The 120,464-nt window shown below is 40.0% G+C and overlaps 8 protein-coding genes and 1 long non-coding RNA gene across 15 annotated transcripts; 4 read left to right on the forward strand and 5 right to left on the reverse strand.

The window, feature by feature from the left end:
• Positions 1 to 8,497: 8,497 nt before the first annotated feature.
• LOC142902227 (protein crumbs homolog 2-like) lies at positions 8,498 to 27,011 on the reverse strand. The gene is made up of 13 exons (XM_076047117.1): positions 26,789 to 27,011; positions 21,963 to 22,658; positions 20,735 to 20,930; positions 20,240 to 20,379; positions 19,540 to 19,725; positions 19,329 to 19,442; positions 15,657 to 16,604; positions 14,671 to 15,212; positions 14,230 to 14,395; positions 12,571 to 13,432; positions 10,860 to 10,964; positions 10,569 to 10,695; positions 8,498 to 9,898 (listed from the first exon to the last, which is right to left on the reverse strand). Exons 1-13 carry the CDS (start codon positions 26,856 to 26,858, stop codon positions 9,677 to 9,679), a joined length of 4,374 nt encoding a protein of 1,457 aa, XP_075903232.1. The 5' UTR covers positions 26,859 to 27,011; the 3' UTR covers positions 8,498 to 9,676.
• Positions 27,012 to 36,551: 9,540 nt separating this feature from the next.
• LOC142902242 (uncharacterized) lies at positions 36,552 to 38,429 on the reverse strand. Its single transcript, XM_076047137.1, has 3 exons — positions 38,190 to 38,429; positions 37,840 to 37,917; positions 36,552 to 37,534 (listed from the first exon to the last, which is right to left on the reverse strand). Exons 1-3 carry the CDS (start codon positions 38,329 to 38,331, stop codon positions 37,386 to 37,388), a joined length of 369 nt encoding a protein of 122 aa, XP_075903252.1. The 5' UTR covers positions 38,332 to 38,429; the 3' UTR covers positions 36,552 to 37,385.
• Positions 38,430 to 44,097: 5,668 nt separating this feature from the next.
• Positions 44,098 to 54,778, forward strand: dph7 (diphthamide biosynthesis 7). 3 transcript variants are annotated; one of them, XM_076047073.1, is made up of 11 exons: positions 44,098 to 44,364; positions 46,333 to 46,460; positions 46,689 to 46,849; positions 47,705 to 47,838; positions 48,106 to 48,193; positions 48,688 to 48,782; positions 49,425 to 49,585; positions 52,000 to 52,072; positions 52,206 to 52,271; positions 52,535 to 52,707; positions 53,743 to 54,778. In XM_076047073.1, the coding sequence occupies exons 3-11, from the start codon at positions 46,718 to 46,720 to the stop codon at positions 54,147 to 54,149; spliced, it is 1,329 nt and encodes a 442-aa protein (XP_075903188.1). In that variant the 5' UTR covers positions 44,098 to 44,364; positions 46,333 to 46,460; positions 46,689 to 46,717; the 3' UTR covers positions 54,150 to 54,778. The 3 variants fall into 3 exon arrangements, with proteins under 3 accessions (XP_075903188.1, XP_075903190.1, XP_075903189.1); XM_076047075.1 differs by having other exon boundaries at positions 49,428 to 49,585; XM_076047074.1 differs by having other exon boundaries at positions 46,694 to 46,849.
• A 1,217-nt stretch (positions 54,779 to 55,995) lies between these two features.
• mrpl41 (mitochondrial ribosomal protein L41) lies at positions 55,996 to 57,950 on the reverse strand. Of its 2 annotated transcripts, none has more exons than XM_076047134.1 (2): positions 57,822 to 57,950; positions 55,996 to 56,730 (listed from the first exon to the last, which is right to left on the reverse strand). In XM_076047134.1, the coding sequence occupies exon 2, from the start codon at positions 56,697 to 56,699 to the stop codon at positions 56,292 to 56,294; it is 408 nt and encodes a 135-aa protein (XP_075903249.1). In that variant the 5' UTR covers positions 56,700 to 56,730; positions 57,822 to 57,950; the 3' UTR covers positions 55,996 to 56,291. The 2 variants fall into 2 exon arrangements, with proteins under 2 accessions (XP_075903249.1, XP_075903250.1); XM_076047135.1 differs by having other exon boundaries at positions 55,996 to 56,755; positions 57,822 to 57,913.
• A 1,030-nt stretch (positions 57,951 to 58,980) lies between these two features.
• pnpla7b (patatin-like phospholipase domain containing 7b) lies at positions 58,981 to 83,800 on the forward strand. The gene is made up of 35 exons (XM_076047008.1): positions 58,981 to 59,117; positions 61,406 to 61,480; positions 61,752 to 61,839; positions 62,368 to 62,447; positions 63,081 to 63,175; positions 64,634 to 64,774; positions 65,053 to 65,212; positions 65,515 to 65,595; positions 65,710 to 65,838; positions 66,620 to 66,700; positions 67,231 to 67,342; positions 67,445 to 67,537; positions 68,407 to 68,489; positions 69,534 to 69,683; positions 69,793 to 69,870; positions 70,136 to 70,341; positions 70,905 to 71,036; positions 71,214 to 71,337; positions 71,578 to 71,767; positions 71,965 to 72,114; positions 72,586 to 72,649; positions 73,022 to 73,190; positions 74,378 to 74,560; positions 74,662 to 74,780; positions 75,370 to 75,526; positions 76,604 to 76,720; positions 77,627 to 77,696; positions 78,269 to 78,385; positions 79,197 to 79,345; positions 79,580 to 79,732; positions 79,839 to 79,955; positions 80,966 to 81,047; positions 81,294 to 81,424; positions 81,518 to 83,370; positions 83,571 to 83,800. Exons 1-34 carry the CDS (start codon positions 59,076 to 59,078, stop codon positions 81,566 to 81,568), a joined length of 3,969 nt encoding a protein of 1,322 aa, XP_075903123.1. The 5' UTR covers positions 58,981 to 59,075; the 3' UTR covers positions 81,569 to 83,370; positions 83,571 to 83,800.
• A 2,039-nt stretch (positions 83,801 to 85,839) lies between these two features.
• LOC142902092 (leukocyte surface antigen CD53) lies at positions 85,840 to 91,924 on the forward strand. The gene is made up of 8 exons (XM_076046910.1): positions 85,840 to 85,989; positions 86,586 to 86,662; positions 88,144 to 88,323; positions 88,660 to 88,734; positions 88,815 to 88,910; positions 89,480 to 89,554; positions 89,722 to 89,805; positions 91,138 to 91,924. The coding sequence occupies exons 2-8, from the start codon at positions 86,600 to 86,602 to the stop codon at positions 91,207 to 91,209; spliced, it is 645 nt and encodes a 214-aa protein (XP_075903025.1). The 5' UTR covers positions 85,840 to 85,989; positions 86,586 to 86,599; the 3' UTR covers positions 91,210 to 91,924.
• Positions 91,925 to 92,819: 895 nt separating this feature from the next.
• LOC142902093 (uncharacterized) lies at positions 92,820 to 93,879 on the forward strand. Its single transcript, XR_012929047.1, has 2 exons — positions 92,820 to 92,972; positions 93,012 to 93,879. It is a non-coding gene; the product is annotated as an uncharacterized LOC142902093 (long non-coding RNA).
• Positions 93,880 to 94,436: 557 nt separating this feature from the next.
• On the reverse strand, positions 94,437 to 112,638 carry araf (A-Raf proto-oncogene, serine/threonine kinase). The gene is made up of 16 exons (XM_076046909.1): positions 112,521 to 112,638; positions 111,474 to 111,693; positions 109,757 to 109,860; positions 106,505 to 106,607; positions 104,494 to 104,648; positions 101,071 to 101,169; positions 100,794 to 100,938; positions 99,906 to 99,933; positions 99,646 to 99,776; positions 99,343 to 99,545; positions 99,001 to 99,177; positions 97,796 to 97,842; positions 96,928 to 97,046; positions 96,625 to 96,756; positions 95,542 to 95,676; positions 94,437 to 95,319 (listed from the first exon to the last, which is right to left on the reverse strand). Exons 2-16 carry the CDS (start codon positions 111,582 to 111,584, stop codon positions 95,179 to 95,181), a joined length of 1,830 nt encoding a protein of 609 aa, XP_075903024.1. The 5' UTR covers positions 111,585 to 111,693; positions 112,521 to 112,638; the 3' UTR covers positions 94,437 to 95,178.
• A 766-nt stretch (positions 112,639 to 113,404) lies between these two features.
• imp4 (IMP U3 small nucleolar ribonucleoprotein 4) lies at positions 113,405 to 117,241 on the reverse strand. Of its 4 annotated transcripts, none has more exons than XM_076047155.1 (9): positions 117,094 to 117,240; positions 116,400 to 116,508; positions 116,219 to 116,302; positions 116,002 to 116,111; positions 115,426 to 115,558; positions 114,266 to 114,420; positions 114,066 to 114,160; positions 113,897 to 113,970; positions 113,405 to 113,594 (listed from the first exon to the last, which is right to left on the reverse strand). In XM_076047155.1, exons 1-9 carry the CDS (start codon positions 117,094 to 117,096, stop codon positions 113,482 to 113,484), a joined length of 876 nt encoding a protein of 291 aa, XP_075903270.1. In that variant the 5' UTR covers positions 117,097 to 117,240; the 3' UTR covers positions 113,405 to 113,481. The 4 variants fall into 4 exon arrangements, with proteins under 4 accessions (XP_075903270.1, XP_075903269.1, XP_075903272.1 ...); XM_076047157.1 differs by lacking the exon at positions 113,405 to 113,594 and adding an exon at positions 113,641 to 113,657 and having other exon boundaries at positions 113,867 to 113,970; XM_076047156.1 differs by lacking the exon at positions 113,405 to 113,594 and adding an exon at positions 113,641 to 113,657 and having other exon boundaries at positions 113,861 to 113,970.
• Positions 117,242 to 120,464: the final 3,223 nt, after the last annotated feature.

Here is a 120,464-nt window from a genome sequence, read left to right on the forward strand (position 1 = left end):
CACATTAAACAATATTGAATTGAGGTTGTTGTTTTTTTCCCTTGCTGAATTTCTGTCACTCTAGCCTACAATTTGAAATTCTGCTATGTAATAACGTTTCCTACTTTCCTTTCCTCCTTTTGCGAATTAATGTGCATATCTCTTTTACAGTGCATTAAGCTTGCTCTCTGAAGCTTAATGCGCTGTGTAGCTTTGTAAAGACATTGGCGGTCCTCCAATGGATAGTTTTCAGTACTTGCTTCTCTACAGTGTGTTTCCACCCTCTGGTGGCGATTAATAAAAATGCAAAACTGGGACAGAGGGATAGCTCTTTTTGTCGTTGGACCAACATTGATAATAAATGAATAAATGAACCTTAAATTGAGTGATATTAGTACATTACTACGTTATTTTAAGCAGGCCAATAATGTAATAACCAGCCAATTACGTAATGACTTATTAGTTCAGGATTTTATAACATTATTGGCCTATTACATTTTAAAAAGTGCAAATGTATTACTCTATTGGAAATTATTATCTTATTGGCTTATACACCCCTAGATCTGTCCATGTTTTCCCATCTGTCTTTTGAAAAAAAAAAAAAAGACCACTGAGATAGATAGATAGATAGATAGATAGATAGATAGATATATAGATAGATAGACCTCAGAGGGAGTAAAGCACACCATATGCATAACAAATACGATTCATTTTCCATCAAAACTATTCAGACTGGCCACGATGCCATTTTTCATTATTACAGCAAAGGTTTCACTATGGAAAATGAAAAATGCACCGAAGTGTAATGGCCTTAAACCTCATCATTACCACTATGTTTGCTCCCTCTGGGCTCTGCTCTGTGGGAGGCACTGACACACATGAGTTGGTCAATACGACTGTTAAGAACATTATGTTTGGGAGGAAAATAGTGTACGATTTATCTAATCTTGTAAATAATGATACTATTCAAAATAGCTGTATTCTGAAGTTGCTACTCTTCACTTCTGTTTTGTTTGATATTCTGGGTTATGTTTTGAGCCAGAACTTTTAATGAAGTTGTATAAGCAGCAATAGACCAAGGGAGCAACAACAAAGATTACTGGCCTGCCTTGAACAGAAGTATAAGTTGGGAAGGAAATAACTTCAGTAAAACCAGGATTCAGGTAAAGGGGCCCTTATTGTCCTTATTGTCCTTATAAGGGCAGGATGCTCCCTGCCCCCGCCGACCAGAGGCAAGATGCTAAGCCCCACAGGACACACAGATTGTCAGTTTATACAACCAATCCTAAATGCAATTTAACATTTTATTTCTCTCCAATTGCTTCACATATAATCAACCCATCAATCCTTGCAGGGGACCTACCATCATTGAGCTCAACACCAGGCCACACCGTCTTGGCCCGAGTGCACCAGGTCTGGGTGTGTTGTGTCTCCTAGCCAGAAGGTAGCAGGTTGATTGCATCAGGTGGAGGCAGTCAGGTAACCAGGGGGTGTGGTTTTCACTCAGGGTGAGGAACGAAGAGTGTGAGAGGATGGGTTGGCGAATCTAGCGTGAGAAAAGAAGACTGCAGGACTAAAGCTCAGTTCAAGGACGGAAGAGAAAAAGGAGCCAGTGAGCTTGTATCTTTGAGCAGTGGAAAAGTATTGTGAGTAAAATACAAGTTAAAATGGCACACAGTTAATATGATGCGGGTAAAATCTAAAACATAAAATGTATCTATCTCAGAGTTAAAGCTGCTAAATTATACAGCTAAAAGCATCATTGAACAGTGTTTTAAAATGTGTTTCATTTGATTTGGGTGCTTAAATATGAGTGTTTTCCACTTACCTTCAATGTTAATTTCTGCTACTTTAAAAAATAAAATATTAGATATTGGGTTATGTTGACTGTTTATGGTTTCTTGGGAAACCATTTTTTTGTTTGTATTATGATGTTTTTTCAATCATTTGCTTGGCTCATAGACTTTCAAAATAAAAGGAGAAAGAAAAAAAGCTGAATCTTGGCCATTGAGTGAATTCCTGTCCATTCTCCTGAAGCAACCTGTCTCTTCAAGTGGGTGAAACTGCAGCTAAAACCTCAAAAGAACGAGGAGTGCTTGACAACCATAGTGCTTAACAGTAGCAGTGATCAAGCCTTTCTGTAAAAAAAAAAAACACTGTTTTGAAAATCACAGGCAATTTATAAATCTTACTAGGATGTTTTCTTGATCATGCTTTCACATTTTAATATTCTGACAGAGATGGAAGGTAGCAGGGAGATTTTAGTTTATGTTAGTCCCATTTTATGAAACACGCTTTGAAACGGGACAGTTCGACGGAACTGTTTAATTTTCCTCAATGAACCATTACATCCCTATATATTGAATTTTGTTTTGTTTTTTTAGTATTAGTCAGGTATAAATGTCATCCTATTAATAACACAAACCTCAGTTTCTTGTATTCGGGCTCTCTGGACATACTGCTCTCGCCCCTTCTGGATGATGCCGCTGCTCCTGTTGCTTTCCTTCACTTGGTTGTTGCTCTTCCATGTGGTCCCAACACACCTGTCCTACCCTGTCCCCTCCCCTAAATGCATCACTTGTTTGTTTGTTTTTCAAACTTACTTAATTTGACCAGAGCTTATACATTAATTAAGATAACCTAACATTAGTACAAAACTTCTTCCAGTGTTAAAGAAAACAATTTAATTTAAACAAACAAAGAGTTGAAATGGGTGTATTTGGGCACCTTGTAATTAGATGGAGAACATGACTTGCTTACTATGATGCCAACCCCTTTTTCATGTGCGAAGGCCAACGAAGTTCACTGGCAAGCTTGAGACAAGGAGAGTGAGCGAATGAGCCCTGCAATCTCAAGTCTGACCACTAGATGGCACAGGGTTTTTTTCACGCAGTGCAGAGGGATGCAGAAGGATGAGTGTGATGGGGAGACCATTGGTGATTTTTTACAAAAGCTGTGGTATAGAATTAGCATGGACATGGGAAGCAATTTTTTTCCCAAGGATGCTTGGGAGAAATGGTTATTGTCATCAGGGGAGATAGCCCAGACCCCTCAGTCACCCACGTCAGTCAACATGAAGGACCAGAGGGTGGAGCAGGTCCCACATTTCAAATACCTTAGAACTAAAGTAGACAATCCGCTCACTTTCCAGGACAACGTGAATTACATCTACACAAAAAGACACAGCGCCTATAACAATATGATGCCAGCAAGTCCATGGTCTACAAAGTGTCCTAACCTGTAACTCATGGTATGGGAACCTCACAGTGAAGCAAATGCCCTTAGCACCAACTTTAAATCAGGCCAGCAAGATCATTGGTCAAAAACAAATCCCACTCTAGGAGGACAATCCAGATTTTTCAGAATCCCACTCATCCACCCCACTCAGTATTTCAGCTGCTGCCCTCAGGCTGCAGACTGGCCATACCAGCAGCCAAGGAGAATGGCTACAAACAGTCATTCATACCATCTGCTGTGGCCCCCCTCAGCAGAGGAACTGTTTAAATAGATCTACACACACAATTACTGTATTTAAACCATACAAATTACTTTTTTTTTATTTATAAAATCTGTTAATACATAAGTTTCTGTCTGTCATTGAGTGTGTGGTTTTTAATTGTTTCTTGTCTCTTATCCGAGTGGAAGAAAAATGTCCATCTCATGTAAGCTTGTGTAAGTTTTTTGTCTAAGTTAAACAAGAGCGGTGGGGATGGGACCAAGCCAGATGGAACCTGGAGCTGTATGGCTACTAGTGTTGACGATATCGATATGTCGATATTTTTGACGATATATCGATATTTTTTGAGACCCAAAATTAAAAACGATACAAGGACAGGAGGGAGATCGAGTGGCAAAGAGACTTCAGCACGATCTCCCCACCTTCGACCCACCGTCGACAAAACTCAAAACTTCCGCGGGACTTCAAACTTTCCCAAATGTCGTATCGAAGTATGAAATCCAGTATCATCACAACACTAAGGGCTACAAGCTCAAATGAATTGAGTGTTTCACAGTACAACTTGTCCCAGCACGTCAAGCCCTCCTGCTGCCATGCGTGTGGCAAATGTGCACCACCTTGGTGCAAAATTGCAAAATTTGTCTCAAAACTTGGCGGGGAAAAAAGGAAACCATGAACCAAGAAAGAAGGAGGAATAGAATAATTTTCTCTTTCAATTTCTTACTGAAGCAAAAATATTAAGATGAAACTGAAATGTTGTACAGTGTGGAAGTGTTTTTAAAGTGACTCTAGTGATTAATACGACACAACATTCGGTACAAAACAGGGCACAATGAGTGTAACCTTATTTCACTCATCAGTCATTATATTGTAATGAATCGTTGTTGAACAGATTTGGGTTGTTAAAATTCAGTTTTTGGCAATCGAGATTGGGGCAAGCATCTTGCTTATAATATAGGCAGTTTTAATTATTAATTATATTATATTATATTATTATAATTATTATATAATATATTATATGACATAATATAAAATAATTATTATATTAAGTTTTAATTGTGTAGAAGAGTCAATCTGGGGTGAGACTGCTTTTCTCTTACAGCAGCTGTCAGTAATGACAAAAACACACCTCTAATATCAAGTCCCATATTATCCTTATTAACCGTAACACCCCTCCCCCTCACAAAAAATGACACAGTGAAAATATTAAACATCTTCCAAGCCTATTCTATAACTTTTTTCACCCCCAGGAACACACACTAACCCCTCCTGTCCACTCCCCACTTATTCTTCCCACATCCTGCCTCAGAAGTTGCGGCAGGCAGATCATTTCTGTCTCTTAGTGTCAATTAAAAGTGAAATATCTCCATTAGTCAACACATAATGTGTAAATGCACTGCTGATTTGTCGGCCCGTCTTGACACCAGAGTGGGAATGTGGAGGCAGCGGTCTACCTCATTAGACCTGGAGCTGGCACCGTGATGGCTGACACTGCCAGGCCCTACTCCCTGTCGACATAATAGTAACCTAGGAACAAGCCTCGTCTGTCAGTCCTGTCACTTGCCAGACAGTCCTTCCAGCCGGCAAGAGCGAGGGGCAGATGGGTGAAGGGAAGGGCTTTAAGGGCCTCAGAGGTAGAGAATGAAATGAAGAAGAAGAAGCAGAAGAAGAAGCAGAAGCAACGAGATGACGTCCATGCCCGACATTTTAGAATGCTAAATGTAAACGGTCTAAAATTAAGATTATTTTGAAATACTATATCATAAATGTGATTTTTTTTTTTCCCCCTTTGCTCTGACAGTGCTTTGACACAATAGGTTTAAAGGGAGTTACTTAAAGCTCACAATAGCTATACTGCCTGTGTGTTTTGTGTTTTATTTTAAACTTAGACTTTTATACTGTTACTGTGTCCATTCTCACAAGTCAGATAGCTGCCCGAACCTTTAGATTGGATTTCAGCACAGGTAGTGTTATTTTCTGTTTGCATTTGTTAACAAAAGTGTTACCAGTAGTACCAGTTTGTATCCTTAATTGTATACAACATCAGTGTCTGGTTTTAGCCCTTTACGTCTCATCCAAAGATTCTTAACACTTTTTGAAACAGAATTGGCATGAGTGAGTTCAGTTTTACTGTAAAATCATATTGGGGTAGAATACCAGACAGAGAAGTCAGAAGTAAAAATTAAGTAAAAGACTCATTAAAAAAAAAAAAAAAAAAAACATTTTGAGAGGCAAGCGTGTATATGTCCTCATTTGTATGCAATTTAATAATGTCCTGTTAGTCATGTTTGGTTCATGTGTGCAGTTATATAATTGAACCACATGTGGCCGCTAAAGCGCAGGCTATAGAACACATGGCTGAATCGTTACGTTCAGTCACACATACTTGTATTGTTGTTGATGGCATAAACAATTTGGATTCTAGTATCATGTAGATAGACATACACCGAGTTTCTAACAAAAAGAACAAGATGCTAGTTTGGTGCTTGCACTTGTGCCAGTTCTTCTTTGGTTCAGAGCTTGCACCGCTTAAGAACCAGTTTGTGTTCCACTGGTCATGGAACCGAGGTAGAGCCACGCCAGTATACCAGCATCAGTGCCTCAACAAAGCACGCACCATACAGAGGCCCACAACAACAATAAAGTAGGCAGAGTAGAGTGCTTGCTTATTTATATTTTCATCTTTTCTTTGTTTGCCATAGGGATCAGGCCAACAATCATACTTACTTATACCTTACCTATGCTTAATAGCATGTCACCGCAATTACAGAAACTGTTCTTAAGCACAACCGCATTCATTTTTGATTGCAAATAATGCACACCTACCTTGCATGCCAAATTCCTAAATCCTTCTGATTCACCTCCTGTCACTACGAGCCCATAGTGAACTGGAAAGGCAATGCAGTACTTGGAAAGTGATTTGGATGAGCTTCCCATCCATTGCATTTTAAGCATACCAGTCACATTTTTTTTTAAACACCATCTTCCAGCTGAAAGGAGAAACCACATGCAGTGCTGTTGTGTAATTGAACCCTTGCAAAAGCCTGCCAGGAGTGAGAAAAAACGATGTTGGCGTAGAAGGGTTAAGTTGAGGCGACTGGACTTGCTCTTGAGATCTTGATGACTTTTCATTTCACCCCTCATGCTCAGCTTCTTCAGTGCCACTAAAAAAAAAAAAGAAAAAGGTTGGAGAGTCTCATGTGTTTTTGCCTCCTTATCCTGCACTGCCACCATGTGGAGTTGTTAGGCTGCCTTGAGACAAGGTGTGAAGAATAATTAAGTCATCTAGGGAGAGTCCTCAAGGCTACATTGTATGTAGCTGAGAGAGATGGTGTTGAAGCCCCCCCCCCCCCCCCCCCCCCGCCCCCTCTCTGTTTAGGGAGGGTTGCTTTATGTGGACACATAGGTATAGACATGGCCTCGTTCACACCTCTTTCTCTGTCCAACATGTGTACATCTGAAAGGCCTCCAACCCAAGGGACAACAATGTTCTGCCTTTTGTTGTCTGGGTCTTCCCTGGATGTCGGCTCCTTATCCTCCAGTCCCTCGGTCGATTCGACAAAGACCCAGTCAGGATAGCTGCGAGTTCTCAGGGAGGTCCTTCAGTGCCGGTGTTCTTTCTCCTTTCCTTCTGTTCAGAAGGGGTTATTTTTTGGTGAGGCTGTGCAGGGTTGGAGTCCTGAGTGAAAGAACAAAACAAATCCACTTCACCACAGACCCACTTCAGGACAAGATCCACCCGGTGCAACAAGTAAAAGAGGCCTGCTCTCTCGATGCCTGGCTACTTCCCCGCTACCGTGGAGGAAGTCTTGTCCTTCACCAACAAAGCTCAGCTTGCCCAGCACACCAAAAGCAAGGAACGACAAATGCACAAGTTCAGAGTGCAATGTGCCAACATTCCATCGGTTTGCTTCACTCTCTTTGACATTTACATTTAGGATTCAACTTTAAATGTGAAAATGCCATTGAGTTTTGATGAAAGGGGCTGCCATGGAAATATCCACACCGATCACAGCATTCTTTACAACAACAGCTTCATTTTACTGGTCCTTTTAGGTGGTATTGAAGAGGAGAAGCTCTCTTCTGCTTCTTTATCCACAAAAGCGAACTGAATGCTTCATAAACAAACTGAGAGGGATGAGCTAAACGGATGTATTGAACAATGCAAGGTAAAGTGTGCACAAAATATTTTTACAGGCTACAATTGCAATAACTACCATAGTTTTGACCAAACTCATTTTGAACAATCCCAGAGTCTCATCTCAGCAAACCAGTCCATCTCTCAGCTTGACATCGGGAGAGGAGGGTGATGAGGAGGAGGATGCATGTGCTGCGTTACTTGCGATCATTAGGGAGGAGAGGCACAGGCAAAGTCAACCACCACCGCGGGTGGGAGTCTTTTCACAGCCAGGAATGCAGCATTATGGCTTCAAAGAGATGGGGGAGGGGCGTTGAAGTGAACAGTGTGCAGAAATGAAAAAATGTGAAAAATGCTCTAGCAGTGGTGGTTTTACTTGTGTTGCTGCTTTACAGAGAACATTTGTTAATATTATATATGTTAAAATAATTAAAAAAAAAAACAATATTTTAACAATTACTTTCTTGTTAAAAGAAAGTAATCTTATTCCTTCTCTGTGTACATTTTATCTTGTAAATTTACATTCTTCTGTTAAATTGTAGCTGGAATCAAAAATGTTTTAAGTTTATCCACTTTCCAAAACAGATAGAAAAATACAAAAGTATAAACTAAATCATGCGTTATATTAAAACTGAATACCTACGAAAAAAGACAATTCTTGAAATTCTTTGTTTTTCTTTCATTGTTTGTTTGTTTGTTCTGAAGGTTGTATTTTTGTTGCTGATCGAAATAAATCAAAATCAAATCAAATTTCACTGGTGTTTATTTTCCCGCAATAAACACGGCTCAGATTTTAGACAAAAAAAAACAAATTTCCCACCGATGCATCATTAGTATCTTTACAGTATAGGGACATCTCTCACATAATGATGTATTTATTGCAAGAGGGAAAAAATGACCACAAATCAAAAGCCCCCCGAAAAACAACAGTAATATAATTACCATGTTTCAAAAGTGAATATATTACATTTGTAAAAAAATAAAATGAAAATTGAAGTTAGAAAATCCCTACTTACTAATCTACAGTGTAATACAGCACCTTGAAAAAAAAGGAAAATATTCAGTGTATCGCACTATATTTTTGAAACATGTCTGTGGGACTTAACAGTCTAAAAATAGAAACTATGGGTAATAAACTAATCCTAGCACAGAACTGGTAAATTTATATAAACATGAAGGCACATACTTTCCCTTACACCTTGCATGTACATGTTATTTTCCTTCACTCAGTCACTGACAGTGTTTCTTTATTGCTACAAATACAAAAAACGGACATAGACAACACCATTTACATTCAGAATCCTTTTTTCCTAATGGTGTAGTCACACTGTTGTCACAATGATAATAGTGTTGTCAATCGTGCTGCCATTCAACTAACCTCTTGTTGTTTTGCACTTACTGTTGCAAGTACAGATCCATATGAAGATATTGTTTGCTATGAAGACACTGGTTCAATGAAGTGACTAACTTTTGACGTACACAACTAAAACACACATTCAGCGACGCGCGCGTGCGTGCACACACAAACACACAGACTATATACAGCAAAAATTAACACAATACTTTGTGTCTGCAGGGATATCCATCATTCAATGAAATTAACTTGAAAAAAAAAAAAAGGTCAAACAGAACAATGTTGATGCTACCCTTGCAGTCAGTGACAATCTACTTAAATAGACATCAAATGAAATTATACAAATGCAAAATATCATTACCAGCAAGATCAATGTTTTTTTTCCCAGTAACATTGGCTATTTGAGCTTGAAATACAAAATTAAAGCATACAGTTGGAATCAAAAATTCCACCTCGTCAACTTTATTCACTCAGTGTTGAAAAGTCTTGTTTTGCCAGATCGTTATCAATGAATACGTTGTCATAAGGCAAATGCATGGCATAGGTCAAATCCACCAGTCTGTGTGAATAAACTCCTTAGGAAGTCCTTTGGAAGTTGCAGTCAGCTCACCAGCCGTTTATCCGGGCTGGGTTCAGATTTGTGCTTAAGACCGTCAGAGGAATTAGCAGCTGTCTTTGTCAGGGCTTCACATGGTCTCTTCGACACCAGTCATTTTCCCATCCATGCCTTGTAGAGCGGCAACAGGCCTCAGATCAGTCTCTCCTCTGGGGGAACCTTCAGAACGCTGCCCATCTCCAGTCGAGCTCCGGCGACCTCCTGCGAGCTGGGGCTGTACGTGCCCTCCGACTGTCGCTTCTTCCGCGCTGTCATGATCAGAACAAATACGACCAGGATGGCTAGTAATGCGCACAGGGTGGAGATGGGAATAGTCACTGCCAGCCACGGAACACCCTCCCTCTGCCCATCTCTCTGCAGGCCAGGAAATGACACGGAGGAAATGAAGAAACAAGATTAGGCTTGATTGTTACTACAGGAATATATAGAATAGCATAGACATTGTGGTGCATCCTGAACAGAAATGATTTAGCCAATAGATAAAGAAAAGGGGAGAATAACAAGTCGGGCAATTAATAAGGCAACATTAATTATAAAAACACAATTTAAACTACTGCTAACAAGAAAAGCGAAAAATTAAAAAAAAATAGTCATCGCACTTTGGGTTTTATTTTGGAAAGTCTAAAGCTTTCGACACTCTACACATTTTAGCCCAATTTTACCCACAATTCACAGCCACATCTAATCTGCCCCAGTCAGCAAAGAATTGAGTGTATTAATATGTATAGAATGTCAGTGTTAAATTTATGCCAGCAAAAACTTATGCATGACTGTGACAAGTACGGCATAGATCTGTCAAAAGTCACTTTTTTCTTTTATTTCATTCCAGCTGCTGCTGCCACTGCTGTCGATTTGCTTCAGCTGGTTGCTTATTGGTTGAAGAAGGAACTAGATGCCAGCTTTACATTTAGAATTTAAGATCTCTTCACAAGACATTTAATTAAGGCTTAATAAAAATCTACTAATAAGGTTTCAAATTAAAAGATCATTTCACTGTCATTGCAATGCTCAGTCAATCACTTACATTCCTTTCACACAGTGTGCCGCTGTAGCCGGGCATACATTCACACTGAAAGTGGTTGAGCCGATCCAGACAGGTGGCGCCGTTGAGACAGGGGTTAGAAGAGCACTCGTCTATATCTGTCTCACACCTGAAACATATCAGCAGAGTTTTAACACAACGATGCCTGACAGAACAAGAGCACGCTTACACACGTGCACACACACACATACACTTGGCTGTACTCTTGAACCCTCCAACTGGTTTGCTGTGAGGTTTCTCCTGAGCTTCACCAGGTCTGTGTTCAGGTCTTACCTGGCACCAGTGTAGCCTGCCTTGCAAGTGCAGTTCCCTCCAATGCACACTCCCCCATTCAGACACTGCGTGTTTCTGTCACATGCCACTGCAGGGTCGCGCCACCTTATGGGAATACAAATGTTTTGTTTTTTTTTTTCATTTAGAAGTTTGATTTATTTTAATTTATGACAAGACAATGTTTTTATGGACAAAAAGTATTCATTCATTTAAATCCTAATTCAATGCAAGTCTATGGGGTGAAATTTCAACTTTGTCCTAGAGACATGGGGCCACTTGCGTCTTCATCAGGAGCCCCCAAGAAGTGCCCACGCCAAATATGGGACTTGTGGTACTTGAGGAACCCCGAAACCCTAACCCTAATTTCAGCTAACCCTAACCCTAACCCTAGTTTCAGGCTTATCGTTAACCCTAATTCAATGCAAGTCTATGGGGTGAAACTTTGTCCTAGACACATGGGGCCACTTGCGTCTTCATCAGGAGACGCCAAGAAGTGCCCACGCCAAATTTGGGACTGGTAGTACTTGAGGAACCCCAAAACCCTAAACCTAATTTCAGCTAACCCTAACCCTAACTGTCATTGAATCGTTGAACTTGTTAGGCTGCTTTTCATTTTGAACTGTTCCAATACTAGTCGTACTACATATATACTTTTTTATTATAAAAAAAGTTGGACAAGAGCACAAAAAACAAACAAAAAACAACCCTAACCCAAGTTCTCAATGTGAAGATTTTTTTTGTTTAAAATGTGCGAATAACATCCAATATATTTCATTCTATGCATAGCGTGACAATTTTGTCACATAGTTCTCATTAATTCAAAAAGACAACCGCTTGGTTAAACAAGATGGGTGCACCTGTGGCTTAGTCTGTGTGTAGAAGTGAGGAGGAAAGAAACAGAAAAGTCAAAAAATGTATCTAAAAAGCTATTGAAACAATGTCTCATGCATCCCATATCGTTGCATAAAGTGGCACAGGATTTTACCTAGTCACTGTGGTCGGATTGCAGGCTGAGAGTCATGTCCTTGCTGAATTGATGCGTGAAAGAAGCACATGGGAGTAAAAGTGTGCCTTTGAAATTAAAAAGTACTGTACTGTACATTATTGTTGCTGGCAAATGACAGAAAGGGACCACCTTTCGCTCGCCAACCCTACAGCCTCCAGTGCCAGTATCATCCAAGGCACACTTTTACCCCCCTTTACTTCTTCAACTGCCATGTGTGTGAAGTGTTCTTCAGCCACAATGAAACACTTGTAGGATTTGTGTGAAATCCAACTTTCGCTGGAACATTATGAAAGCATAAATCAAGATGATGTTTCAGCAAGGACTTGATCCAACATTTCAAGCAATCATTTTTTTTTTTTTTTAACATATTCCATCGTGTTGTGAAACTATGTGGCCTATTTTTGGTTTGGTTTGGGTTTTTTCTCTCTCTCATTGAGTACCGTTGCCTTTTTTATTTTGGAAGTTTTTACCTCTTCATTCTTAAAGATAGACTATAGTCAACTGTTCATTTAAAGTTCTAAATGCAGCAATGTTTATTTATTTTTAAAAGAGAGCAGGGGCCTCATGCACAAAGACCTGCGTGGATTTCATACTGAAATTCATATTTCTAAATCCACAAAATGTTGCACACAAATTATTTGATGTAGTAGCAAAAGTGATGCCCAATAGCCCATAATGTAGAAAAACAGGATTTCTTTTACTCACTGACAACGCTTGCCGATATAGCCAGGAGGACACAAGCAGGTGTTCACCTCTTCTGATGGTTCGCAGGTTCCTCCATTTTGACATGTGAACTCCAGACAGTTATCAATCTCTTCCTGGCAGTCTTTCCCTGTGTACCCAGGTTCACAGTCGCATTGATAGTCCGCCAGCAAGTCTGTGCACGTGCCATAAACGCACGGACCCGAGGAGCACTCGTTTACCTCGGACTCGCACAGTTCTCCCTCCCACCCTGCTCTGCAGCTGCAGTTAAATTCGTTAAACTGGTCTTGACAAACACCGAGGTTGAGGCATGGCTGGGAATCGCAAACTGGTGCACCCCGGCAGCCGATGACCGGGTCTTGTCCTCCCACTAGGTAGAACTGGCTCAGCTGAGGGGCATCTGGTACTCTTTTCAGTGGTAGGTAGACGCCACCGACCCTTACCTCCCCTATACACCCGCTGTACTTCTCAGCCAGTAAGATCTTGGTCTCATTGAGGAAGTTCAGGTTCCCTCCAAGACCAAAACTGCCACCAACTCTCTGTCCATCGATGATAAGAATCCAGCGGGACTCTGTGTGCGCAGGATCTAGCATGCTCAACTGGATATGATGCCATCCTCCATCTGCAATGGCACTGTCGCTTGTGAAGGCCAACAGCTCAGCGTTCAGCCCACTGTCCATTTTCACCAGCAGAGACGAGTTGAGCAAACCCAGGCAAAACACCTCCGTCTTGCTGATTGCCCGCAACAGGATTCCATTGGCGTCCCTCGTTCGTATATCCAGTGTGATGTTGGTAACAGGTGCCTGCAGAGTGCTGTTAGCAACATACTCAAGGGCATTGTCCTGGAAGTTGGCCTCAGTTAAACCTGTGGAAGAAAATAATATTTTTATGATATTGAATGAATGAATGAATGAATGAACGAAACCTTAACCCTAGCTGACAGCAGTAACATGCTGATGGTTTAGCCAATAGTACCCCTGTTATTATAAATAATAATCACCAGTTGGTACTCTGAATACTGGAAAGTACCTCAGAGCAAAAGAGGCTGCGAAGGACCTGCAGGTCTTACCACGCATTTGAGCTAATAAAAATTTGTAGTATGGGTATTAACTACCTGTAAACTGACGAAAATAAGGCCAACAAGCTAACAGAAAAGAAAAGCAAAATAGGGAACAAGTACCGTCAGCACCAATATTCCCCTCAGTCAGATTTGCCTCAACATCAAACAGTACAGCCACAACTCTCATATAGGAGCCACCTTATTCTAAAAGAAAGAAATACTGTGTCTGCCCTCATGATAAAAAACCAACAAACACATTATGCTTGTCCTTTTTGAGTTCACATTTTGTAAGTAAAAAAAAATTAAAAGGTAATTATGAGTAAAGGTTTTATATTTTTTATATTTTATATAGCTTAATTCTTGGATGTCTTCCACTGACCCCAGTAATAGAAGGTTAACATAATAATAATAACAACAACAACAATAATAATAATAATAATAATAATAACAATAATAATAATAATAATAATGATAGTTGAAACAAGACAAAGGTTAAAGTTAACATTTCAGTAGTTGACAGTCATGTTATAGTTCATACAACCTCAATTTGATTGACTGTGACAGAATAAGGGAGTAGTAATCCCTGCTTAAGGATTACTTACACTCATAACCATCCTGCAGCTCCAAACACTGAGCTCCATCGAAACAATGATGGTCGCCACACCACAAACGTGTCTGGCAGAGATTCCCTGCGTAGTTAACGGGACAGTCACACTTGAAGTCATTCCAGGTAACCTGACACTTCCCATCGTTGAAACATGGCTCATCCTGTTTGCAAAGACAGATGGGAGACACAGGATATTCACTCGTGAAATCTCTCACCTGGTGTGACCACGGAGGTAATAACAGCAGAGAAGATTACGAACTAACTGGCCGCTTAAAGGGATTCACAACCAGATCAGTGTCAAAAGCAGTGAAAATACTCTACGAGCAGAAACAAGCAACACAACCAGGCAAGGGCCTAGGAATGGCTACACTAGCCCTCTTTTCTGTACACATAAAACAAAAACTATAGAGTGAAAACTGTTGGGTTTTTTTTTTACCTTGCATGTATCATCACTTTGGCATCCTGGCAGCACGTTCTCCTCGGTACTCGCTTGGTAAATCTCCACTCTGTCTTGATGATCCTCAGAAGTCAGGCGCTTGTTGTCCAGCCGAATGTCCTGAAGGCAACCCTTGAAGTTTCCACCCCAGGCTTTCATGCTGTTACCTACAGGGAGCCCGCCAACATATGCCACATCCCCTGCCTCCACGCTGACGTTGCCCAGGGCACGGTGATGCCCTGCTTTCGGGAAAACAACATGACCGTACTGTAGCTTTACAGTCACCATACTGTTCTTTCCATCTGTGACATGTTTGGCCTCGGAAATCAGCGTGGTGTGAGGGTTGTAAATGGCAACGGTGCCCTCCTTCAGGTAGACTGTCAGGTATGGATTTTCTTCCCGCTGGAGTTGCAGCAGCAGGCCGTTGTGCTTGAGAGAGCGCAGCAAAAATGATATGGTAAAGTTCTCTCCGTGGCTTTCCAAGATCCTAAACGCAGAGTAGCTGGTGTTTTTCTCATGACCAAAGGTCCAAGATGGATACTCTAAAGAAAGAAAGAAAAGGTTAGAAGCACAGAGTTATTAGTGTCTCATCACATCACCTTGTCCGAGATGTAGATGATATCAATCAGTATTTGCCATGTTTCTTTCAGGCTTTCACTTGTTTTATAATATATAGCCCACTTTATTGAGCCTGGCAAAAAAGCTTAGACTCATTTACAACTTTGTCAAACCTTTGTCAAAAAAGCCAAAGGAAATTGAGTTGTTGATTTGGTGTTCAGGGTTATATCTCATTCGTACTGCTGAATAATCGATGATCAAAAAGAAAAAGAAATGTACTGTAGCCATTACGTAAGTCTTATCTACACTTGGCAAAAAGTCACTCTACTCTAACTCTTTGGCTTTGGAAACCCACATTCTGTAAATGTAATCTATAGCTACGAAATAATGACCTTTCCCTAGTTAATGTGAAGCACAAGGTGTCTTACCTTTCTCACAGTTTTCTCCAAGGTAAGGCCGGTGACAAACACAACTGGCCTGAACCCACATGTCCACGCACTGCCCACGTTGCATACATGGGTCGTCGTGGCACCACTCCTTTTTGCTGCATCCGATTTCCAAGCCCTGGCCGTCTTCTTTGATAAGATCCCAAGGTAGAAGCAACTTGTGGTTGACTTTGAGGTCTTCCATGCAGCCAATGAAGCCCTTCCTGGTAGATGTTTGGAGCAGATATTCCTGCGGTGCTCCTCCAACAAAGATTTGATAGAAGGCGCTGGGCTGCAGGAAGCTTAGGTGGTTGTGGTCTTCATTCTTTACTTGACACTCTTTTTCACAGCTGGATCCTTTCACAACAAGGACCAGTCTTTCATCCATGGTCACCGTGACCTGGTACCACTCTCCATCATTAACTTTGCTCGGGTAACTAACTTCCATTAACTTTCCTGACTTTACTCTGGCCAGAAGAAAGCCTCCATAGAGCTCGAGGGAGGCAAAATACTCCTGGGTGCCCCAGTAGTACAGCACCATATCTGGCACGGTGCTTTTAAACCTGAGCCTCACGTGCAACCCATAGTCTTTCATTTCCTGTTTTGTCCTGTTCTTGTTAACGGGCAGCTGGATGTGGACGTAACCTTCCGAGTTGAAGGAAAAGGTGGTGGAGCTGTTGCAGTAATCGCCGCTCCAGCCGGGGGTACACTTGCATTTGTAGCTGTGCTCCCCGACGTTGGTCAGCAAAGGGACACACTCGGCTCCATGCTGACACAGGTGCTGTTGGCAGCCAAGTAGAAGGACATCACAGTTGTCCCCACCCCACGGCTGCTGGCCAGGCTCTGGCTGAGGGCAGTGACATCGATAGGAGTTGGCAGCATCCTCGCACGTGGCACCATTCTTGCAAGGATTACTGTAACACTCATTAATGTCAACCTCACAGTGTACGCCTGTAAGGGAAAACACATGTTTCTGTTACTACAAAAAAAAACCTCTTCATTCAATCTTCGCATCAGCTGTACCTCACTCTACTTTCAGTGAACAATTTCTTTAATTCAAATTGGAAAGTTTGACAGACTTTCTACTACATTAGGCCTTAGGTCAGGTAACTAACTAACTTAACTACTGTCTAGCCTTGACCAATGCATTACCTTTAAAATGTGCTTCGAGCATTTGGGTGAGCAGAGAAGTTGTTGAGTTGTTTCAAAGTGTTGTTTGCAGATAATGAGATGGCTAGTTTGTCATAAAATTACAAAACTACAGCACAAGCCCAATCCAACAGAAAAGCAGACTATTCTATGAGTGGTTACACTAGTCAGTAATACCTTATCCAACTGCATTTCCAACTTTCTTTTTTTTTTTTTTTCAAATGCCATGAAAACAGTCTAAAAGACTTTGCGTTCTTACTACAAACCAACTACAGCCACATCATAAAACCAAGCCATGTTCACTTTGTTAAGATATCATTAAAAATGTACCTGTCAGCCACCAGGGCCCAAAGCAGCAGAGCAGCAGCATTAACCTGTTTCCCAACATGATCCACTAAAGCAGAAGCCAACAAACTCCCTGCACTGCTGAAACATAGAAGTGAAGCATCTTTCCTTTGCTCCTTTCCTTTCTCTCTCTTCGGCTCTTTCTCTTCATCGTCCAGTTTAGCAAAGGAAAATTGTTTGTCCTCCTCTGCTCTGTGCCGGGCCGACAGGGTGATAAGTTGGCAGCCCTGGCTACCTCTGAGGTTGTCTTCCTGCCCTTCTCCCTCCTTCACTTCTCCTTGAATGCCTCCCTATCCTCCTCCGCACCCTGTGCTCCTGTCCTGCCTGTAGTTCAGCTTTTGCATAACTGAACTACAGGCAGCTCACTTCCTGTTAGGTTCCTGAGAAGTGGAATGCTGCGTGTGCTGGCGTGAGGGCGCCCACTAGTGGCCGAAGACGCAGGAACAAACTAGGTGGGAGTGCTGCAGGTTTGATCAAAAGCTAATCTTTTAGTAAGATCAGTTCCCCTGAGAAGGGCAAAAGTTCGGCACGGAGGCCATGACAGAAAAAAAAAAGTCCAATGTCTACTTCCTTAGGTATGTTGTATTTGACTTCCCCTACACTGTGGCAGACATTGTTAGTTGTATGTATATTTGAGATTAACTACAAACAAGACACATCTAATCGATGAACAAAGTTACTTTATATTGTCAAAGCAAAATAATCTGCATCAGTTTGTAATGAAACTTCTAATCTTGACACTGTGTACCAGGGAAGGAACAACGGGCTTTTACCTCTGCTGTCAATTAAAGTCATCAACAATGTCCATCCCATTAATCTGAAAATTGAGCTCTTCTATTTATAGGATTTTAATTTTTTGAACCGTGTGCAGTTTATTTTCTCGTATATACAAATTATTTTTTCCTCACTATCAGATAGAAGAGCTTTGTTTTGTTTCACATGTTTATTGTGTGTTTCCTTCAGGATTTATCTGGTGTGCCTCTAAGCGGCTTTGCTATAATCTGCCCCGCCTCCTCACAAGAGGTTTCAATTTATTATGGAGTCTGGACACCTGACATATGGCAGGTATTTGCCCTGTTGTTTTCTACTATTATCTTCCATACCATATGTTTGCCCTCTCATCCCCTGCTTCGCTTTACCGTAAGGAAACAGAGCCTGGGCCAGAGTCTGGCAGAATACCTGGTGGTTGGAAGACCAGATGGGACCAAAAAGAAATAAATGTATGTAAAAGTCAATAGCGGCAGAAAATGAGACGAGGTGCAGGTAGTGACAGAGCTGCAGCAGACATACTCCTTTTGCACAGAATGACACCATCTTCTATGCAAAAATGCCTTACTACATGATTTCCACAGGTAGTTTGACAGATGTTCTTCATATATATAAATACAAACAACGGGATGCATTTAGCCACTCACGCCTGAAACCTGCACTTACTTGACCAGATCTGCAACAAAACAGATTGTGATTGTGATAACTGTCTAATACTGTATATGACTGACGCGCCTTGACAGTCTTACAATCATGTCAGTAGTCACACTAAGACTTAGGCCAAGTGATGACAAGCCCCACAAGAGCAGGAAAGTCGAAGCAGTTTCCCTTTTTGATGTCATAGAGATTATACGAAGGTCGAGGTTGAGGGGATCGTTCTAGCCACACAACTACGACCAAGTTACCAGACCACTATTTGCGCCCCCGACTCAGGTTCCGTATTTCTGGGCCTTTAAGTGCCTGCATATCATTAGGGCGAAAACCTTTGGGGGTACAACAAGATTACAGGCTCATCATCCTCACAAAGAACGCTGCTATTTATCGCTGCTCTCCGTTCTTTCAGGCATTGGGCCTTTCATTTCATCTCTCATCTCTCATTTTTTTTATTGAGAGCTTTAAGCTGTCCAACATACGAAAAAAGTACAGACCTAATTATTGGTCAGGTTGTGATGTGGTTCCTCCTTTATTGACAGATGTATGAACAGATTTCTTTCAAAAATCGAATAATCCCTGGGCTGAACCCAAGCAATGACCAGCAGAAGGAACATCAACCTAACGTCGTTTGGCCAAGAAGATTTAAATGTCTAACGCTGATATGGTCCACACCGGACACTTATTTTACAGTTTCATTTTGTTTGTTTGTTTGTAAGTATTTTATGAAAAACTGTTTTTAGAATTCAATAACTTTCCCACCTGTGAATCCATCAAGACACTCGCATTGGTACGAGTTGATCAAGTCCTGGCAATTTCCTTCATTCTGGCAAGGAGAAGACTCACACTCGTTTACATCGACTGAGCAGTTGTGTCCTGTAAGCAAAGGAAGGACACGCAAACTGAACGACTCGGTCCTCTTGTTTTTTATGACGCACACAAGTAAAAAAATAAATAAAAAAATGAGACTCACCAGTGAATCCTGGCAGACACCTGCAAATGAAGCCAGCTGCATCCTCAAATCTGAACTCAGACTGAGTGAACTCAGGCACCGTCCCATAGTTCTGAATGTCTGAACGCTGAAAACATTGGCCATTGTTTTCACAAGGGTGCTCCTCACACTCGTCTATATCCAACTGGCAGTTTTCTCCCTCATAGCCTGCACAGACGAAAAGACGCATTCATTTTCAATGGGAAACATAAGGCACATAAAATAAGTTTACAAACTTGTCTGAGTCCTTCCACCTCCCACACAGAACTGAACTTTCACCAACTAGCTACTCACATCATTCTTTATGAGTTTTGTTTTTTGTTTTTTTGTTTTCAAAAAAGACAAATTAGTTCAAATTGATTAAAATTGAGACATTGAGACATTATCTTGCTGAAGTAAAGAGTGGGTATACATATATATACATATATGAGCGTTGACAAGATACTTGATTTCAGACTTTGATACGACATTTGGAAAAGTATTGAATTTTGATACGATTTCGATACTAGCAACCGCGGGAGTTTTGTTGTTTTGTTTCTCTCTCTGTCTCTTGCAGTCTTGGTCTTCTGCTTATACCCTCTGGTTGAAGATCTGCTGCTGTAGTTTAAATCTGTCCGGCACTACAAGGGTATCCGCACCCTTTTTTTGCGACGCCAATTTCATTCCCAAAGTCGTGACTCACCTGTCCAACATAGGCACGAGTAAAGGTTTTTTCCCTCCAAGCAAGTGGCTCCGTGCTGACAGGGATCAGATTCACATTCCAGAATATCCTCCTCACAGTGAACTCCCGCAAAGCCTGTCGTCCGACAGTCACATTCATAGCTAAAAGAGACAGCGCAGAAAGAAATGCAAGCCATCAATTGTGTGTATGAGCACTACGTATGTAAACGTAAATTTGAACTATTTGGAGTGAGTTTTTTATAGCGTGAATTTTGAATTGCTTTCCTTTGTTTATTAAAGTTTTGACTTTATATTATTAGGTCGATCTAAATCCAAAAAGAGAATCCTCATTTGTTTTAATACAAATCCCAACTCATTATGGTCACAGTTTAAAACTAGGAATAAAAGGAAAATAAAAAATAAACAGCATAAACAGCAATGTGTGCATGTGTGTGTGTGTGTGTGTGTGTGTGTGTGTGTGTGTGTGTGTGTGTGTGTGTTCCGTGTACGGTCCTACCTGTTAACCCCGTCCACACAATTGCCCTCATTTAAACAAGGCGCGCTGGCACATTCATCAATGTTGACCTCGCAGTCTTGGCCCAGGAAACCAGACACACACTCACACGTGTATTTGGCAACATGGTCATGGCAGGTGGCGCCATTCTGGCAAGGGTGCACCTCACACTCATCGATCTCCACCTCGCAGTTAATCCCTGACACAGGACAGACATTATGGCAGCCAGCCAAGACATGAGATCAGCAACACACTTCATCCTCTGGCTAATGAATACAATAACAACAATAACAACACTAATAGGGGAAGCCTCAAATACAAAGTGATTATACCAACAAATACTAATTAAAGATGCCTTTTGAATAATTTGTTGTTGAAATTGAAATATTGAAATTTTATTTAGTTAATATTATATGAATATATTTAGTTATTTAGGTACTATATTTAGGTAGTTAGACAGAGGGAGGGGGGGGAAGCCCAGCATTATTTTTTTCGCCTTTGACTAAGACAGAAACTGCTGCTCGTGTGACACTGGCTGTGGACTGACAGATGGCCTACAATAGATTGTCCGTCTTAAAACGGGGTGCCCGTGAAAAAGGATTTACACTATTTTTGCAGTTGTTTTTGTTGTTTAATTTGTAGGCACATTTATTTTGTGTTTATGTGCATTCACAGAAAGCAGTTTATGGTCAACATTAGCCTACCTAACCTTAAGACATCATTTATAAAGAATGAATCTCATTCAATAAACAAATGATAGAATAGAATATTTTAAAATCAAGCAGACAAAATTGTGACAAACTATTTTTACAGCTTTCTCACTATAGTGTATTAATGTAGGAATAATGCTTTACAAATGACAGTTTGTGTTCCAGCACTAGATTTCTTGGGTTAGTTCAGGTAATGTCCAATCCTGGATCTGGTTCATTTACAGTCAATATGTGTTAAATTGATGCATAGTAGACATGGGAGAGCAACCTCTGCTCCGTTGTGCAAGAGCAAATCTAAATGATCTTTTATTTTGAGACATCAATTTATTGCTTATGGGAAGAACAGTCTCGCTGTTCAGGTCATCAGGAAGCCTCAATGTTTTAGAAGGACTTAATTATCCTCTGAGCTGAAAGTCACGTTATGGGATCATTGCTCCTCACATCCTGATGAACGCATGAACACTCACATACTGGCCAATGGCCAGTGGGGAAACTCCCAGTCAAAATAATGCAAATCTCACCTTCAAAACCTGGTGCACATTCGCACTCGTAGTGATCCACCTCGTCAACACACGTCCCGTTGTTCTGGCAGGGTCGGGAGGCACACTCGTTGATGTCCAGGTCGCAGTGGTAGCCTTGGAACCCGGGCACGCAAAAACACTGGTACCCGTTGACGCCGTCTTTGCAGATGGCCCCATTTTGACAAGGGTCGGAGAGACATTCGTTAATGTTGTCCTTGCAGTTCCTCCCCTGGTACCCAGGTGCACAATGACACTGGTGTCCAGTGTCTAGGATGTCGGTACAAGTGCCGCCGTTCTGACACGTCTCCTCTGAACAAGTGCTCACGTTATCCAGGCAGCTTTTCCCTGCGAATCCAACGGGGCAGTGGCAGGAATAGCCGTTGACTCCGTTCAGACAGTGGGACCGAGGACCTTTGCAAGGGTTGCTCTCGCACTCGTCCACATCCTGGGTGCAGTTGGAGCCCGTGAGGCCGTCCGGGCAGTGGCAGGTGAATTTGTCGGTGCCTAGGGTGCCGGTGCAGTTGGCGCACGACGCCCTTGTGCAGGCGTCGTAGAGCTCGTCACAGTGGTTACCCACGTACCACACGGGCGACTTGGGGCACAGACACACGTATTCGCTCAGGTTGTCAAGGCACGTGCCGCCATTGTTACATGGAGATGAGAGACACGTGTCCGCTGTTGCTGTGCACAACAGGCCTGAAATGAAGAACAGGATGCAGGTTAAAGCAAGAACACAGCCGCCAGTAGAGAAGAGACGAGGCTATACAGTAAGGTGATTGTACCGTGTCCCCTAGTTGAGTTTGCCCTTTTTTAGTTTTGCTGCAGTGTATTGTACATTCTGTGAGGGAGGCGAGCAGTGTGACAATATTCACAGAGGCAAAATAAAACACAATTATGAATGAACGAGTGAATGAGAAAATAACAAATCAATATATTCACAGAAATCTAAGTTCCATAGGGATTTATTACATGTGTTGGAAGTTATTAGAGTTTTGAAACCTGATTTTTACCTTAACTAAAAAGAAAAACAAAATACTATTTTTGTTAGGAAAGGTGTTATGATTGTAAGATTAATAATACTAATAAAAGCTGCAAATTCTCATTATACATTATGTTTATGGTGTATGGTTTATTGTTTGTATTGAGTTAATATGCTCGTGGGTTAACAGCTGGGTCCCTCAGTCCTTCTGGAAAGAAACCCACTCCTCAAACTGTTTCTTTATGCAAGCACATTCTTTTAAAACTTAACTTAACTAAAATTAGGTTAAGGCATCAACAACACCCATTTGAGGTCTTTCATATAAATTCAAAAAGGTCTGCCTTTGGGTCGCCTAAAAAATAGTACTTTAAATGGTATTTGGTACTTAAAACTTAATTATTTGTCAACTTCCTACTTTGCATCAGTTGGGCAGTTTGGAGGACTACATGGGCCACTACACAGAGATTTTCACAGTTAAAAAAATGACTTTGGGAGGGCTCCACTTTCACAAAAACACATCTGCAGTGAAAGTTGTGATCACAGCAATAAGTCAATTGTTTTATTTTATTTTTTTATCCACAATGTCACAATTATGCCGTTCTCTACAACTTTGAAGAACAAGTGTTTTTCATTCTCCCACAAGAGCTTGAATAGTATAGGCTCATAATATATTCCAAAAGAAAAGAGCAATTAATTCAAATTCAATAAAAAAAATATCTTTAAAAATTATTTTAAAAGGTGTCCCACAACAGAAAACCATTTTAAATACATGTTTAAAACACATACAATGACTAATAAAGATGACACAGTCACATTCAAAATGAATGTCAAATCCTAAACATACACTAAACGTGATGAAATGGTGTTAAAAGCGTAAGGGGGAAAAAAACCGTGAAAGCTAAGTTTCCCTGTAAACTTTTGCCGCATTACAACCTGGCTAGCTGTGTAAGCCACTGTAAGAGGTCTGACCCTCTGTGCTTAAAAAGCAATCTGGTGATGAGAGGAAACAAGCCCCTTTTCCCCAGATTTATTCCAACAGATGGTGTTAAAAGTAAACTCCTTACTTGACTTTCTAGAAGCCACTAATTCAATAGGTACACCTATTGTGTCTACCGCGGAAAAACCGACATTGTGTCTTTTATTTTATACTAGCTAGCCATGCGAAAGTGAAGCCCTCTTCACCTGTGGAACAGTGCCTCCAAAGTGGAAGAGTACCTTCAATTTTCCTCCAGTCTGCTCAGATTTTTCTCCCCTTCCAACGAGCACCTGTTTTCCTTCAACATATTGGGTGATCCACGCAGCACTCCTTCCCAGTCACTACATATTTACATCTCTATGTTTTTATGTTAGGTGATTAGTTATCAACCGATCAGTCAGTCAATCAATCATTCATCCGTTTGTCTTCTACACCCACTATCTCTTTCACTCAGACCTACGGGGGTCTGCTGGAGCCAATCTCAGCTGTCGTGGGGTGAAGCCAAGTTTACACTGTTTTTTTGGACTGAGGACTCAGAAAGGCATCACGCAAGGATCGAACCCACAGTCTTCTTGCTGTGAGGTGACAGTGGTAACCACTGCACCATCAGGCAATTAATCCACTTTTTATATAATAAAGTGCCTTACACAAGCAAAGAGAAACCAACTGAAACCCCCCGAGGAAGCAGGAAGAGACCGTGTGAAAAAAAAATTCCAAATTTGAAGTTATAAAGATTGTAGATATTCACAATCAGTGCGAGTGAGTTTTCTAATGGAGAAAGTAAAAAATAACTCGACATTCTGAAACTGTTGGAATTCATGATATAACCATGTCCTCACTGCTATTTCATTTAAAAAAAAAGTTATATTAATTCAACATTCGTAATTGAAACTACTCATCTGTAGTCACTTCAAGGGAACAAAACAGTGTTTTTCAGTTATTGCGATTGTGTTGCATTTTTTTTTACCTCACGACTGTCAAACCTGATTAGCGCTGAGACTCCATGGTCACATTTTAAACCATGTATGAATCACTATGGCGGTGGAGGTGGATTGAGATCTGACCTCCTGGAGATCCAGTTTAGATTCCATGGGCTTCCATTTATTTTGACCAGACCATTCAATGAACATTTGTACAAGTATACAGATGGCTTCTCATGGCTCAAGTGTGGGACTTTAAATTGGATCAAACATTACACTGTTCCCAGGGGAGACATTTTTATTTTACTATCATCATTTCTTATCATTAAGTTTTTTGCCGGTGTTTCCATGAATTGCTTTTGCACGCAACAAGGAGGTGAGCTGCGTGATCTCTGGAGTATGAACAATATCTGCAGATATATTAAACGTCTAGTATGAAAAAGCCAGGGGTCAGGTATTCGTCACAATTTGTCCGGTGAGCCAACATAGATGTCAGATAATCTATTTGAAATGCCTGCTAGAGTGGGATATGAGCCGCATGTCACTCTGATTCAATAAGACAAGAGCCCCCAATATGTCTGTTCAGCCAGTCTTTCCTGCTGCGTTCCAGCAGCTACTGCAAATATTCCTGCTGAAACTTTTACTTTTCCTTTATCCTTCAGCGGCTTCACGATCAAGGTTTTTTTTTTTCACGGTGTGGATTTGTTCTCTCCAAAAAGACTTTGTGGAACCTTCCCAACCCCCATCCCCCCTTTTTTGCACTCTCCCAATCAACCCCTCACACATTCCAGGGAGCTGATAACAGGTCCTTTAATATATGTGGGTGTCACCTCCCCTCCATTAAACCCATTACTGAGTACCTAATAGATCATGGCTACGGCCAGACAGGGTTTATCCTGACACTGACTGGTACCAGTGTGTTAGCCTAGAGCAACGCTGAGCAGAGCAGCTCCCTCCCAAAGGAGGGACGTCAGGATGAAACCAAAAGAATCCACTCCTCCCTCTCAGGGGCTCTCTGGGTTTGTTCAGCAGTTTGTAACTTGTGGACACGTTTGAAATAAAACAATTTGGAATTCATTTAATAAAAAATTCCTGCCCTTACAAGAAGTTAGGAACAAATGGGAAAATTTCCATTTGTGTCTTTATGACCTATTATAATATTTAAAAAGTATTCTCAAGCTATTTTTTATTTCATATATAATAGAATAGATAGAATAAACGTACTTTATTGATTCCAAACTGGGAAACTACGCTGTTGCAATACAAGAAAATAAACGACAAAGTAATTACAAGAAAGAGCCAAGTCAAACTAAATACAACAAACAAACAACAGCAAGATGTGCACAACTTCCTCATATCAGTTATTTCAGCTCTTTCTATCCTTTCGGGTTCAACACTGCAGTTCCTCTTGCAAGTGCGTCTTCACGCCCATCACTCCCACCATTCAAAGAAAAGACCCAACAAAAAAAAGAAAGTGCTGCCTCGTAGTGCAGCCGGACACTCAGTGTGTGTCACTATGGTGATCTTTAACAATGCCACTAGCAGCCAATCACAGCCTCAACTCAGCCGTGCTTTAAGCCAGCTTCAGAAGCCCCACACAAACGAAGGTTACGGGAAAAATAGGTCAGGAGAGGCTGAGGTCGGTCAAGACGACTCTCCCACCACCGACCACATGCAAAACACACACAGAGGCGCTCTCACAAACACAAACACTATCCTTTCATTTGACAAAGGGGAGTCATAAGAGAATCAGTTCAGTGGTCGTATTAATAAAACAGTAATAAAGAGTGAAAATAACTGTTTTTGGGGGGCTTTTTTGGGGGGGGGGGGTTCTTTGGTTAGAAATACATGGAAATTAAAGTATTCTGTCCTGGTAAATACTTCTTACAAGCCGAAAAGTGCAGCCAGTTATCAACTCATTGTGGTGGGAAGAGTAAAGTTCACGTCTTACCAAGTTTGAACATCATCATGGTAATGAGAAGCATCCTCTGAAATCTGGACCAAACCCTTCCCAACCCCATGCTGCCAGCTGACCGCCGGTCGGTTCCGTCACAGAGCGATGTGTAAAATACCCCGGCTCTCCATTAAAGCACCGCGCAGTTCTCCGTACACGCTGCTTCAACTTAACTGGAAAACAGTGAACTGAGGCATCTTCATGCCCGACCAGTCAGACTCTTGAGTCAGAGTGTGTGAGTCTGTGAATGCTGTGCTGGAGTAGGGTAATCACTCCAGTCGAGTGTGAGAAGGAAAACATGAGGTGGAGCTGCTGGAATGGCTCCCCATGAAAAGTTAAGGGTTCAAAACAATAATAAAAATAATAATAATAATAAAGAACCTTTGGGGAACTTCTCATAATACAAGGACCATCCATCAGAGGGACACTAGCTAGTCAACATTAAAACACATTAAAAGCTGCACTTCCCCAACTTTGTTTGTGTGTGTTTTGTTTATGTGTTCAGCAGGTGTTTCCTCATAAACGGACACGTTGCATGACCTCAAATGTTCGTACTCTGGGTTTATTAGCATAGGACCATATTATTGCTACTAGTGTGCCAAGGGTTTGAATAGCAAAAGTGCCAAGGTCTGGAATAACTGTATGAGTTCCCGATTTATTATTATTAATATTCAGAACTATTCATGTCTGTACGATCCGGCCATTCTATTGAAGGAAATTTGAAATTGAAATTTTGTTGTTTTTTTTTATTTTGTTTCTTTTTTTAAGCCTTTTTCTATGGTTATAATTATGTATAAATGTTAATATTTAAATACGTTTTTTCTAAATTATTGTTGGGTTGCATTTTCTCATTTTAAACATTGTGTTTGATCAGATTTTTTCCCTTTCTTTTTATTGTTAAAAATACCATCTTGCAGCAGATTTCTGTAATGATTAAAGAATGTATACAATATTGCTGAGCTTGCATATTGTTCATTGTTCATGTCATGATGGTCACGTGACATGACGTGTCACCTTTTAACACTCTAAAGTGAAGTCTCGGGAGATTAAATACTGATACTTTACTTGTTTAAAAGAATACACAGGTACTTCTGTCCGGCAATTTTGTATTGTTATTCATTTTGTAAAAAATAAAAAACAAAAAAAAATACAGTCCGAGTGGGTTTTGTCCTTTAAGATTGGTGGTCCCTTAGTTCCCATAACCCCCCTCCTTTTTGGGAGCAGAGGTGAAGAGTGCTAATCCAGTATGTAACTGGTTGGCAGAGCAATGTGGCAGTTGAATGCTTTACTGACCCCCACTCGCGCGCACCCTCCCCCATCTGTACCTCCAACCTGCTGTGTTCACAACAACAATAAGAAAAAATGTTTAATTAAACACTCTGCCGGGGGAGGGGGAGGCGGCCCGCCGCACTTCATGCCCACAACAATTAATATGCAAATGAACGACGGCGGTTTCTCACAGCGCCACATTCCTAAGTGACTAGCTGTAGCGCTTCTGATCTTTCCTTAATTAAGTGGCTCGGATCAGAACTGTAACAAGGCTCAGAAACAGAACACATACTGTTGGATTGGCAGCACAAATCCTTTACAGTGGAAATAAACCAAACAGGATATCATTGGATATCTATTAATGTATCTAAAGTCAACGGGGATGACAAATGATGCATTCTTCTGCACTGTTAGTTGTTCTTTCCAATGAAATAAATATTTGGATTTTGATAATAGTATGTGTGCTAATCCAAAAACACATCTAGGCTGTGTGGCTTCTTTTTTCTTGATATTAGGGTCAAGGTCACTGTTCTGAGCTTGTTGTTCAGCAGCAGTTTTTTTTGTTTGTTTGTTTGTTTTTTTGCATCTAAGCAAGCAGACAGATCCAAATATAAACAAAGTTTAAGCAGTTGTTAATGCAAATGTCAGACAGGGGTCACTTTTAAAAGTATATATGAGAAGAAAGTCTGAATGCAAAATATTCAGAGAATGTTTACTTTATTTTCTACAAAATATTGAATATGGGCAACAAATCAGACATGGGTATCAAAGCCTACAGTTCAAATCCAGACTCAAATTTATACTCATTTAATACCTCACATAAGGCTGGCCTGAATGAATCTGACAATGTCCAAGTACATACGGTTTTCCTAAACATTCATTAAACAGACCACTTTGAGTGCAGAATTGGGTTAATTGAACAATGCAGCCTGCACTGAATGTAGCTCAGATCTCTGTCTCTAAGTAGCCTAAGCAGAGAGACAAAGCATTCCCCAGCGTAACGATTCATACATGGTTGAACACGTGACCAATATCACAATTTGAGACAGTTGCTTAGTTTGATCGTTTCATCTGTGGTCCTAAATTCCATTTCCTTTAAAATGAAATTATTCTGTGCAATTCCTATTTTTCCATTTCCGAATGCTACGGTCAATAACAATTTTCTTCTTGTCTGCATCCATCCGCTTTCGAGTACTGCTTCTCCTGCAGTCAGAGTCTGTGTGGACCAGTCGCAAGTGAAAGAGACAAGTCGAATGTCAGATTTCTGCAAACGCACTCGCACTACTGCTGTTGCGGGACGAAGACAGAGCAGTGGGAGAAAACACAGATCCGGGAAAGAAAACATGGAAACGCTGTACAGGAATATCAGGAATTGGTAATTGAACCCGCAACCCTCTTTCTTTCCTTTTTTGGTGACCTCCTTTTTGTTCTTTACGTATATATATTCAATACATTTTCATATGCAACTTCTACTTTTTTAATGTGGTGTAAATATGTATGCATTTGTGGGTACCAGAGAAGACTCGTCATGGCTTATTCCATTTATTATGAAGATGCTAAATTGTTTAAAATATTGCACTTTACTTTTTTTCACGTTTGTCCTGTCTGGCCGTAATGACAGCTGGCAGATTTATTCTCAAAGGCAAAACTTGTGAGTTGAGTGTTGGAGTCAGACAGGTCGGTTCAGGAACGAGCTGTTGAGCGCTTTCGTTATATTAATCTTATCCTGACCAAAACTGGACCGAGGGGGGGGACAGGGAGGGAAAATAGAAGGGGAACCAAGGTGAGGGGCTTGAGGGGAGAGAGAGGGACAGAGAGGCCAATAGCAACAGGATGCATTGCTGTGGCATTGACAAAAGAAGTCAGTGGAGCAGCATCAGAGAATTAACAAAGAGTGATGATAAAGAAAAGGAATGTGTACTTGTGTGCCGCTGGAGGTGAGCCACCAGAGGGTGCATGGAGCACCCCCAGCACCGCAGGCCGGGCAGAGGCCCAGAGCAGCGGAGGACACCCACCCCTTGCAAAAGCTGGGTCAAGAGGTCACGAGACGAACACCCCAGGGAAGAGGGACAACCCCTGGGGCGCACAGCCCGGCAGAACCCAGCACCCGGAGCATGGAAGCCGAGGGCAAGTAGGCACCGGAACCAAGCACAGGACCAGAATCCTGCGCCTTCACCCACCTAGGGGACCGGTACCCGAGGCAGGTGTCTCGGGTTGATGCCATCCAGCCCCATCCCGTGCCCAGTCGGTTCGGCACTCCAGCAGAAATACGGCAATTTTTTTCCAGTTTCATTTTGAGTGAAAACGTGAACAGACTATTTAAAAAAAAAAAAGAAGAAGCTAAACCATCCCTGGACAGCAGCTCTGGCAATCAACACTTGGCTCCATATGGGGCTGTGTACTGGGTGCCAGAGGGTAACTGGAGGAGCGAATGCGTTCTTAAAATATATGTATATATTAATAAAAAGAATCACAGCTACTAGTGTCAAAACCTTGTCTTGACACAAAGGTGACAATTCAACGTTCATGATCCTAGTTGTCCTTTTTTTTAATTACTAATACTAATAACTTCCATTTCGTCTTCCATCAACAAACAAATGTGTAGCTTAGCACTCCAACAATATTGCAGTATATCCCATTGTCCGTCCAAGTTCCAGCTGAGACAAAGCGAGGAAGACAAAACACTGCTGGTGGCATTTTACAAGCAGGGGGAGGAGCTGCAGCTCCCAGCTAATGGCCATGCACTTCCATTCTACTTCCAAACGGCAGTAAAGGTTTAGGGCGCCACTTGTCTTCCTTTGCTGCCATTAACACATATGTCACACTAGCCTTACGTTATGAATTCAATCGTTTTCAATTGGATTAATGCTCCGTTCAGATGTGAACAAGCGCTGCTTGTGGGGCCTCGAGTTTAGAGTTTCGTTAAAAGACAAAATATTTGCCACCAGCAGAGATAAAAAAAAAAAAAAAGTCAGACACAGGGTCACATGTCATCGATCGAGGTGCCTTATAAAGCGCCAGACAAGATTTTCTCTGTGTAATCAGTCACACCGTCTTTGTGCTCCCCCCCCCCCCCCCCCCAGATAACCACACCCCTCAACAGCAAATCCTAATCCAATCCTGTCTGGTCCTCAGAAACAAAGAAATTGGAAAAAAAAAAAAAAAAAAAAAGTCACATGCTTCACTGAACCTTCAATCCCCTGTTTCTTATGTCAGCATCTACTGGATCATGACAGTGTGGTCAGTGCTGTTAGCACAATAAAACTAATATATCAATGCTGGAAGTTAATCTGTAGTTATAGATTCATTAAATGAACTCAGAATTGGTTAATGAATGAAAACAGTAAAAGACTAAATAGGCTTATTAAAGTGTCAAGAAGAGGCTTTACATCTCTAGACGGTTCAGATTGTTTTTTTCCGCATTGTTCGGCGTATTATTTTTTCATGCAGTTAGTTGTTTTTTCCCAACTCGCATTCATTTTTAAGTATCTTTTACATTATTGGCTTTCTTATGCACCTGCATGTGGCATGGCAGGTAGTGTAATTTGTCCCTCACGGCAACCTGATCAGGGCCTCAACAGGTGATTGTCTCTTTATTAGAAATTGATTAAACATGTAGCAATGCCATTTTTACTCACTTTGTTAAATATTAGCAAATTCTTGGGTGTTAGCATCATTTGTTTTGTGGTTATAATATTTGTACGATGGCAAAAAAAATAAATAAAGCATCAGAGAGTCCAAGTGTGGACAGCTGCAGTGATAAAAACCTGGTCATTGTTGGCCAGGAATGTTTTTCTTCCAGCTGGTGTCGAATGTAGAGAGGGGGAATCCCAGTAAGAAGATTCATGCCCACTCAAGCATCTTAAGGAGAAGTAGCAAAAGGTATGTGACCGAGTCCCCGAAGGTTACTCACTGAGGAGGCCTTCGCTAATTACTCCGGCCGCTTCTAAAAACACGATTAGAACAATAATGTGATTTTCTTGCCACCTGCAAGCTTTTACACTTCCTGTCAGTCGGAGCGTCTTTGTTCCCTTCTGACTCCAGAGGGTCCAAGTGAGAGATCAGGTTATCAATAATTGGCTGTTGTCTGCAGTGTAGTAGTGGATTAAAAAAAAAGAGGACAAACAATAAAATGAAGTCACAGATAAATTAGATTTGAGGCTAGAAAATCTGAATTATGTATTCCAATAGATGTTACCTGGATGATAATTGTACAGTATGTTATGTGTACACACACACACACACATACTGTTGTGTATATACAGTGCATATAAAAGATAATTATATTTTGTGCATGTGTGTGTTGGTTCGTAACCTCATGTAATATATTTATGAAATATGTGTTTCTATATCATATCATTCACATCTCATCAGCTCTTCAGAGAGGACAGTCTGCTCTGACACCAGAAATAGCGCCTGGTTTTGGCAGTTGGTGTTTACGTCTGTCAAAGTACGTGCAGAACCAACACACATTGGTCAATTGAAAATACTTCCTTCCAAAACTGGACACCAACCAGTACGAAAGAGGGAGAGCTTGAGGCAGAGGGAGAGGAAGACATGGTCAAAGTCAAGGTCAAGGTCATGCGAGAACCATTATTTCAAATGTCATTTCGAATGGTCACCTATGTCCCAAACCATGGGCTGACTATGAGGGAAAGTGCGCAGAGTCCAACCTAATGGAAGCCATTTCACAATTTTATCCATTATAGGGACATTTCCACTTCAAAACCGAGATGACTTGAACTCTCCAATCTACTCGGGCTGTATCCGGAGTATTTATAGTAGCGTGCTATATCATGTTGCTGTATCGCATGTACTGTATTGCAGGGTGGCTAATGCTCCATTTTGATCAAAAGTGCTAGTTTTGTGAAACATACCGGGACAACATATTGGGATGTTTCAATGTTGTGTACGGTAAATACAGTAAAGTACACTATATGCAGTACTGTAAAAAAATAAAATAAAATCAGCAAACAATAACGATTTGCAGTTGCGTTTTTCTACAGAATGGCCAGAAGACCTTCTGGAGGTGGACGCCAACACCCGTTCACCCAACAGCAGGAACTCGCCATGGTGAACCCGGTTAGAGCAAACAATGCAATCAGTCTCCATCAGCTACAGCAACAAATACCTGCAGATGGGCAAGTATTCAATTCAGTAAATAGATTAATAAGTGAATAAATTGTGTGAGCATTGCCATTATCAGACGCATCTTGGAAAAAGCACAGCAGAAGCAAGAAGTCACATATGAGAGGAACAGTGTCAGGGCGAAAGAACTTAGGCATGAATATGTACAGGCACTGTAAGTATTACAGTCCTTTACATTTACAATACAGAGTGGGTGCAGTTTAATTAAGACTGAATATGTGCCACAACACAGGAACCCATGTGGTGGGGATGGGCGGTTCTGTTTGTGTAGTATAATTGCGTGCTATGGTGAAAGCCATACACTATTTGTACTTTTTGTTCAAGAGAATCTTGGACATGGATGGATCTGCCCAGCTTCATGAAAGCATTTACATTGAAGGGGTCTATGGGAAATTTCACGTCCCGGAGGCATCGTGGGGGAAATACCACACTGTGGGCCGCCATAAGTCTTTAAAGGGGTTCCTGTACCATCATGTCAAACTGGGTCCCTAGAACGCTCAACACAGAAGCACATTTCTAGGTGGACTTCATGATGCAGTTGGACAGGATTGACCAGAGCAGCCCAGGTTTGTTGTTGTCTGGGATAATGTTAGTCTCCATTGTGCCTGCTCTGGTCCACAACTGGTTCACCAACTATGATCAAGTTGTGTACTTGCACCCTTAAACACCATCTGTTAATGCTAGAGAGGATTTTTTTTTTTTTTTTTTCCAACTTGGAGATGTAGCTTATGTGACCGCCAACCACCTCTTCTGCAGGCAATGGAACGGGCCTGCATTCAGAGACGTTGAGGTAAAGTCAATCCAGGGATGGATTCGGCACACAAGGGGATATTTTCCCGAGATGAGATTGTGTGGCCAGACTCCAAGAGACAGCAGGATCGTGTTTTTCTATGTCTGCAGTTGTGTATTGTTTGTTTTATTTTTGCTTTAACTCGTAGGGTAAAATACACTACTCTAATGTCATGACTTTTAAATTGTGTATTTAATTTTTTGGTTATTGTGGACTTGTGCCTTCCATAGAACTGAATGATGAACAGTCAAAATGAAAGAATGCACTATTGTATATAAAGTAGACTAGTATGTTGCTGCTGATCAGAAAGTTCATTATTCATATGATGCAAGTGGGTATCATTTTGTCATCAGAGTGACATTTTGACAATGGATTGTTTGGTTTTGATAGAGTTTGAATGTGTTTCTTATTTTATTTTATTTATTTTATTATTTTATTACCAGTTCTGTCTTATTTGCTTGTGTGTAGAGTTTTCAAACTCTAAAACATGTTCAAACGATGGGCAAAAATTGTAATATTTTCTGTTTTTGCTCTGAAGACATCATGTCAGACATTAATTTGTTGTCCTGTCTTGTGCCGCTGGTGAGTAATAATCTTTATAAAGGACTAATATACCACAGAGGCCGTGTCTCCCAGCGATTGCCCCCCCACAGTGGACCCCACGACCTTTGAAAACATCCTCCCTTAACCCCTTGTCACCCAAACCTGGCTGAAAGTATGCATACCAAATTCTCAAGTAATGAAAAGGGTTTCGTGAAAGCTGAGGGGATCAAAGCAAACATCCTCCTAATATTTGAAATATAAATAAGACAGAAGATCCATCCATCCATGTTCTAATACCACTGTCCCTACACTTAGGGCCGTGGGGGGTGCTGGAGCTTATCCCGACTGTCTCCTAGCAGGGGCGGGGTACACCCTGGGTGTGTGTGTGAGAGAGAGAGAGACAGAGACAGAGAGATAGAGGACTGTAATGTACTTCTAGTGAGTGTTGTTTGTTTCTAGCAGACATAGTTACCATAGCAAGACAAAGACTAAAACCAGCCATTAATATATTGGAATATAGTGATGTACCAATGGTAATTGGCAGATGTTCTATCTTGAGAAAGCTATGCAGCAACAAAAATGCTAAATTGCTATTACAGGATACAGCAATAATATGATATTAGTATTATTATTCCAAGACCTCAGGCGCATGCTTCCTTGTTTGAGCCACGAGAGGGCACTGTCGTGCAGTGGCGCACATTTATTTACTGTCACTCCTTGAAATGGTCTGTTGAATAATGACGGGTTTGTTGTACAGGTTGTTGCACTTGATGTATAAATGCCAAAGAACGCATAATGGGTTTTTGTATTGCACAAAAATCAAGTCAATTCCAATTAGATTTTATTGGAATTTATTGGAATTTCTACTTTGCACCATTCTTAATGTTTACAGCAACGTAGACACAAACATATTTATTACTTGTTTTTATATATTGTTTTTATCTATACTTTCGTTCATTCTTGCTGACACGTTGGGCTGCCAAAAACTGATTTTCACAATTATTCTTGGTGACAATGCTGACAGTGACAATAAAGTATTGGATTGAATTGGATTGAATTGAACTGAATTGAATTGGTGATAAGTACAGGACATCTTAGTTTAACCACCATGACCAACACGATGTCATCCCACAATCCCATGAACAAACGAATCACACACACACATCAAGTCAAATAAATGAATGCACATCGTCAGTAAAATCATTGGCACAAGCCAATGCAATATGTATATATATACATGGCAGAAACTAGTTTTTTTTCTTTACTGTGTGGATCAGTTTGCAGTAAAAAAAAAAAAAAAAAAAAAAAGAAGAGAGCCTGTTCATGTTCATGCCATTTGAAGTTTGAAGTTTGATTATAGTCACTCCTGAAGCTGAAATTGATGACGCAGTATCAAAGCATAAGATATGACAATGCCTTTGGTCTGCCTGGATAATATAGTAATATAGTAGCTCAACATATTAAACTTGCCAATCATGAAGTAATGAGTAAAGGAATAAACTGTGGTCTCTCTCGTGACCGTGTGTGACACAGGTTTCTTTTGTTCATGGAGTGCTGTCTGAAACCAGGCTCTCTGTTGTGTGAGTGCCAGTGATGAAATATCAAATGGGGAATATGAAGATAATTACAGGCGGCGTCCTGCGGGCAGCACCATGCCTCAGCATGTCACAAGCAGTCCCACTGACTAGACTTGAAAAATACAAAGACCCGTTTGTTTTTGCTCTGTTTATCATTATTTTATGTTTTTTCTCTGCACTTTTTCCTGCGCTTTGAACCTGAATTGCACCCCCTTAACATACCTGAATCGTTGCACAATCTTGCACACAGGTCAGAACCCTTGAAAAATGTATTTTTTTTTAAAGAATTTTACACACTTGCTCAATAGCGCCCCCTACACAGACCACAAAACTAGAATGGCTATAGCCTGCTTATTCTGCTTATCCTTCTATTCACAGCTGGGATAGGTGCAGCTTGCTCCCTTTCACTATGCAAATAAATAAAAACCAAATATTTCTGAAATTAATAAAGAACGGTTTTATTCATATTGATTCATATTTGTGATTTGGAACGCAGAGTAAATGTGAGCCATCATTGACTTGGGTTGTCGAGCTGAAGGAAGGGTCCTGGTCATCTGCTGCGATGAGCGGGTCTCTTTGCCGGTGCTTCACTTCCCTCATTTCACATCAGATGTTTTCTGCTCCACCAAAGTCTTTTCCATGGATAAAATGCGAAAATGACAGCAAGCAATGTTTGAATTAAGTTATGTTCGTGACAGAGATCACTGAGGATGAAAAACACTGCATCCTGACAATAAATCCCAGTTTTTAAACGTTTTAAAGGAATAAACAGATTATTGTCAGATATACCTACTGCCATTTATGTGCACAGGTTGGTCACCACATTTAGACTGATGCCAGATTAATGGAACATTTCCTGGATACGTTTGTAGTACAGGTCCAAGATGACTTCTAACCTTTTGTTTGTTTTTTAGTATGGTGTAGAAGTTTCCCGTGAGGTCTCACTCTCACTGCATGCAAACTCAAATGAGCAACTTAGCCACTAGTAACAAAATACTCAATGCCTCTGCTAGGCATCAACATAACATTGTTTTTCAGTTATACAGTGCATCTGGAACATATTCACAGTTCTTTTTCCATATGTTGTTATGCAACAGCCTGATTCCAAAATGGATTAAAAAAAAAATCTGAATTCTGAATTCTACACAGAACACCCCATAATGACCACACTTAAAGGGGGGGAATAACTTTGTAACATAGCAAAATGTGGCAAAGACCTTTGAATACTTCCTGGATGTGCAGTGGGTGGGGTTCACTGAATAGTTACCTATTGAAGGACGTTTTCCTGAAAGTGTTCCCTGGTGTTTATGTTGCCAGCAGGACGGTACTGTCCAACCACATAGACCTTTTTGCCATTGGTGGCCATGCCCACACCCAACTCAGTACTGCTTTTCCACACCACCTGAGTAAAATGACCTTTCAAAACACACAGGAGAGGACAAAGATCAAATTGTCTCGTTAAGCTTGCAAAAAAAATAGAAATAAATAAAATATCAACCATCCATCAAACAGGAAATACTTTATATTGTAAATGTAAATCTGAAATTAAAGACACTGTGTCTTGAATTAGCGTAAAGCATCGTAAATCATTTCTATCTTAGAGCAACGTGAGCAACATTAGCTATGAACAATTACTTTGAAGTCATTGGGAGAATCTATCCATGAACCTGCGTCTGTCTATGGACTTGTTTTGACATCTCGGCCTTTTCTGTTTTACTTACCAGTGTTGCTTGCAAATCCAGGGTTGCTCCATTGGTAATCCTTGATTTCATTGTACCAGCTTTCTACAGCTTCTTTTCCTATTTAATGATAAAGAAAACAGACGCACGTGTCAAAAAGGATGATGACAGTATTTCACTTCACTTCTGAGAGGTATTTTAAAAAGGAGAATCAAAAAGTACAAACTGGCATTTATGGCAGCACACTAAACAGAGCGCTAAATATGCTGTTTGGTTTTTTTTTTCACAGATTTAAGCTTTTTATTTAACTTAAAATTCAAGGCGACTCCAAAATGCAGAATACAGATCTGGAAAAACAAGCAGAGAAGAAACATGCTTGGTGTAGAACAGACCTGTGAGAACAATGCCAGCTGAACCGTACATGGTGAATACATTCTCTCCATCCTCGGTGGTACTGTGCGAGAGCTTGTCAGTGGCCATCAGGTGATCAGCCCAACTTTGAGCAGAGCTATTAAGGTCATTGCTGAAGGTCATTGGCGGCGTGCTGTGTTTCTTCCTGTAGGCGTTGTGGGCCTTAAGGAACTCCTGCTTAAAGGATTCATCTTCATGGAACAGAAATTAGAATCATTTTAAGGCCAAGAAACAACAAATATTGTCAGTGATAGTTTTTTTTTTCCATTCTTACTTTAGGAAATATTTCTAGAACATTTAATGTACTCACCAGCCATTTCTTTGATAATAGACGCTGAAATCAAACAAGAAAACTATCTAAACAAAACGCACTCATAACATGCTTTGGAATAATTCACAAAATATTCTGTAAATTATTCACAAAAAATGTTCTAGGGAAAATCCTGAGCAGCTGTTAATTCTGTGGAGACACAGTGCTCATGATTCTTTGTAGAATGTAGAGTAAGCCTTTGTTCTTACCTGGAGTGCTAGACGCTTTCCAAAGGCCTCACAATGTTGTTCTCCTTGCTGTTTGTCTGGGCGGTATTTATACAGACGAGCCACTCGTCTCCCTCCTCGTTTCTGAGTGTAGGTGGAGACAGACGGCAGGTCTTTCACCCGCAATACTCCCACATGTCACTTATTCTTTCATGATAGCGAAACGCTCTTGGCAGACTATTCAACTGTTGTTTTGAAGGCAATGATGATTTATTGATTTTTCGTGCTTGGTCTGAACTATTATTAAGGTTGTTTGACATTTGCGAGGTTGCAAACAATCAACACATTTTTTGGAAAATATGATAATTTACAGTTTTGTCTGCAGTTTTTCAAGTGAATCCACAATTAGTGAGGTGTATGGTCTACCCCTTCATCATAGTGTCTTTTTTGTCTGTTGTTAAGACCATCAAAAAAAGACATCATTTTTGGTCGGGAAAAATATGTTAATGGGGAAATTCAAAGGCGGATGAGCAATTATCAGTTGACTCTGTTTGCCAACCAACAGATTCTTTCCGCTTGCTGAGTTTTTAATGTTGAGTTCCCATGCTAATTAAAGTCTAGAGACTTTGAAGGCAATTTTTGCAAGCATGTGGCACTCATTAACTGCACTGAAACACTCTTCACATAAGGATCCCAGGGTGTGCCATGAATCGTACACATGCCATGGTAATTTGCTTGTCCCTCATAATAAAAGTTATCTATTTATTTAAAATTATGTTTTCTGTGATTTGATCCAGTTAATCTTAAAAAGGGGGGGGGGGGATTAAGTGCAAGCGAACAATATCTTATGGGCAAAAAAACACATCTGAAGAACAACAACAGTCCCAAAAAAGGCATTGAGCTGCAACCGTTCAAGAAAACAGGTGAGTCCTCAGCAGAAATGTAATGGAGAGGCTTGTCAGTAAAGTAAGTGAGCAAAATATATGCACGCATATACATACATGTGAAAATACAGTCATGTTAATCAACAACATATACAAATCAAGACAAGAAGCCCATAAATTAAGCCAGACCAGAACAAACAGTGTCTGAGCCAATTTCATTTCCCTATAAGCAACTTCTTCTTTTTTCTTTTTCTTTCCTCTTAAGAAATCAGAGGTTTGCTCATTCTTAAGCAGTCCAGATGTTTTTTCTCTTCTTTTTTTTTTTGTTATTGTTTTTTCTTAGACTTTTATCAGGACTTCAAAGTGAAGGCACGTTCGTAAGCTCTCATCTCTAGTTGATCAAACTGAGGTAATTCACAGCTGCAGTGTAACGTTGATAATTAATACCACTGCAAGCTCACAATAAAGCCACATGTGTTATATTTGTCAGACTTAAAACATTTCGCAGGCGACCTGTGCAAGTGCGATACATTCATTCATTCATTTTCTATACTCGCTTCTTCCTGAGATCAGGGTCACGGGGAAGTGCAATACAGTATTAAAAAAACAAAAACATCCACAGTACAAAACAAAACAACAGTGACATCTGTGGATGGAATGCATGTAAATGTAAATGGATTTAAAAAATGTTAAGTGACTGTTTTAACAATGACAATCTCAGACAGGAGATAAAAAGACAGAAGGCAGAAGTATTTGTCATAGGTATTTGCATAGGTAGTTGGGATTCCTATCTTATTTCCAGAGACCTTTCATTATGAACTGACATGACGGCACAGGAGACTCATGTTGCCAACAGATTCCTTGAGAGAGAGCTGTGAGCACAAATCTTTAGTGTATTTGGTGTGTTTAAATCTTTTAATGTATTGTGATTAAAGCTAAGTCTTTATTTAACATCTCTGACATGTCAGTAATCAGACATAAACATGTTTATTAACAAACCAATATGAGTTGGGTTTTTTTGTTTTTTGTTTTTTGTTTTTTACTAAGTCTCTCAAAAGAGTGTACTGCTAATTGTGTCTTTAGGCGTAGCCTGCTAACGTAATTAAACGTCTGTGGGGTTTTCAACGTCATTGAACTACACAGTAGTTCAATTAGTGGTTGCGTTAGGTAAGGGTGTAGGAGTCAGGTCCCAGGGGCCCCTTGCACAAAATAGAATAAGGGATGAAGCTGGGATATCTCAGTTATCCTGGCTCAACTTATCCTTCACCTGTTTGCACAAAGGTGGGACAGAGGGAAGTGGGATGGATATGTTACTACATAAGTTACCCATGGCCTGCTCCAGACCAAGCTAGGTTACTCCAGGATCTGTTTAATACTATCCCATACACACACATACACACTTAGACACACCCACACACACACACACACACACATATATAGACACATGCTTCTGTTTATGCCACAATATTGTATTTTGTTGTCAGTTGCTCTGTCTATCCCTTCACCTAGATCCTCCCTCTGTTCTCCCTTTCATTCTCCGTCCCTCCCTCTGTCCGGTCTTGGCCTGGATAATATTCGTATAATAAAGTCACTCAACAGGTGGTTCCTGAACCGACCTGCGTGATTCACACTCTCGGGTCACGAGCGCTACCTGTGAGAACGAATCTGCCCGACGACATAAAGACATTCGGAGCCAATTCTGCTTGTCATATATGGACAAAGACAGGGCAAACATCTGGACCACAGCAAACACACCAGTGAGACATCAGGACCAATTAGTCAGTGGCACTCTGGGTGGAAGCAGCAGTAATGAAATGTAAGGGACAGCAGCAACCACTGAAATAACTGCTGGCAACAGTGCAGCAGATGAAGGCTGGCGAGAAAGCAGGAGGCCACACGCCAAAACGGTTGGGATCAAAAACAGAAGAACTGCCAGAGTTGGAGGAAGCAGATTTGAATTAAAACACAGGAACAACAGGACCATATGTACATAAGCTCAGGCGGGACTCTGGATGTCTCATGATGGACAATTGCTGCAGTGTTTTTCAACCACTGTTGTCGCAACACACCAGTGTGTATCGTGAGGTAATGTCAGGTGTGCCGTGAGAAATTTCCATTGTTGATGGACTGTGCTTTAAATTGAATGTAAGTCTGTTTTCGTTTCTCAATCACACCCAGGACATCAGCTTTGTTTGCATCGCAACAGGTTCCCCAGGTTTTACACTGCGTGAGTATAAATAAATGAAGAGATTATGTTGTCATTAGTAGGCTAAAAAGTGTCACGTCATAACGCTGCAAGGTGCTTTGAGAGGCCTTTGGATGTGATTTAGTACAAATAAAAATTGATTGATTGATTGATTGATTGATTGATTGGGTCAGACGATCGCACACATTTCAGTAACAGACAGCTGGCAGACGTAGAAGAAACTCTGGTGATCACACACAGATTTGGAGCAGTTTACCATCCAGCCAATTAGGGATTAGTGGAGAGGGCTGACCAAACAATCAAAAGAAACTCACATGGTCAAATGCATTGCCTGCATGAACCTCTCCAAATGCTAAAACACACTTGAGCCCTCATGAGTTGCTGACCTCCATGAGAGGAAGGTCACATGTCTCATTGGATGTTTGGTAGACTGACTGGGACAACTATATGAAAGCATTGACCAGCTTGACTTCTGAGTTCTGTAATTCTGTGAACACGCCTCAGTGTGTTTTGCAATCTTCCTAGCTCAATGAATTCATTTGGTTGACATCTTGGCAACCAAATGAATTCGTCTTGGGATTAGGCTTTTCACATAGCACTTAAAAAAATGACCATGTTTTTTGACTGGTGGGCCACGATGATGAGGGGCCGGACCAGGAGCAGATGGATTGTTTTGTGACCCACCTCATAGATCAAAAGAGGAAAAATAATAATGGGACATGTAGAAAACATGCGCTGTAATGTCTATTGAAAAAGAACAAAAGCGTTCAAACAAAATCTGTCTTTGAAGCCCCACGGTTTAGCTCTTCATTAAATGACTCTTCAATTAAACTGGACAAATAGGATAAAATACAGCAATTTTATGACTTAGTTACTAATTTCTTCAAGTTTGGCGGGCCGGATAGAAAACCATAACAGGCCACATGTGGTCCCCAGGCCATAGTTTGCCCATTTCATTTTTGCTATTTTGTTGTTTGTTCAATGCAAGTCTGATGTAATGGTGTTTTATTGCCTATTGTCACAAAGAACAGTAGAATAGAAATAAGTGTAGATGAAACATTAACTTTGCCACTTCCAGTAACTGCACAACAGTAGCATCAAACCTGCAATGGCAGTACACAACTCAATTCACTTCTTCAAGCAAAAGAATGGAGGCCAGGGAAGATTCAAAAAAATCTTCCCTGGTTATGTGCATATATGCAAATCAGGTTGGTTTGATTTGCATATAACAAATTCTGGGTAAGGTACTGGAGGCCAGTGAAGATTCAAAAAAATCTTCCTGAGGGAACATTTTGATTTGATTTGCATATAACAAATTCTGGGTAAGGTACTGGAGGCCTGGGAAGATTCCAAAAAAATCTTCCCTGGTTATATGCAAATCATCATTTTGGTTTGATTTGCATATAACAAATTCTGGGTAAGGTACTGGTTAGACTTGTTGTCACTGCGTGAGAGGAATAGGCCCCAAGCACAAACACCTTTGGAAATTTTGGAACTCTCTGCAATTAAAGGGGCCTCACTAGTCAGAAACAGCCACCTGTAATTACCAAGGCATTCCAAGTGGAGCAGTAAAGAAGCCACACTCTTTAAAACACCTATTCAAAAAAGTACATGTGTTCAGGCTATACATTACGGGTGGCGTGCGTGACATCCAAGTGAAGACCATAAAAACGCAACACACAGCACAAGGTGGAGCGAAAGTGAATTCTGATATGTCAATAGTGCCAACAATAGTTACAACCAAACAAAACAGAACAACGAGAACAAGGTTTTTAGATTTCATCTTGTTTGTGTCTGTGTATGTGTGCGTTTGGGTGTGTTTATACAGTATACAGTATGTGTAAACTGGTGTGGTCATATTAGATTTCTAGGGTAAGGCAAATATGTAGGTTTGAGAAGACAAAAAGGGTAATCGGTGATGAAAAAGGAAAAGTCAGGGGTAGTCGAGTGTTAGTGGTAGTCCTAGTGAGAACAGCTGGGGAAAATAAACAAAAAAAAACTATTTTTCCTCTTCTAGTTTTCCCCTTGCAAGCATCTGGCGCTGCTCTCCACGGGCTGAGATCCTCGAGGGGAGAGCCAGCGCTGGAGCAGTCACGACTGTAAAACCAGGGCATAGTTTTATTCTATTCATTTCCTGTTTGTGAGTGTTTTCTGGTATTTCTCATTTAAGTTGTCTTGCCTATGTCTTTGTCCTGTCTGTTTCTGTCACCACCAGATCTGGCGGTGACTCAGTGGCCAGCCTGTTGCAAGTCGGTACATTCTTGGAACAGAAGTTGACATTTTCTGACCCTGTCAACGCACCTTGACTGGGAAGCGAAACTTCTGCGTCATGAGTATCTCTGAGGCATCTGCATTCAAGGTGTTTGTGCAACACCGTCGTGCTGTCATGAAAGGATAGTGCGCTTCACAACTTTGCTCCGAGTGTGTTTTTCTGCTTTATTTTTCTGAATATTCCCAAACTTTAGAAACTTTGGATTGAAGTTTTTGTCTTCTGTCTGTTCCGCCATGATGCGTGTGTTCTTCTCCTGTTTCTTAGCGTGTTGTTAACAGCGAGCGACACTACCCTCCGCACTCAGTACTGCAATGCAGGTATGGATGACATGTATCGGCCGGAGTGTGATTTTATCAATCAGCAATTTACAATAACTGGAACATGACCCATCACCGCTTCCATTTCACGTCAACGTAATCATTCTCGACTAACCATTGCAGCCCTAGCTTCAACCCATTAGGTGCTTCAACTTGCTCGATGATCTCGCTCGCCTACTATCCCCATGCCGGGCCCAGTCACACCATCATATGCTTAAAAGTACCCTCGCAACCCAGAGGTTCCTGTATCCGAGAGAACCCTCTGGTCCACTCCAAGGACTCCTGGGCATCATACTGAACAGCAATCCCATGACCATACAGACAAAATGATTGTAGTTTTTGTTTTGGAATATGTTAGTGAGCATTGGGGTGTGGTTGCCCACATTACAGTGGTTTCTTCACAGCATTTATCCACACATGGCACAGACCCAATTATTGTGTAAGCTAATTTTTTTTGCCGTGTTTGTTTTTGTATTGAGGTCCATGGGAAAATGTTTTTTGGCCTGTGGGGATTTTTGGCTGCAGTACCTCGCGTGGCCACTGGAAAAAGGGGGAGATAAATTACTCTACCGCCATATTGCCAGTCTGTTATCCAGTTCGTTTTATACAGCTGTGGTAGAGACATAACACCGGTGTTGTATCACGCTCCAGTTGTTATGTGACCTAAGAGGTCAACCGTAAAGGGGAGCTTATTATCCCACTCAAACGGCGCATATCGCCCCCCTAGTGTTAAGGAGGAGGACACGTTCCCATCAGTAGTTCGACTTTCTCAGTTGCATGTGAACTGGGACCAGGACAGAAGTCCGATCAAACGGCAAAATCAAACTTTAATCATAGCTCAATTAAATTGTGCATGTACACATTGTCACTACTCGGCTCTCAAAAAGCCATGACAAGAGGCAACACGCGAATAGGATTAACGAATAATAGTGATTTATTTAAATAAACAACAAAAATAGCATAATGGGGTTTGTAACATGCCATTGTTAGTATGTCTGCTGTTTGCTGCAAATGTTAATGAGTGTATGTAAGTGTTGGAGAGTGTGAACTTAAAATATGTATGACATATTATAAATATGTTAACTAAAGCATGTGGAGGAGCCGTAGGTCCATGAGAGGCTGGATGATGAGTCAGCATTGATGACTATAGGCTTTATGGTCTTAGGGAGTCTGGCCAGGTGCTCCCCAATCACGTTAAAACCCACCCACTGCCATACCTGCAGGTACACAAATAGACACATGCACCCACACACACACACACACAGGGGGAAGCACAAAGCAGGCTCTCCACAATAGGTGGCCGTTAAAAATATGGATAGAAGTCGTGTTTTCTTTTAAATCATTCATATTTTAGATGTATGGTTTTATATTCATAAATTAAATCATGGACTGAAAGGAAACCTAACATCTATCGGTTCAAAAATGAAATGAAGGTATATTTTGAAACACTAAAATGACGGATGACTAAGAAAGCAATCCAGTTTCTAATATCTACGCCTTAAAATCCTGAAATTGAAATGGAATATATCCAACTCCGCTTTCTTGAACAATTTTATTTGTTTGTCAATGTTGTTGGATCGAAATAAATGAAAAACATTAAAAACGAGTGAGAACTGTTTCATTAAAAGGAAAATAGACAAAGAAAAAAGTTTCAGTAGTATGTGGTTCTCATTTATTTTTTTGAGTATCTATGTTCCTGTAATACCAATTGCAATCACAGAAATACCACAATTTATTGGAATATGTTTATGTTGATGTAACTGCGTGAGCTCATCGCAAGTTGTTTTTTTAATCAATTATGAGAATTCTGTTTCACAGACAACAATAGATAGGGTAAAAAAAATATATCGTTTTGATATGATTATACGTTGTAACTTAACGAAATATGTTATAATCTATCATTTAAAATCCAGTAAACGTAACGTAAACCATTGCGTCGACATTATGGTACCACGTCGGCATCCGTAGGTCGAAGGAAGTTACGTAGCCAGGAAGTAGGCGGGGTTTGCCTCGGAAAACACATCATGGATGTGCACTGACCATGGGGTACTGACGCCGCCGACAGCTGTCTTATTTCGGGCTCGGCTAGCTCACACGTGAGTCGGTTTGTGTATTTTCCTTGTTTGTCACATGGCTCATCTTTATTCATTATATAATGTATCGCACCGTGACCGCGTACAGTTTACGCTGCATGTGACCGAATATGGTTATTTGAGCTTGTCAGCTAATTGTTTTCAGTGGGTGATGATTTTTAGTTGAGGACAGAAAACATACTTTTTCTTTTTTAATGCGAAACGACTTTGCATTTCACCCCTTTGAATTAGCGCAGATATGTTTAGCGGAGCAGGCAGCTATGGCTTGGAAATCGAAGACTCGCAATCTACAGGTGTTCGACACAGAGTTGAGTGCCGACACGGTGGAGTGGTGTCCTGTCCCAACGAGCAACAACGTCCTAGTCTGTGGAACATATCAACTGCAGAAAGGGGTGAGTGAGCTCACAATATCGACTGGCCTGTGGCTTTAAAAGACTGAAGAAAGTGATGTTTAGATTGTGGGAAAGTATGACTGATAGAAAATATTACTGTACCCCTTTTAGACGTTTCTGCTCCCCTGCTTAGTAATATAATATAGAGCTAAATGGGCATTTACACACTCTGAAAGGATTGTTTTGAAACACACCTCTCCATCCCCAGCAAAAGCAGTAGGTTTGCATGTTAAAGCAAATCCCAAACTGATCTACCTCAGTGATGATTAGCAATAATAATAATGAAAGCTCCAAACAGGGTTGATTGAGACTGAAACCCTCACTGGTGACCGCCTCCAGGATCAAAAGTGTCAGTGTCAGCTGCGTCTTCATCAACATGTCTTCTATACTGATGATCTCCGCACACCGAAGGAATTCAGTGTTGCTAACAAAGCCGCTCCAGTCTATGTTGAGGATATTGCGGGGGCAGTGTTGATATGGAAGCACTCGAGCAGCTGCACGCAGTACTCATGACTCCAGACCACAGGTTGATCAACACTGATCTTGGTGCCTTTGTTTGGGTTTTTTGCCATCCCAGACTTATTCATACAACATGTCGACAGCACTTTTTGCTTTTGCCAGTCTGTTGTCGATCTCCTCGTCCAACCGGCTTGGTTTGTGCTGAAGATACTGGAAACCTCAATGTGGTAGACGGAGGTACCTTGACTGCTGCTAGGTACCAGGATGAGATCCTCATTGACAGCCCATGTGTTGGCCCAGTGGGTTTCCCTGCTTTCCTGCTGCACTGGCATGAGTTTTTATTGTCCTTGATGCCGTCTAATTGTGCCACTTTGGAAACCATTTGTTTTTGTTCAGGCAGGTGAGGAAGATGCCACTCCGAGCCGAGTGGGTCGTTTGTACCTGTTCAAGTTATATGAAGAGGCATCAATGAGCCCTCCTTTAACTGAACTGCAGCGCATCGACACAGCAGCCGTTTTAGACTTAAAATGGTAAGTACAGTGTGTGTGTGTGTGTGTGTGTGTGTGTGTGTGTGTGTGTGTGTGTGTGTCATCAGAAGTTTAATACAAGTTACCTCTGGCCTCTACAAGTATCTACATGTATAGAACTACTTGTACAAATTAAACATTTATGCTTCAAGTTTTCCTTTTCCTGATGTGTGCATACATTATTTTGGCTGACTGTATATTTTAAAGATTTTTTTCCACTGGCATTACTTTCCACAAAACAAATAATGGCTTGATTTCAATGGCATTTAGGTGCCACTTACCAGTGTCAGAGAAGATATTGCTGGGAATGGCAGCTGCCACTGGAGAGCTTCAGCTGTACATGTTGTCAGACAAGCAGGTAAGAAATTTGTCACAAGACAAAATGCCATTTCCTGCTACTTGCACAATGTTATTCTCAGATGTACCATTGCATTGTGTCACATTTCTCCATCTACTGATCACCCAATAAGAATAAACAACTAGAACATTTGACACATACTAAATTCCTATGAAATGTCAAGCAATTTTTTTCGTGAACTTTTGTAGAGAGAATTTCAGGAATTGCTGTCAGTTAGATTAGATTAGATTGAACTTTATTGATCCCAATTTGGGAAACTACACTGTTGCAGCAGTCAAAAAACAATACAAATTCTGATTTTGATTGTCATGCCCTAGATGAAATGACCTATTAGAGCTTTACATTCCCCTTTCTTAATAACTTTGTATCTGACAGTGATGAAACAAACTTCAAAACATACAGAATACAAAAACTTGGTATGACACAGGCTGTTGGTGAGTTGGAATTTTGAAGTGTGTGGAGGTTGTTTTTCTACTTCTTCTTCTTCCAAGCAGGACGGTGGCCCCAGTCTGCAGTCAATCAGCAGTTTAGAAGTTGGAACGGAGAGGCTGGCTTTGTCATTGGACTGGTCCACCGGGAGAATGGACAGGTACGTTGATGGTGTCAACTTAAGCGATCCCGCTTTGACACAAAGACTTAAAGCCAGTTGTTTTTATGGTGGAGTCAAGCTACATCTTTGGAGACCACTGTCTAATTTGTGTGTGAATGCATTTTAATGGCGCCGTTGAAAGATTGACCTCTTCTCCTAAATAATATACAGTATACCCCAGAGATACTGACATTCTCTAATTTGTTTTGTTTTTTTCTTACAAAATCAATTTCTCTTAGAAAATTCAGGTTCACTCCTGTGTGCATAGTTTGGATGGAGTTCAGTTTTATGAACCAATTGCTCGTCGTCAGCAGTGATTTCTTGCTTTAAGTATCAAATTGAAACCATCAGAGACACTGAACTTCTTATGATTATCGTTTCTGTCACTGTTAATAGTCAATTAAAGTCCTATTTATAACATTTTTGTGCGATTTACTTCATCGTACTTCTGTGCCTTGATTTTACTTTATGGTGCGACAGATGTAAGACCACCACCATGTCTTTTGTATAGTAGCTCACTTGGCTGAGGCATGGTGATGGAAAACAGGATATGATGTTTACGTACACAAACAAGACACCTGATGCTTGAAAATGCCAGAGTCAATGGAATGTAGCCAGTTACTCAGGTGAACTGTTTTCCAGCAGCAGTGCGGTGCGGGTGGTCTGCAGCGATTCATCAGGCTGTGTCAGCGTGTTGTCCTTGGATGACGGCGCTCTGACGTCATTGTCTCAGTGGAAGGCCCATGATTTCGAGGCTTGGATATCTGCCTTCTCCTACTGGGACACGCAGGTGGTTTATTCAGGTAACATTCATGGCATTGCCAGGCCTGTTATACTATGACCATTGCTCAGATGTCCCTCTCTTCACTGCTTATTTCCAACTAGGGCAGGGCCATTTTGGACAAAAATAAAATCCCCATTTTTTTTTCTCTCTCTCTCTGTGAACTCGATTCTCAATTTCGATTAAAATTTTTTGGTAACACTACAAAAGACAATGTAATAAATAATTTCAAATATTTTATCTTTATTTTTAAAGAAAAGTAGCAAACAATACTCACATTTTTCCGATAAAAAGATCCGATAAATTAATGAAAGATGATAGGCAAGAGCAACTAAAATATCGGTTTTCCATCGCTGCATCCTGCACAAACTGCAGATTATACGGAGATTGTATTAAATGTAAAAATATGAACTTATCGGCTATCACATCGGTATCGGCCATGAGAAGCAGGGAATTATCGGTTATCGGTATCGGTTGAAATTTTTCATATTGTGCATCACTGCAAAAAATATATATATATATATTTTAAAATAAATAATATTAATAATAATATTTTTTGTTGGTGATATCAGAAAGTGAAACCCATATATGATATAGATTCATTACACGTAGAGTGAAATATTTCAAGCCTTTATTTTGATGACAGTGGCTTATAATGATAATGAAATCATAATGAAATGAATGAAAGTCAGAAAATTGTAATGTTTCATAAGATTAATTTAAAAAAAAGAAGTATATTTTAAACATGTCAGATTTCTGAGCAGCATGATTATTAAAACACACTCCATACTTGGTTGGGCCTCCACTGCATCAATGTGGCACTGCTCAGGTGCAATGGAAGCCCAGGTTGGTCAGCTGCTTTGCTGGGTCTGGTGTCTCCAGATGTGGATCCAGTGAGTTTGCACGCAGTGACACCATGGTCATTGAACCAGTTCTGGCAGTGTGGTCAGGTGCTAAATGTCATATGCCACAAGGAATATGTCAGGAACAGCTTTATTCAGCGCACTCGTCATCATCATAAATGACACAACAAAAACACAAAAATAATTCAGCCATTGCGGAGGTTGGGGCATGGGAGGCTCTTGTGCATCATCGTCACTGTTGAAAAGCCTCCTCTCCGGTGTCATACAGTTTTTAGTCACAGTCTTTTTCGTGAAAGAAAAGCGAGTCTTGGTAATGATGCTTAGTTTAGCGACATTAGCCTGTCAGACACTCAAACGTTATGCGGTCTCGAGAGTACATGTCTCTTGGTGGCTCTCTCTAATTATGTTGTGCAGGACATTGGCTCTGTTAAACGCTGGTCAATTTCCATGAATTTTCAAAGTGAAAACCCAACGGCAAGGAGGAGAAATCTACGAGAATATAGGAGAGACAGACACACATAGCATCAGATGACAAATAGCCACCTTCCCCCAATCAAGGACCCCCAAAATCCCTGTGAGAGTGATGGCTGGACAACAACACTGTCCCCTCAGCAGATAAACAGCAAAGCTAGCACAAAATTTCCTGGTTATGGTTTTTGGAAGGGAGGTGGGGCCTTATCTGTCTTTTATCACAGCTAGATCAGGGACTTTTAGTCGGATTTGTAGAGTAGAATCTTTAGGGCGGTGCTTCCGTGATCCCGCTGCCTCTCTGGATGCATTTTTTTTTTTTTCTTTAAATGTTGTTTTGATCCATGCCGTTTTGATCGCTTAGTGTCTGCGTCTGATTGGGATGGCTGTCTGTGGGTATGCAACTTGTGTATGTTCATTACGCGAGGCAGATGTGGTTTATAGACGGAAAACCCTGCTGCCTCAGGGGCCATCAGGGAGGAAGAGGTTCAAGACCGACATGCCAGCGTTTCCATCAAATAACAGCAGAAATCCATTGTTGCCCTTCAAACCACAGCGGAAAGAAGAAAATGATAAAGCAAAGCAAAGGTTCTGTCTGGGCTTGAGAGAGACGCGTGGAGACCAGCATTGAGTGCTGCACTTTTCTGAACACTTTTCAATGGAACGTTGGTTTTTGCCTGACTGTTGGCTGGCTTTGGCAAGAGTTTGTTGCACTGCATCCCACCGCAGGGTCTTCACCCGTCAGCCTACATGCGATCCGATGGTTTGTTTTGAATGTGATGAAAAGGTGATGGTTTTTGTTGGATCTGCGGCCAGCAAACATCGTCCTCTACCGTCCACGTTGTCGTACTCTCTGTGTCCAGCCACTCTTGAACCGGAGACCCAGTCAAAACCAATCTCACCTGACCTTTGTCACTCTTTACATGCTTGGTTAATGCGGGGTTTAGTCTTCCACTTCAATGAGTGCGTGTGTCAAATAAATGTGATGGATCTGAGAAACATTTCATCTGTTGAGTCACGTCTTGTTCTCTCTCTCTCTCTCTCTCTCTCTATCTCTCTATCTCTCTATCTCTCTCCCTCTCTCTCTCTCTCTTATTCTCTGTAGGTAGTGATGACTGTAAACTTAAGGGATGGGATCTGAGGATCAGCCCCTCATGTCCCACTTTCGTCAGTAAAGGGTGTGTGTGTGTGTGTGTGTGTGTGTGTGTGTGTGTGTGTGTGTGTGTGTGTGTCAGCTCTTATCTGAATTACTCATTTTCTTGCACTGCATAATAATAACTGTTTTCTTTGCTGTGTTTCGTTTTTCTGAAGCCATTCAATGGGCGTGTGCAGTATTCACAGCAACCCTCACCGGGAGCACATCCTGGCAACAGGCAGGTAAATGTCCCAGTGAATTCCGTCATGACATTTGACATTTCAAGCCCCTCAGTATTTTGGTCTTGACTGAAATGACTCTTAAAACACTGAAAGAAATGATGAATTACAGCTATTTTATTATTTAGTTACCATTACTATGATTTCTTCAAGTTCGGTGGGCCGGATTAGAAGCTTAACGGGCCGCTGTTTTAGGTTGCAATACAGTGATCGAGGCCACTAACCTGACACACCTGTTGTCCAATGTCCTGCCTTGCGTCCGGCAGCTACGACGAGCACGTGTTGCTGTGGGATGGCCGCAATATGCGGCAGCCTCTCAGCGACACTCCCATGGGCGGCGGAGTGTGGAGGTTGAAGTGGCACCCAACCCATCAGCACCTCCTGCTGGCAGCCTGCATGCACAACGACTTCCACATCCTGCATTGCCAGCCAGCTCTCGGTAAGCGCGCGAGACACAAGGGAGAAGGATGTGCCAGCCCTTTGGAAACAGTGAGGCGCATCAGATGATTCGCCAGTAGCCCGGCTTCAGTCACTCACGCAGAACCCGCACGCACGCTGTTATCTTCACAAAGCGCAAGTTGTGATTAGAACAGTGCCAGCGTCTTGTATGGACGTAGGAAATGACTACGTCATCAAGGAGTCACAGATGCGACCACAAGTGGTAGCACAATCAATTTTGTCATTTATCAACACAAAAAGCTTTTTGCTTTAAATTAACTTTCAGCCTTCTCAGTTAGTTCTTATTTCCTTCCGCATGTGTGTACGTCATCCTTAATTCATTATTCTATGAGTAGTTTTAGACTTACTGAACAAAAGAAGATGCCGTATGCAGTAGGGCTGCTCGATCCATCCATCCATCCATCAGCCTTTATTTATGGAGCATCAATTCACATCCAGAGGCGTTCTTTGCACAATAGAGAGAAACCCAACTGATCCCTCCAGAGTGAGCATCGAGCAACAGTGGCCAGGAAAAACTACCCAGTGGGAATAAACCTCGAGCGGACCCCGACTCTCAGGGGCGGCCACATGCAGTGCGCTTTTGACCGGTTAGAGTGAAAAGGAAACGCATAAAATAAGACAAGATGGAGAGGCAGTGATAAGGTCCGAGAAGGCAGACAGGCCAGAGGGAGTTGCAATGCCAATACATCCACAGATTTACAGATTGTGTCGAAGTTAAAGAGCCACTGATTGTCGCAGCATTGTCACATGTGAAATGTGTCCTTTAAATGGCAAAGTCCTGTTTGTGTCTTGTGTTTTTTGATTTGGTTCCACTGCGTTGGAATGTAAAACATGAGCCTCAATAAACACTCTGGTATAAACTTGGGACAATGTTGTCCCTAGAATCCATAGAATTTTACTCTAATGTGGTAAGAAATTGCAGAATGGATAACAAATTTGCAAATTCTACATTTTACTTTTGGAACATTTTAAGTCCCTGCCATTAACTCCTTTTCAATCCCTCATTTTTGCCCAGACGGTGGCGGCCGCTGCACCGTGGAGGCATCCTACAAGCTGCACAACTCCCTGGCGTATGGAGCCGACTGGTGCCACCTGCCCTTGGAGTCAAACGTTCCCTGCGCTCCCCCTGCCGCCGACCTCGTGGAAAGCCTTACAGAGACAACGGGACACTTGAGGATTCAGTACGAGTCTCCCACCGCCAGTTTTGACACGTCCCTGGAAGACGATGTGGGCCGATACATCCCAGAGAGCAGCGCGGCGCCCTCCGGCGCCAGTGACACGACAAGCGCCACCTCTTCCAGTGGGGCTGCACCTTCAGAATCCCATTTACTGGCCAGCTGCTCATTCTATGACCACACGCTCCATTTGTGGCGATGGGACAGGTTTCAGAGTGACGCTCGGCATGAATCACGGCAAACATAATCGCTGGGAAGAAAGAGTAGCACATCATTGGACACTCGGTTGAATTATTTTGAAGCAGGAAGCACAACTCAAACATTGCGTCGGCGTGCTGTATCCATTTCAAGTGTTCGCGATTGCAGAATACACTGTTGATGCGTATGGCGTGAGGAAAAGGGGAGGGCCACGACACACCTCTTGTATTTCAAGCAAAGCTTTATTATATGTAGTAATGTAGTAATAACCAATGCGGCCATTGACAAAGGCACTGGTCATTGTGTGTTTTCACTACTTTCTCCAGAGTCAATCCACCATTTAACATGCTTGCTGTCTGAGGCCTTAGGTTGTGTGACATTGTGTTAGTGTCAGGTGTTGTAAGAAAGGTGAGGGGATTTCTCAAATCAGTTTCAGTGTTTAACTCTGGCTTTTAGGCTGTGATATGTTTAGCCGCGTTGATCAGAAAACTGGGCTGTTGCCAACCTGAGTCGTAGTAGCCGGACTGCAGAGGGCATCATTGAAACTCTTGCTTTTCACCAGCACGCACATACTGAAATTCTGAACACTTTTTGTGTCCCTAAAAAATGCAAGTTTTATGTTTTATCAATTGCTCGTTAATGTAAACTGGCAATTAAATCATGGGTTAATATTTTAAACACATCGTTGTTGGGCATTTTTGATTACATTTCACACTCTGAAAAAGTGAAACAGCACCATATTTGACACCAGAGGAAATTACTCTTATTAACACTTGATGACCTTTCACTAGAAATATCAGCCGGATCTACGCTGTCCATGTACAATGATTTAAATGTGCAGTGTGTGTAAAATTGACACAAAGTGGTCAGATTTTAGATTGCATCACTGGAGCTCAGCCTCCCTCTCCTGAGCCTGTCATTGAACTGTTGCGCCCCCTGGGGGAACAAAGGTAGAACATCGATGATATAATAAATGATGTCAGCACAGATTGGAAGGAGAAAATAGTTTATTGTCAATCAGAATTTTTAAATACGTGATGAACAAGGTGACCCAACCAACTACCTCCTCATATTTATGCTTCACCCCGGTAGGAAAACAAAGAACAGAAGAACAAAATAAAACGCAACCCGACTTCCCAGGGTAGTGGTTTTCAAAGTGTGGCCACCAGGTGGCACTAGAGTTGCTGCAGAAAATTATAGAGGACAAGAAAAAAAAACGAATTATTACGGAAGCGCATTGCGCTATTATTTTTAATCATTATCATTAAATTGAATCTCTAATGTATGATTGCCTGCAAGTCAAAAACGTTGTTCATTGCGTTGTGCGTGTGTGACGTGCTGGTTTGCTCCATTTATCAAGGCGATTTGCTCCGCAAGCTAGTTAATCACAATATAGAATCTTAATCTATTCATACTAGTATAACTAACTATACTATTAGATGCACAGAAAGCTGCTATCCTGGGATTAACTGAGGGAGGAAACTAGGCTCACATTCCTGTTAAAGCACCGTCACACCACAATTGAACGTTAGTAATAGATTATTTTTAGACCAATTGAAATTGGATAATTTTTCACATCTATCTCTCGGTACTGTGGTTGAAAAACGCTGACTTAGGTGAACAGACTGTATTTCGGTAGCAGCTCTCATAATGTACAGGTGAACAGCAGCACTTCAAGCTCTGTTTTATTCTATTCGTCTCACTCCTCCTGTGTGCTCCCTGCTGCTGGAGCTCTCCCCATCACACCAGCGCACTCTGCCCCCGTTCCCAGGTCGGATGACTGATTTCCACGTCAGCACCACTGTGGGAGTTTCCGGTGGGGAGAAAGCCAGCCCATCTAGTAGTGTTTTGTACTTTGTGTGTTAGTGTGGCGTGCAAGTAACGCAACAGACACGTTTAAGAGATGAAAAACTCAGTTTTTAATAATAAAGACTCTTTTTAACACAGACTGCAGCAGTGGCAAAATCATTGATGCACAGATTACAACAATTGGATGCCTTCTGATGGTGATGTGGATTTGTTTTATTTCCATTGAACCATAAGCAACATTACACTGCAGTTTTTTTTTCTTAGTCCTGGAAGTTTGCTGTAGAGAAAACAGAGGAAGGACATGGAGCTGGGTGGAAAATGCACTGATCGACACAAGTTTGGTTGCTTTACGTGGTCTATAATGTCGCTACAATGTTCCATTTTAGCGCACATAGTTCTTTGGATACAACTTGAACAGCTTCTCCTCCTGCGTGACCTCATATCCATATTTCTGCAGTCGGTCTTTGCTGAAAGTGCCTTCGTCAAAGTCCCTTTTGATCTGAGGAGCCACGACGTCAGCAAAAAGACTCTGTGCCGTGACCGGTGGCAGCGTTCCTCTCGGGGAGCGGTAGGACACGTACGGTTTGAGTTTGAAGCCCTCCAGGTTTGGCACCACAAACTCAGGGATCATCGCCTGTATGGGGAGAAACTTTCCGCTGGAGAGTTTGAGTCCGGTGGGCCTGGCACCTCTGCCCTTATTGTGGGTCCTTGAGCCACGCTTGCTGGTGAACTCTGCCATTCGGTCAGCTCCCCTCACCAGACCCCTCATCAGCGTGGACAACACACCCATCTTGCCTCCTGCTGGTGTCGTCTACCAAAACCTTCAAGAAAATCAAACGTGGAATTCTTAGAAAGGTCAACAGCATAAACAAAACAGGTGAACTTGATTTGACCTTGTCTACACTTTTAAATGCACGCGTCAAACTCTTCATTGAGTCAGCATTCCCTGCAGAACATGCAGTTTTGTAATTAGGTGATGAACATCAATGATCCACAGTGTCTGATCAATGAATGGTGGACACTAAATGTTCTGGTTCAATGACAAATTTGTATCTAAACAATTCTCATCATTGTACTGTTCACGTTTAGACATTATGAGACCAAAACGACACCAAAAATGACAAGTTATTGAGACATTGACATTTTTGTTGTGGTCTCTGTTGTCATTCACTTGTGTTTCTTCTCTTCTGCTACTTCTGTGAGTGGTGCACTGTAAATCGCATTCTGTTACACCAACTGCATAAACTGTATTTATTGAAATGAGAAAATGTATTTCTTAACACATACATATATTTAATCTCCTCAATAAATTATTAGAACAATTAACAGTTACACCCCGAGCAAAAGTGTTTTACCAAAATTCTACGTGATGTGATTTGACAGGATTCACTCTTGTCTCCTTAGTGGGTTAACACGAACATGAGTCATGCTAACGTTTACCTGAAACATTATTATTATTATTATTATTATTATTATTATTATTAATATTAATAATAATAATAATAATAATAATAATAATAATAATAATAATAATAATAACTTTTGCCACACAAATAGCCAAGAATAAAGACAACGAACTTGCTAACTACCAACAGCTTCCATCACGTTCTCTAAAGCTCAGGTAGCCTGTGTAAACTGTCAGCGGTCTCTCAAATTATAACTTCTTTAGCTGATCTCATCCCTCATTTGTGGCAGGTTAAGCTGCATTTGACTGTCGAAACAATAATTACCCACATCTTGATTACCGCTTGTAAACATTAGCATAGAGGCTTGCTAGCCGCGGAATGGTTTTAAGCTAACGGGCACTGACCCCGGATATATGTCGCTTTGTGAGCTAATAAACTATCGGGTTTGGTTTAAAGCTCGGGATAATTCACCTTACCAACTATTTTCACAAATGTGTTCCACTCACCTTGGGTACCCCGCTGCTGCGACCCCACGCCAACGGAGAGAGCGGACGTCTCAATAAACCGCTCTGTGATTGGTTGCAACCTAAAACGCCTTCGACCATTTAAAATTCACAATACAGGAAACCAGCTCACGACGAGGGGGGCGCGACAGCGGACACTTCAAAATAAACGAATCCACAACTCTTTATTGTAAAATGCATAAACCGATCTGTTTTAATTTCTACAGAAATACCCGATGTCCGTTTGCAATATTCACACGGAACTAACTGACCGTATTTCCTTTTATTCCGCTGCCTGCTTTGTCGTTAAGGTGCATTTTATTTTGAAACTACAGGGCATTCAACGATCGTTTGAAAGATGTTGTAAACAGTCGGGAGCCTATATCAGCGCAGATACTTTGTTTCAGTCAGTAAAGGTTAAGAGCAGTCGTTTGTGTAACACTAGTTGTTGGAATATCTGTGTTTGTTTGTCAGTACGGGAGTCCTACTGCGGAAACTTTCCTCTTGGCACCGTGTTGGTTGAGTACTGCAGTCTTCCGCAACCACGGAAGAAGACTGACAGTCTGTGAGATTTCAATGTTCTGATAGTAGTAGTTTCTAATTTGATAAGTAAGTGAATCAATCGTATTATCATCGCCGGCGCACATGTTTTTTCCTGCTGGGTTTGTTGTTTGCGGTTCATAAATGTTGGTCCTGTGCGCGTTCTCTCAACTGGTCGCGCGCAACTGTTGACAAAACCGATTTATTAGCATAAAATGAAGTCTAAATTCAACCCGTTTAGTTTACAGCGGGGCGCAAAGTGAAGCACGATTGCGTTCCCCCTCAACTTTTTCATCGTTTCCCTCAAGTCAACGGGTCATTAAGGCGAGCAACTAACTCAGTAGACTGTGGGACAGACAGGGGTGGTAGTAGTAACCCCGTTAGATATATTTAGGTGCTTGCCTCTGCAGAATTACAAGCGCACATGATCTTTAACCTAAAAGCTATTTGCTCTTTCAAACTGTCAACACGGTTACTGGGGCAAATCTTTGACCTTGTCTTAGCTCTTGAATTCTAACTGTAGAAATGTGCTTTTGTTAAATAATAGGTCTGGATTAACTTCTTTTAATTATTAATAGTCTGGGTTACTAGAAATGTGTTTGACCTGCAACACATTGTGATTTCTTCTAAGAACGGTTGACTGTAAATGCAGGGTTATCCTGAGTCATGATATGACATTTTATTTTGTTTTTCGTTGCATTTCTATTTTCAGCTGACATGGATGAAAGAGATGAAGTTGAAAGCTGTAGCATTTACCCGGTATGTTGCTATTCAACCCTTTGCATGTACTTCACTGTCTGAAAATCATATCCCGTGTCCAGATATTCCTGTTTATCATGATTTGACAGTCTTTTTTTGGACATGGTTTGGGAAATAACACAAGCTCCGCAAACATTGTGCAATACTTGGAATACACTGAATTACTGGGTCATCAGAATATCTGGGCCATTTTTTTTTATTTTTTTTATTTTAATTTTAATTTTATTTATTTTTTTGTTGTTGAAATTTTAGACATTAGAGGCACACCGTGTCAAATCTGGCAAGATTATTGACTAAAGCTTAATATAGTACCCATAAATTGTCAGTGTGCAATCGCTGTTAAGTAAGCGTTATTTGTTTTTCCTACTCATTCAACAATTCTTTTATATATACTGTACATATAACAAGGGTCTTGCTGACAGAGGATCACCGTCTTGCACCTCCATGTTTGTTTGTAAAGGCCGCCTGGTGCCTGCATATTGGCTATAAATACTGTAGTGACTGCAGTGAGTGGGCTGTGCAGGCCTGCAAGGCCTTCTCTGCTGGCCTCTCTCGTAATGATGTAAATCCAATTATTCTCCATAGTCTGTTCTCTTCATGTCATTATACATCCACTCGGTTGTGCTGCCTCCAGGGATGTATATTATGGTATGCATGGTTGCTGTATACTATCTGAGTTTTTATCCAACCATATTTCAGCTAGCCTGTGTTGTCAGGGGAGAGGTCAGAGTCTTTCTGAATCAACACAGCCGACTCCTGTACAGTAGCCAATCGGATCGCGACTCTGCGTCATGAAGGCCAGCGAGAAGGTCTTATGCTGAACTTGACATGTTCATGTCCTGTGATTGGATTGGTGAGAGCCTGAGAAATACCTGAGCTGAACCTTAAGCGCCTGTTACCTGCCAACGGCTGTAAATCGTCTGATCATCTGCAATTTATAATGGAAATATCGTGGCACATTGGTGCAACATGATCATTGTTTTGCTGTTGCATATTCTCAGTGTGCTGATTTATTTTCATTGAGTAGTTTGTTTCATTATTGCGTTGTTGCCTTGTTAGTAAAGGCGCCAATGTGCAGTTTATTGGAACGACTTGTGTAAACTTCCATAGGGTACTTTTGGTGGACGTATTAAAACTTTTTTTTTTTTTTATCTTTTTCTGTTAAATTTTCTTTTTATTTTTGAGATTTGTGCATCTGCAATCTTAGTTTTCTGCTCTTTATTATCAATGCAAGCTTATTTTTATTTATGGTTTGTAAACCTAATAATGTTAAGGAAATTATGTTTCCATTGTTTATTTTTGCAAAAGTGTAAATTATCTAGGACACATTATCACTCATGGCTTATCTGATGATAATAACATGTGCAGGCAACGGCGTGCGTTATATACACAAGCTGACACATGCAGTTTTTTTGTTTTTTTTTCTGGTCTTCAGACAATGTTAAAACAGCTCAGAGCTTACTGCACCCTTCTTCAAATGACTCCTTTGTGGGTTCAGTTTAAAAAGTATTATTAGGAGTATTAGGAGTGGCGTTGGACGATACCTCAAGATTTTATCATCTCGCGATGTCTCAAGACACAATATCGCTTCTATCAATGCAGTTAATTTTGTGTTGAAATGACAATGCACGGGCCGCAAGACAGCACCCATCTCTCATCTCTCTCTTTCCCGTGTCCGTCTTACACACACACACACACACACCACACGCACGCGAGCACACATATGACCTGCTTTCCCACTGAAACTGAAACCTTGTTTCTCTCTTCCTCCAGTTACAACAACACTTTAAAGTACACACCTCTGATTGTGTCAGGCACAGAATATTTGTTGAGCAAGCCAAACTTGGTGATTTTTTTTGGTGATTTTGTGGTTTAAAACCATCAATGAGTTTGGATTTGTGTTAACCTTCTGACAATACAGGGGGTTAAGAAGGCAAAGAATGTTACCAATGAAACAAGTTCAGTCGCATTACTTTCCATTGTGGCCTTTCTGGCTGTTGGTTTCATTAACGTCTGAGGAAATCATTACTTTAAAAATGTCATCGCTTGTAATTTGAGTAAGTACATTTCGTTCTTGTCCATTTCAGGCGAACATTCATCACAGAGTTACTTTCTCATGATTATTTATTTATTATACATTACTGAACTTGTGTTGTCCTTCATTGACCCTAGTTTTCTCTGTTTTGCTGGCCTGTAGCATGCAACACTGTGAGATTTGCTGTTCATGTTATAAATGTTTGCAAATCTTTTTGTGGTCTCAATGAATTTGTCTCTGGTTAACATTTTAGACGCCGGTTCCATTCAGTAGTGACATCAAGGCCAAGATGGAGCAGTTTGTGGTGGAAAGGACCGAGGCCAACATGGTATCCACTGATATTCACTGACCATTGCAATTGATTGTCAGAATGTTACGAGGTCCTTAGACAAAACCAAAATGTGCAATTGAATGTTCGTATCGACTGGAGTGACAGAACTGACCCAACCCCTTATATTTTCACTCTGATTATCTTCTCTCGCTTTCAGAAATCTTTCACCACGCAATGTCGACCCTCTTGAAAGCAAATGTATTCAAATAAATTAATATATAACAATGACTAAGAAAGTGTGCAATGTTTGTCCTTTGTTTCTTTCCAGTGGACAGCACTGCTGATTGGAGCAACAACAGTCATTTCTGTAGTTGGAGTCATTGTGTTTTTCCTGTACAGAAGATACAAACTATCAAGTCAGTGTCAGTCATGTCTTGTCTTCGCTTTTGTTTTGTGTCTACAACGAATGCCTGCAGCGAAATGTTGCATGTATTGTGCGTGCACCATATATCCTCAATTAGAGCTATAAGAATTATTAATTGTCCAACTTTAGCACCATGCAAAAAATAAATGCACAGTCGTACCCGCTCATGTTTCCAGTAGTGGCAGAAACAACCCAACTGTAATTCATTTTAAAGGTCAATGTCCCCTTTTGACATCACAAAGGGCCTCGTTTTAGCACATACTGTCTAAACATTTAGGCAAGTAAAAGAAGCCACTTCATTCACTGGCTAACAATGGAAAATGTAACTATCTGGGGCATTTAATGGTTTTTAATGTAAAATAATGCTTGCTCAATCTATAACGGCGTTAATTTGAGGTGCTATGCTATGGTTAATTTTGTGATTTTCTGCATTTTATGCCTTAGGTCAGCAAAGCTTTTGCATTGTAATTTGTATGTATAAAGTCTTAAATGACCTTCCACTGCACGTGTCCTGTTTCAGAGAACGAGGTTGGCACTCCCAAGTATCGCTTCAGAAAGAGAGACAAAGTTATGTTCTATGGCCGAAAGATCATGAGAAAGGTTGGTGCCACTTTGTATATTTTATCAATACTCCTTTACACCGACCACAATGGATTGTCTCTTCCGTTCAGTACATGATCACGAAATCTAACTGTTTATATTTAGCCGGCTTTGGCCGCCTGTCAGTATGTGGTTGTTTTACAAATCAGCACCATTGGCAAACGTCCATTTAAAAGATTTGTTTTTGAAACCCGAGAGTGCTGGCTAGATGGTCTACCCTGAGACTGGGAGGGCAGGGCTTCGAGCTTTGTCAGGATGCTCTGTCTGGATCTCTAATCTAAAATTATTCAGCTCTAATGTCTAATAGGCAAATAAATGTTATTGTAGTCCACTTCCACAGTGAAAAGATGCCTTATGCAACACTTATACATTGTTTTCCTCTTTTTACTGCCCCTCTCTGACCAGCATGTAACTTGTGGAGCTGCCTGTTTAATGTTGTAACAACATAGATTTGTTTGGTGAAAAAAAGAACAACGGTGATCCAATAGTTTACAGTCCAAACAACTAGCATCCACTGAAATCTACCAACTTTAGCAGTGATTGGTCACTTCAATGAAAAGCTAGACAGATCAAACACTCCAATGTGGCCTCGTTTTGCAGTCATGTTGTGACACCCAAACGTTTCTTCTGCAGGTGCAAACGTTGTCTGCAGCCCCCACTTCTAATTCAAACTCAGCTCCTCGCCAGAGAGTGAGAAAGAGAACCAAAGTATTATCTATAGCTCGCAAGTAAGTGCTTTTTTTTTTTGTTTTTTTGTTTTTTGTTTTTTGTTTTGTTTTTTTGTTTTTTTTGCAAATTGAAAAAATAACAAAAAAAAAAGAAAAGAAATGGCATGTACTTAAGTATTCACAGCCTTTGCCATGAAGCTCAAAACTGAGCTAGGCTGCATCCTGTTTATCCTTGAGTTTCTGCAGCCTAATTTTAGTCCACCTGTGGTAAATTCAATTGATTGGACATGATTTGGAAAGGTCAAGCACCAACCATGCGCCAAGTCAAAGGAATTGTCTGTAGACCTCCAAGACAGAATTATCCCCTGGTACAAACCTGGGCAAGGTTAGAGGAGAATTCCCGCTGCTCAGTGGCCTCCATCAGAAGTTCAGGACTCTTCCTAGAGCTGGTTGGCCATCTAAACTTGAGTGATCAGCAGAGAAGGGCCTTAGTAAGGGAGGTGACCAGGAACCCGATGGTTCCTTTCTCAGAGCTCCAGAGTTCCTCTGTGGAGAGATGAGAACCATCCAGAAGGAATCAGGCCTGTATGGTAGAATGGACAGAAGAAAGACACTCCTTAGTAACAGGCACTGTTTCAGCCCACCTGGGCTCTCAGACCATGAGGAACAAAGGTCAGGATGCTCAGAGTAGTCAGGATAGAGGGAAAGATGAACGCAGCGATGTACAGACTCATCCTGGATGAAAACCTGCTCCGCAAGTCCGCAGCGTTCTTGACCTCAGACTGCGGTGACGGCTCATCTTTCAGCAGGACAACGACCCTCGGGCACAGAGCCAAGTTATCAATGGAGCTGCCTCAGAACAACTCAGTGACTGTCAGTGAGTGGCCCAGACTGGGATCTGATTGATCATCTCTGGAGACATCTGAAAACGATACTTCCAGTCCAACCCGATTGAGCTTGAGAGGTGCTGCAAAGAGAAAAAGTGAAGGGGCGAAGCGGCCTGAAGAGAGGGGCGCCAAGCTTGTGGCATTATATAGAAACAGACTTGAGGGTGTAACTGCTGCTGAAGGTGATTCAACACAGCAAAGGCCAGTGAATACTGCTGTATGTGCGATTTGTTACTATTTGTTAATTTCAATTTTGTTTTTTTTAATACATTTGCAATATATATATATATATATATATATGTATATATATGTATATATATGAATATATATATATATATATATATATATATATATATATATATATATATATATGTATATGTATATGTATATATATATGAATATGTATATCTATGTATATACACATACATTTTTATTTGTTGTTTTCAATTTTGTTTTTTTAATAGAAAAGAGAAAATTGATATTATAATGGGAAAATACAATTTGTAAAGGTTAATGAGCTGAGTGTCTTCACTCCACTTAAAGTGTGTGTGTGTGTGTGTGTGTGTGTGTGTGTGTGTGTGTGTGTGTGTGTGTGTGTGTGTGTGTGTGTGTGTGTGTGTGTGTGTTTCAGGATCCTGCGTATCCGGAGGGAGCCCCCCACCCTCCAGCCCAAAGAGCCTCCACCGTGCCTACTGGAAGCTGACTTGACTGAGTTTGATGTGCAGAACTCACATCTGCCCTCTGAGGTGTTGTACATGCTGAAAAATGTCAGGTCAGTAAAGCCTGGTGCTTCATGTATTCTTTCATTTTAAGGGAGTGTAGGAGTGCAGGTTATATGCACAATGCTCCTGTGTAATTTTTCTTTAATATTATAAAATAAATATATACATTTTTATCCAGCTACTGTGTCATATAATAGTATTAAAGGACCCTAACTAAGACTCTTTGGATGCTGTCTCACCTCCAGAAGTGGAATGTTGTTGGGTGTTTTTTTTTTTTTTTTTAATTCTTCGGAATAACTCTGCATCTAACTGTGTGTTGTGAAAAAAGGGTCCTCGGTCACTTTGAGAAGCCCCTCTTCCTGGAGCTTTGTCGTCACATGCTGCTCATCCAGATGCACCAGGGAGAGGCGCTCTTCCGGCCAGGCGACACGGACGACAGTATTTACGTGGTGCAAGACGGACGCCTCGAGCTGTGCATCCATGAGAGTGTAAGAGCACAACGCACATTCTGTGTAATGCTTTAGAATCTGTGTGGACCCCAGGAAGATCAGGGACCACTGCTGTGGAAGCTAAGGGGGATCGGGAAAAAGAAATGAAGAAATCGAAATACACAGAACCACAAGTGTTGGTTCTGTACCAACATGGTTGATCAATAGCCACGTTAGTAAAATCCTGATTGGAGCGTTCCTGCTTTGAACAGATCTTCACAAAAATAAAAGACTGGATTCATTCTCTACATTACAAATTGCTGTTCTTTGTTCATATTGACATTTGGCTATGTTTTCTGCAGGATGGCACAGACGCTGTGGTGAAGGATGTTCTACCAGGAGACAGTGTTCACAGTTTGCTGAGTGTCCTTGACATCATCACGGCACGTTTTCACCTTCGTCTGTGGCACACCTGTATTTTCAAACGTATTATTCTTACGATGGACTTTCTCTTGATGTGCCTCTGTCTAAGCACTGTCTTGTGTGTTATTATATAGGGATATCCAGCTCCCTACAAAACCGTGTCTGCGAGAGCTGCAGTTCCCTCCACGGTCCTGCGTCTTCCTGCGACCGCTTTCGAGTCGGTCTTTGACAAATACCCAGAGACTCTAGTTCGTGTCATCCAGGTGTGTTCTCACTGGTTCACTGGTCACATATTAGGCACTTGGAGAGCAATTCAACATTGATCACCAGTTTATTTTCAGTGTGTCATCAATAGAACAACGCTACATGACAACGCTGATATACATATCAGAGTGACCTGTATCTGCATGAAGCCAAACCCGATAAATGGCATTTGGACTCTATTTGCATGTTTGACAGATGCAATTTCTGTATTATTGTTGTTCAGTTATGTTACTAAATGGGACTTGAGATGGAAATTAGAGTTATGGCTATAATCTCTCTTGTGTTTACATGTGAATAATTAATGCGATTTTTTTCCCATTTTGAAAATCGATCCATTAATCAATCGAGTCTCATTGCATCCCCCTAGTAGTTCAACTTCCTCTTTAGATTGCATGTACAATGAATGTTGCACACATTTTTGCGTTAGCAAACCTTTAGTAAATCAGCCCTCCTGTGCTTTATCTTGTTGCTTCGAGTGTGTCCTCGTTTTCCAGTTCCATCTAAGTTCCAGTTCAAGCTGAAGTTTTCATTTATAGCTGAATGTTATTGTTACCTCCAGTATTCCTTCAATTTAATGCATTTGCGGTTATAAAAAAAAAAATGTTATTCCCAATTTGAAATTATTTTTGTCTATTTCCGTGAGCAGAAGAACGCTACAGTGGAGTTTCTTTTTTTTTCAGTTTGTTCTTGGAAGCTGAACATTTTAACTTAACTTAAGGCCATTAACTGTCCTGTCTTTATTTTTCTGTATTATTTTTTCTTTCTGCGGTGCCTCAACAGATCATCATGGTGCGTCTCCAGAGAGTTACCTTTCTTGCCCTGCACAACTACCTCGGCCTGACCACTGAACTCTTCAACCCGGTAACTCTTTTTTTCTTGTACTAACTCTGTAAATATGTCTCATTTGATCACATTTGATTTGATTTGATTTGATTAGTCCATGTATCATGCTTAGGTTTTTTGTATGTATATGTGTATTCTGTGTATTGTATTTTTTTTTTTGTTGTGTTTATTTATTTGGTTGGCAGGTTGGTTTTCAGTTTGGTTTTTGCACATCAGTCAATCAAATTTAATCATATTTATATGCAGAGCTCATTTTTCTAGAATTTTTTTTTTTCTCATGGGGCTTTAAAATCTTGGTGCCACCAAGTGGTGGTGATTCCGCCTCAGAGTGGTAGCACAACACACAACTACTCACTGAATTACAAGAAGATATGATGTGGAATTTCAACATAAAACTCATCTTTCAATGCGTGATTTTTCGATGCAAGTTTTGGAAAAATGAATCCTTGTTGCCATTTCAGGGTGAACAAGTCCATGTTTTTCACTTTGATTACTCAGATACATGATGATGAAAATTCAGTACAAATGTGGTTGCTGTGTGTATGCAGGAGAGTCAGGCCATTTCCCTGGTGTCCGTTGCAAATGTTCTTGGCGATGCCCAGCCATACAGAGGCATCCGCAGGCAGGCTTCCCACTCCGAGGATCAGGGCCCTGAAAAAGGTGACGCCGGTTTGAAAAGGGTTCTTCCTTGAACCCTCTCCGTCTGCATTGCTCTGAACTGCAAAAAGACATCCTGTTTCTCCTAAACTCGTTTGCTTTCAGATTTCAAATCAGCGGAAAAGTTTGGCTCGACTGAAGCAGGAACGTTCAAGTACAAGAAAACCCGTTCTCTCTCCACCCCAATGGCAGTTACAGGTACAACACATTCACCCACAATGGGTTTTTTTTTTTTTTTTTTTTTTTTTTTTTTAGATGTTAAGAGTATATTACAAATACCTGGAATTTAAAAAAAAAACAACAACATGAATTTAAATTACATAGGCAACTTCAAGTAAACTTAATACATGAATACAAATTACCTGCATATATTTGTACTTGGGTTAGTGATTTTAGTCTTATGACAAGTGTCGAACCATTATTCATTTCAAAACATCAATTCAAACATTTAGTTTGCTTCCTAGTAATATGATGATTTGGTCATTATTAATGCTGCTGCAGGCAATACCTGCATAGATGGAGCAGGATTACTGGCACACCTTTTCAAATTTAAAGGTAAAAAGGTAGGTTAAAGCTACATAGAGATTAAATAAAAGGCTCCATCAACATTTGTATTTCAAAGTAAAAAATTCACTGAGACTTTATTCCTGTGACGTATAGTCACATATAGAATATAGAAATATAGAAGAAGTCGCTGTGTGTGTGCGTGTGTGTGTGTGTGCGTGTGTGTGTGTGTGTGTGTGTGTGTGTGTGTGTGTGTGTGTGTGTGTGTGTGTGTGTGTGTGTGTGTGTGTGTGTGTGTGTGTGTGTGTGGTGTGTATAGAAGTATAGTCATGTTCATGTAATCTCTGGGATCATTTTCTTGATCTCTTTCTTGGCTTAGACTACAGATACAGTGACAGATGTTCACATTATACTTTCCACATATGCAGAAATCCTGATAGTGATCTGTCAGAACGTGATTTCATGTTTATGCTTTTTTTTCTTGCTCATATTTTGTTGTTAGATGGAATGACTTCATGTAGTGCACTTCAAGCCTAACTGGCTGTCAACTCTTTGTCTTTCAGGTGACATGTCTCTTGACCTGAACAGAGTGTATGAGGAAGAGGGAGCATCAAAAGAGGAGACATTGTCCTACAGCCCTAAGAAGGTCTCTGGGTGAAGATTGTTATTTTTCACTTGAACTTTTGACATCATTTTTCAAACACTTACAGCCAGAACCACAAGCTGACTCATTTGACTCATTTGTTTATATCTTAGTTAATCATGTGCCTACATTTTGCATAACATTACACTAACCTCTATAGTGTCAAATAGAAAGAACTCTGATAGAGTCCATATCCCAAGAAAGGGTTGCATTAAAAATGTTTTACCACATATACCCAAAACCTGTGTGTAACAAACTGCACCCAGGTGGCTGCTGTGCTTCCTTTCGATCATGGAAGCCATCATTGCAGTAAGACAAAGCCATCTTAAGAAGAGAAATGGAAATTAGATAAATGTACAGGTTGCTGCACAGAGCCAACCAAGTGCAGATTTATACCTAATTATAATCTAAGGCGCACATTGCAGCCAGGTAGCCAGGCTGCAATGTGCGCACCTGACTCAGATGCCAAATTTACGGCCGTGTTCACACTAGCATATCGTGGGGGCCAAAACCCTTGTGTGGTGCAAATTTCGCCTGCACTGTTATCACATAAAATGGAAGTATTTACTCCAGTGGTCAATTCTTCGTGGAACTGGCCCTTTGAATGGAAAAAAAAAAGTCACGCTAGGGTGGAGTGACCACCAACTAACTGCATTGGGTGATCTATGAATTATTTCCTATCTCATCATCTTCCGCTTATTCAGGTCTGGGTTGTGGGGCTAGTGTCCTCATCAAGGAAGCTGGTCTACCGTTCCACATCCAGAACCCTCTCCACTACCCTGGCGTAGACTGCAACTGGGAGATTGAGGAGTGTAATTCCGCGGTAGTTTGAAAGCAGCGGTGGGCTGTGCATTTCACGTCTAAGCTTTCAGTGGCGTCATACATAGTCCTACTTTATTTAATACACCTCATAATACCATCAATTCTGTCAAAATTCAAAAATAAATGTAAATTTTCCGATGGCTTTTAAGCTGGTTTTAATTTAATTCTCTGTAAAGTGGACCAGATCTGATTGACTGACTGGCTGTCTTTTTTTTTGTCTCTCAGTCTATTCTTAAGAAAAGTGTGACCATGATGCACACTCCCTCTGCCGTGTACCACTTCAATGACGGTGCTGGGGAGAAAGTCTCTTCCAACAAGGTCAATGCTATTTTCCAAGCCGCGAAGAAGGATCTGCTGCGGGCCATACCATTGCAGGTAAAACTACCAAGCTTGCTCTTTCTTTTTCTTTCATTTTAAAATGCAGCAGCTGTATTAGTCAAATCTGTCTCTATCACTGAGCTCCTCAAGCGTTCTATGTTTTCAGGATCCCAGTCGACTTGAGGGAAGGGTGACTCTTCGTCAGGTGACTGCTGGTTCAGTAGTGGCCAACCAGGGCGATCAGGTCAGTGTGCTGGGGAAGCCATGCAAAAGAGGAAAATACATTTCTTTAGACCTCATGTCGCTATTAAAGATGCCTCTGCACTTCTTGGTTGAGACCAAAAACTTCCACATTCAATTAGAAATTGGACCTGAAAAATAGAAATACTTCTTTCAGACTTTTGTGCCCAAAAATGTTTTACTGATTACTTAAGTGAAAATAATTCAGATGTTTAGTAGTTTACAGTCTAATATAACATAAACTTCGCTTCACATGACTTTGCCTACAGGACGCGAGTGTGGCATTCGTCATCTCAGGGTTGCTTCACGTGTACCAGCGTATGATAGATCGAGAAGAGGAGACCCTGCTGTTTGTCACTCATCCAGGAGAGATGGTTGGTCACCTGGCCGTCCTCACAGGGGAGCCTCTCATCTTCACTGTCCGAGCGCTCAGAGACTGCACCTTTCTCAACATTACCAAGGCCCACTTCTATGAGTAGGATCACACACGCATTTCATTGAAAGGTCCAGTGTGTAATGTTTGGCTTGATTTATGATTTTTATATTGGTAAAAGCTTAATATACTGCCCATAAATACATTGATAAAAGTGTATAATCGCAGTACAATACAAGTCATTTGGTTTTCCAACCCTTAGAACAGTTCTCATATCTATATTTACAAGAACATACATAAATTAAGGGTCTTGCTCCCATATTGCATCGCCATATTTCTAAGGAAGCCTGGTGTGGACAATCTAGCTATGCCTGACAGTGCGTATCGTAATCAGGGTGAACGCTCGCGTCTTCAAATGAACCAACGAAGAAGGACGTGGACGTGGTATCCAGGTTTGGGTGCACAGGCCACCGTAGCTCACTGGCAAGCTCAGGAGGGGGAGTTTGAGTGAAAGGTGCCGCAATCTAAAATGTAACCACTTGATGTTGCTATTACTTCTTCAAATTCTCCAAATATTACACACTTAACCCTTCAAGAAGTTTAAAAAAAAATGTGGGTCCCTGCATGTTACCATAAAATCAATGTTTTTCTTGTCAATGATGTAGGATCATGCGGGAGGAGCCCCGAATGGTGTTGAACGTAGCTCACACTGTGGTCAAGAGGGTGTCTCCATTTGTCAGACAGATTGACTTTGCCCTGGACTGGATGGCTATAGAGGCTGGCCGTGCAGTCTACAGGTACGTCTCTTCTCCAACTTGGCGAGCTAAAAGTTATTAAATTAAAGACGTTTTCTTTTATCTACTCTATTCTATTATTGCAGAAATCATTTACGTTGTATGTTATTTCAAAAAAATGCATAACATTTTCATCAAACTAGTGTGTGTAATTTTGCATTTTTTATTTTTCTGTTTTAGGCAGGGGGACAAATCAGACAGCACCTTTATTGTTCTCAGTGGGCGACTGCGCTCTGTCATTGCAAAGGATGATGGGAAAAAGGAGCTTGCTGGAGAGTATGGACGGGGGGATTTTATTGGTGTGGTAAGATATTTCAAACTTAAACTTAAAATAAATAATCATCAGAAGTCTTGATTGAGGTTTTTCAGGCTTATTGGAGATGATCCAGTGACTCCTATTGAACTCAAACATTTAAATTGAACGCTCATGACATTGTAAAATGTTCACATGTTGGCCCCATTCATCTTGGTTGAAGCATAAGCTGTCAGATGAACACATTTGTGTCACATTTTTCCATTTCCGGCTGGTTTGGTGATTGATCAGGTCGAGGCGCTGACCCACATGAACCGGGCCACCACTGTTCACGCTGTACGTGACTCCGAGCTCGCCAAACTACCCAAAGGAGCTCTGAACTCCATTAAGAGGAGGTATCCCCAAGTTGTCACGAGGCTGATTCACCTGCTGGGGCAGAAGATTCTGGGAAACATGCAGCAGGTCAACGGACCTCTGGGTGGTAATTGGACACCAGTTTTTTTTTAATTTATATTCAGAGCTGTCATCGATTCAGCGGAAACATTTTTTTTTTTTTTTTTTTTTTTTTGTGCCAGAAAGAAGTTAACTTTTAAAATACAACATTGGATTACACACATATTTAATACACATTAACGGCACATAAAATGTCAATTCAAAAATGCCTCTTCTGTTGTGCAGCTCATAGTCTGGCTCTCCAAACACCAAACAGTAAATGGGATGCTGGCAATCCAGCCTCCAACCTGTCCACTGTCACCATTCTGCCTGTTTCTGAAGACGTTCCCCTCATGGCCTTTTCCTTGGAGCTGCAACACGCACTCAGTGGCATCGGTAATGTGAACCCAATTAAATGATTTAGTCATAGTTTTTATGGTATTCTTCAAATGTCACAGATGTTGAATTTATTCCAATGTATTACAATGTAAAGCTGTTATAAAGCTGTAGCATCTTCAAATGTGTATATTTTATGTTTGAATTAATAATTTATGTCTTATGAATACATAGTGACATTTTTGGATCAGTGCTTTGATTTGAAAACTGTGCAATTTCATTCTTCTGCTGCCAGGACAATCTTATTCTCACTCATAGGTACGGCTGTTTTTGTTTTTGTTCAATAGCTCAGGGTTTAGTAGAGCAGCTATAGACATATATCAACATTCAACTGGAGCCACAATTTAATTTAACAGTTGGCAGAACTAGTTGGCAACAAAAGCATATTTTGAACTGAGAGTCCCAGTTGTTTTGATGGGAAACTGCCTTCCAAAATAATTAAACTGCTGTGACTGTTTTCACCTTTTCAAGGCCCAACACTTCTGCTGACCAGTGACATCATCAAACAAAGGCTGGGTTCCACTGCCTTGGACAGGTGGGTGTTTTATCTTTGTGATTACATTGTGCTCTTCTTACTTCTCCGTGCACAGTGCATCCAGAAAGTAATCACTGGGCTTCACGTTTTTTTTTTTTTTTTTTTTAACATTTTGTTATGTTGCAGCCCCATTTCAAAATGAATTGTCTTCCTTAAAATTCTACACGTAACATCCCATAGTGACACTGTGTGAAAAAAGCTCAATCACGTTGCACAGGAAGCGTTGGTGCACCTCTCATTTCCGGGTCGCTCCAGAGATGTTCAGTCAGACAGTTAAAGTAGTCTGAGGATTGACGGATCATTATTCTTCTTCTTATTTCTTCTTAAAATATTTTTGAAAATTCTTCTATTTCATTGTTTGTACTTCTAAAGTGTACACGAGTACCGACTGTCCAGCTGGCTCGGCCAACAGGAAGACATCCATCGTATTGTCCTCTATCAGTCCGACTCGAGGCTCACACCTTGGACGCAGCGCTGCATCCGCCAGGCTGACTGCATCATCATAGTGGGCCTGGGGGAGCAGGAGCCCACTGTGGGCGAGGTGAGCACAGAGAAGGTTGGCTGGGCCGCCTTTGAAAAAAAATCCACCTGAATAGGAAATTACAAATACCATCTCATATCCACAAAAATGCTGGATGTATTTATTTGTCTCATTAAATTCTTTTACTTTTCTAGCTTGATTTTTCTTTGCATAGTGTTTGAAAATACTTACATGGAAGTTTGTTCGTGCACACACAGTCCAGAGTGCCATGTCGCTGTGTCGGTATGGTGACACGATGGTAAAACTTTGGCAAAATTTCCATCAGCTCTGCATCGCAGAAGGTCTTGTTTGCACAAGCAGTAAAACAGGTTTGTCACTGGGAGCCGGAAAAGCCGCTGCACTTAGGCCAGTGTTTCTCAACTGGTGGGTCGCAGCTTTGTTGGCAGTACTTTTTTTCTTATTTTTAGTTTAAGCTGTTTTTGGCTCTGCAGGGGCACCACTGGTTTCAATTTGGCCACAACAGAGCTACCCCTCCTTTCTCTAATCCCCCTCTTTCCCTCGTCAGAGGTGTCAAGCGTCCATGTCTGTGGCACTTACCGACCCATCAACGATCCCAGCTGCACCCTGAGAGACAATGCAGAGCAGTCAAAGACAGTCAGAAAATGAGACAACTACTATCATATTTTTGTCTCAAAAACAGAAAAACAAAACATAATTGTTGTGGTGAGGTTCTGGGGATGCTGAAAATGTCTTTTTTTTAAGTAGTAAGAACCACTGTGTTTTCATCAGCAGCGAGGAAAGAACCAGTAGTCCCCAAACGTTGATTTTGACAAGTGTTCAAACAAGTGGAAATAAGTCACTTCCTGTTTATCGAAATTCAAAAATTTGAGTTACGTCGGCAGGTGTCGGGGGGCCGTCGGTGGGTGTCGGTCGCATGGGCTTAGTCCCTCCAACGCTGCTTGCAGCTTTGATTTTATTTAAAGGGAGGATTTTAAAATTTATTGACGAGACATTATAGAAAGTGGGCTAGTGTTTTTATTTTTGTGGAATGAATTTAGGTCACAACTGAGACTCCACTCATCTGTTTTTGACCCACTAGCATTCATGTGTATAGCGACTGGAATGCAAATGTCCAATACAGAGTGACAAGCTGCTCCACCATTTGTGCAGTCTTCCCTGCTGCCAGGCGGCTCACAATAAGGAAAAGACCCTGGCGGCGACCTTATGTTGACCTCTTCCTTCTGCAGCTGGAGCAAATGTTGGAGGGCAGTGCAGTCCGGGCTCAGAAGCAGCTGGTGCTGCTGCACAGAGAGGACGGCCCGCCACCCAGAGGGACGGCCGAGTGGCTCAACATGCGGAGCTGGATCTCCAGACACCATCACCTCTCTTGCCCCCGTCGAGTGTTCTCCAAGAGGAGTCAACCTAAACTGGTACCAAGCACTGGCTGACACACCGAAGCACCTCTGGCTAATGCTAGGCTAATTAAGTTACATCTTGTATAATTGGTTACTCCTATGTGTTTGATTTGCAGAGAGAGTTGTATCAACGTGTTTTTGAGAAGGGTCCCGATCGCCACTCTGACTTTTCCCGACTGGCCAGGATCCTGACTGGAAACAGTATTGCTGTTGTGCTGGGTGGAGGCGGGGCAAGGTGTGTTGTGTTATATGAATATTTTGAATCTTTTTTTCTTTTTTATATTCACATACACACTTTTTGAAAAAAAAGATCTATCAACAATTCCTTCGATTTGTTCTCCTAAAAAATGATTGAAAATGTACTGTGGTGTTGAAATTGCATAGTCTAAAAAATGCATTAGAATGTGTTCAACTCCAAGACGAGTTCATTTGAAAATCAGTCAAATTGCATATTGAGGTCAAAGATTTCCCCTCTTTGAAACACCAGCAGCGGCCACTGGCTATTAATTATACGTTTAGTTTTTAAAAAATTCCTTGAAAATTCCAAATTGTATGTACTCCAAGTTATGATGTTTCCTTTGACGGAAGAGAGAATTGATATCTATTTCCAAAACATCAGCAGAACAAAACCTAAGACCAACACTCAGCTGTGGGTCTTGTCTTACTCATTTAATAATGTGGTCATCTTAGTTTAGTTGTGAAAAGGAATTTTTACTACCTAAAAGCTCTGGCACTTTGTCACTTAATTTTTTTTCTTTCATCATTTTAAATGTCAAACAGCATATACACAATTATGTTGTGCAACTAATCTTTTTTTGTTGCAGGGGCTGCTCTCAAGTTGGTATCCTGAAGGCACTGAATGAAGCAGGCATTCCTGTCGACATAATCGGTGGCACCTCCATTGGTTCCTTCATGGGGGCTTTGTACGCTGAGGAGAAAAACCACAGCCGTCTGAGGGTTCGGGCTTGTGAGTGGGCCATGGTGTGTTAACAATGAACAAAAATTGAAATGCACTGTTGAACAAAGAAATGTCTATCAAACTATTACAAAAATGCTCTAAATTATGTCTGCTCTCAACCAGATACACAAAATATATATATATATATATATTTTTTAGCGTGAATTAGAACAAATTAAGCCAGGAAAGATTATAAAACAGTGAAAAAACGGTTTTATAATCTGTTTTATAATATGTCTAATATGTTTTATATTCTGTGTTGCTTCACAGCAACACAGAATTTTCATGTTGGTGCTTATTTAGGAAAGCTGGATGTACTTCCTCTTGCTAGGTACTAAAACAGACCTTTTTGAGTGGAGTCCAAACACCTAAGTTAGAAAAATCAAACATCCCAGTGAGTTGACATAAGAATCTATTTAAGTTATGCAAAACATTTAAAAATACTTTCAAAAAATGTATACTCGGGATGTACCAATACTGGGTTTGAGTACTCTACTCGTACTTGTAAATGCCACGACAGATATACCAGTTGTATTCAGTATGTACATGACAATTTTGTTCCATTTGTACTGCAGTGAAACTTGTGTTCTAGAGAATCATCCTGAGTAATGTTGTTCAAATAACAGAACACCTGTGGAAAAATAAACAAGTAATGGCCTCATCTAGTACTCAGTATCGGTACTGGTGAGTTCTCAAATGCAAGTACTTGTACTCCACTAGTTCTGTAAAGAAAGTGGTATTGGTGCATCCCTACATTATACACTACAATTTTTTTATTTTATTTTCCCAGTTGTACACCTCCAGGTTTATGTATCAACCTTTTTAGAAGTTTTTCTCAAAGGGTAGTCTGCCGTTTTAAATTTCACATAAGAAATCGCTCTTTTGGATGTTTTCGTTTTTTTTTTTTTGTTTTTTTAAATTAAGTATCAATTGCACACAACTGCAGTCGTCCGTTGAAATATATCAAGGTGTGACGTTTAAAATCTCAATCATTTTTTTTTTTTTGTCAAAAAAAAAAAATCACAGTTAAAAACGGCAGACAAAATGAAATTGCTTGAGCCACACAACTCTATGTTTGACCTTGTAACCTCTTTTTGAAGGACATGACTTCTTACTTTAAGAAGATCTTGGACCTCACCTACCCGGTTACCTCGATGTTCTCTGGTGCCTCCTTTAACTCCAGCATTGCGTCTGTATTCAAGGGGAAACAAATCGAGGTATGTGTTTTCTCACTCTGTATTTTCACCGTCAAAACACTTGGCTTGCACTGCCATTTTGATTCCTGATGTGAATCAAAATGGCAGTGCATATATATATATATATATATATATATATATATATATATATATATATATATATATATATATATATATATATATATATATATATATATATATATATGTGTATATATATATATATATATATATGTGTATATATATATATATATATATATGTGTATATATATATATATATATATATGTGTATATATATATATATATATATATATATATATATGTGTATATATATATATATATATATGTGTATATATATATATATATGTATATATATATATATATATATATGTATATATATATATATATGTATATATGTGTATATATATATATATGTATATATATATATGTATATATATATATATATATATATATATATGTATATATGTGTATATATATATATATGTATATATATATATATATATATATGTATATATGTGTATATATATATATATATGTATATATATATATATATATATATATATATATATATATATATATATATATATATATATATATATATATATATATATATATATATATTTATTTATGCAATACTCCCAACTATCACAGTGCAATAAAAAACAGCTGTCATGCTTAAATATACCAGTGTAGTATATGTTGTTTACTGGAGGGAAATAACTCCTGCAGAGTGTTGAAGTGTTGAGTCTGTTGAAGCTGCAATAACTGACCATCAAAGTAACAGTCAGCAGAACATGCCTGTTTGTGTGGAGCCACACAATATGAATATTTAAAATGTAGTTTGGTAATTGATTCATTGTTTATTACAGTGACAGTGACAGTTTTTTTTCCTCTGTCCCTTGTTATTAGGACCTGTGGTTGCCATACTTCAACATTACAACTGATATCACAGCTTCCACCATGAGAGTTCACACTGATGGTTTGTGTTATGTTTGCATGTCTTTTCTTGGTTAAACTTTTCTAATGTGGCATAAACAGCTTCCCAAAAAAAGTGTTGATAATTTTTTTGATCATTACCACATTTATTTAAATGAAAAATGCATTTACAGAAAACCCCCCAAAATAGCAAAGTTCAGTGCAAACAGTTGGGTTCTTTTACAGTGGATATAAGGTCTCACAGTAGAAAATGCACAAACCGTAGTCCTCCATACACATGCAGTAATTTTACATTATCACATGCAATATGTCATAATAATTTGAGTATTTATGAATGTATTTATTTTCATTCTGTGATGTAGCATTATTGCTTCCAACCAGATAAGTAGAATAATTGAAATGGGTGTTTTGTCTTTATTTTGAAAAACAAACAGATGCTTCCTATAATTATAATATAATGATAACGATTAGTAGTAGTAGTGGTAGTATTTTTTTTCCTGTGTCTGACATCCTGTCTCGGTTTTTTCTGAATTGCTATACTGTGCTACACAACCAGCAGAACTTGACATCATGCATATTCTATCATATTTCTTTCATATCCTCTCTCCTCCTCAGGTTCCTTATGGCGCTATGTCAGAGCCAGTATGTCATTATCTGGCTACCTACCACCTCTGTGTGATCCCAAAGATGGACACTTACTCATGGATGGAGGATACATCAACAACTTGCCTGGTAAATCCCACTGATCGAAGTCATTTACCAATTTAAAAAGCAGAGTGTTGATCAGTGTTTCTCAAAAGGTCTGAAATAATTTAGACAGCATTATTTTTTTCTCAAATGCAAACAAATGTTACTGACTAGAGGGTAACATAAAAATATTCTCTGATTCCATCAGTTTAACCAGAATTATCTGTCATATTCAAATATCATTTTGTCATTTTGATATGCTTTTATTTTCATTAAGCTACAATTAAATACAAACTTAACTGGATCCTAATTGCTCTCAAAATTATTGCCCCCTAGTGTTTGTACATGTAAAAAACATTTGTTTACTTTATTTAATTTTTATGCTTTTATTGTGAAATATATTTTGCAAGGCCCATTGGGCAAAAATATTGTGTCGGTTTCTAAGCTGTTGTATGATCAAAGAAACTGACGTTCACGTTCAAACTTTTTTACATTTAGGTGGTTGATGAAGTAAAAAGAATTTAAGGAAGCCCATCTGACAGCATGTTTCATATGCAGGTCACTGTCAGGTGGGCTTCCTAAAAATTGGCTTTGCAAGATGGCAGCTAACAGGGAGAAAGACCCTTATTGTTCTATGTATATTCTAATATATATGAGAACCGTTCTAAGGGTAGAAAAACTAAATTGCTTTGATTGTACTGCGAGTATACATGATAATGAATGTATTTCTGGGCAGTATGTTAGGCCTTCGCCAATAGAAAAAACATAAATCAATCCACATTTCACACACTGGACCGTTAAAAAAAAAAAAGAAGAAGTCTGTAAGAAAGAAAATAAATGTGACTTTCCCTGCTAGCCGACGTGGCCCGCTCCATGGGATCTAAGGTTGTGATTGCCATTGACGTCGGGAGTCGGGATGAAACCGACCTGACCAACTACGGGGACTCTTTAAACGGCTGGTGGTTACTGTGGAAGCGCTTCAACCCCTTTGCACAGAAAGTCAAGGTGAATTTTAATGCTAATATGACCGTCATTGCGGCACAGTGTAATGATGGATTCAACTGTATTTGTCACATGTTAATGCTGGATGATTTCATGATGTAATGCCCACTGGAAAGACAATATTTGAATTGGATATTATATTTTTTCAATGAAACTTTGGTTTATGTTTTTTTTTTTTTTTATTTGTGTGTTTGTGCATGTATAAATCTCCCTCCCTTTTTAATTTTTGCATCTCAGGTGCTCAACATGGCAGAGATCCAAACCCGGCTGGCCTACGTGTGCTGCGTGCGGCAGCTGGAGCTGGTCAAAAACACCGAGTACTGCGAGTACATCCGGCCTCCGATCGACCACTACGGCACCCTCGACTTTGGCAAGTTCGACGAGATCACTGTGAGTTTCCCGTCCCGTCCGTGAGGAACATAAAAAAAGAAAAATAAAAGCGTGAACTGTTGGGCTGTTTTCACCAACACCTGAATGTGGCTCACCCTCGCGGCAGGAGCTGGGCTACCAGCACGGGAAGACGCTGTTCGATGTGTGGCAGCGCAGCGGCGTGGTGGACAGCATGCTGAAGGACAGACACCAGGAGGAGTTTCACCGGACCAGAACTGGCCATGTGAGTGCGGGCGCCACCTCAGAACCCAGCGGGCTCTCTGTTTCCGTTCATCCCTCAGCCTGCGCAGTATAATGAAGAAAAGAAAGAATGTTAAGCACAAAGGCGAATATAGCAGTGACGTTGCAGTGAGGTTGATGACTGGCGAGGCAGTGACTCCTCAGATGTGCAAATATGTGAACCCGAAATAGACGCTTACACGGCAAATTTTGACCTTTATTGTGACATTGAACATTTTTTTTTTCTAATCTCGCTTTAATCAGTTCCAGTTCAATTCCTGTTCAATAATTCAATAGCAAGTAAACAAAAGAATGCTCTCTTGAATTATCTCTTTTTTAAAATATTTATTTTTAAATTGAAATTTAAAAGTGTGTATGGTCTGACCTTTATTTGTATATGAAGTCAATGATTAGATTACATTAGATAGATACTTTATTGATCTCCAGGAGAAATTTGCGTTTACAGCAGCTCGAAAAGGGAACTAGTGTAATAAAAGCCATGCAATATTTTAAGCCAGTAGAAAGAGAGATAACAATATGGTATTAAAATATATAATAATAAGAATAAAAATATAAAATAAAATCTGATGCTTATATATGTGTATATATATATGTATTTATGTACAGTAAAATAATATGTGGAATGTGCAAATGTTATATGTGTGTGTGTATATATACATATATAACACATAATACATATATAATACATATATAACATATATATATATGTTATATGTGTGTGTGTATATACACATATATATATGTGTGTGTGTATATATATACACATACATATAGCATAAGGACAGTATGTGTCATCCAGTTGTGCAATGGGACGTGTCAATATATATATATATATATGTCAATGCGTCCTTTATGTACCGCCTTTCTGCCGGCTCTGTGGATAGGGTGCAGTTGGTGCAGGTTTTACAGCTGCAAAAGCTGCACGATAACTGTGTGGATCTGGTCCCAGGTGTTGGACTGAAATCAACCAATGAAAGAATTGTGTCATTTCAGGTTACTTGTCCAAATGCCTCCTTCACTGACCTCGCAGAGATAGTGTCAAGAATTGACCCAGTCAAGAATACCGCAATAAATGGTGAGTTATTATATAAGGCATGCACGATGTGCTTACTGGATTAGAATTATGTAGTTCACAACCGGCTGATGGATCAATCAATCAATCAATCAATCAATCAATCAATCAATCAATCAATCTGACTATTTCGAAAATAAACTATAAAAGAAATCTTTGCATGGTTGCATATTATTATAATTATAGCTGTAGAAATGCAAGTATTATCAATTCCTTTGTTTTTGTTCATTTGTTTGCTTGTGTTTCTAGAGGAACTATCTGATGAATACCAAACAGACTATGATGAGGAAGCAGTGGAAAGTGCCCTGTCTGACTACGAGGCGTTCAACCATGGCAGTGAACACACGGAGGGAGAGGAGACAGTCGACACTTTTGAAACAGTAGGGCAAAAACCCTCACACTTTCTTTTATTTCCAGTATAAGTGAAGATGAATGGGAAGGTAACGGTGATATTATCTCTTGATCCTTTACAGGATGAAGATGTTCCAATCCAAGTGCGACACAGACCGAAAACTCACCATTGAGGTTCTCTGCCTTGAGGTTTAGTGCAAACCTTTTGGTGATCTTTGTTCCCTGTTTCAATGTTAAAAATGTTAACAGTGTTAACAATGCAGGGCAATTCAATGTGGCCATGCTTGATTTTGGAATGTATCATTTGATTCTCTTTTAATACGAGGTGTATGTGTTGGATTTTCAAGTTAACTATGAAGTAACGCGCGTGGCCTCAAACTAGCAGCAGACTGTGCTGGTTATTGAACGTGGTCAAGGTTTAGTTAGTTTAATGTTTAAAAGAGCATTGGTTTTATCAGTCGTAAGACTAACAAACCTACATATCAGTGGATGCATCACTGTTTGGCAGAGGCAAACAGCTGCATGATGAACTTTTAGTTGATAGTCGCAATACCACAGCATTACTATCGTCAAACTGTGACGGATGACATTTGACACAAACGTGGATTCAAACCTGAGCCGTCCCCTTTACGCACTGTACTGACACTGCTAACTACAATTTAACAAAGCTTTTATACTTTGTAGCTGCTCTACTCATTTTTTTAATTTAATTTTTTTTTTAATTGATCATTCACTGTTGACTATGTTTTTAGTAAATATCGATGTTAGAGTGAGGAATTGCACAATGTGGTTGGACACTATACTGTTACGGATACTACTGTAAGGAAAGAGTGAAAAAACTGAGAGAGGCTAAATCCTCGTTAACGACGGTGTCAGCACGTACACCATCCCAATTGGATTTGGCCTCAGAAAGAAATTCCTTTCTAAAAAAAAGTCTGAATCTCCTCTCCATCAAAGGATGGTTAGAAAACAATGACTTTTCATTTCTGAGTGGATAGTTGCCTTAATAAAAGCCAGACTGAATAATGAACAATTTGGTGTGAGAGTGAAATGTTAGATTGTGCCATTTTGATTAAAACAATGGAATTAATGCATGACAACATGAATGTTTGTAAGTCTGTATGGTAACCTCTAATAACAATAATAATAATATTATTTTTTTAATCAGTGTTCTTATCTTTTTTCTTTCTTTTTTCTTTCAATATTGTTTTTAATATGTGATGACAAATATGTGCAAATCAGATTCAGGCTCTAAAAGCTTTCCAGAATTGCAACCTTCCCTCTGCGGAGGTTATGGTGCCACACTCCCCGGCCCTCTTGACTTTTCAGTTCCTGTTGGAACCAGGGTATTTGCACACTTTTGAAGCTATATTACTGCTGCAAAAGAATTTAAAAAGTCTGCAAGCCATTGATTGAATTCGAACATTAGCCAGCATAACTGCGTCTTTGGTTGTCCAACGAACACGAGTGTTCTCTCAAAGTGGTTTTCAAAGTGGGGGGCTCCAAAATGCAAATAAATAAATAAACAATCTAATCAGATTATGTTTTAATTACTATTATCAGATATAATTGAATTATTGTTTATTCATTATTAATATTATTGTTATTATTATTATTTTTTATTATTATTATTATTATTATTATTATTATTGTTATTATTATTATTATTATTATTATTATTATTATTATTATTATTATTATTATTTTTAGTGCCTGCCAGTCAAAAATATTGTTTATGGCATTGCGCAGTGACTTACACTTCCCCTCCCGCTCTCGAGTTTGCCAGTGAACTACGGTAGCCTGCGCACACATACCTGGATACCTTGTCCACCAACTACAATTTAACAAAGCTTTTAAACTTTGTAGCTGCTATACTCATTTTTTTTTTTTTTTTAAATCATTCACTTCAAATTGAGAGAGGCTAAATCTTCATTAACAAAGACATTCAAAATTAGCAATGACAGTCTAATTATTGGTTTTTGTTTTTTCCCTTGTCCTGTCTGGCCATAATGACAAGCAGAAGTGTCTCTGAATGTCTATGATGGCTGACAGGTTTTATTCTCATAGCTAGATCTTGACAGTGTGAACCACACGGGCCGTTTCAGGAACTACCTCTTGAGTGGTTTTATTATATTTTTTTATGGAAGGTGACGTTCTGGCCATGACCGGACTGAGTTTAATTATTAAATACATTGTTCATGGTGTTGCGTGTGTGATGTGCCCGTTTGCGCCATTTATCAAGATGATTTGCTCTTCAAGCTCGTCTGGCTAGTGCAAAATGGACGGGTTTGTGACAAAGAGACCGAAGGAACAGACGGACAGCCCAGCTGCCAGGATTATCAACATGTTAGTTAGTTGTATTCTTATTCTAAACAAATGTAACAATTGTTGAATAGCAAATAAAAGTCAGAAAAAAAACATGTCTAAAGGCTGATGTTTCTTTACATGTATTGTAACTGTTGGTTTGTGAAGGAGGTCCCAAGCCAGAAGCTGATGCTTCCATGGCCTCGACATGTTAGGAACTCCTGGTTTAAACAACCCATGACACAGACATCAGAAAACTTCAAATTGCACAAAATAAACCAAGTACATTTATCTCACTTTATTTTAACTGTCTGCGACGTGCAAATATTTGGAAACATGCACAGGGATCTAATGTGTAGTTTATCCTCATCCTTAGTGACCAAATCTTGCATACGTATTAAGAGTGGTCCTTTGTTAGCACTTGACCAGAAACTCCAGTGAGTTCAAGGAACAACTTCACTCCATTGAATGTAAGAGGAGCTCAGTAGTCTAGTGGTAGAGTGTCTGCCCTGAGACTGGGAGGTTGTGGGTTTGATCCCCAGGCAGGTCAGACCAAAGATTATAAAAATGTTACCCACTGCCTCCATGCTTGGCACTCTGTATTTGGGGTTGGTCTTGGGGGTCATAGGTCACCCAATAATTCCTGAGCGCGGCACTGCTGCTGCTCACCACTCCCTAAGGGGATGGGTCAAATGCGGAGCTGGACCAATTTCACATCTTTGGGGATGTGACAACCACTGGGACAGCTCGCGTAGTGTCGGATGTTCCAGGTCCCGCTAGCTCTGTTCCCTCGGCGGTCCCAAACATCCCAAGGGTGGTTGGAAGACTGTCAAGAGGAAGCATGGGTCCTTCCAGTGGCTTTCTTGAAAAATGGTGGCACAAGACAGCAGCTAACTGGAAACAAGAGCCTTGCTCTATGTACATTCTTATAAATATGAGAACCGTTCCAAGGTTTACACAGACTTTCTGGAAATTAAGTCCAGCATACAAGACAAAAAAAACAGCATCAGAAACCAAAAATACTTCAATGTAGTTAAAAGGGGACTGCAGCTCAGGGTCTTTCACTTCCTGTTTTGCAGTCGGGCTGGCAGCAGTTGCAGCAGGAGCTGCAGCAGCAGCAATCGTCTAGATGTGGCCTTTTTAAGTTGTTCTCGTATTCTTTTACCTCTTCTTTTCTGGTGGGCTCAGTAGTTAACTTTTTGTGTCTTAATTTCTCATTTGTTCCGGCTTTAGTTGGTTAGGTTAAGGTTCCGACGGCTGATGTGGGCTTGGCAGTGGTGTTATTTGTTGTTATTTTTGGCCGGCCGACCAGCATTTATTGAGTTGTGTTTTTTTGTAGTTGGTTACATTATTGGTTGTGTTCGAACTCACTGCGTACAAGCTGTTCTAAGGGGTCCTAACAAAACTCCACAGCTCTGCAAAAGTGTCAAAGAGCAGAAAAGCAGTAAAAGGTTGACGCACTTGCACTCACTTGAGAGGTAATAGGGAGAGGGATTTGAGTCTTGCCCCAGTAGTCAAGAGCAATGTGTAGTGTGCAGGGTATACTTGAGTATATGGAGTATAGCTGCTTATTTTTCAGTCAGTATTGCATATACTCACTTCTCGATCACCTCTGTTGCACATCAGGGTGTTTGCTGAACGGGTTGCTTAAAAAAGGGCGCTAGAAATGAACTTTAAAGCTGGATTGTCCACACGAGACTGCCTTACAAATATAACGAGGACCAAGACCCTTACTTTATTATATATTATTATCATGTTTGTATACATATATATATATATATATATATATATATATATATATATATATATATATATATATATATATATACATATATAGATATACACGTATGTGTATATCTATGACCCCAGAATTTGGCAAACAGGATACACAAGAAATTTAGAGTTAGAATTCACATACGCTAGAAGGACATTTTTTTGTGATATTTCCACACTTCACCTTTGTCAAGGTTTCCATTTTGAGGTGTCTTGCCTTCTGTGCTTTATGTGTCATTTGAAGTAAAAATCAATTTGAAAGCAAATGTGTTTTGCTTACTCTGTGTCTATTATCACGTCTCTGCTAAAGTGCATCACAAACATGTTTGTTCTGTCATTGCTGTTGTTATTTTGGTTACTTCCGCAATGTTTCTCGCACATTTTTTTTTTTTCCGCTTCGCTGACACGAAGAAAGAGGAAATGGGAGGGAGGTGCTGAAAAGCCCCAATGACATCCTGTTGTATAGATGACAATAGTGGAAGTGTCAGCAGCAGCAAAGTCTAGATCTGTCAGCTCGGTAAGGTCTATGCTCTTTTTTTTGAATTTTTATATTTCTATGTAAAATATTTCACTTCACATATATGTACAGTATATATATGTGTGTGAGTGTGCGTGTGTGTGTGTGTATGTATATGTACACACACACATATGTACACACATGATTAGACACATACATACGTATGTATATTTTTACATATTTTCAATTTCTCTAAAAATGTTTTGAGATCTATGAAATCTTTTTCAAAGCTTTTTAGACCATAATTTAATTTGCCCTAAGTACTGAAATAACACCTACAATCCTTAACTGTATTCAGTAAACGATAATAGTCTTGAATCTTTGAATCTTTACCATCAAGTCATTTTTATGAACTTGTGGTGCTTGGTGCCTGTGATGTCGTGTTTGCTCAGCGTAGAAGGAGAAGAGAATTATTCGCTCTGTGTGTGTGTGTGTGTGTGTGTGTGTGTGTGTGTGTGTGTGTGTGTGTGTGTGTGTGTGTGTGTGTGTGTGTGTGTGTGTGTGTGTGTGTGTTTGAAAAGGAGACAGACAAGCACAAATGTCAAAGTGATGAACTGCTTTTAAAGCTGCTACGTGTGGTTTGTTTCTTATTTCAGGTGTCCGGTCAAAAATGGCTCAACGCTGCCTCAAGTGTTTAAAATTAACAATGTGCTTCACCAACTTCCTTTGCTTCGTAAGTATCATGTAGCGTCCCTCTCTCTGTCTCTTTCTCACACACACACATGCACACGCACACACACACACACACACACACACACATGCACACGCACACACACACACACACACACACACACAGGGTTGGGAGGGTTACTTTAAAAAAGTATTCCGTTACAGTTACTAGTTGACTGGTAAAAAAAATTAAATAAAAATGTAGTCAGTAACCTAATCCAAGTTTCATAATAATAATAATTATAATGTAATTTGATTACTTGGGATTACTTTTATATTACCTCAATACCTTTTTTGATATGTTAAGAAAGACAGAGGAAAAGAAGCATTAATATAATAAAATAACTGACTTTTGTTCATCCTATAAGACAACAGAATAATGTAACTTTATAAAAGAAATTGAGGAAACCAAATTTAGGTGAACATAACAGTCACTGTCTTTAATTACCGACAGCACAGAGCTATCGTTTCAAAAACGAAAATCCTGAACCCTACTCACTATCCTATTCCCCAACACCACCACACACACAGTCCTGCAATGTTTTCAGGGGTAGTATGGTAGCGGCATTGACAAATTAGCTAGCTAACTAGCATTAACTTAAGCTAACAATATTAGCGTTCTTACCTGTTTCTTCAAATTGGAAGTCCAGTCCCTGTGGCGGGAGATCATCTTTTGTCGGTGGAGGGCATCATTTGCAATGCGCTGTGATGTTGTCCAACTTTTCTCATTGAAATACAAAATAATGTAGGTCAGAGTGGACATGGTGCTGGTGAACAGCTGGGCAGTGCCGCGGTAGGGTAAGGCTAGGGGCTGCTTGTTAACCTGCATTGTCTTTAGCCCCACAGTGTCATAATGCATAGCTGTGCTGGTAACTCAAAGTCCACATAACCAATGAGTGGTTCCATCGAAGAACCACCACAGTGTGTTGTGGAAACTTGAACTCGCCACTGCAAAATAAAAATATAAGCAAAAATGCTTTTAAGTTGTATCACTAATAAATAATCTGCATCTATTATAAATGAATCTCTATTTTAAACTACAATCATTCTTTAACAGTACCAGAGACCCTGAAACCTGGCAGACTGTTGAAAATGTTTGGTATTGTAATACGGTACTTGATCAACCGAAGCGCTAGAATAGCTATGGAATTATATAACTATGTTAAAATAAATATCATGAATAGCATCTTTTCATTTTTATTTTTATTTTTTTGTCATTTAGAAATCAAGGCTGTTGCACTTCATGTTTTTACATTTATTGAACTCTCCTTCTGAGTTTAACAATTCAGTATTACAGTGGTAGTAGTAGTAGTAGTAGTAGTAGTAGTAGTAGCAGTCCAAGCCATGGTATTTAATAATAGAACCATATTCTTGACAGTCTAAAACAGTGCGAACCACCTTCATGTACCGTGGGTCCCTTGGGACAGACAGCGCCCTCACCACTTGTTCTTGAATCCTCACTCAAAAGTTTTTCTCTCCTGTCAGATCTGCGGCGTGGCGGTGCTGACTCTCGGCATTTACCTGTCGGTGGACTTCAAGATGGCGGCGCTCACTCCCAACGTGGCGTCTTCAAACATGCTGATCATCAGTGGCATTATCATCACTTGTGTGTCCTTCTTGGGTTTTCTCGGAGCTCTGAAGGAGAATCGCTGTCTCCTCCTGATGGTACGGCACACTGTGTCCATTTAGTCTCTTCTTCTTTGTTGGCTTATTTGAAGACGTGAGCATTCACCATGAATATGAAACGCGCTGTCGGCAGCTGGATTGTCCGCACCAGGCTACCTTAGAAATGTGGCGCTGCAGGATGGCAGCTAACGAGTATACACTTTTATTAATGTTTTTATGGGCAGTAACGTTAAGCTTTTACGAATACAGAAAAATTAATAATCATAAATCGGGCCAAATATTACACACTGCACCTTAAATGAGGCTTAGAAAACATCCATGCGGCTTATATTTACATTGCATGTTAAAAGAATAATGTTGCCTTTTTGTTGACAGTTTTTCCTGCTGCTCTTCTGTCTGATGCTACTGGAGCTGACTGCAGCATGCTTACTACTTGTATACGAGTCGAAGGTAGGATCACACCAAACTACACTGATGCAGTAGTTAGACACACGAGCACCAGGAGAATAAACGTCTGCCTCTCTGTGTAGATTGACGAACTGGTGAAAGAGGAGCTGAACAGTGGATTGAAAAAGGTGCTAAACTCCACAGATGGGAATAGTGACTGGGACCTGATGCAAGAGCAGGTAACAGAGCACGTGCACAGAAAGAGGGGGGGGAAGTGGACACCCTTAAAATTTTACTCCGTCCCAGTGGTTTATTATTCATTAAATATTTGTATATACACATATATATACATATTTACACACACACACACACACACACACACACACATATATATATAAGTATATATATATACATATATATACTTAAGTACATTTCAGAACCTGTACTTTCTTAATTTTACTGAAGTGTACTTTCACTTTTAACAGAGTTATTTTTTTTTGGCATAAGTATCATATATATAGTACAGATTGTGAATACTTTTGTCACCTGTGCATGTGGTTAAATGTGACCAAGACTAAAATAAAGTGCACTAAGGGAGTTCGCCCTGCGTTCCCAAGGGAACGAAGAGGAATAAGAAAGGAAGTTAGTACTGATTCTTCACACGATAGTAGTACATCACGAATGCACGAGGTGTCCAAAAACTTTTTTTTTTCCACCACCGCTGCATATTGGTGACAAATGTGACACTGATGTGCTTCTTCTGTTAAAAATTTTCTGTCATTGTTTTTTTTTTCTTCATTTACTTTAGCTGGGGTGCTGCGGAGTTACCAATGCCACAGACTGGGGTGATAAACCACCTTCCTCATGCAAGGATGAGACAGAGGTAAACTGTCAATCAATCCATCAACCAATCAATCAACGGCTGTCTTAGAGCGCTTTGCACGATCAAAGAGAAAACTGACTGATGCCGAACAAAGTGAATTTGTTTTGTCTCAAGTGTCTCCTAAGTTCACTGTGACTTATGAAACTCTGGTTTATGCTCTGTTTCAGGGTTGTTTTGAAAAACTGAAGACCTGGTTTGAGCAACATTTTCTAACAACTGGCATTTCTGTTATCGTCCTCTGCATTGTCGAGGTAAAGACTTTACAGTCACGATGTCAGCAAGAATCAACAAACTGAAGTAGATTCAACTGATCATTTTTCCAGAGTGAAATGTCACAAAACTCTTCTTCTTCTTCTTCTTCTTCTTCTTCTTCTGATTATAATTATTATCAATTCACAATGCCTCATGTCATCTCGGAAACCATCGTGGTATGCTGCTGATTTATTAGTCATGCAGACTGAAACAAACCAACCAACAAAACCTCAAGCAGCCTGCGACTTATGGGGGCGGCCATCTGCTTTGACTGGTTGGGGTGAACAGGTAGTAGAAAAAAAACGAGGACATAGAAATTGAAGTAGTCATAGTGGCTGAAAGGTCGTGTGTGTGTGCGCGCTTGTGTGCGTGTGTGCATGCAAATTCTCATTGTTATGTATATTGATGAGAATAATTTAACTTTTTGCAGTCCATACATGGAAAAGTCTGTTAAAGGACAAGATTGAGTGTCAGCTGATGAGGTGGAGTCTTGACACCAAGACTTTCAGGACCAGGTTATCAAGCTCTTGGCTCCCAACTCCCGGCGCTCCAGACATATTACATATGAACAGTCTCACAATTCACTGTTGTCCCTGGTTTGCACCAAATCTCTTGTATTTGATGTTGTCCCGGAATCATATTTGCCAAAGTGTCGACCTTGCTCTCCTGAGAGTGTGCTGGGGACTTACAGCACGTGGACTCAATGACTTTTTTTTTCTTCTTCCTAATTCTTAACCTAACATTTGAATTTATGAGTGAATGCAATTTCTGCATTCAAGTGACTTGACTTGCTAGAATTTCTTGAAAATATCCAACCTAACTCAGGCAGATGTTGTCAACAGCTGTGTGTGTGTGTGTGTGTGTGTGTAAACTCATATCCAGCTGACAAGGTTTAGAAAACCTGCTAGCTGAGATGGAAAACCAGGAAGTGGGAGGCTATTTAAGGTACATGGGGTGGGTTTGTCTGGGACCATGCGGTCTCACAAAGGAGCTTGGTTGCTTGGTTGTTCTGTTTCATGGTTGTTTGTTTTTTTTAACAAACTTAACAAACATAAACTTAACAAGGTTGTAAATATTTTATGAGGAGGACAATGGATTTTGTTGAAGGCCGGTGTTGGTCGCACAGTACAGACGCAGAAATAGGAGGTAGTCGTGTTTGTAGGAAGGACAAAAATGACATCATTCAATTGTAACCCAAAATACTAACATAACCCAAAACTTGTGCTCAGATATTAAACAGCTTCCAAAGTGTAAAAGTACAACTTTCTGCAGAGACTTGTTTTTTTTCATGACATTTTTAACACTCAAATGCAATATTTGCTTACTTGCAGGTCCTGGGAATGTGCTTCGCCATGACACTCTACTGCCACATCAGTAGAACAGGATTGGGCTACAAGTTATAGATGTTCCATCCCACCATATATCTTTGTTTATGCACTGTGCACGACAGTTTCGTCTTGGATCTGTTATTGCAAGATTCGTCTTCCAAATTCCAAATGGCACTGTGCTTTCATATCCTCTTCTCACACCACAAATATCAAGTTAAAATGTTGCATGAGAAAATAAGATCTGACTTTGCATATTCTGACTTTTTTCTGAGAACTTTTGTGAATCTAGACTAACTTTACATTACTGTACACCTGTCGCATTATGTACAATAACATTTAAAAAAAAAAAATGAAATATATATTGTATATGTTTAAATCATGGAATTTCTATTAAAACAAAGGCAAATCTTATATTTAGACTCAAGCAAATCTTTGAAGATTTGAAAACTATTTGGTACCAATCTGTTTTTGAAGCAGTACCCCCCCTGTTTTTCCTCTGGGGGCCGATGTAAAACCTTTTATATTTCGGCAAAAAAAAAAAAAAAAAAAACTGAATTAAAAAGATGACTTAAATCCAAAACAGACGTCAGATGAGTTTATTTTAAGAATAATTCCTGCATCAACATTTTAAGAAAGAAAACAAAAAAATCTAGATTTAATTTACACTTTAAAACAATTTTGTTCTTATCAAAAAACCATCACAAAAAGTAGAAACATACTTTTTTTTCATACTTAAAAGGATGCAACTGTACACAGCAGAGTTTAACAATAAACTGCAAACTGAACATGCCTTCCACCTCAGAAACTTTCAGTACAAAGATTGTAAATCGGCTAGCTACGAACACAAAACAAACAACAACAAAAATAAAAGACCCTGTCCAAACGGTTGCTAAATCACTTCCTCACAAAAACAAACAGCTATATTAAGTCTGGGTGTCGTCTCTTGCTGCTGGTGACTACACGGAAATTATGTACAGCCCTTTTAAACTGGATCTTCTGTTAGCCGTTGCTGTTACACTCTGTCACAGTTGATGCGGGTGACAAAATGCCGACACGAAAGCGATTCAACTCTGGTCGGGGTTGTCGAAGGTTAATCCTGAAGACCTGCGATGGGACATTATAAGACAGGTTTGATCGAAGAAGAAAAAAAAAAAAAAAAACTTGTACAGTGTCAAAAGGCTTTTCTCCTTTCTTATTGCCAGACATGATAACTTCATGAGTCATCTTTTTTTTTTTTTTTTTTTTTTCCTTTGTGTTCCGTTCAGTCGGCCAATCCACTTCAGTTCAACTCATTCGTCATATCAACTTTAACAGACCTCACACCATGAGAAAAAAAAAAAAAAAAACTACTTTCATTTTAGTGTTAAGTGTCGTGTTCACTGTCCTGAAGAGTGTAGTGCTTCACAATTACGTGAACGTCGCCGAGAGAGATCGCGGGGAAACGCCTCAATCTCCCGTTAAGACCAAGAATCACAGAACATCACCAAGAAAACCCTATTAAATAAGAGAAAGAAAAACAAACTATTTTTTTAAGACTATCCCCATCTGAAGCACAGTGTTAAAGGAAAAAAAAGAAGAAAAAAAAACTGTTCCTGAAACAATGAATCAGCAATTCTATAAGTGGAATGATTAGGGTACCCAGCCCCTATTTTCATAGTCTTAAAATAATAATAATAATAATAATAATAATAATAATAATAATATTTGCGGGTTTAATATTCGACCTGAAGCCAATCACAGTCGTTCAGCTTGTTATTCAGTCACGTTACATGCAATACACAGAGAAACATCAGCTAACAGTGTCACTGTGTCAGAGCTGTGTGTGTGTGTGTGTGTGTGTGTGTGTGTGTGTGTGTGTGTGTGTGGTGGTGGTGGAGGAGGAAATTCATTAGATGGGTTGATTTAATTCAATCACACAGGTCAAAAGAAATGACGTCACGTACCCCCCTCGACTTCCCACTGATTTCACCTTAACTTTTGCACACATCTCTGGAATCTATCTGCAAATGAACAAATCAACAAACAGGGGAACTATCTCTGTTTGAATAAAAAAAAAAAACAAAATGAAAGCAAACGCCATTCCAACACGCACAGAGCAGAGACTGGGCTTTATCGTCTTAAAGTTCAGCCTTAAAAAAAAAAGAAGAAGAATCTTTTCAAAAATTGAGGGAAAGCTACAGGGTTTGCTACTCTATCGCTACGTCTCAGCTACTTCAATAGGGGCTGATTGAACCGACGGCGCTTGTAGCGAACACCAGTCGGCTGGGTGATTGGCTGAAAGTGGAGGAAACAGTGGGACGAACGTCGCCGACGTCCACGTGGTTGACTGGGTTCACACGTGATTTCTTATGAAACAGTAGGGGGCAACACACACACACACACACACACACACACACACACACACACACACACACACACACACACACACACACACACACACACACACACACACACACACACACACACACACACACACACACAAAACCATAGAATACAAAACGCTGATGTTCCAATTACAATTACAATTACATTTGGTTAAACTTGTGATGGTCAAAACACAAAGAAAGACGTACGTGTAAAGGTTCCCGTTTTTGCTATCCTGGGGAAATTTCACGGAAGAGACTGGGCTGTGAAACTGCTATCAGTGTGTACTTCAAAAATGGATGAATAGTCGGATAATTTGCTGCAAAAAAAAAACAAAAAAAGGCTGACAGTTAAAGTAAAAAATAAAAAAATAAATAAAAATTGTATATCCTTGATAAGCCAACACTACTGTAGATCTTGGATCAGTGCAGATTCTACTGGTCAAACCAAGACTTTGTCCTTGTTTGTCTTTCAGCTTTGGTAATTAGTAGGTATTAATTCATAGGGGGTACGCAGCAGTTGGCATTCACCTGAGCAACACACTCAACAGTCCCGCAGTGTTGTTGAAGGGAATTCTGTTCATCAAGACTGACCAGGACTTATCTGAGAATTGTTGCGATTACAAGAATTAAAGCCAAACGTTTGTGGGGATCAATCAAAGTAAAATCGAAAGAAAAACAAAACAAGTGTATCACTAAAATAGTTTACCAATGTGCCTTCATTTGAAAAAAATATTTGCATTCATGTGAATAACAGGTCTTCTTCAAAGCAGGTTTGAACATGATCTACTCAGTGAGTCAGACCTGAGAAGTCAGGAAGATTGCTTTGTCTTGTCTTGGACATTTTGAAATAAAAGTGCTTGGGACAATAATGATCATTTAAGTGACTATTGCAAGTAATAAACAGATTCTAATCACCCTGCACTTGGTTTTATTGGCATTTTATAAAATGATAGTTTTATATTTTAAAAACCGTTTCAGTAAAATTGTTTTTCAGAGAGGTTTACCATTATTACATAGCTGGTGAAGTGATCAGGTATTGCATATATCGTTGATTCCAATGCTGTGTTTGAATATTGGACAGAGCAAATTATGAGGCACATTCTGAACGCATTAAAACCAAAGGAATGCTGCACAACTATGCAGATATGCTTGTCGTTGTTTCGTCTACATTTCAAGCATCTGAAAACCGATGTCACTTTTGGCTTGCATCAGAGTGCAATATTTTACAGACGGTGTACCTCACAAATGAAAATGGACTAAACATTTTTTTTTTTTTTTTTTTTTTTTTTGATCACGTCACTTCTTGAAACCAAAACCAAAACCTACATGGACAGACGAGAAAAGTAAATGAAAAGTAAAACTCCTCCTGACCAACCAGAAGCCTCTGAACAGGCTTTCTGATACAGCGGTACAAACAAACAAACAAAAAAAGAAAATCCTAACGTGCTGACCTGTTTTGTTTGTTTAACAGAAAAAAGTGGCTACTCAAATGAAAAAATGCACAATGTTATATATTTATTTTTTTTTCCTTGACCAACATTATTCATGCTGACTGGCGCCTTTGGGCTCTGAGGGGAGTTGGTACAGTCAGTAATGCCCGGCTTTGGCCTCTGTGGAGGACCATGACGATGCTGTGGTGGTGCGGGGGGGAGGGTGGGGGCGGGGTTGGGGCGGGGCTTCAGAGGGGCAGCAGCCTGGTGGTGTGGAACAGGAGGGGATTGAGCTCCTCGGCGTGCACAGCTCGATGAAGCGACGGCTCCGAACGGCTGCGCTCGATTTTGGGCAGCAGGTCCTGAACCTGTTCGATTGCTACCAAGATCTGTTGAAGAGGGGGAAAAAAATAGAACAGCGTTGATTTTTAGAAGGGAACAGAACGAACGAGATATTTACATCTTGTGGACAAATGAATTATTTACACTTATATACATAATGCTGACATATAAATAAGTATTACGGGGCGGTTAACTTCAAGCAGTCTGTAACAGAAGAGACTAAACAATGACACATGACTCACACACACACGCATGTACAATATGACTACCTGTGGGAACAGCGGCCTCTCGTCACGTTTGAACTTTAAGCAGTCGATGATGAGTCTCTTCATGGACTTGGGTGAGGTGCTGTACAGCTTACTGAGGTCTGGAGACAAGTAACCGCGTCCAACCATAAAGATGATCTGGCACGGGAAATAAAGAGGACGTTAAGGACACATTTCAGTGCTTCCATCCATCCATACATCCATCCATCCATCCATCCATACGTACGCACACGATATGCCAACTGCCAGTCAATGACCCCTTGATTTAATAAATAAATAAATAACTAAATAAATAAAGAACAAAAAAACAGAAAATCACTCAACTGGTCTTCTATCCATACACAGTATCTATTGTTCGTGTTCTAATTAGGGAACTATATGGCAGAGATTCAAGAGAGTGAGGAGATCATTACATAATATCAGGACTGCATGTGGTTTTTATATTGGATTAAAAAAAAAACTGTTGAGTTCATTATGTTTTTTTTTAATATAAATATACTAAATATTTATTCTAGCAACAACAATTTATTATTTTAAAAAAATGGCCAAATATAAATGGAATCCAAATTTTGTCCCTGTCATTTCTTTTAAATCACCACCAACTTCATATTTCTTATTTGCCTCTTTTATTTTGATAATAACCTATTAACATGACAGAAAAAAATCTTTGTGCAGCCACTCATGAGGCTGTGATATCGCTGTTCTGGTTCTGCTCTGTTACTCCGCTGTCATAAAAATGAATAAATGATGAGCAATGTGAATGACTGAATACTACTTGATTGGTGTTTGGCTACTCGGCTTGGTTTATATCAGCATTACTCCTTGCTTTAACAAGTCTCCCTCAATATCCCGTGAAACACATTGTGTTGCCTTGGTCATAATATCCCCCACGAGTACGGCCAATCAGTTTACATGCCAACATGCTAGCATGAGAGTTGAAAAAACAAAACAACAAAATCTCAGGTCGGAAGTGGCCAAGGAGTGGTTAGCAAAAAATCTAAATAAAAATCAACTTAAGGTTATACATTCCTTTAAAGGGTGGTGTTGTGCAAAATAAATAAATAAAGAACTGAAGAGAAATGAAACCTGATCTCTGTTGTTGATGTTGGTATAAGGCAGAGTTCCAGTCATCAGCTCAAACAGCACCACTCCATAGCCATACACATCAGACTGAAATGTATATGGGTTGCTGTCCTGCATCCGGATGACTTCAGGGGCCTTCGGGAGGAGAGGAAAATATTGCAATATAAACAATTAAACAATGAATCAATGCAAACCAACTCAAATGCTAAAGGCGGAATACTAGAGCCACCCGCTGCGGTGTTCAGCAGCGGGTTCTCACGCTGACAGACAGGTGACCAGGTCAAAGAGGCGGAGACGGAGACTCACCATCCACAAGATGGATCCACTGGGCTGCTCCACCTGCTGTGAGCCGCTCCACCGGGACTTGACTGTAGCCAAGCCAAAGTCACCTATTTTAACAGTCCAGCCCTCGTGGAGAAAGATATCTGGCAACCGAGCTGAGGAAACGACAAAAATGTCTTCTGCGCTCCACCCATGCAAATGAGATTAGTGGGACATGACTGCACAGGCAAGGTAAAAAGCAGTGCTTTCACCATACTGGATTTCAGACTTCCATACAATATTGAATGGGAACGAGAACGACTGCTCATCATAAATTGCATTTCATACTGTATGTCAATCAGAAAACACACTCACTGGCCCCCTTTACTTTGACTGACCCTCATCTGCTTGCAGAACTGCCTTCATTTTATGTAGCATACAATCAGCCATCATTCCTTTGATAGATTTCAGTCCTGTGGTTTTCAGTCAAAACAGATCCATGGCCCACTTTTTGGTTGCCACCAGTTGAAAAAGGCTGTTTTGGTCGATACCGACAGGCCAGCATTGTGCAGCAGCTGCCAATGCTAATTTGGCTGCCCATCCACGCTGTCAAACACTCCATGTATCACATCGCAACAGCGCTGCATTGGAATCACTCGTGGAGACTTCTGAAGAACCTCTCCGCCACTTGAAATAAGCCAGTCAACTCAAGCTCTATGACACGGTGTCTTATCCTGCTGGGGGCAGGAATGAGAAGATGGCTCCACTATGGTCGTACGTCAGAGATGATTTGTTTTTAAAGACATTGGACAAAAGCCTTTTACACCATCTTGCAGTCTAATAGAACCCGCAACAGTCGAAAGGCAAAAGAAATGACATAAGACAACTAACTCTATACTTGGCATAAGGATACTGTTTGACTTTAGGTCTCTGTGAATGATGTTCTTTGCGTGAAGATAACTGCAAGGGAGGAGGAAAAAAAAACTCAGGTTAATTCCCAGGAGACTATTGTTTGCACTTTGCGTTGCATTTTCTTATGTATGAAAAGTGCTTTATAAATGAAGTTTGATTTGATTTTGTTGGGTTGTAGTAACGCACACAAACATGCCACAGTTGCAAAATGTTGTACAGACGAGTATAGATCGAACAGTACACACACACACACGCATGACATAAAACTAAATCAATGAGATTTTTCTTAGAAAAAAAAGGAAGGAAAATGTTCATATCATTAAAGGGTGTAGTGTGTAGAATTCTGAGGAAAAAATGAGTTTAAAAAATCAAAATGTGCAAAAGTGAAGCACTGAATACTTTACTGAACTTACAAGTTTTCTCCATTTGTGGAAAATGGCTCTCGTATTCCTGAAGCTTTAGAAATTTCCAGAATGACGGATGTCAATCGATCGAGTCGATGTTTCTTATCTGTTTCTAAATGACTCTGGACTGTGGTGTCATGTCTTGCTTTTTAAGGATCTTTAGGCCTTAATTTTTTTTTAATTTAAGTGCGATTCATCATAACTACCTCGTGATCTAGCAATGTGGCCATTTTTGCCACCCATGGCCATGGACGTTTGGTTTCGTTCATGTTAAGTCTTTGTTAAAATAAACAGCATTTTGTGTTCAGTGATCTTTGACGAAAACGTTCATTTGTCTGATAATCTGAAATATTTCAGTGTGGCAAAGACAAACATTTTCAAACGGGTCTTTAATTGCTGGTTTCCCGCTAAAATGATTTCCTCTATTATTTTCACAGTAATTGGTTTTTAACACGGGTTGAAACGCTGACAGTTGACAATTTGGCTGGTGAGCTGGTGACCAGACGCGATACTTTTACGTTTCGTGGGAAAGGTACCAAACGCCAATTGTGAACGCGTCAAACCGTGTTAAAAAAAACAAACAAAAATAACTGTGTAGATAAGATCATTTTTGGTGGGGAAAGCAGCAACAAAGGCCACATTTCCGCAGTGAGACGGCGCTTTGCCACAGCGCCAAAACGCTGACTGGATTTGATGAGGTCAGGAAATAAGACGGCACAGTTCCCTTTTACACTGAAATTGAACATGAAGCACGTCTAGCATTGAGACGACATTGCGGATGACGCTGAACGGTGAGTCTTACTCCATGCCCTGTGCCGTCTGTCGGGCCACGTCAATGCGGCGCATAGTGTCAAACTTGGTTTCTGTGACGTGCAGATGTCGGTAGAGGCTGCTTCCCTCGCACCACTGCGTGATGATTGCAAAGTTAGGCTTGGTCATGTAGCCCATGAAGAGCAGAATGTTGACGTGACGGGTCTTCCTGCAGCAAAAAAAAACAAAAAAGAAACAGAATGAGGAAATGTGAACTTGGGTAAAAACAAAAATACTTTGTGGATGAAATTAAAAATTTAGCATCAAATTATGACTAAAAAATATACTTAATATTGATGAGTATTAGATGTTATTCTTTTAGTGTAGCTCTCACCGTAAGACCTGCATTTCGTTTTTGAAGGCTTGCAGTTGTTCCGGCGTTGGCTCAGTGACTTTTAAGATTTTGATGGCGACGTCTCCGTGCCACTTGCCCTTGAAAACGGTTCCAAACGACCCGGCGCCTATTCTCTTCTGAATGGTGACTTCTCGGGAGTGGACCTCCCAGTAATAGCTGGAGTCTCTGTAACCGCCCCGGTGCTGCAAGAACAAACAGGCGGAGGGTGCTGAATGAGAATATTTGTACGTTCGTCTTGGAATAGAAATTTAGGACATGCGAGGAGGGCCAAAGGTCACGTACCACTTTCTTTTTGTCATCGGACAACGAGGGCTTGCGCTCCTTGTGTTCAGAAGGTGACTTGGGTGGTCGACGTCCGGGAGACCCAAGCGAAGACGGTGGGCTTGTAGAGGGTTTTGGTGACGGCTCAGGACCTAAATAATGGCAAAAAAACAAAGGAGATTTGTGTTTGGTCGTCAGGATAGAAAGATAAATAGACAGACAGAAGTGTTGCGTAATTAGCATTATAAATGTCTTATAAAAGTATTTTTAAAATAACTTACCGATTGTGTTGTTGTATTTTAATGCTTCCTGAAAAAGGACAAGACAACATTAACTCCAGGAGACATCTGGATCCAAGCAACTGTTACTTAATGCTATTTATTTCATACTTTTAAGGCAAAGCTACTAATGCGATGACACAATAGCAGCCAGTGCTGAAGGTCAACATGAGCGTCAAGGCAACTTCTTAACAAGAAAAGATCCATAATACTTGGAATCTTATCTCGGTTCAAGGATGTTAATAACACATAAGGTTTTGTAATAGGATGTGAATTTAATCATTTGGATTCGAACGCCGCTTTGTCAGTTTTCCCTTTGTTCGGACAACAGAACATACAAACGCATACATTGAAATTCAGGATTTAATGTGCATTCACTCATTAAATTCATTAAATTTATCCCATTAACCCGCTACACCAACAGCCCTTGTACCATATGACATTATTTCATTATATTGCACATATGATAAAGATAAAAATCTACCAAAAAAAAAAAGGAAAAAAAAGAACCTTACTGATTCACTGATTCTATATGTCGCCGATGAGAAAATGTCATGTGCATGCGACTGCCTGCCCTAAACTGTATCGCAAAAGGCAAAATAAATCTTTGATGAACGAATATAACTACATACATAAAGTATTTTTTCTTGAATATCTGAGACAAGGGCATTGTTGGGTTTAGCAGCAACAGCATATTAAGTTTGTGGTTAAGGTAATGCAAGAGTGAACCAGCTGTGGCGCAGCGAGGTCACAGGAAATTTGAGCCCAATGTTATCGGTGCAACAGCTTCCAGAAAAATAGTTTAAGGGACTGAGGACAAGTCTGTTTTCATAATGGTCTTGTTTTATGCGTTTGCTGCTTCGTTAAAACAAATCAAAATCCAAAACTAACCTCTATAATGTTGATGCCAGTGGGTCCCACTGTGCTGACCATATGGACATTAGGAGTGGAGGTTGAGCGGTGCCTCTGCAGGGACTGGCAATCTCCCCCCGGCATGGGGAAGCGAAACGCTGAGGCCGGTGACAAAAGGTCCATCCTGCACAATGTTAAGCAAAGGTTTTACTAAATATTGCATCTAAAAAAAAAAAAAAAAAATTTAAAAAAGACCACTGGCAAAACTTTAGTGACCTTCTACTTGGTCAGCAATGACTTTACTAATGAAACTCACCCAGGAGGCTCTGGGGTTAAGGCTAAGTTGCTTTGCGATGGTGAATTTTCTGGCGTTAGCATCTGCGGGTACTCATCTGTGCATGTATTAGTATCACCCCTGGCAAGGCAAAGGTTAGGATTAACAGAGATAAAAGCAGACAGCCAACAAAATGTAAAAATAAATAAATAAAAAAAGTCCTGGGCAGTCACTGGTGGAAGAAGACGTCATTAAGAAAAAACATGCTATGCAAGGATAAATACAGGAAAAATATCATAATCAGGATATAACATTTTTGTCTATATTGCAACCCATCGCAGGTGGCCGGCCACTCCTGTCATTCTGGTTCTCATCTCCTCAGGTGAAAATAAACAGCAAAGGCAAAGGACAATAATTAACTAAGTGGCAGCATGAATATTCTGAATCCAACACATTCACTCGTCAGTCAAAACAATCCTATTGTAACAAAAAAAAAAAAAATAAGTTATTAATCTGCAACTTTCTGCCACGGCTTTAATTTCACACCTACATCCGTCAAGAAGGGTTTCCCGTTATTATGAACAATATTGCCAGTCTTGTAAATCCCTCTTGTGTCAGCGGATGGTGAATTTTCAGCTTTCCTGCCATCATTGACGGAAACGACCGCATCGGTAATCATGCACAGCGGCTGCATCACTGCCATTTCTTCCTAAAGCTTGAATATCGGTCCAGCCCCAAAAATTTTCAGCTGGTATTTGTATTTCATCACTAATGACCACTGTTTTATAGTTGTTTAGACTGCAAGCTCTACAAATTGCAGACGATAAAGGGATGGAAGCCAATTCAGAATTGGAAGGCGTACTGGAATTGCTTTGCTCGGGGAACTCTGTGTTCCCTTCACTCGTGCTGGATTTAGCCTGAGCCCGGCCGTAGGACTGAAGGCTGAATGACTCTCAAGGGCTATGTTACCAAAGGATTCCGAGTGGCTCTTAATAGTCTTTGTATTGTTCCCTCACCTGTCTGTTGCCGTTCATGTGACTTGCTTTAACCAAGAACCGTGGACGTGAATGATCCGCTTTATAAGTGGGAAAAAAATGTTGCCCTGCTCATTTTGTGTTGAGTGTCAAGATTAAAAACGTATAATAAGCTAATAAGTTTGAAGCTTCTTTTAAGTTTAAGCTATAGTAAAGCTATGCTGTGTGCAGCACATGAGTCTGGCACATATAGTGTAATACTCAATCTGGATTCGGGCATTTATATATCTACAGTATACAAGTATTAAGGACAAAATTCCAGGTAAAATTGCAATCGTCTGTCGACAATTACAAATGAATTAAAGTCAAGCAAGGAACATACAGCAAAAAAAATCCATTGGCTTATAACAAAAGGAATTTCCTAAGTGGTTTGGCCTGATCAGCTTATGGGCTAATCAGGAGCCCTTTTCTCACAGAGAAGCTGCTTCTGAGCCACATCATGACGTCCACCCATTAGCTGTCCACATAGAAGCGAACAAACGCATTATTTACTTTATTATATTTATTTTCTTAGACATTTCATTACACATAGTGTGACACCTTTAAAAGGGTCCCATTAAGAAGAACTGTTGTTGTCGGGTTTTTTTTTAACTTAAACTTGTCGTTTTTGCATTGCTGTTGTGCCAACCAACACACCAAGAATGAACTTGTGAATGTGCAAACGGGCCGGCTCTTCAGTGCTACTCCGCTCCAACGAGCCATTTAGATTTGGGTTTTTCTACGTAAGAAGTCGAGCTGATTATCAGGGTAACTCCTCTGGAGCTAGACTAGCGCAAGTCAACACTTCCTGCCTGCCTGCCAATAAAAACAACCTTACCCCAATCCAACAGGAAATCCCAGGCAAACGAATTGCAACGCCAGATTATCAATTTCCAACGTCAGTGTTGACAGACCCAAAAAGTAGTTTTGGAGAATCGTCTGATGGAACGCAAAATCATTTGCCTCCACTGTCATGCAAGACATTGGAAAACAACTTTTTCTCTTTCATTCTTTTTTGTTGGCAAATCAGGCTTTTGATTAGCCTTCATTGTAGTTCATCGTTTTTCATAGTTCATCATTTTCCTGGCTTTTCCAGCATTTCACGCACTGTAATTCCTCAGGTGTAACTCCTACACTTCCTAATGTTCCAAAGGTAATGGGGAACTTGTCGCATATTTGTCAAAAACTTGAAGGGTGCCCGCCGAATCTAAAAAGTCCTACGTGATACAGACATGGCCCAACCTCACAAATAAGTAGAGGTACAACAAGTCGAGGGGACTGCGCATGACCGACAACATTTACCCAAAAAGGTCGCGCTTTGTGGAACAGCATCCCGTCTTCAGTAAGCGAGCGTTCCTGTTGCAAATCTTTTAAGAAGCAGCTGTCGCTACAGTAATGGTCGAATGGCCAAACCTGCAACCACCAATTAATATTTTGAAATCTTAAAATGTAGTACAGTTATGGTACCTACCTTCAGGTAAAACTCTTGGACACGTTCTACCATGCACTTTAATTGTATTCTCCTGTTGCATTTCATGGTCACACCTGTTTTTGTCTACTATTGTATTCTAATTGTCTGTATGTCTCACTGGCCTTTATTTATTTATTTATTCATTTATTCATTTATTTATTTAAATGTTTTTCTGAATGGGACATGAAACCTACCCAGGAACTGCTAGTCAAAATGAACCTGTGGCAATGATCTGGTCGGCAGGCCCAGCACAGTTTATGCATTTTATTGGGAAATACGATTATTACTGCCAAAAGCGTGCCGTCAATGAAAAGATAACATGCAGATAATTGGCTGGTTTTGTGTTGAATAATGCATGCAATACATTTGAGTTTTTTGTTTCTTTATCTTTTCCTGGGAGGGACTGGAATACACAGCTCATAAAAAAAACTTGCAGTGGCCCCCAGCAGTGTTGAGATGGAGGGCATGCGACGCCCAGGAAAGCAGAAGGCATTAACCAGGAAATATGTCGAATGGTTGCAAAAGACATGCTTCAGATGAATTGGTGTGCATTGTGAGTTGAAGGTTTAGGGTGAGCCCACTCATTTTTACCGGCCCCTTATTTTCTTTAGGGAGCTGCTAAAATACTGCGCATCAATATGGCTGATCAAGTAATTAATCTTAAAGCAGCCTCCTACATGTCGTTTTATTCTTCCATTGAGGAATGTCAGTGAAACGTTGCTACGCTGATGCTTTTACAAAGGTTTCCCCGTCACAGAAAATACTTTAGCTGAAAAGCTTGACACGGCAGATGGGCAAAATTGCAAAGTGAAATCTTATCAACCGAGCTGCTGTGCAGTTAAGGCTGCCTATGTACCGAAAAAGCGTGTTAAAAAAGAAAGAGGAACAGTTACCGTGGCTATGATCAACATTTAGGGAATGCTGAGAACAAACAAACGCCAAGGAGCATGAAAAGCAACAAAGATATACTGTTGGACTTACCGCTTACTGACTGTATCCATATCCACACATACTGTGGGGACCTTGCTACTGCAGTGCTGATGAAATTTGTAGCCACACGTCTGACATCTGAAGCCGTTAAAAAGAAACTTGTGACAGAAATCACAGTAGGCCAGCTTAAAGAAGGTTTTCCGTACCTGCACAAAAGAGGTCGCAATGAGTGCATGTGTGCAGCAACCACAAATATGATGACATGTCCAATACACAAACAAAAAACAAACAAAAATAAATTGCCTTGTATTAGTACTGGGCCGTATGGCAGGTAAAACACAATACCAGTGTTTATTATGCATAGCGGTGTCTACTAAAGCTAGGGCTGTGCGACTTCGGCTAAAAAATAAAAATAATAATAATGATAATTAAAAAAAAATCTGAAAATTCAGTTTTCGAAATTTATGATTTTTTTTCGGTAAAATTTCAAAATACAATGGAATTATTTCAAATATATAGTTTGCACCTAAAAAAAACAAAACAAAACGTTCATTTGAAGTTTGCAGGCACAAGTATTCAAGACTTCACTTGTCAGCGACAAAAGGCAACATTAAACTCAATGGCTGCATAGACTGGCTGAGCTACACTGGTGTCTTAAGACACATGGGACCTCACGTGAAGATTAAAACAATAGTGTGACTTGCTTCAGAGCTGACACAATTTTTTTTCTATCTCCCTAATGAATTCATTTGATTACGATCCAAAACAGACTTATCATGCAGCCGTAATTAGGACTACTCTGAAGTCTGAAGTTCTTAATTAGCCCTGAAGTACATTGTGGAGTTTTTTTCCTAAGAGCTTGTGCCAACCCACTCTGAGTGGTCTTCACTGAAATCTTCAAGTTCCCTCTTACCCCTTTTTCCTCTGGCAAAATCTCATTTAAAACTGCTAACATTTAGCACTTGAGGCCAGTGGGAAAGGGGCAGCAAACAGACAGTCAACACGTGTTTTATCCCATATCCAGTGCCAATGTACTCAAAAGTCTTACAAATGCTTGCTGAGCTGATGCGGTAATACTTTACGAGGCAAAAACCACGGGATCACCAACACCTGGGCAGTTAAGAGTGGCAGTACACAAAGCCCCGAGTCCTTCTCACACTTACAACAGGAGTACTTCTTGTTGTCAAGCCCAAATAATTCAACAACTGGCAAAGAGGACAACAAAATAGCAGAAATGCCTGAAGGGCACAACAATATAATAATTTAACAAATGCCACAGGGATGTACATTTCTATCCTATACCTACTGATGAAAAATATTGCAGCGATGAGGGATTAAACCTCTAAAGAAAAGGTGGTGGCAAAGACCTCGCTGGAAAAGTATATTTGACAGAAGGACACAAAAAGTGCAGAGGTTTTTGTGGGACTTTGAAAACAGCTTATGCTAACTGGCTTCTGGTGATTGGTGCACCCTATAACATATCAATGCCAAGGGGTTCTGTCACTGTCCTCTCCGATGCCTATTCTAATGATTCTTTACAATGTTTGGTGTAACTGATCACACCTTCAAGATTTTAGGAACAAAAAATACACAAAATACTTCACTCAGCCAAGGCTTGGAACATTTTGTTTAGTCAGAGTGTAAAAAACAAAACAAACAAAAGCAGAGAAATTGACAGCCCCGATTTAAGTTGAAGAGATAAACGCATCCATATGATCAAATGATAAGGGACACTTCCAGTACAATTAACTCAAACAATTAAAATATAGGGCAATTTAAATTTCATGACACATTGAAATGGAAAATTAAATTCATTTGACAAACATTGGGAGCTGCTCACCTATGCATCAAATAAATAATTTAGCATTTCAAACGTCAACAATCCATGGAGCCAAACAAACAACTACAAACATCTAGGACTACAAAATACGACATGCTTCCCCACACAGTTAAATGGTGAAACATTTGAAACATTTTAAATCAGACTCGATCATTTAAAATGCTGTCCAGCACAAGCTTGTATTTTTGAAATCCTAAGGCTTGTATTTTTGACAATACTTACAAAGTTGTGCATGGTGAGTGGAATATCATCCAGGACCTCAACCAAAAGCTCCTCTCCAACCAGGGGAGTGATGTCAGTGTCCCAGTCGGTCAACCTCTTACGGCTGAGGATGGACGGATGCAAAAAAGAAAAAGAAAAAGAACAGTTCATGCTTACAAGGTATTTGGACCGCGCGATATGTTGTGAATTTATCGACGCCGCAATAACACGTGCGATAGACACATCGTAAAGACAGCGGTCAATAGTGCATTCATCCGTGCGCGAGATGTAAAGAAACTTGATGCAACACCAGTGTTGTGTCCGTACTGGTCCTCAATCTAACGCGTTTCCTCACTGAACAGCTGCAAACGTGCTTCGCCACCGCCAGCAGATTCGCCAGAAATTCACAAACGTACTACAACATATTACTGGCGGTTCTTACTGTGCTAGTGACCTACAAAAATGGTACACGGAAATTTTGGTCGAGCTAGATTTTAATTCACCCGAATAAAAACCTCAGCTGTCAGCTGTCCACCTCTGTGAGCTACCGAGACTCACAGCTAGGGTATTATTAGTAAATCAAGGCGGCGTCCAGGTAACTTTTTGATTTGGGCTGCCTGAGACAACTGGTTTGCCTCGGTTAGCATATTTTGTTTACTTTCATTAAAATCGCGATAGTTAGGAATGGCCTGCTCAATCTGAACCCAAATGGTGCTGAGTTATGACTTCTGTGATAGTTGCAGTATGTGCATAACCAACACCATGTTCCAGCAAAAGGCAGACAACCACACAAGCTCACTCCAGGTCGAAAGGGAAGCCCCACCGGAGGTGGAGGAGTTCAAGTACCTCCACTAGCGGGGGTCAAATAGCGAGGGAGCTTGCTGACGAACTGGAGGAGAGTTGGCAGTAACGCAGACGCTGGAGGGAGCTGAGCAGCAAAGGTAAGCTCTCGATTTTACAGGCCAATCTACCTCCAGGCTCTCAAGAGCTTTGGGTCATGACCGTAAGAATAAGGACGCGGATACAAGAAGCTGGAATTAGTTTCCATCACAGGGTGGCCGGGCTCTCCCTTTGGAATGGGTTAAGAAGTTCGGTCATCTGTGAGAAGCCACTGCACCTCTGCATTGAGAGGAACCAGTGGAGGTGGCTCGAGCATTTGCTCCGAATGTCTCCTGAACCCATGTGAAGGTGTTTCAGACACGCCCAACCGGGAGGAGGGCCCTGGGAAGATCCAGGACATGCTGGAGAGACTCCTGGTTTGTCTGGGAATGACTTGGGGTGCCTCACAGAGCCAGTGGAAGTCACTGGGGAGGTTTGGGCTTCCCTGTGAAGGACACTGCCCCTGCGACCCGGATTTGGATAAGCGGTCGACGACAAAGAAGGTATGAGGTACAAGAACGAGAACAAGCACAAATTGGTTTTATGTCAATGGTTGTGTTTTTGGAATTGTGCAATTTGAACATACCGTCCATGTGCCGGGAAATAAATAACGGAGAGCCAACAGTTTCCGTCTATATTAGCTACAGTTGGTAGGCGTAATGCCAGCAAGAATAACTGGGAAAAGTTTAATACCTCATGTCAAACTGCTTCAGATGTATTTGTACAGATTGTACTTATAATGCTATAAAAATTATTTATCCCACTTCTTGAGTTTGTTGTTTTTTTTGCATGTTCAACAAAGGAAACCCAGGTAAATACAAAAAAATAACAATAATTAAATGATGATGTTAGGATTACATGACCCTTAGTGGGAAAAGCATAAAATCAAATAATTGTCAAAAGTCATAAAGACAGAAAGAGCCCCGCAAGTTCAGTCGCTGAGGAAATTTTAGACGCATATTCGCGTCGCGCTGAGATATATATATATATATACATATATATATATATATATGAGATGTAATAAAGTGACAACCGAACAAGATTAAAGTAATGTAAAGTAAATGTAACGTAACATGTAAAGTATTACAAGAAAAAAGGTTAATCTTATGCAAGTCATACATTAATAGAAAGCGCAGTAAGCCGCCTGCATTAAAATGATGAAATAATGAAAATGTTTCGCATAATTCTATACAAAGGAATACTTTGTCAGTTGGAACATCAGTATGATTAGAGAGAAACAACTGTTTCTATTTTAATAAATGAATGCAGAAAGCACTGCCAGTGCTTTTGTTGACCATATTCTCTTACTGCATTGCTCTCAGGTTTATGGGAGCAGTGGTTGGCTTTGTACGCCAGCCCAGTCCACAGCGCCAGAGATAAACTACACTACCTGGAGTACTTTGACACAGTCACACATGCCGTGGCATCGCAAGAGTATTAACGCCGCGATATTTTAGGATGCGCAATTCCAACATCATCCCTAACTTTGAACTTTGATTTCATCTAATTTTAGAACTTTCTACTACGGAGTTACTATGAAGCTTCGAACTGCAACATGGACTCACTGATGTTTTTATAAACATTCCTGAAATACCTTAAGACATACCTGAACATATATTACTATTACAATATATTATCCAACGTATATTGTGAATAAATTGTATCTACAGCTACCTACAGGACAGTTGCTTGTACACTGTAGCCACACAAAGCAACAAGACTCACCAACTGTACGGCTGTTGCTGGGTCAGTAGGGTTAAAATCAGCCCTTTACATTAAATTAATGTTGGGGTTGGGGTTTTTTTGCTGGCAAATGGTTGGAATAAAAATGGTTTCCACAAACGTACAGAGTGGCAGCAAGAGTTGCAATAACTTTGCGACAAGTAAAAGTAATCCACTGGCTCTTCCATCAGCGAACGCTTGGAGACTAGCGCTGATTTGATCTCAAGTCAACAGCACACACACCGCGTAAGACTGAACATTTTCTAACTTTAACTCTGAACAGCAATGGCTGCGCCCAACACAGTGCAGGGGGGAGTGGCTTAAATGCAGAGGGGACATGTTTATGCAAAAAGTACTTTTTCCAAAACTGTTTTAGTAGTACGCAAGTACGGGCAAAAGGAAAAATGCAACACATGCAAACTTAAGATCATTAGGAAATTTTTAAGCTCAGAACAGACAACAATATCGATGTAAAAACATTTTTTCAGGTAATGACTGAGAAATACAAACAACTAAATAAAAAAAGATATGTAGAAATGATCCTTTTAGGAAAAATAAATTTTATTTTTTGAGTGTACTGACATACGCCAAACAACTATTTGATGCACAACAGTATATAGTATGTATTATAGTTGGAACTTTAACAAAAAAGAAGCAATGATTTAATCTTACCCCTCCAGAAGACGAAATACAGCACAGCATTCTTGACTGAGGCCTCTCACTTTAAGTGCTTTGTCTAGACTCTCGTGCACAGTCTGCCCTTGACGAACATTCACCTGGAAAGAATTAATCAGTTGAGATTAACATTTTAAAAAAATGTACATTTATTATTACAGTAAACTCAGAGAACCAAACCCGAAAGTGAGCTTAGTCAGGTAACATGTCTCCCCCTCCTCACTTGCTTATGATACACTTATAATATAAATCAAAGGCAAAGCAATTTCATACATTTTTATTAAATCAAATAAAAGACTCACAGAGAATCGAGGTCATAATAAATTAACTTAAATACCCTCAATATCAGAAAGGAAACGCACTAATGTTATCACCCGATTTAGTTTTTTTTAAGATTATACAATTATTTTTGCTTTACATCGCAATCAGTCATTGTCATACACACAAGGAAGTAGGGAGAGGTTTTGAATTTTCTACCACTGTATATAACTTTCGGCTTAACTTGGCAGGCCACTGAAAGGGCCACTGGTTGCAGTTAAACCAGCGCACCATGGAGACCCAACAGTAGGTGCGGTTACATGCACTTTAAGTAATGGGATTAAATACAGAACCAATTGAAATTGCGTCATCTAACACACTGTACGGATTAAATTGGCTTCAATGGGATCAGAGAAGGTAGCGTAACTTTGTTTTTGATCCAATCAGAGTCCATATAAATGGCACATCGGATTGTTTCCTATTGTCGCAGTTTTGTGCACAAATGAATGCCACATAACTAGCACTCATGGTTTAAAAAATAAATTAAAAAATTCTAACAGGTGTCAGAACCGAGGGTAATGCGCCCCCTCACTATAGGAGTCAAGTGTTTTCGTGCCACCCAAAAAATACACTGCAGAAGAGAAAAAAAAATTGATTTTGAAAAATTCAGTGAGCAAGTTTTTACTTTGAAAGCACAACATAGTGGTGTCACTGCTACTGATATTGAACAACTGATGCAATGCTACGTTTTAACATCAGTACGTTACAGACGGTGGTGGCAGAAGCACTCTGTTCCTTTGCTTAAGTAAAGAACACAACTAGCAAATTAAAAGTCCAGCATTTAAAATTCTACCTTTGTGAAATAGGCAGCTGGGAATTTTAAGTTTTTTTTTCTTCCTTAGGCCCAGATGCTAAAGAGTTTGGGGACTATTGGTTTAATATTTAACAGTAAAGAGTTTGTGTGTTATTGTTATTGAAGTGCCATAAAGCTATCAAATAAATCGGTGCAAAACTTCCCCGTGAAACAGCTTTATAGTGTACACCATAATTTAATCTGGTCGGGTAGTTGAACAACTATAGTCAATGTGCTTTATTGAACTAAGATTAGATTTCATTGACTGAGCCATATTGACCTTGATGGAAGGAAATTGAAACTTTAGGACTTGAGGATAATACAGACTGTATTTTCCATGGTTTTAACCCTGGCTTAATACTGTTCCTTATTTGTAAATAAAGAGTTAGACAGGAAACTACGCTTAAAGATGTAACACGATCATACCAGATTCTTAGGCAAATAGTAATTTCAGAAACTGAAATCACAATTGTCAAATGCTGTTTTCCTCAACTAATATGCTGGGACTCATAACCATCCATCCCTGATAATGAGCAATGTCATACAAATAGTTGTGGCAAAAAATTCAGCAGGATCAAACAGATATCGAATCAAATATCTCACCACTGTCCTCTGTTTATTGGGGAGGTAGACTCGTATGGTGCCGCCACCCCGGTGTAAGTCCTCTGGACTTGTCTCCCCTGAGGAGGAGTACGATGAAGAAGTGGAGGACATGACGACTTGACAGATGAGGCTAGGACAGGAATTAAGACTCCACGCTGCCAGGACAGCTTCGAGCTCCCTGGGATCTTGAAGTTGAGTTAGTTAGCCCTTTACTTGAAACCTGTTGAAAAATAAGGACATACTTTTCACACAGGCATTATGCAAGTTAAGTAGATTAAACTGTTGGAGGCTCAGGACATACTTTAAAAATAGTAGACAAACAACAAGGATGTACAGGCGGTCGGCATGAATTTCCGGACAGAAACCCACCGACCGTGTAATCCACCACCGACCAGTCTCACCGACTCGGCCATATGTCAGGACGACGCTTTGAAAAAGCTGCAAACCAGCATATTCAGTATCATTTGCAATGACAATGACGGCCAGTAGGTACGGTGTTAGCTAGTTAGCTTAGCACAGGGCTTGCCAACTTTGCAAGAACACATTTCGACATGCCCAAGGCCGTGTTTCATACATTAGTCCAAAGGCAAATATTATTAATAATAACAACAATACAAAGTTCATACGGGTAACTATGGGACTGGGGTACAAAACACCCCCCCAACCACCATAAAGTTATGAGAGACTCCGTAGTTTCCATTGAGCACTGCTACATCCCTGAACAGTTGACTGCTAGCTGACAATATTCTCATTGGCACGGCAGGAGAGATTATCTGGCTAACTGGTCAACTAGCAGCGCTGTTCGGAGCATTTATGATGCTCGGTCCTGGCCACTGGCAGCTAACGTTAGCCAAATCACCAGGGAGGGGGGGCACAACAGCGTCAGCGCTTCACTTCTGGTTACAGAAAACATAGCGGCTGTCCCAGTTACTTTACACTCACGCAAGAAGAGGCGACCCGCGCGGTTTAACGCGGACCTGAATATCGACGTATAAACACCCTTGGCCGAACATTTCGATACCTTTAAAACACACGTTAAAGTCGTACCTGTAGCAGCCATCTTGAACTGAGTCGCTCTTAAATGGGTTATGTCAAGAACTTGGAGAAAGCGGAAAACCTTACGAGATGCTTCGTTGTCATTGGTTGATTCTGTCAGCTGCTCGTTCTCATTGGACAGCTACGTATAGGTAAACGTCCTGCGCGTCACATACTGTCATGGCCTGCATAAGACGACCCTCCCTCCCCCCAAAAAGGTGAATATTTAAGGTTTTAACTGAAGGTAAAACAGTCCTACAATAAATATTTAAATTATATATTTAAAAAAAATTAAGTACATTTAAAATCAGCATAATACTGAAACTTTCAATAAAAATCATCATACATTATTCATTATTATACATAATGTGGTAACACGTAGAATATCTTATATGAAATATTACCAGTGAAAGAGATGGAAGACCTGAATCTGACAGAAAGGTAAAATTATAGCTAGGATTTCCAAGCCTTGATCAAAAGATTTTGTTTAGACACACACACATATATATGCATCTTGACATATAGTGTGCCTGTAAAAGTTCCAATTGGATAAGCAACTGGGACATGGTCTACTGAGGGTTCTGAGACCTCAGCCCAGATGCCTCATGAAACCTTTAGTGAATAAGGACTTTAACTATAGAAGGAATTGTTACGGTTAGTAAATTATTATTATTTTTATTATTATTAATAAACAAAGGCTCTCTAGATAATGAGTTGGACATTCAACAAGTTTCAGGGCAACTGATTTAACACTATTATATTATTGTTGTTGTTATTGTTTAAAATGCGTGTTTTTCGTTTTCTACAGTGTTCACTCATGTTGGTGACAGATTTCTTTTTTAAAAACATGACCAAAGAGAACTCCAAAATGAAAATAATTGCCTGCAATCAAGCAATCTTGGTATGAAGTACAAATTTTATTACAAAAACAATTTTTTTTAAACAGTTTGTAAGATCCACTGATTATTGTCATCTACTCCAAACTGATGAACCTCCTTTTCTTAGCCGTGTGTGTGTATGCATGATGACGCCACTCCACGTCCGCTGTGCTCTCATTTTCCAAGGTGCCCAGTTTGATCATGTACACTGAAACACAAAACAAAAGAATGCTGAAATCTCACTGTTGCGCCTCTCTCTCTCTCTCTCTCTCTCTCTCTCACACACACACACACACACACACACACACACACACACACACACGCACACACACACACACACACACACACACACACACGCACGCAACACACGCACGCACGCAACACACGCACGCACGCAACACACGCACGCACGCAACACACACACACACACACACACACACACACACACACACACACACACACACACACACACACACACACACACACACACACACACACACACACACTTACATTTCATTTCAAACCTGGGTCCTACTTCAGTTAGCTCAACGTTCTTGTGGTCAGTTTTCTTGTAGGTGTGATGCCTACGATTGAAAACAAAAATTTGCATTACTGTAGTCTATCAAAAACATAAAGTATGTACGCAGTTTCCATGAAGGGAGTCTCTCCAAACTCTGACCTGAAAGAAATGAAGTCTTCCTGGTTGGCAAATGTCATTACACGCCTACTGTCCTCCTTTGGCACTGGGAAAAGATACTTGAGGATATTTGATACCTGTGTGACCAAGACATTCCAATTGTTTGAACAAACACATAGGGGTGGGGGGAAAAAAAGAACATTTATGCAATAAGTATCTTTAAATGTGCATTCATTACTAACCCTTTTGCCCAGTCGTGTTGAGAAGTTGTGAAAAATAAGATGGGGGAAAGCTTCAGACATGGTGCCAATGTCTGGAACATCGTGCCTCATCACCACATTGTATAGAGTAAAATATGCGGTTGGTCCAAATGGAAGGTGAGACACCACTAGGCCATCTGTACATTTAAAAGGAAAAAAGAATTAAGTCAGACTAGAACAAGTTAAAGTATTCTTGAAGTCAACATAAGGTGAAAAAAAGCTTTGAGACGCCTTTGGTTGTGATTTTGCAGTGTACAAATACAAATTGATTGATGTCTCTTTAGAGATAACTATACACATTTAAAAAAAAAAAGAAAAAACATATTTTCTAAAAGCAATATTTGTGGTTGTTTTAGTAGAATCTACATTTTCACCTTTAATTTTCAATTTCAAAATTTTGCCAACCCTCTACAACTCCAGTGGCCATTTCACTTTCCCACAACCAGGGAATAAATGACCTCCGTAAAAGGATTCTTTGTCAAAGAACAATGTTATTGTTCCCCTCTCTACTCATTTCAGGGGCTTATATCTGCAATCTTGTTCTCTCAGTCAGCCACAGCCATCACCACAGGTGAAGGTAGGAACTTAAGATTGACTGAGAATGATCTACTGTACATTTATCATTGCAGTTATATTGGTCTAGTGCTTGGTAGGAACCAGCCGTTTCTAAACTATTCTTGCCTTGAGCTGGTTAGTGACAGATTTTTTTTTTTTTTTGCCTGTTTTGTTTCAGAGTAGTTACACATTCAAGGTAATTTGTGTTTTGAGAAAATCAATTTATGAATCTGCTTGTGGGCCCTTGCATGACTCTTTTTTACATGCACAGGACATCTGTGAACATGGTTGAAGGTCACGGTTATCATCAGAATATATGACAAAAACAATGTTACATTTTCCAGAACACTTAATTTGCGAGACTCACAAGGCTTCGCATTTTCAGGAATCTTGATATTGCACAGGTACACGTGTGACGCAACAATGTTACAGACAAAAGACTTGTGTGATGCTTTAGTGATAATTTGAATATTTTAATTGACCAAGAGTCTCTTTGCTTGCCCTAGTGTTTACCACGAGGCTTAATGCAGCAAGGCTGTGTCATTTGGTTCCTGAAAAACACAAAAGCTGAAGGAGTGACTTCATACCTGGCCTTCCTCTGGTTTCTTGTATAATGACAAGGTCGGTGACATTGTTCGCTTTACAGGCATGAACAAGCGACGGTATCTCATGGTTTCCTCTGTTCATGCGCTGGGCTCCTGGAAACAACAGCTTTACCTCCTGTAAGGAGTTAAACATTGACAAGTTATTGTTTTATTGACAAAAATGATATTTGAATCTGAATTATTTTTCATTTTTATTTCAGAAAGGACGGAAGCTTTTAATATCGGGTATCAGTCCATATTAACTCATTTCCCTCAGAAAATTTGTAAATTACAAACCCAAAAAAGCCACCATATTGGTCATGAGCAGGACATACACTATTACAGATACCGTACCATGTCAATGTATAATAGAGAATAAACTATAATACTGTGCATATATAATAATTATAGTTATATAATACATGATAACTGCCAGAACCATTGTTATTATTATTTATTTAGAAATATTTAACCATAAATGACCGTGTGTCTAATTACTGACGTTTCAGCTATCTGTCCGTCCATTTCCTATCACCTTCTATGTGGACAAAGTGTGAAAAACTTTGCAAAGACACCAACCTTCGCAAACATTTTGAGTCTGGAACTTGGGTCTCTGGATGTAGTGACCATGACTTTTGGGTCTTCAACTCCAGCCCACTTATACTCATCGTCCATGTGTGAGCTGACGCCTGTGTGTGTGTGTATGACAAACACAAATCTTAACAAAATAATACACAGACGGTTAAATGAAATGTGAAGATACAAAGTCATTTTGAAAGAATAAGAAAACACCAGCCTTCAGCCCCGGTATCGTCATACTCCAATAGTTTCTGTAGCTGCAGCGCTTCCTTGCGCACTTCTGTGGGAAGGACACGGTTTTCTGCAGAGACACAGGATTTATTGTTAAATCATTTAAGCCCTTAATCACTTGTTTAACGCTTAAAAAAGAAAATACAAAAATGAGCATCTTCTCCTACCATCAAGTGCACCCTCCAACTTCTGTTTTTTCTCTTCAATAGTTCGAAGTCTGTCCTCCTGAGCTTTCCTGTACAGGTACTCCCGCCTCAGTCTCACCTCACGACGAAGCTGCAATGTTGTCACATTCACACAGGTTATCTCAAGAAAAACAACTATCTTAAGGAGCTCGACTTTGTACTCTTTACATCCTATACAGACAGAATGCAACATATTAATACACGAGTCAACCTTAATAACGAGGTAACTTCAGGTTTTCGAGTACTACAGCAACATCATGCATGCGAATGGACTACTGGAACTGATTTAAGTTGTGTTGTGTTGTGTTGTGCTGTGTTGTGGCTGTCGTTAGCTGGTTTTTAGGGTCAGCTAAAGGCAGGTTTGGTTTGATCCATATCGTCTCCTTTTAGGCCTTTTAACGAGTCGTGGGGCATTTTGTGTCAGCAAAATGTTAGCCGATATAGCAATAGTAACGCTTTACGACTCCAACGCCAATGCAAAAGAGCAAAACGAACACAATAAAAAAAACGACTTAATAAAAATAAATAAACGAGGCGAATACGAGTTTAGCCCAATGCTTTCGAAGTCTGGCGCGAGCCGGAGTTTCTGATAATATGGCACTCCGGGTTAAAATGACATGTGTTAAAACGGAGCTGGAAAGAGTCAATTCGCGATATTTAATGTTTCCCCACTTACCATGACGTGTTTTTAGTGGCAGAAGGTGCAACACAACAAGATTCAGATAATCTACAAAATCTTTCGCGTGTGGATTTTGGGGCATGCGCAGTCGGAGTTTCGTTTTCTTCGATGGTTTTCCTGTTGAAGATTTTGATACCACACTGCTCCTGCTGTCGCGGAGTAAGTACTGCATGTCGCGAATTTTCAACAAAAGCACTGAGGTTGGGTAGCAACAGCCGTCTGAAACTTCACAACTACTTCGACCCTGATAGGCACAACGTGTTTTATTTTGTTTTGTTTTGTTTTGTTTATCCTTAGGATTCCCAGTAGCTTGTGTCAGGACAAAAGCTCATCTTCCGTGGGGTCCGATATGAGGTATGAAAAAAGGTCAGAAAATGAACAAAAGCATTAGAACTAAATATCTGTCTTTGAAGCCACACAGTTTGTAGCTCTTTATGGAAATTACTCTTAAAATGGTGAAAAAATGGATGAAATACAGCTATTTTATGAGTTATTTACTATTAATATAATTTCTTCAATTTCAGAGGGCCAGATTAAAAAGCTTAACGGGCCACTTATGGCCCCTGGGCCGTAGTTTGCCCATGCATTGTCTAAAGCAGGTGTCACCAACGTGGTGCCCGGGCGAACCCAAGGACCTCATGAGTATCCCTAAGACCCTTTCGAAAAATTGAGTATAAAGTTAAATTTTATCCAACCTTGTTAAGTCATTTTTGATAATTATTGAGAACTCATGAGCTTGATAAGTGTCTTCACATAGATAAGTATCATTAATAATAATAACAATAATAATAATAATAACAATAATAATAATAATAATAATAATAATAATAATAATATATAATTTAGAGAGTTTGTTATTTCAGGAGAATCTAACAAACTGGTAGCCCTTCATATGGCTCAGGACCCATGAAGTAGCTCTCAGTGCCAAAAAGGTTGGTGACCCCTGGTCTAAAGTGTCTCCCATGTATCCAAACGCATGCATCCGAGTAAACAATTGCAATGTCTTTTATGAAGAAATAAGTCTGAATTTATTGGACAAACCAAATATAGGTAAACTCATACATTGTGTAAAGATGCAGCAGAAGAGTGAAAAATAAAACAAAGGGTTTCATTCCAAAATGTCAAGACCACCAGGGAAATCAATATTTGTGAATGCGTGTGTGACCTAACAAATAATTTCAGACGACGTTTAACTGACATGCCATTTTTGGAATGAAGCCCTTAGAATATACAGGTTTTATTTATATGCTTTATACATTCTTGCTGTACATTAAGTCTCATGCTCTGCTTGAAACTATTAAACCATTAAACCGTTTATCTTCAATCACATGACACAGTTGGAACCGGGCCGAACGATATTCATAACTGCTGCTTATTTTCAAGTCTGGGATATAAAACAGGATATACAATAAAACAGTAATATAAAGGATAGGAACTGAGTAAGGTATGAGACTTGTAAAGATGTAAGATGTAAAAATAAAGAAGTCATTCTTCAAAGACAAAGGACTGTTCGACGAACCTAAAATATTTCGGTTATGCGGACACCCTATGGCAGCAGCTCTTTCCAAAATGAACAGTTCTCTGAAGCATTGCAGTAAAAGTTTTTGTTACAAATAAGTGTCAACCACTAATAATTATTACAGGGGAAGGCTTGAAAATGTAACATGCACACTCATAAGTCACTCAACTGCTGAGGACTGTTGGGAAACGACACAACTTTTCCCAACAGAGCACAAATAAAAACTAAAAGGAGTGCCAGCATCTAAAATAAAATACAGTTCTTTGTACTAATTGTGAGGAACAAACAACCGGTCATCTCTTCACTGCGTCCTTAGACTAAGCTGTGAGTGATAAAGATTCTGGTTCGCCAGTGAAACACTCAGGCAACAATAAGATCCCAATGCCTTTGCAAATACTAATTTTCAGAAACAGCAGCACAATGTTTTTTGAAGCATAACTTTCATTAAGGCAACCCCAGAGAAAATCAACCAACTACATGTAGTTTATAATATAGCGGAGCAAAGTACTTCTGATGAGTTATTAACAGAGGAATTGTATGTACACTAGCAGCCAAAATTTTGGACACATGTTCTCCTGCAATGTTTTTCCTTTATCGTTGCTACTTTCTGCATTGTAGTTAGATAGAAGACATCAAATACATGAGCAAGATAAATGTACTTATGTAGCACGGGAAAAGTTGTGAAATCACTCTAAATATGCTTCATATGAAGGGTGGCTATTTGGAAGAATCCAAACATAAAACAGGTTTCAGGTATTTCACACTTTTTTTGTTTGTTTACTACATAATTCCAAATCCTTATTTAGAACTTTGATACCTTCAATGAGAATCTACAATGTAAATGATCACGTATTTATTTTAATATTTTTTTTAACAACAATTAGGGATCAGATTAGAGAATTATTTTCTCATTCAAATGATTTTCTTACTCAAAATTAAAATGCATCAGCAAAAGAAATAAATAGACATCCAAACATTCTAAGAAAAATCTACACAATGGAATTAAATGTTCTCTCACTTTTAGTCAGCATTTAGGTTCTGTGGACTTTTCTTTTTTCTTTTTTTCGTATGATTTGCTAACAGGGGGTATGACATTTAAATGTTAAGCAAAGACTAAAAATTTAAAGAAATGATCAAATGTTAATCATGGAGATTGTTATTTAAATGCTTGAATTACATCAATTCTTAAAACGTTGATTGATACTTGCTGCTTACTGGAATTAAAATCAGTTTGGGCAGGTTAAATAAAAAAACAGACTGTGACGTGTAATTAAGGATCGTGACCTGTGGATTGTGCAAAAAATGTAGTCATAACTATCTCAAGAGACATTCAACTTTTTAGCACATCAACCTTTAGTCATATCTGATCAAAGGTGCCATCAGACACAAATTGTCACAACTACAAAGGGTCATGACAACTAAAACAGACTGCATTTTTCACACAATGGACAATAACAAACATCCATTTTGTACATATACATATATACATGTACATATATATACATATACACTAAATACATATATGTATACAAATGTATATATATATATGTATACACACACATTGTATATATATATACATGTACATATATACATATACACTAAACACATATGTATACAAATGTATATATATATGTATATATATATTATATACATAAACATGTACATATATACATATACACTAAACACATATATGTATACAAATGTATATATACATATATACATACACACACGGTATAATATATATATATATACATATATATATATATATATATATATATATATATATACATATATATATATATATATATATATATATATATATATATACATATATATATATATACATACA

This window comes from Nelusetta ayraudi, unplaced genomic scaffold (genome assembly GCF_046127955.1).
Source record: "Nelusetta ayraudi isolate G7.1 ecotype Tasmania unplaced genomic scaffold, CSIRO-AGI_Nayr_v1 ptg000092l, whole genome shotgun sequence".
NCBI lineage: Eukaryota > Metazoa > Chordata > Actinopteri > Tetraodontiformes > Monacanthidae > Nelusetta > Nelusetta ayraudi.

Excerpts from the sequence above, each read along its gene's own strand:
- pnpla7b (XM_076047008.1), top strand. The coding sequence starts at position 59,076 with ATGGATGAAAGAGATGAAGTTGAAAGCTGTAGCATTTACCCG. Across the intron at positions 59,118-61,405 it reads AAAGCTGTAGCATTTACCCG|ACGCCGGTTCCATTCAGTAG; the intron begins GTATGTTGCTAT and ends TTAACATTTTAG. Across the intron at positions 70,342-70,904 it reads ACCAAGGCCCACTTCTATGA|GATCATGCGGGAGGAGCCCC; the intron begins GTAGGATCACAC and ends TCAATGATGTAG.
- LOC142902227 (XM_076047117.1), bottom strand. The coding sequence starts at position 26,858 with ATGGGGTTGGGAAGGGTTTGGTCCAGATTTCAGAGGATGCTTCTCATT. Across the intron at positions 15,213-15,656 it reads TGGAGAAAACTGTGAGAAAG|AGTATCCATCTTGGACCTTT; the intron begins GTAAGACACCTT and ends TTCTTTCTTTAG. Across the intron at positions 14,396-14,670 it reads AAAGTGATGATACATGCAAG|GATGAGCCATGTTTCAACGA; the intron begins GTAAAAAAAAAA and ends CTTTGCAAACAG.
- dph7 (XM_076047073.1), top strand. The coding sequence starts at position 46,718 with ATGGCTTGGAAATCGAAGACTCGCAATCTACAGGTGTTCGACACAGAG. Across the intron at positions 47,839-48,105 it reads GCCGTTTTAGACTTAAAATG|GTGCCACTTACCAGTGTCAG; the intron begins GTAAGTACAGTG and ends AATGGCATTTAG. Across the intron at positions 52,708-53,742 it reads GCATTGCCAGCCAGCTCTCG|ACGGTGGCGGCCGCTGCACC; the intron begins GTAAGCGCGCGA and ends ATTTTTGCCCAG.
- LOC142902242 (XM_076047137.1), bottom strand. The coding sequence starts at position 38,331 with ATGACCTTCAGCAATGACCTTAATAGCTCTGCTCAAAGTTGGGCTGAT. Across the intron at positions 37,918-38,189 it reads AGCTGGCATTGTTCTCACAG|GAAAAGAAGCTGTAGAAAGC; the intron begins GTCTGTTCTACA and ends ATCATTAAATAG. Across the intron at positions 37,535-37,839 it reads TGGATTTGCAAGCAACACTG|GTCATTTTACTCAGGTGGTG; the intron begins GTAAGTAAAACA and ends GTGTTTTGAAAG.
- araf (XM_076046909.1), bottom strand. The coding sequence starts at position 111,584 with ATGTCCTCCACTTCTTCATCGTACTCCTCCTCAGGGGAGACAAGTCCA. Across the intron at positions 99,934-100,793 it reads CTGGCATCAACATTATAGAG|GAAGCATTAAAATACAACAA; the intron begins GTTAGTTTTGGA and ends GTCCTTTTTCAG. Across the intron at positions 99,178-99,342 it reads AACGAAATGCAGGTCTTACG|GAAGACCCGTCACGTCAACA; the intron begins GTGAGAGCTACA and ends TTTTTGCTGCAG.
- imp4 (XM_076047154.1), bottom strand. Across the intron at positions 116,303-116,399 it reads GTTGGAGGGTGCACTTGATG|AAAACCGTGTCCTTCCCACA; the intron begins GTAGGAGAAGAT and ends GTGTCTCTGCAG. Across the intron at positions 113,595-113,896 it reads ACCCAGGTTTGAAATGAAAT|TGTACATGATCAAACTGGGC; the intron begins GTAAGTGTGTGT and ends TTTGTGTTTCAG.
- LOC142902092 (XM_076046910.1), top strand. The coding sequence starts at position 86,600 with ATGGCTCAACGCTGCCTCAAGTGTTTAAAATTAACAATGTGCTTCACC. Across the intron at positions 88,735-88,814 it reads TACTTGTATACGAGTCGAAG|ATTGACGAACTGGTGAAAGA; the intron begins GTAGGATCACAC and ends CTCTCTGTGTAG. Across the intron at positions 89,806-91,137 it reads TCGTCCTCTGCATTGTCGAG|GTCCTGGGAATGTGCTTCGC; the intron begins GTAAAGACTTTA and ends GCTTACTTGCAG.
- mrpl41 (XM_076047134.1), bottom strand. The coding sequence starts at position 56,699 with ATGGGTGTGTTGTCCACGCTGATGAGGGGTCTGGTGAGGGGAGCTGAC.